The sequence below is a fragment of the Tetrao urogallus genome (assembly GCF_951394365.1).
Source record: "Tetrao urogallus genome assembly, chromosome: 5".
NCBI lineage: Eukaryota > Metazoa > Chordata > Aves > Galliformes > Phasianidae > Tetrao > Tetrao urogallus.
Genome location: NC_136818.1, coordinates 51,639,477 through 51,770,823, shown reverse-complemented (window position 1 = coordinate 51,770,823; position 131,347 = coordinate 51,639,477). Strand labels below are relative to the sequence as shown.

Below are 131,347 nucleotides of genomic sequence, written 5' to 3'. Positions count from 1 at the left end.
GTGCTGCCTGTAACCGGATCCACCCGCTGTTGTCTCCTGCCTCATGGTGCCCATCCCTGCTGTCCATCACTACCTGCGGGGCAGAGCAGTGACAGCAGAAAGCCCCGTTCCATGCGAGACACTGCCCTATGGGTGAGCTGGACTTGTCTCTCCTTGGGATCTCCTGTAGGATCAGAATCCCCATGGGCAAGATGTAGGATCACGCTGTGTCATGTCCCTCTGAACCTGCTGGTTGCTGTGATAGAGCCAGAGCACATCAGCTCCTCTTGGTCAGGCAGTGGGGGTCCCCGGAGAGGGACACAGGAATCCCCCAGGATATCTCTCTCCGTATCCCAAAGGATCCCTGAAGTCAGGCTGCCCAGGAAGTGAGCTCCCCAAATCCTGGGGCTGCCACCCCCTGCCCCACACTGTTGCATGGTCTGCAGCATCAGGCATGGTCCTGCTGCACATGCTGGAAAGCAAGACAGCATGGAGAGGGAGACAGCAGCAATTGCTCAGGGAGATGCTTGGGGGCAGGCTCCCAGGGGAGAGCGGGGAGGAGCACCCAGGCTGTATTGATTCCTGCAGCACAGTGCTGCTTTTACTGCCTGCTTATTTCCCGTGTGCAGGAAAACAGAGGCAGCAGGAGAATCCTGCTGCCCACAGCCAGCTCCGCTCCCAGGGGCACTGCTGGGCCCCATCATCTCCCTGCCCACAGCCGCCGGCAGCACCGGCGCCTGCCTGCACCGCGGGCTGCTTCCTCACATTATACAGCGCTGTCACGAGCTGCTGAGTCCCCAGGTGTTTGGTGCAGCAGCACAAAGCAAATCCAACCTACCCCAGCCCTGAGCTCTCCACAGTGCCCTCCCCATGGCTGAGCTGCCAGGCTGGGCATGGGAAATGCTGGGTGTGATGTCCTCCTCACCCTGTGTCCTCAGGGCAACTCCTGGGGCTTTTCTCCAGCAAAGCCCTCTGCAAACGCTTACTCTGCAGAGAGAAAGCAGATACGTGCTAATAGGGGCTGGGATCCCCAGTAACACAAAGGGGGTCACAGGGTGCACTGCTGGATCTCAGAGCATTGTAGGGTGTTCGGCTCCAGTGAGAGAAAGTGCAGAGCCCCATGCTGCCTCTCCTGCCCAGGGCTCAGCCCAGCCAGAGCTGGACACACAGCTCGCCTCTGATCAGAGCCAGACCTGGAGCCGCCAGCCACTCTTTTTTCTCTGCACTGCTCCTTTCAGCCCGTGGCTCCCTGCGTCCCCCGCTGACGCAGCTGCAGATGGAGAGACAAGGAGAAGCAGGCAGCATCCCGGCCTGCTGTGCCATCCCCAGGGAGGTGCAGGCACAGCAGCTTTGAATCGACGCTCTCTGGAAACAAGAGCAGCCCTGCTATCAGCACAGAACATGTGCTGGGCAGGGGAGCTGAGGATGCCCAGTGTGAGGTGGGGTTCTGCGGCCACAGTGCAGCTCCCACCAGTGCTCTCTGTACCTACAAATTTCCCAGAAGCCCTGAGGCCACGCTAACCCAGGAAGAGGCCAAGGCTCTTCTGGGACAGCTGGGCTCAAGCCTTTGAGCAGCCCCCATTGCTCTTATCCTTCTCCTTTCCTGGGAGCATGTTGGTGGTCCCTGCACGTGGCACTCTAGAGAGGACACCACAGTGTCCCTTGCAGGAAACACAGACTCAGCTGCCAGAAGGAGAGGTGTAAGAATGTCTCCAGTGGGGGAAATATGGGGTTCTTCCTGCAGCCCACACCTCCCAATACTCAGACTGCACTCCTGCTGCCATGGAAACTGCCTGTGGAGCATCATCCTACTGCAATAGCTGGGGTAATAGAGCCACTGCTGTCCCCAAACTTCCCTGGGCTGCAGACATGGTCACATGGGCTGGCAGGATGTTGGAGGCTAGGTGTTCCCTCCAGCTCCCAGCCCTGCTGCTAATTTGCCATGGGAAACCATGGGCATAGAGCCCAGCTGAGCATCCCTGAAGAGCCCTGCAATCCCAGACCCCAAAGTCAACGGTGGCAGTGAGCCCCATGCAGGGAGATGGGCCCCTGTGAGGTTTTGGGGTTTGGCATAGTGTCCAGGACTGGGCACTGTGATGTATGGGGACACCCCAGGGTGAGGTGGTGATGGAGAGGCTGGGGAAGTGCTGGCAGGGGGTACCCGGTGCCATTCCCAGACATACACAGCTCCCACGCGGCCAGGGGCTCCACACTGCTTGGCCTCCCACAAACATAAATCATTTTCTAATTTATAACATGAATAATTGATTTTGCCTCCGTAGCTGGCAATAAATCTCCTGTGCGCACACGCATAAGAAAATAATAATAATGAAAGCGATCAGGATCTGCTGCCATCGATTACACGCAGGAGAAGCCATGCTCCCCTCTGGGGCACAGTGGGGCTGAGGCTGCACCTTGGAGGGTGCTGGGTAGCTCCACATAGAGAGAGCCATCCTTGTCCTGTATGGGGCCACGCTGATGGTAGGGCAGAACCTATACGTCCGTGCCATGCCCCGCAGGACTGCGACAATGGAGTACAGCCACTTTTCCTGGGCTCCAGTCCAAATAAAAGGGAATCAAAGGAAGAACGCATCATAACTTGGGTCCACATCCCAGCACAGCAGAACCAGGGTTTGGTGCTCGCACACACAGTAGGCAGCCTGGAATGTCCGTGTCCCCTGGGCCGTGTCTATCGCTCTTTGTTGTGCCTGTGGAGGAACTCATCTCTCCCGCAGGTCCCAGCCCGGGAGTGCTCAGCAACAGCAGCGCTTCATTAGGAGCCAGAAGACGTGCGGGTCTCAGGTGTGCTCCCCTCCGCCCGCGCTGCCGATGAGCGCGTGCAAGCACCGGGGCCACGTTCATTATCGGCTCGCGCAGGCAGCCAGCTCCTCGCCAAACCCCAGGAAGGATGCGGAGCGAAGCTGCCCAGCACAGACACCTTCCCCCGTCCGTTTGTCTGGGCATCGAGCGCGCTGACCACCCCGCAGCCCTCTGTCTGCAGGATGTGGCCCAGGGGGTGACGGAGCATGGGCGATCCCCCAGCGTCGAGCAGCCAGCAGCGCCGCTCCCGCTTTGTACGTGACATTAAGATGTAATGGGAAATCAATGGCAGCCTCTGCGGGGTCAGCGCTGCAGGAAGCGGGAGCCCTACACCCATCATCCCCGCTGGCTCCTGGGCACGGTGCCTTTGTCACCACGCTTCTGGCACGGTTCGTGGCACCACGTCCCCAGCACGTGGGCTTTCTCCACTCCGCGGACGCGCAGGAGCCCAGCGCGGGTGACGGCACACGCGGCGGTGCCGCGCTGCCGGAGATGAGGGCTGCTCTGCTCACCCCGCCGCAGCCGCCGCCGCCGCCTTCCCCGCGCCCACGGCTGCCTTCCGCCGGCAGCCCCGACCCCCTCCAGCCCCGACGGCCGCTCGGGGCGCGGGGCGGCGCCGCGGCCGCGTTGCGGGGCGGTACGGTGTCGCCGCACTACAGGTCCCGGCGCTCCCCGCGGCGGGACGGGGCGGGCTCGGCGCGGCGGAAGCGGCGGCGGCAGCGCGGAGCGGCGGGGGACCCGGCGCCGTGACCGGTAACGCCCCTCCCGCGACCCCCGCACGTCGCCCCGACCCCGGCAGGCGGTCCGAGCCGGGGTGCGGGAACCGGGGGGGGGACGGCGGTGCTTCGCTGAGCGGCCGGGAAGGGGCAGAGCGGTCCGAGCTGTGCGCCCTGCCCCGCCCCCGCTGTGCCATGTTCCCCGCCTGGGGTACGGCGCCGGGTACCGCGCGCTGCGCGGCTCCGCACCTCCATTTCCCCACTTCTCGTCCCGGTTTCCCCCAGCCACATTCGCTCTTTTTTCCCAGGCTGCTTCTCACCGCGTTCCCTGCCCGTGTTTCTCGGATCCTTTGAGTGATTTCCCTGCTCGGCTCGCTATCGTCCACAAATTTAATTACGATTCACCGCTCCAATGAAAGTTTGCGAGCTGCTGTAAAAAGATACCCCGATGTTCGCGTAAATTGTATCTTGCCCGACTTATCCTAAAGCTCTGCCCGGTAATTCTGCTGAAATAACCCTGCTGGAAATCCCACGTCCCCCTGCACCCGCTGTTTGGGCACCGGGCACTGAAGCAGCCTCAGGGTGCTCGACTGCAGCATTCTTATTCCTTTCTGCCCAGAAATCAGTGCCCGCTGCTCTGCTTCTGCTCCGACCCAGCACCACGAGCTGGGGTCAGCAGTGTGCCCAGGTGTCTGCTCTGTGCTAGGGCTGTTTTTGCTTCCCTGCAGCTGTTTCGGTGAGGCCTCTGCCTCCTTTGCATTTTTCTGGTTAAAAACAGTAATGTTGCCCTTCATTTTTGTTCCGTCATTAATTTTCTCTCCCTCCCTATTTATTAATAGCCCTCTTCCCTTTTGTGCTGAACCTGCCCTGCTGTATTTGTGAAGCCCTTTGCATTCCCCTCCGCCTGTAGCTCCATTTGCTGCCGTGCCATCCCTTTTCTCCCTGCAGCTGTCGAGGGACACTATCGCCCCATAAATCACCTCCTGTCTGCGGTGCTCCAGGTATCTCCTTGGAGCATCAGAAGCGCGAGGCGCGATTGAAATCTCCCTTTTCTCTGCATGTCTGCCTGCACACCGATGTCACTGCTCGACTGTCCCCACGCGTGCTGTCCCCACCATTGAGCGTGTTGCTCCCCAGAGCAGAGCAGGGAGGTGCTGTGGGGACGGCTGCCCGCTGTCCCCTCTCTGGATGTCAGCACCGTGCAGCAGCATCCTAATCGGGGCTGTTTAGAATCTCCTCGTGGCTGCGTTTATTAGGGTAGCAGTATTTTTTTTTTCACCCAGCCTGCAGCAGACTATAAAGAGTGACATTGCTGATGCGTGGTCCCATATGGGTGATCCCACTCTGCAGTGGCCAAGGTGTTGCCGTCCCCTGCTTGCAGTCAGGGCTGTAGGGTTACGTGCTCTATTGATGGCAGGATGGATTGAGTGGAATTAGAAACCTCGAAGGCTAAAAATACAGCGCCCTGCCAGGAAATGAGGCAGCCTGCTGGGAGGGCGCTGGGTGGCACTTCAACTTTTCCAGGAACTGGCACACTGCGCTGTGCTGCGTGCTTGCACTGAGACCTCACAGCCTCGTGCCAGAGCCGTGCTGTGGGGTGAGCTCTCAAGGTCTGGGAGCAGCAGGGATGCCCTGCCCTTTGCAGGGTGAGTGAGACCCACAGCCTGCATGCTGTGCCCAGGGAAGAAGCTGTGTGCTGGCACGGCTACGCATGCAGAGGGTGCTCCCAGCACCGTCTGGCTGATGCAGCACCATCTGCTTTGGAGGGTGAGGCAAGGTGAATGGCAAACTTTCGAGGAGCCCGTAAATCCCGCGTGCCTTGGAGGTGACTCGAGATGCGCACAGAGCATCTCAGCTGGCGGCATCCCAGCGCTGGAGATCCCCAGTCTTGTGGAGGAGCTCCATGACCCCTTGGTGACAGGCTGCACTCTGATATCTCCATCCATCTGTCTGTCCGGGTGAGGTGGGTTGCACGGGCAGTCCTGGATCGGTGGGTCCAGCTCAGCGTCGGGCACTGCAGCCCACGAGGCTCCGCTGCTTGTCCCCGAGGCTGGGCTCGGTGTGGTTGGCAGGGAGGGGATTGCAGCCTAATGTACCGGAGGTGCCGCGGAAATGAGAGCCTTGGATGAATTCCTGGCCCTATTGATCCGCCGGCAGTTTATGCATCCTGACATTCATAATCTCAGTAGGCTCTGATGTTCCAGATTAATGGGCCCAGGGGCCGTCCATCCGTCACTTCACATTAATTACTGAAGAGGTGTTTTTCCAGTGATTTACCTGACAGCGGCCCGTGATGAATACCCCTAAACAGAGTGGGCAGTGATTAATCACGGGGCCCCGGCCCGGCCCCACTCTGCCTTCCCCTCAGCCACAGCACAGACCCCCACACCATCCGTCTCCATAAATGCTGCTTGATGCATATTTATAGGGGCGCAGGGTCTGGCAGGCAGCGGCGTGCCTGGTTGTGCCAAAGATGATGAAAAATAAATCTCCACCGGGACGGGGCAGCCTGGCACAGCCGCAGCCCTTTGCCAGGACATCCCGATGCACATCACACTGGCACCATTGCGGTTTGGGCACAGTGGTGGTGACACTTCTCTCCCTTGCAGGCGGTGGTGGCACAATGGAGGCAGAGGGCAGCCGGGCGCGCCGCAGGAAGCCTGACATGGCCCTCTATGTGCCCAAAGCACGGCGGGAGAGAGCGGCACAAGCGGCAGCCGCCAGCCACCGGGAGCCTGAGAAGCAGCACCTGGCGCAAGACATCCCCAGGGGTGGCTCTGAGGGGCAGAGGCGAAGCCCTGGAACCAGGACACACGTGGGCAAAGAGGCTGGCAGGGAGAGCAAGGCCAGGGCCAAGGAGCCACGGGCAGCCTCTGCTGGGGACAGACAGGCAGCGGGAGTATCGCCCGATGTGCAGGAGCCAAGCGTGGAGCCAGCTGCTGCGCAGCCCTCAGGCAAAGCATCCTGGGATGCAGGGCCTGGGGAGCGCAGCCATGGGTTGAGGACGGTGCCGGACACTCTGGGCGCCCATCCTGCGTCTGTCCCTGAGCATGGTGGAGATCCTGATGATGTAATGGCAGCTGAGCAGAGCGTGGTGCATCGGACAGAACTGGGCAACGTGACGGAGCTTCTGGGTCACAGCTCTCTGGGTGCATCTACGGAGTTCTTGGGATGCACAGAACAGGGTGCCTTGCAGCAGGCAGGAGAGGGAAATGTGGGCAGTGTACCCAGGCTCAGCTGGGACAGTGTGAAAAGCCATGAGGAGAAGAGGGAGTGTGATGAATCTGTCCTTGCAGGGCAGGATGAGGGCTGGGACATGGACAGCACATCCCAGCTCCTGCCAGAGCATGAGGAGCAGCTGCCACCCAACAAGGAGCAGGCCAGTTCTGGTGCTGGACACGATGGAGGGGACAGTGTTCTTGCGCCCCATGGGAGCAACGATCTGGGAACTGGTGATGAGATGAGCTGTGCTGAGGGGACAGAAAGTGGCCCCGGGGAAGGGGATCCCCTGGACAGACCCCTGGCCCTGAAACCCCTTGAGCTGCTGTGCCGCGGCATGGAGCAGCTCTCATCTGGATCCTGGGCTGAGGAACCAACACAAGCAGATGAGGACAAAGGCTGGCAGCAACAGCACCAGGAGGAGGAGGAGGAGGGTGAGGAGGGATGTCCCCATGGCAGCTCCCTAAAGCCGAATCAGCCCGGTGCTGGGACCCCGAGCAGCCCAAGCGGTGCAGAGAGCTGGGATGCGCTGTTCAATGATGATGGGGATTGCCTGGACCCACACCTGCTGGAGGAGGTACGTGTGTGGGGATGGCTCTGTCCTTGGGGTGTGTCCTGCTGGGATGTTAGGGATGGGGTGTGCGGGGTGTAGCTGTCCCCGTGACCAGTGGGATAAGCCCCACGGTGCATAGCCCATGCGTGAGCCATCACCTCCAGTTGTGCATGGTGTGAGCAGTGCCATGAGGATGCTTCTGGGGCCCGCTTGGTGCCAGCAAGGCTGGGGGAGTTCTTCCCCTTACCAGTATGTAAAGTGCAATCAGTAGAACGTGCTCAAGAGCCATAAACTGCAACAGCACCCTCGTGAAAGCAGGGCCAGTAATAAAGAAACGGGCCGAGACGGCTGGGCTCCCATTGAAATAGCAACGTGAAGTTTCCTGAAAACTACAGCTTCTTAATCAGCTGTGGCTCATTACCATCCCCTCCTGTAGGCGTGGGGTTGGATTTACTACAATGAGCAGCACAGCGCTGGGAGCTGTGCCGCTTCCCCACTGCTCGCGAGGAAAGTGTATCTTTTTGCAGCCAGGCTGGAAATCCATTATTGCATTTTAAATCAGTGGCATAAAAACGAGTAATTTTTGGAGCGACATTAATGTAGCTGGAGTAACAAACAGCACTAATATTGTCAAAAACGGACGTCCAGCATTGACACAGTGCGGGGTGTGAAGTGGCAGATGGTGCCTGGTGGTAGCGTATGGGAGGATTTGGGGTTTCAGTGCCCCTCTTGAGTTCATCCCATGTCTTCTGAGCTGCTTGGGGCTGCGCACGCTGCCTTGGTGATCCTCTGTTCCTGCCAGCCGTGTGGCCGAGAGGTGCTGCAGGTAATTTGTTCAGTGGGGAGCTCTGGAGCTTCCTTGTTGGATGCCCCGTTCAGGTGCTCAAAAAAAGGTTGGGTTTCCAGGGAGCTTCCCCATATAGGTGAATAAGGACCTGAAAAAGGGATTTCTCAATGGGAAGTGGCCATTTTCACCCTTCCACCCCTGTTCCTGGTGGCTTCCCCACGCCTCTGTGCTGCTGGGAGGCAGACGCGTCTGCTGGGGAGATGAAGCTGTTGTTAATTAACAAAAAGGACAAGGAAATTAGTAGTGTTCTTTGTCATAACCGAATCCTTATGCGCTGCGGAGAGCTGGCAGAGAGCAAGATTTATGACGTTCTGCAAGGAGAAGAGATTTCTGATAGCAGACGGCTCTTTAATCTAGCAAGAAAAAGCATCCCCAGATCCACTGGCTGCAAGCTGAAGCCAGACGGATTCAGACTGGAAATCAGTGGAGGGTAATTAACCACGGGAATGATTTCCTTGTGGCCATGGTGGGTGTTGCTTGCGAGGGACGGCACTGCCGTCGGTCCTCACACTAGTGGTGGTGATGCATGTGCCCCAATCCTCGCCACACTCAGTGATTTGTGAAGGTCATGGTCTCCACTCACCAGCCCCGTGCCCCCTGGGGCATTGCACAGGCTCCATCCTGCTTGGGGTTTTGCGGGGTGCCGGACCCCAGTGAGTGTGTGCAGCTGCCTGGAGTGGGAAATGATCCCGGGTGGTGCTGGGCTGCCCCGCCAGCTCTGTAACTCAGCTGTCCCCTCTGTCCTCACCTGCCCATGAATCCATCTTCTCCATAAAATTGTTGGAACGAGCACTTTTTATTGACTGAGCTGGCTGAGATTTATGGGCTCTAACCTTCCAGCCGTGGTGCGCTCAGCTACGATCACTTGGGGGATCGGGCTGGGGACCTGGCTGAGTTATGTGCCCGCAGCCCCACGCCTTGCAGCACGGCATGTTTGGGAATCCCATTGGCACCGGTGCTGCTGGCAGCTGTGTGCCCTCCTCCCCCCACCCCCCCAAGAGTTGTGATGTTGGCAGGGGGAAACGGACGCCCATATTTCAAACTGAAGGGTGAAAAATTGGAGAGGTAGGAAAAAGTTACAGCCATCGTGTTTTAGAGCTGTAGGAAATGCCTGACTGTGAGATGCTCAATGAGCACAGCCTGCTTGGTTTGTTGAGGGGCAGTTGGGAAGTGACGCGATTACTGCAAGCAGTGCTGTCGCCCCGACCAACGGCTCTTCCGTCCAGCAGAGAGGCAGAGCAAGAACCAACAGCTGGAAACCAAACCCAGACAAATTCAAATTAGAAATGAGGCATCAATTTTTGGCAGCGCAGGTGCTGAACTAGTGGAACTGGCTTGTTGGGGAGTGCTGATTTTCCGTTGTGATGTGGGGCTTGCTGGGCTCTTGTAGTGCAAGCAGACGTGTGGCTTCTCCCTGGTTTTGCAGCTCTCAGGTGGATTTTGGGTACCCTACACCTGGCCAGCACGTATCCGTGTCTCACTGGGATGCTTGTAATAGGAAAAGAGCAATGGGAAAATGTGTGAGCCCTGCTTGATATCTCCCAATACTCATTGCCATTAATCTAGTGGAGCACCAGTGTGCGGCACTGGGGCAGGACATCCCCAAGGGAGCACCTGGGATTTATGGGCTTCCAGCACCGGGTGGGGGTCGCTCAGCACCGTCTCTGTCCCCGCAGCTCTCTGGGGGCCCGGAGCACCGGCAGAGCCTGCAGGAGCCCCGCTTCAACTACTACAGGGCTGAGCCGGCCGTGCCGGACCTCAGTGACGCTGAGCTGCCCCACGTCATCGAGATCTATGATTTCCCCCCGGATTTCCGCACCGAGGACCTCCTGCGCATCTTCTGCAGCTACCAGTGAGTGCACGGCAATGTGCAATGCCATGGTGCTGTGGCAATGCCATGCAATGCCATGGTGCTGTGGCAGTGCCATGCCATGCAATGCCATGGTGCTGTGCTCACTCTGTCTTTCCATCAGGAAGAAGGGCTTTGACATCAAGTGGGTGGACGATACTCACGCTCTGGGCATCTTCTCCAGTCCCATCACAGGTACTGCGAGCATCCCATGGGGTACGCAGTGGGTGGGTAAAGGGCACCGTGTGTGTGCATTCCTTGGCTGCATGGCACTGTGCTGCTCTCCCTACAGCACTCGATGCCCTCAGCACCAAGCACCTGATGGTGAAGACTCGACCGCTGTCCCAGGGCACACGGGCGGCCAAAGCCAAGGCGAGGGCTTATGCTGGTGAGTGGGGGCACAACGGGAAGATTCCGCACCATGGGCACCCCAGTACCCTGGGACCCCGACTGGTGCCATGCCAGCTTCCCACTGGGGTCCCCATGATGACACCCCCTTCACACCCCCCCCAGACTTTCTGCAGCCAGCCAAGGAGCGCCCCGAAACGTCAGCAGCACTGGCACGGCGCCTGGTCATCGGTGCCCTGGGGGTGCGCAGCAGCCAGACCCCTGCCCAGCGGGACGCTGAGCGCAGGAAGCTGCAAGAAGCACGGGGTGAGCTCAGGGAACCTCTCTGTGCCACACCATTCATCTCAGACCATACGGCCGGGGGAAATGGTGGCTTGGCATTTACTCTTTTTCCCCACAGAGAGGAAGCGCCTGGAGAACAAGCAGCGGGAGGATGCCTGGGAAGGCCGGGAGTGAACGTCCTGCAGTGGGATGGTGCTGGCGATGCTGCCAGGGGCACCTGCACCTGGGGATGGAGCTGGTGCTGCTGCTGCCCTGTGGGCTCTGTGCTAGGTGGAGCAGGCACACAGGAGAGGGGCCGGGGCACAGCTGCAGGGTGCTTGAGGGCCGGTTAGGGGCATGCCATGGTGTCCCAGGGCTGTCCCCAGGGCTGTGGTGACACATGCTATGTGGTCACCATGGCCACCCTGAGCGTTGTGAGTGAGAATGTCCTTTATTTTGTTAATAAATACCATTTATTTTGCTTTGCCTTGCCTCCGAAGGGGGTATGCAGCACTGTGGGATGCAGGGCTTGTCCTGCTAGCTGAGAGCATCGTCTCCAGCTGCAGTGCATGTCGGTGTACTTGGGGGTGCCCGGGTGATGTGCATACTGTGCTCAACTTCAAGGCAGGGGTTTCCCCTCCAGGGTGGGCTGGGCAGGATGGCCTGGGGAAGGGCTGGAATGTGCTGGCAGAGGGACCCTGTTTACATCCGCCACCCTGAACAGCGCAATCCTTGTCTGGCTGTGGGAAGGGCCAGCCCTGAGCGGGCTCTAGGCTGTGATGTGGGCTGCGCTCCCCACCCGGGGGCTTCCTGCCCTGCCCCCGGGAGTGGTGTGGGCAGCTGGGAACTGCCTTCCCCCCAGGGCTGTGGTGTTCTCTGTATCACCTCACCACCCCAAACTCCCCCCTACATCACCTGCAGAGCACAGAGCCTGTCCTGCCAACCCCAGAACTCTTAGGGCCATCGTTTGTGGGGCTCTCATGCCCTCAGCAGCGAGTGTGGAGCAGTGCCACGTGTCACCTCTGCCTTGCCCTGGCCACTCCATGTCCCCTGGATGTCCCCAACGCAGTGCTAGAGGATCTGGTCACGACCCTGCGCTGCGGCTGCAGGCCCTGCTGCCAGCTGGACTCTGTCTCAGCCAGGTGGCCCAGACAGCGGAAAGTTTCAGGGTGAGAGGATAGTCTCACATGGAAAGCATCTTTCTGCTGTCCGGCAGTGAGCAGAGCGGTTTGGCGCAATGAGCCGCCATCAGCACATGCCTTGCCACGGGCTGCGCTTGGGGCTACTGTCCCGTGGCCCCTCCACGTGCCGGAGCTAGCACGTGGGGACCAGTCTTGGTTGCACGGGGCAAGGCAGGAGATAGAAGCCTTATCTGTGTCTTGCATTGGTGCGTGGGGGTGGGGATGGTATGCTGGCAGGAGGGGGTGACAGCACCTGGTGGCTTGTCGGATGGGATTCTCATTTATTTCCTTTAAAAGGGGAAAGAAACAGAGCAAGGGCATGTTCTCTGTGTCCCCACCCTGTCCCCATGAGCAAGGGCTTCCAGGGGCAAAGTTGTTCTATCCATGCTCTAGGGACTCAGGGAGCTTCCAGGAACAGCCTGGGAAAGCCCAGCGTGGGCTGCACAGCGGCAGCTGAGGGCTGGCTGCCGGCCCGCTTTGCCGCAGAGCTGGCTGCCCTGCTGTGTATAGGGTCAGCTGGGTCAGGGACAAGGTGCCCCAGCCTGTGGGTACTGCTGGCCAGGAGCTGGGGCTGTCTGGCACCAGCCCCACAGGGCAGCATGGGAACTGGGCTGGGGGTTAGCAGGGTACTCCATATCAGCACGCAGCACCCTTGTCCCATTGCACAGCACCTTTATTGAGGATATAACTAGTGCATGGGTGGCAGTGCCTGGGGCCAGGCAGGCTGAGGTAGTTGTCCGGGGGGGGCAGCTGAGCACTGGAGCTGGGGTCCCCCCTGGCAGCATGGGGCTTGGCCCCTGCACCAGCCTTGATGCTCATCTCCATCCTCCATGGCAGCAGAAATAAATAGGACAGGTGTCGAATCCCTGAGCTCAGGCAGGTGCTGCTGCAGCCAGGGCAGGGGCTGGAGTGCCTTTGGGTGTGGGGTGGGGGGAGAGACGGGGTCTTACACCAGGTTGTTGGCCAGGCGCTCGCGCCGCTCCATCTCATTCACCACATCAGCACCATAGGCATCACCTGGGGAGAGCGGAGGTGTTGGTAGGGTCAGGACACATGGCACCCTCCGTGTGGTCACCCCCCAGTACTCCCACCCTCCTTACTTGTGTGACAGCCATGCATCCAGACACGCTGCCCATCATACTTGCACTGGCACCGCAGCACATTGTTTGAGAAGTCTGACTCAGCCACCTCATGCTTGGGGTTCACCACCACCTGGGGAGGGCAAAGAGCAACGGGGGTGGGGGCACCTTGCCTGCTGCACCGCACCTCTGTGCCAGCATTGCCAAAGGTGCCCAGCCCTCCTCTCCCAACGTGGGGTCCCTCCAAGCCCATACCTGGAAGGTGTAGCTGCCTGGTGGCACATCAGTGATGTCAATCCACTGGCAGTCAATGTCGTGCCGGTAGGTGTCCCAGCAGCCCACACTCACCCCCTGCTCCCCGAAGTTGGCACAGGCAAAGCGACGCTGCAGTCCTGGGGACAGAGGAGGAACATAAGGGATGGCGGGGCCGGGGGTGCTGCTCTGCACCACTGCTGGTGCCACCTACCCTCGGGACAGTTGGTGTCCTCCAAGCAGAAGCTGGCCTTGTGCCCCTCGGCCACCTTGGAGCCATTGAGCGTCAGCAGGTCATAGTGGGTGAAGACCTCGATGCTGTGGAAGTGCCTGTAGGGACAGGGGGTGAGTGGGGCCAGGGCAGGACGGGCAGCACCTAGAGGAGAGCAGCTCTGCACAAATTACAGCCTTGCATCCAAATAAAGCCCTAATGACAGTGCCGGCCCGGATGCTGCTAATTACTCTGGGCGGGACAGTTTCTGCCAAGATGGGGGCTGTGTAGGAGGAACACAGTCAAGGGGGATGGAGCTGCATGGATCCTCTGGTGCCCAGCCTGGCTCCAGGATATGGGAGTCTCACCGGTGGCACTGATGCCAGGTCCAGGCGTGCCGTCCCATCCGGGGTCGGAAATCAGCCCTGCCCAGGTTATGGATCTGGGAGGAGAAGCGGAGCAGGCGGCGGTGGCCGTAGGGCCACTGCATGGTGTCAGCAGAGCGGGACAGGCAGCGCTCCTCGTGCGCGCAGTACAGCAGCCCCAACGGGCGATCTTCTAGGTAAGCTGTCTCCTGCACCAGCTGGGCGTTCATCACCAGATCCGGGGCATCTGGCACAGAGGAAACAGAGCCGGTGGCCTCTACACTGCCACCCCCCGCTCTCTGCAGATCTGGGTCCCACCAGGAGGATGGGCATCTCTGGGTACTCACGGGTGGTGCAAGTGACCCCTGCTGAAAAGCGTCCCCCACCACTGGGGCAGTGCACGGGGCCATGGCGCTGGCACTGCTGCAGGGCCAGCTCTGTGCCCGTGCAGCGCACTCCACTCATCAGCACCTGTGAGGCATCGGGGCTGCCTGCCCAGTACCAGGTCTCCTGGCAGAGGGAGACACAGTGCTCACATCAGCCCTCATCTGCCCCGCGAGCTCCCAGCACCACTACCAGGGCTTGAACCCATGTGCCACTAGGCTGTCTTGTATGCCAACACATCCCGGCACACTCACGATGCTCACCTGTAGGGCATGGCTGGCAAAGCCCAGCCCCAGTTGCCTGCAGACCACCATGGCTTCGTTGAGCCCCCACTGAGCTCCACACACTGCGCCCCACTGCAGCCTGCCCTGCACTGGCACCAGCACCTCCACAACACCCTCCTCAGGGCTGCGGCCCCCGGCCAGGCGCACCTGTGTGCAGAGAGGGGCTAGGACAGGGCTGCTGTGGGGCAGGAAGCCCTGTGCATCCTTCATGCCACATGACCACTTTCAGCGTGTCCTACAGACCCCACATCAGTGTGGCTTGAGTTGCTCTACTTGTCCCCATCTCCTTAGGCTGCTCCAAGCATCCATGGCAGGAAGGGGGCTAAGGGCTCCACATGGAGAGGCTGTGCAATGGGTCTCTGTGTGGAGGGCTGTACAGTGGGGCGGGGGCTCACCTGACTCTGGAAGTCCATGTGGGGCACATGGCAACGGACGGCCGCGTCGTCATCATGCCGGCACCCACTCTGCTCACCGTCCTGGAAGCGGCACTCAGCCAAGGAGCGCTCGTGGCCGATGCAGCGCACCTCACTCATGTGGATGGGCCCCAGGCCTGGAGCAGAGGGAGCACTCCTGCCTCTGTGCCCAATCTGGATCCCCCTGCACACCCTCAGACTGGGGGACAGGAGTGGCTGGGGGAGGGGATCCTTGCCCTTCATCCACCTCACCTTGACCCATCTGTGCTCCCAGCAGCGCCTGCCTGGCTGTGCCATAGCCCAGCTGCCGACACACCACGCTGGCTGCTGCCAGGTCCCAGCGTCGGCCGCACACGGTGCCCCACTGCCCGTGGCGCAGCACCTCTACCCGGCCCTCACCAGCGTGGGCACCAGCTCGCAGGCGCACAGGAAGACCCTGGAAGGAGGAGCAGGCACTCAGTGGGTGCTGCCTGGCCCTGGGTGCCTGCCTTGGGGTTGGGGCACAGGACTGTGCCAGGGCTCACCTTTCCCAGGGAGGCTTTGCGGGGAGGTTTCTTGCCCCTCTTCTTGTCCTGCTGGAAGGCAGGGCCGGGCACGCAGCTGACGATGGCATGCATGCCGCGGGGACAGGCATGCTGGCTGAGGGCTGGGGGAGCCAGCTGTGTGGGGCAGCGTGACAGATGAGATTCTGTGCCCCGGCACTGCACACGGTGCACCCAGAAACTGCTCTTCTGGCTCAGGTTCCTCAGGCTGCCAGAGGAGAGCAGCGGGAAGAAGTGTAAGATTTTTCTGGGAGAGGGCTCCTGTGCTGGTGCTCCCTGCCCAGGGCTGAGCCCTACCTGGAGTTGGGGTCCTTCAGCTTCATGTTCCAGAGCTTCCTGCAAGGAGCAGAGCCAGGAGGTTTGGGGGCTCAGCACAGCTGCGCCCCTATCCCTGCCTTCCCTGGCACTCCACTGCATGGTGGGGTTCTCTCCTGAGTGACAATCTTGTGCCAAATTCTGCTATACTGCATGCCCAGGCAGGATTACAGGATGCCTGGCACCGGCAGGGGCTCATTATGGGCTGTATTTATAGCTCAGCATAAGGCTCGGCTCTCCTATGTCTGCACCCATGCTGCACAAGGCAAAGCAGGGGAGCATCCCACAGCCCCTGACTGCTGCTGAGCCCAAGCTGAAGCCCCGAGGAAGGGGACACAGGCATGGCCACGTGCCCTATGCCCCCTGCTACAACTCCACCCCTTCACTGGCAGCCTCTCTCCACCATACCTCAAGTCCCCATAGCACATCCATCCATCCATCCATCCCTACCGGTAGAAGCTGGTGTTGACGTGCTTCTCATGGGGGAAGCCCAGCGTCCCACACACTACGCGGCTGTTATTCTGGGTCCAGCCGGCATCGCACACCTGTCTCCAGCGCCCGTTGTGCTTCACCTCCACCGCTCCCTCCGTCACTGGCAGGCTCAGCTTAGCCCGCGCCAGGATGGGTTTGATCCGCACCTCTTCCAGGCTCAGCCCTGGCCCCTGTGAGGTGGCCACAGTGGGTAATGAGACCCACCCTAGACCCCCAGTCATCTCTATGGATGCACAGCTCCTACTCACCTCTCCCAGGGCAGCAGGGGCTGATGTCAAAGGGGGGTCGCCATGCAGGCGCTGCCCTGAGCATACCACACCAGCATCCTCACCATGGTGGCAGTCACTCGTGCCCCAACCGTTGTGGGCACAGTCGGCCAGGGAGACCTCATTGCCCCCACACTGGACATTGTCTAACCAGATGGGACCTGGGGGTATGGAGAACTAGGGGTCACTATGAAGGCATCACCCTAGACCCAGTGCCCCCATGCCGGCCCCTCCCACAGCATCCCGTGCAGGTTTCTCCCAACAGCCACTGTCCATCCAGCCCCCCACCCATCCCAGCTGCCCCCTACCTTCCCCCTGGCCATAAGTAGCACTGTGGGTCCAGGTGATGGCTGCGGTGTAGCCCAGCTGCCGGCAGGCGACGGTGGCCACGTGGAAGTCGAAGCCATCATCACACACGGTGCCCCAGCGGCCTTGATACAGCACCTCCAGGCGGCCCTCCCCAGCCGGTCCCCGAGGCCCTGCCAGCCGCAGCTGCACCTCGAGTGGCTCCTGTGTGCTGGGAGTCACCTGGCACAGCACCAGCACCAGTGGGAGCAGGATGGGTTTCAGATCGGCCAGCATCACCATCGCAGCTCTGAGGTGGGATGCCTGGGGACAGTCCGACACTGAGCCCCTAGGGAACACAGTGTGGAGGTGCAGCCCTCCTGTGCCTCACAGCATGGTAATGATGGAGCAGCGTCATGCCTCCTTGTACAGCAGTAACATCCCTGTCCCTCCCCTGTACACAGCTTGCAGTGACCCCTCCCTGAAGCTCAGCCCCACATCCACATGCTGTGCACAGCTCCTACCCCACACTCAGTGGGTGGCCAGCAGCCCCAAGTGCTGTCCTTATTGCTTCATCCCTATGCTGTTGGCTGTGGGTGGGGATCCCACAGAACCCCCTTGTTCCCCACTTGAAACCCATCGCCTCTCCCTTCTGTATGCAGCCCCCATTTCCAACCTTCTCCCCCTGCATCCGTATCGGCAGCACTGGGAGCTGCTTCTGTTTCCCCCTCCCTCCACCCCCGAGATACCTCAGCCCCCAGCACTCACTCTGGCTGCCGGTGAGGGGACACGGTGTTGGCTCCAGCCGCCCTCCAGCAGCTCTCCTGCAGCCGAGCACCGCCTGCTGCTGCTTTTATGGTGCGGCTGCCCCGGGTGGGGGCCCGCGTAGCCCAGCCCAGTCCTGGCTCCCCCCCCCCCCCCCCCCGCGCACACGAGGCTCAGAGCCCAGCCCTGCACCCTGCCCAGCCAGAGCCTTGTTCTGAGGCAAAGCAGCTTTTGGGGGGTCAGAGCATGGGATGCTGAGCCTGCTGCCCCCTGCCCAGAGAATGAAACCAGGACCCTAGGATGGGACTGTCCCCCCACCCAGCATTCACGGCACCATGGGGCTGGCCCCCAGCCAGGCGGAACATGAGGCTGCTGCATACATCACCCCAAAAGGACCCCCTCTCACGTGGGGTGCTGCAATGGTGCCAGGACTTGGGGTGCACAGAGAGCAGGGGAGGGGGTGTGGGGGTCCCCAGGCGCTGCCGCCCCCATTAGACGTGCAGACAGGGGATGCCCCCCACCCCCCCCCAAACGTGCGCTGGGAGCAACCATGGGATGGGGCCAACCGCGGTCCCCAGAGCAACCCGGCGTGGGATGGGGATAAACAGGAAGCGCCCGTGCCCTGGTGGTGGCCACCGGCCAGCCAGGAATGTGCCAGTGGCCACCGGGCTGTTTGTTTGGAGTGAAAGCAGCCGGTTCCTGCCGGGAGGAGCCAGGAACAAAACGGCCGGGAATAGCCCGTGAGCTCATCGCCACGTCCCGACAGAGCCAGCAGCACCCCGGCACCCACATCCCCACACACGGCACCGTCCCATCAGCTCTCCCCCTGCTGCGGCCATGCCCTGACGCTCGGTGTGAACGCGGCACAACGGGGCGTCCCCCCTTTTGTCACCCCCGGGTTACAGCAGGCACCAACACCTGCAGCCGGTGACTGCAGCGGATAAAAATAGGGCTCTGCAGCAGGGCAGCCCCGTGCGCGGGAAGCTGTGGGCAGCGGGGCGGGCGTGCGGGGCTATTCTCAGAGGAGTGCGGGACTATTCCTGGCCAGTCAATATTGATTCAGGCGGTTCAGGTGCAGCAGCACAGCCCGGAAACGCCATATTTAGGGCCCGGCAGAAGGAGAGGCCTGGAGCTGAATCGGGAGCATTGTCCCCAGGAGGAAGAGGGCAGGGAGAGGATGTGAGCTCTGTCATTGCTGCGCGTGGCTCTCAGCAGCAGCACGGGGCAGGATGCTGGGAGCGCGGCGCACCCCAGCAAGGGGCTGGCTGTCCCCATTCACCACTCTGTGACACGTCTGTGCCCGACACAAGCAGAAGCAGTGTGGGCGGCCCTGTGCAGCCCATGCTGGGGGGCATAGGATGTGCTCTGCACTCAGGCCCCAAGATATCACAGCCCAAAGTGCACAGGGAGCTGCACAAAGAACCAAAAAACCACAGAGAGAGCTATAAATGCAAAGTCCACGGCTGGGTTTATTTCTGCGGATGTCACAGGATGACACCTCTTGGGAATCCGCACCAGCTTGTACTGCCCTGTTCACAGGGGATGCTACCTTGTATGCTTGGCTTGCAGCATGGATGGGAAGCAGGGGCCACTGGAAACAACTGCAGCCACATGCCTGTGCAGGTGAAGTCAGTTCCACCGCTGCCACCGCAGGCGCCTGAAGTGCCTGAGGACCACCTGGGCTGCATTGCGTCCTGCTGCGCCCATCACACCTCCTCCTGAAAGGCAGCAGGAATGGGGCTGCACCACAGGTCTGTGCCTGTCACGTAGCCCTATGTAGCCCTATCTTCCCCCTGCAGCCCCATTCTCAGCCTTGCTTACCGGGGTGGGCTCCACTCCCACACAGGTATAAGCCTGGGACTGGGGACTGGTAGGTTGAATAGGATGGTGCTGGCCGGGTGAAGTAGAGCTGGTCCAGAGACATCCCTCCGTGAAAGATGTTCTGCAAAGACAGCCCATGTATGCGCAGTGTCTCTTCCCCACGGGAACGATGCTCAGAGCCCAACCCACTGGCACCCACCCCTCCAGGCAGCCCGAAGATCCTCTCCAGGTCAGGTGGTGTCAGGATGTCCCTGCCGATGACGGATGCCTTGAAGCCTGGGGCATAGGCTTCAATGCAGTCGAACACTATGGAGGAATGGAGGCATTGGTGGCTCTTCCCATAGGCAGGGACTGGTGCTCCAGGCATTATCCTGCTCCACGTGTGCTTTACACACCTGTGTCTGCATAAGCATTCCGAGCCTTCTCATCCCAGGGCTGCCCATCTGCCAGCTCATATGGGGTGTACTGGGTGAAGAGGGACACAACGTGGCAGCCTGGAGGGGCCAGCCCTGGGTCCAGCACTGAGGGAATGCACAGCTCAATCATGGGCCTGGGGGAGTGAGAAACAGCCACATAACATTCCCTAGCACCACCAGGGCAGTGGGCAGGGAGCAAGGTGGGCACCTCCTACCTGCTGGAGGGGTGCCCTTGGGCAGCCTCGGTGTAAGCCTGGTGCAGGAGGTGCGTGCCCTCGCAGTTGAGGTGGATGGAGCAGCAGTGGTGGGGCAGAGGTTGGTTGTCATGGGTGTTGGGGGCAGCCAGGAAGCTAGGGAGCCGGTCTACCGCCACTTGGATGGAGACCATGGGGTGCATAAGTGCTTCAAGCATGCCTGACAAAGGATGGTGAGGGTGGCTCCTTGTCTTTACCATTGATTTTGGTGACAGGGGAACGTGTGTCAAGCTGCTGGATCCGCTGCACAAAGTCCTCTGGCAGCTGCTCCTGGGATGGAGAGGGCACTGCGGTGATGGGGTGACCCAGCTGGGATGTGACCCTATGCCAAGTGCTATGGTAGCCCCATACCTGCGGGGTGAGCTCCAGGAAGGTGAGCTGGGGGGAGGCGTTGGACAACACCACTTTACTCCTCACCTCCCTCCCGTCCTGCATCACGACGCCCTGTGCCTGCCCATCAGTTCCAGCAGCACACGGCACACCGCCTGGGCAGAGGTGAGGGCACCTCACTCAGTTCATCCCCGCAGCCAGCAGCAGACATCCCACAGCACTCACCAAGACCAGAAACCCCATACCTGCTCCGTAAAGATGTGAGCACCATGGGTGGCTGCTGCGGAGGCGATGGCTTGGGACAGGGCCCCCATGCCCCCAGCCACGTAGCCCCAGGCACCACGCTGCCCCTCCAACTCACCCATGACGTGGTGCAGCAGCACATACCTGTGGTTAGCCAAGGGGATGAGGTCTGTCCCCTGTGTGTGCCCCCATGGCAAGGATGCCTTTATAAGAGCTCCAGTGGCCAGCACACAGAGTCACAAGACCCAGGGAAGGGATGGGACCCTCACCCGCTGCCAGGGGTGTGGGGGCTGCTCATGGCCCCAATCACTGCATCTGTTGCCAGAGTGGCCTTCAAAGGTTCTGACTCAAACCAGTGATCCAGGATCTGGTTCAGAAGACAAGGAGAAGCTCAAGGGTGGACTGTGTCGATCCCCATGAGCATGCAGGGAAGTGCCACTGCTGCTAGCACACACCTTGGAGATCGGGGCTGTCAGTACCTCGTAAAAGTGGGGCAGGTGCCGCCCCAGTGCCAGCCCTGTCAGAAAAGGCAGCTCCAGGACCTGCACGGCTGCACCAGAAGGTGGCCACCAGTGCCTGGGGCTGGGCCAGCCACCATCAATATGGGGGTCCCCATGCCTCCACACACCTGTCTGCAGCAGGGGCCACAGGGCACGGAGCCTCTGCAGCAGGGAGCCCTGCCCTAGGGCAGTTGTATCTGCAGGGGGGACATCCAGCAGCGGGCTGATGGCAGACACCAAGCACCCCATAAACACCTCATACTTAGGGTAAGCCTAAGCAGGGACAGAGAGTGGTCAGAAGGAGATATTCCACCATGCGCATCCCTACCGCTCTGCTGGGCAGGGGGGCTCCTAGGCCAGGCACTGTCCCCGTACCTGAGCATCCTTCTGGGAAAACTGGGCGATCTGCTGCTGGGTCTGGGCCATGTCATGCCCCATCAGCAGGGAGCGGGGTGGGTTCCTGTCCTCCAGCAGCGGGGTGAAGGAGTAGGGGTCCCGCGGCAGCACCCTCAGGCCATGCCGCTGCAAGGCATGGGGTCAGGATGGAAACCGCAGGGATGGCAATGCAGCAGGCTTGCCCTGCCAGCGTGCCAGGAGGGCAGCAGTACCTGCAGCTCCAGCTCTGCATAGATCTGCGGGCGCAGCAGGCTGAGTAGGTAGGAAGCCCGGGAAAACTTAAAGCCTGGAGAACGTGGGGTGGTGAGGCATGCACAGGGTAGGTAGTGGCAGGAGGATGTGGTGCACGTGGGGTACCTGGCACGATCTCCTCGGTGACAGCCGCGCCGCCCAGCACGTGGCGTTTCTCCAGCACAGCTGTGCGCAGCCCTGCCCGCTGCAGGTAGGCAGCCTGTGGGGAGCACGCGTCACACTGCGGGTGGCACGCATCCCTTTCCTGCACATGGTGACCCCATCCCCTCACCAGGGAAGTCCCTGCTTCCCAAACCTCTGTAGGACCCCCAGTCCCAGTGCTTCCTGTAGACCCTCCTCCCAGTGCCGCCCCCGGGGATGAAGGTGAGGGCTCTGCTATCGGTACTCACTGCCACCAGCCCGTTGTGCCCTGCAAGGAGAGAGGGGGGTGAGCCAGGGTGGCCCCATGGCACCCTGCCCCACACAGATGCAGAGCACCCAAATAGCAAGACTCTGGGCATGAAAATGCAGGCATCAGCAAGCTTCTTCTCCATCCCTACATTCCCAGGCCCCACACACCTCAGCTCTGCTCAGACCCCCGTGCCAGCAGCACACCAGGGAGCTGCAACATATGCCGATCCATGCCAGACCCACACACACCTGAGGGCTGCCCCACCTGCACCAGCTCCTGGCCCTGTGTTACCTGCCCCAATCACCACGGCATCATATTCTCTCTGCAGCTTTTCTGCGGTCCTGCTATGAGCCAGGCGTTGTCCCCACTGTCCATGGACAGCACAGCCTGCACCCAGGCCTGCACAGAGCCTGGCCAACATTTCTGTGCTGTGCTGGTAGCTCCTGGACTTTGCTTCCACAGCCGTGCCTCTCACTGGATTTCCAAGCACGAGGTAGGGACAGGGGCCCAGGGCAGGGGACACCTTGGCACAGGGGCTGGACACTGCATCTCAGGGCTTGTGGGAAGTCCGGGCAGGAGACAGTGCCTGCAGCTGAAACTCAGCCAAGCTTTGCTTGGTAGACGTGTAATGACTGGGGAGGGTGGGCACAGTCCCACGTCAGATTCTGCCTGATGCCTGCAGCCCAGGGAGCGTGCATGGATCCACAGCAACTGGCTGGGTGGGCGGCCACTGAGTGCTGCAGTGAAGGGGACTGCAGCCCCTCCATAGCAGCTGGGAAACGGACAGCCTAGGATTGGGCTTGGCTCTGGCCCCAGAGCTTAGCTCAGTGGGACAAATTCCTGCCCAGCAGCACAGGGCAAAGGCCCTGCCATGGTCCAGTGCTCCCCAAGCCGCAGTGCCCAGCCCCAGCTGTGAGAGACAGGCGGAACCCCTGGAGCAGAGAGAGCTCAGAGTGCTTGCACATGCACCAACAGCACAGGTGCCTGGAGGACACATGAACGTCCTCAGCTGCACCATGTGCTGGCACTCAGCTCAGCACCAACATGCCCAGCAGCTGCACATGGGCAGGGGGTGCACAGGATGCACCCCACCTCCCCAGGCTTGAGGACCTCAAAGCTGCAGCCCTGTGTTTAGGGGTACAGATAGGGGACGCGAGGTGTAGTTTGCAGTGCAGATTGGCGATGATGTTTTGTTCTCTGGCCAAAGCCAGGCGGCGAGGCCAAGCCACCACTATAAATCCAGCTTTGGAAATGCACTTTTCAACAAGCCTGTGATTTGCCAAAAAGCTCTCAGCCCCACTCCCAGCCTGTCCCAGGAGGCTGCTGGGTGCTCGCCAAGAGGGAGAGGGGGAGAGCCGGGCAGTGCAAGGCCTGACCCGGTTGCATGACGGCGAGGCTGCACGTGGCTGCCTCCAGGCATAGCCCAGCTCACGCGCACCCCCTGAAGAAGCAGCACGAGGAACACCCACACCCGCTTTAATCCCAGTCCCAGCTCAGAGCAGGGGGATGCGGGAGGGTTCCCAGAGGCGCTGGGCCAAGTTGCAGGCCTGCTGGACCACCAGCTCGGATGGGATTATGCCCAGATGCACAGTGAGCAGCTCGTAGCACTTCACCACTTCTGTCTGCTGGTTCTTGCTGTAGTAACGCAGCAGCTTCCTAGGAAGGAAAGTCAGGGATACTCTGCAGGGTATGGCGCTGGCTGTGCCCCTTTGGAACCAAATTCCCCTAGGAGGCTTCTGGCAAGGACATCCATCCCTGCTGGCCCACGATCATAGCACCAGGCTGAGGACACAGGCTGTGCTGCCCAGATGGCACTGTAGCACTGGTGCCACTCTGCTGCCCTTGATTTCCCCAAGCACACCAATGCACATGGGATGCTCATTTCAGCACGTTCCCTGTTATCGCTGCCCAATGACAGGCCTGAGGACTGCTCACCTGTAGTAGTCCCCTGCCAGCATCCCGATGGGCACAGAGTCATCAGAGAGAACCGGCACCTCCATCACCTCCAGCTTATAGCCCTGGGGATGGATGACAGCAGAGGGCAGGGTTGTACCAGGGAAGAGAGAGACAAGGAGCCCCATGGTGTGGGCAGAGGGGCTCAGCCCACTTACCAACTCATTCTCAAACCAGAGGAAATAGGAGCAGCAGTAGTCACCATCCTGCAGCATGAGGGTCGTGTAGCCCTTCTGCAGGTACCGCCGGGCCAGTGCAATCAGGGACCACACCTAGGGGAAGGAAGGCACTCCACGCCTGGACACAAACCTCCATCCACTGCCCCTCCCGTGATCTGAGCACAGCCCTCAGCACCTGGAACCATAGCAGCCCGGTGTCAGGCCCAGGCACTGCAGGACCACTACCTTGCTCCTGACAAATTCGGCGAGGGGCCCCTTGCCCAGCTCTGAGCTGGACTTCTCTGTCACACTGAGCGACGGTGCTATCATCTGTCCAGCTGTGCGGTCGACATAGATGAAGTGCACCAGGCCAGGAAAGTCCTCCAGGTATGTGGGGCTGGTTAAGGGTGTCCAACCACTTTGGTACCCCGTGGAAACCTCCCTCTCTCCCTCTCACCCCATCCTGGCCACAGGGATGGATATGACACCATGGTGATATTGCGCCTGCTCTTCACCAGCAGGAAGTCTCGCCAGTCCAGCAGCTTCTCCCTGCGAGCAGAGGTGCAGTGAGCAGCTATGAGGACCCCCCGCTGCAGGCAGTCTCTGCACCCTTCAGCCTCACCTCATCAGTTTCTGGGCTCGGTCCCGCAGGCCCTGGGACAGGCTGTGGCTGGTGGGGGTGAGGAAGAGCTGGCGATATACAGAGCAGAGCTGTCGCTTCACAGTGCCCAGCACATGCAGCAGCCTAAGTGGGAGGGGTCCAGCTTTGGGGTCTGCATTCAGGCAGAGCAAGGATCCCATATTCCCCAGCTGCCCTCATACTTACTCCAGGTTGCTCCCAGCCTCGTTCCGGGAGAATATCTTGTTCTTGAATTCCACCCAGGCATTCTGCAACTAGGGATTGGGCTCAGTTCAACTACAAAGACAGCAGGATGAGGTCCACGCATTCCCACACTCACCTGCATGTCCTGTCCACTCAGCTTCTTCACAAACTTATCCATGCGCTGCCGCAGCTCAGCCAGGAAGGGGTGGGCACGGGGGGCTCCCACCTCCTGCCCCTCTTCCAGCTTCTTCTCTAGTACCAGGAACCCGTCCAGCAGTTGGTGCAAGGTGACGGCCACGTGGCTCGTGGGGCCCTGCCATGGAGTGGAGATGCAGGTCAGGCAGGAGCTAGCCCAACCCTGCTCCCCTCACTTTACAGCTCACCTTGGTCAGCAGAACGAGGGAGATGCCAGGCCACAGAGGGAGGCAGTGCATGGTGTGTGGCAACAACAGGCAGCTGCCGTCCCGCAGGTTGGCCTCCAGGAAGATCCTTCTGGGGTTCGAAGCTTCTGGGAGCAGAGGGCCCAATGTCTGGAGCAGGTCCTCTGCCATCTGGGCAGAGGGGAGAAATGTTCAGCCCCTGCATCATCTGAGGGACGTGGTGATGGAACCAACATCCTGAAAGCTGCAAGTACCCCGCAAGAGCAGCAGACAGAAGGGAGGCTGCCTGCAGCCAGCAAACACCTTTTGCAGAGGCCAGCAAATGCTTGCAGAGTAGTGCAGGGAAGAAAGCAGCCCAGAAATCCTGAGGCAGCAGAGGGAGACACCAGACTGCTTTGAGAGAGCTTCAACCCTGTGCCACTGACATTGATGAGGATGCTGCAAGCAGTAACGCAGAGCTGACACACTGTCACGCACAACACAGGGGATGTGCCACATGCCTCCACAGGCTGGGACACCCGTAGCCATAGCACAGCAAGGGAGATATAGTGAGGACCAGAGATAACAAAGAGCACCAGGACAGGCTGGGAAGGCATGGATACAGGTGGAATCATGTCGCCCATGCTTACCTGGACATCTGCAGCATCTGCATCTCCATCACCCACCAGCTCAAGGCTCTCCGACCAGCTCTCACTGCCTGCAAGAAGGCAGCAGCTCCACTCTCCCTGCCAGTCCCCCATGCAGCTCCAAACCTCCTTGGGGCAGGGGAGCCCAAGGCACTGACCAACCTGGCACTCACCTGTGCTCTGTCTGCCTGGCGAGGGCTCAGGTGTGTAGTAGACTTCAGGTGCAGAGAGATCATCAGTGTCCTGCCAGCAGGAAGGGCTGGCTCAGCTGTGCTGTGACTGCAGGGCAGCACCACCAGCATCCCAAGCTGCAGCTCCCAGCTTTGCAGCCCCTGGGGCTGCCACCCACTCTCACCTGATCATCTGACTCCTTCTCTGTAGCCCCGTGAGAGCTGGGGTTGCTCACAGGGATACTCTCACTTCTCTTGGGTCCTTGTGGTAACACCTTCCCTGCTGCGGGCTTCCAAGAGGAAAGATGGAAAATCAAAGCCTGACCTGCAAGATATTACACCCTCCCGGGACACCCCAGCCCCCTTCCCCCACACCTGTGGGCCAAGCTCCTCCTCGGCACTCTGGCTGGGATACAGGTCCTGCACCAGGAGGATGAGGGTGAGCAGGTCAGCAGGGCGGATGGAGCTGGCATTGCGGCTGTGGGATGGAGAGCAAAGGGGTCAAGCAGGAGGGCCAGCAGCTGTCCTGGGAGAGTGCTGGAGCCAGGACCAGGCGCACCTGGAGTAGAAGGCCAGCAGCTTGGTGTGCACCAGGAGGAAGGCATGTCCCACCTCATCCCCGCCACGCTCAGGGCTGGCATTGATGTGCTGCACCACCTGCCTCTCCAGGAACTCGATGCACTGCTCACACAGCTGAGGATGGATCAGCCGCTCCACTGCCTGCGGTGTGGGTTGGGATGAGGCCACTGAGCCAGGCAGATGCAACCACACAGCGCCAGGGCAGGGCTGGGCTGCTCCTTCCTTGCATCACAGCCTGGGGGCTGCCCAAAGATCTCCACCAAGAGCCCTTCTCCAGGATGCAGCATCACCCACTGCCAGCCTGTAGGAAGCCCTGGGATGTGCTCAGCAGGTCCCAAGAAACATTACCTCCACAGCAAAACTCTGGTCCTCCTCCCGCAGGCGGATGTATGTCTCCAGCAGCCCCCTCAACAGGCTCCAGCTGCGCTCCCGCCGCTCTGAATCAGCTGGCCGCAGTCTGCAATGGCCACAGAGCGTGAGCCAGGCGTGAGATGCCCCAGATGGATGGGCATTCCAAATCACCACGGCACCCCAGCAAAGGGAAAGGAGAAGGGAGTCTCACTGCCAGGGGGCACCAACTACAGGATATGCTCCCATCCTCCCATCTCGGCAGCTCCCCCAGCGCTTGCCGGTTGGTGCTCCCCTGCTCACTCCTTGCGGATGAGGTGGGCATCGAGGGTGACAAGGCCGCAGTGAGCCTCCACCAGGCGCCGCAGCACGAAGAGCGTCCTGCGCAGGTCGTCCTCGCTCTCCGTCCCGTCGCCGTTCACCGCGATGTACAAGCAATCCCCGAACTGCAACCGGCAGCGGGGTCAGGGCATAAGCCTCGATCGCCCCCCCCGGCTCTCCCGGCCCGGCCCTACCATGTGCAGGACGTGGAGGTGCCGCCCGCCTTCAGCCCTGAAGCAGGTGTAGGTGTCCGACAGCTTCTCCAGCAGCGCGGTGCAGGAGATGATGAGGGGCGCGAACAGCGTGTTGAGGCTGTCCTCCAGCGCCGGACCCTGCGGCACGCACCCGAGTCAGCGTCTCCGAACCCCGTGAGCCGCCCGCCCGCCCGCCCGGGGCCGCCCCGTCTCGTCTCACCCCACCTGCGCGGCGGTGGCGGCGGGCGGCCGCAGCCGGCGGAGGAAGGCGGCATCGGCCCAGTAGAAGAGCAGCTCGGCCGCGGTGCTGGCGATCAGCACGCACCGCATAGCCCTGCCCGGCCCCGGGACCCCGCGACTCCGCCCGCCCCGCGCCGCTTCCTGCTCCGCCGCGCGTGACCGCCGCGCCCACGCGCGCAGCGCCTCCGGTGGCCCGGCGCGGCTTTGCAGCGCGCACCCGGCCGCGGGGGGCTCCGCTCCGGTTCCTCTCTCGCCTCGCTCCGGTGCCGCCCCGCGGCGAACAGAAGAGGCGGGCGCGGTGGGCAGCGCAGCTTTATTATGCCTCGCGTTCCGTCGCGGTGCGTCCCGGCTGCTCCAGCCCGCACCCCCCGCTCCCGCAGCCTGAGCCGCCTCCGCCTCGCACGGCGAGGAGCTCCCCGTCACCGCGGGCCTCATTAACTTAATTACCAACATTTACAGCCGAGGCCCCGCCCGCGCGGCTCCCCCCGTCCCATGGCGTCCGGGCAGCGCTCGCAGCGGCAGCAGAGGGAGCTGCTTCCATGCTCGCTGCGAGCTCCCCGCACGCGGGGCGGGCCCGGCCCCGACCCTCCCGGTGGAGCCCCGCAGCCCCGCCGTCAGTGCGCGGGGCGGAACGGGCACGGGTGGGGGCAGAGGATGCCGAGCTGGAGGGCGTCCGGGCTTTGGGGAGGAGGTGCGATGCGGTGCCCGCGCCGTGCTGCCGAGGAGCGGCGCGTCCCGGGGAGCGAGCGGTGGGTCCGTTGCGGGCCGCGGGCTATCGGTAGCGGCAGGCCAACGCGTTCACGTTCTTCACCACGTAGAAGCTCATGGTCAGCGGGGGGATGACCAGCGTGCGGCCGGCCCGCAGCGGCCGGGGCTTTAGCTCGGGGAGGGTCCCGTCGTCCACCATGGCCAGAGGCTGTCCGTTGAGCTGCACCGACCTGCGAGAGCGGAACAGGGTCAGGGCGCGGCGCCAAGGACGGGGTGGTCCCCAGCGGGAGCCCCGCGCTTACTTGGAGTGCAGCCCATCTTTGCCATAGGGCTGCAGCAGGTACTGGTGGACGATCTTATCCCGCAGCGTCCCCGCCAGCTTGATTTTCTTCCGGGAGCGATGCAGGTTGATGATGTACAAGGTGATGGAACCCCGCACGTAGTTGTGGCTGCAAAGGGGAGAGCGGGGGCTGAGGGGTGTGTTGGCATCTGAGAGCATCACCCCTGGAAAAGGGTTTGGGGTGAGTGTGCAGCCATCCAGGTTGGACATCATCCTCCGCAGGGAGATGTCACTTCCCCATCGTGACAGCTTCCCAATTTCCCCTGCTCTCCTCGACCAGGAGTGGCACTGCTCGAGGGGGTCACTGCAGCTGGGGGCAGCCCCCCCAGGACCTTGCAAGGAGGAGGCTGAGAACTGAGGGAGCTCGCTATGTGAGTGGCGTCTGCCCTCGCCACCCGGGGCACCCAACTGACAGCTCCAGACACTGATCCTCTGTCCCTGCTTAATCAGACAGCCCCAAACAAAGGCTATAAAGCACTTTGCACCTGTCAGTTACTGGACAAGGTTTCCTACCGAGCTGGAGGCATGTTGAAAGCATCTGGACTGTGTAAAGAAACAGCCTCTCCTCCTCCACAATAGCAACTTGTGTCTGCAGAGGAGGTGGCTGCCTCCCCCCCACCCCCCACTGCTTGCTGGGGCGCTTTGAAAGACCTTATCAGTAAAACAATGAGCAGGCTGGGCTCCTGGGCAGGTAACCTGACCGACCGGGGGCCCCTCGTGAAATCCACCCCCTTGATCTTTGCTGCCGGGGCTGTCCTGCCGCAGTCCCCGTTCCCAGGCGGGTGCTGCCCCACAGCCCCAGCTTCCCTCGCTGTGCATGGCTCACTTGTGGGAGCTGGTGCAGTGGGCGTAAATGCGGAGCTTGTCACGGATCACCCTGCCCGGCCGGGGCTTCCTTTGCAGACCGGCCACGTGGATGGCCAGCACCTTGGGTCCGATGAGCCGCTTGTACAGTAGGGACAGCCAATAGTCCTGCAGGGCAGAGAGGACAGTCAGCAGCACCAGTCCAGGAGAGTCTGGGCTGCCTGTGTGAGAATATTCCATGCCAGGTGTCTGCCCTGGGGTGAGCTTTTATTTTTTGGCACAGATCAAGCCAAAATGGTGTAGCTGTTTCCAGGAAAGAGATTAAGGAAGGAGTACACTGCTTTGCACGCTAAGAGACACTGATATCCTCTAAAGGAGCTCAGGCCATGCAGCTTGGTGGAAGGCAGCACGGATGCTATCTCACATCTCATGGACCCACACACAGCCACGCTGCAGAGCCACGCACAGCCCACATGGAACAATGACACCTTCCACCCCATTGCTGTGCAAGGCTGGAACCCCTCGATCTATCCCATGCTCATCCTCATCTGCTGATGGCACATTGGCTCTGGAGAGAGCCTGGGGTGCTTCACTCCCCAGAGGTATTTCTCCTCCGAAAGCCGCCTTTGGAGCTAAGCACCCATGACCATAGCGCAGGGAAGCCAAGTATTCAAGAAATAGGAAATGCTCAGCCCCTGTGCACATGCGTTAATGATGCAGCCTTTTAATTACGTCACCACATACTATATTTTCCCACAGGGCACGGCCTCGCTTAGCACACAGGATGGGCCCCAGGCCCCGGGGAGGGAAGCAAGGCTGTGCACTGCTGGCAGCCACCGTCTGCAGGGGCCCCCCCTCATCCGCTGCAGAAGCTGGGAGGTGTGCGGTAAATGAAGCAGGGTTGTAGGAAGGGAGGGGGCATGCTCAGAGGGCCGCTTTGCAGGACGGGGCTCTGTCCTTCTTGCCGCAGCAGCTACCAGCCAAGAGGAACACCCATCTGGTTGGTGCCAGCAGTGCCACTCAGCCTGCCACAAGGACATCCAAACCTGCTTCCCACTGGCTGGGTCATCTTTGGCCAGAGGGCTGGGGGAAAACCTCCTGCCCTCCTCTAGCTGCTTTTGGCCAAGCCTGAAGATGGCCTGTTAGCTCCCTGTTAGATAGCTCTTCCTTGCAGCACTGTGGAGTTTCTTGCTTTCTGTGCACTTTTCCATCAGCAAGGTGCTGGTTTTGCTGGCAAATTATGGGAGTGATAGATGCTAGAGGACTCAAAGGGAGTCCTTGGGGACTTGGTGGCCACCCTTCGTGTTCCATGTGCTCTTGGTGCTCCCCTAAAAGCTGTGGCTTAGCAGATCCGTCAGTGCTACCAACTACCTTAGCAGAGATGCTCAGAGCAGTGTGGGGACCAATGTGTCCCTTCAGCATCTGCAGGAGGAGAAGAAGCTCAGTGATTTTACCCTTCTTGGCAGGCAGGGTGAGCTCTGAAGCCTTTCTTTCAAGAAGGATGTGGAAGCACCAAAGAGAGTTCAAAGCTGGGCCAGAAAAATGACCCAGGGGCTGGAAAAGGAGCCTTTTGCTGCAGCCTGGAGGAACTCAAGCCATTCAGCTTGCTGCAGGGAAGCACTGAAGACAGCTGCAGCTTTTCGCGTCATCGCAAGCCTGCTTGCAGCAGGGGCCAAAATCATGTTCCTTGCAATAAATTACCAGGAGCCAGTGACATCGAGTATTTGGATGATGAATTGCACACGCATTCAGCATGATCAAAACAAAACCTCTGGGTGTGGGCACTTCCCTGGCTGCTGCAAGGCTGTGAGCCCCAACCAAAATCCCATCGGGGCTGCTGGGCACCTGCAACTACAACTTGCTTTGTCTCCTGTTCAGATGGTCACTGAAGTGGGAAGTTGGGTCTTGACACCCATATCTGAAAGCAACAGGGTGGCTTTTTCCCTGGCTGTGTCTCCTCCACGTGTCCTCGTGACCACCTTGCAGCAAAAAGCCACAGCCTGGAGCAGAGCACAGCTCGATCCAGCCCAGTCACAGCAGGACCAGGGCCTTGGAGCTGCTGAGAGCTCCTGTGGTGAGCCATTATACAACCATAAGGCTAGAGGAGGAATAGCAGAAAGGAATCTGGTCCGCTATTAGTCCCTGGGGAACCGAGGGAGCTTTCTTGCTTTAATTACTTTGCAGACCTATTAAGGCTGCTGCTACAGTCCTCGGCGGGGCTGCAGGCACCTGAGCAGAGCAGAGCAGGAGGTCCCTGGCTGGGATGGTGGATTTGCAGGCAGGAAGGGCCATGGTCTCACGCGAGCTGATCTGTGGAGCTCAGTCCAACCACGTCTTCTGTGTGCCAGAGGGGAGAGCTCTCCACCAGACAGGGAAAGCCCAGAGGGTCCCGCTTTATCTCCTTACATGTTTTAATTCATCACAGGAGCTTTTAGAGGCTTAAGCTTTTGGAAAGGCAGCCGATTAGTCAGCCCTTCAGACAGCCCCGCTAACCACATCTCCTGCCTTCAGAGCTGCTACAAAGGGCTCAGGAGCATCTCCCTTGCTCCCTCCTACAGGCAGCAAAGCTACTTTACAGCCTGCCCAAGCCTGTCCAACTGCACACACGAGAAGAGGTTGCTGTAGCCAGGAAACCTAAGCCCCAGACCTTCAGTCTCTCTATAAACAGCAGGTAGGTGGGCACTCAAGGTGCATCCACAGTGCCCAGCCTGGCAGACCCTGGAACTCTCCAACACCATCCCTAAGGCACACACAGGTTTCAGCAGCCTGCTCCATTCCTGCACCACAACCTGCATTTTGACTGCCTGAACAACCCTTACTGAGATAAGGGACCCGGTTTCTCATGTCTCACAGGACAGAGGAGTTTTTATCCGTCTGCTGAGCCTTGTGGCTTGTTTTTGGCAAAAGCCTCTTCCAGTGACTTGGTTCTGCAGGCCCGGCGGGATGGAGAACTGCCACTTCCCATGGAACCTGTTCCAGTGATTAAACATCCGCGCTGTTAACAATCTTTATTTTCAGCTTGAATTTGTCTGGCGTCAGCTTCCAACCAGTGGTTCTTGCTCTTTCTTTTTCCACTAGATTAAAGGATCTTCAGCATTCAAGGCTCACTCCCTGTGGAGGTCTGTGCATCCTGTTCAAGACGCGGCTGGTCGTTCCTCCAGCAGGGCTGGGCTGATGCAGTTCTTAACATCACCCGTGACCTTGTTGTGCTTCTTGGACAGCTCAAGGCTTTCCTACCCAAATCCCACACAAAGATCTGGCAGCAGCAGCCCCCTGGGCAGCACAGACTTTGCATGGCGCAGCACCAGCACCGAGCCCTGCCTAGAGGTGGCTCTTGCACCCAGCAGTCCTCTGCAGCTGTTGACATCTCTGCCTGGGATTGCATTGCTTTTGCTGTGCTTCTCCTCTTCCTTCCTGCCCCAATGGCTGTGAGTGCATCATCTCACCCCACTCTTTCACAGCTGTGGCCATGATGCCTGTGCTGTGCTCTTATGGGGGCTTGCTTCAGGTTGGTTGCTGGCTGGTCCTGTGGGCGGAATATCTTCTTGTGGTTAGGAAAAGGAAACGAGGTCACGTTTTTCAATGGCTGTCCAGTGAGTCCCAAAGCACGGCACGTGGCACTGCCAGGAGAGTTGCTCCATCCCCAATTACCTGCTAACATGGATGCACATGGCAGCTGGGAGAGCCACAGCCTCACCCACCAGTGCCAGCAGCAGTGCATTCGGGCTTGGCATCAGCTGCTTGTCCCATAGCTCTGGGTCTCCCCAGCAGCACAACCCTCAGAAGTCTGCTGAGCCATTGTGCACTGGCCCTGAGCAGGCGAGCTCCTGCCCCACAAGCAGAGCAGATGGAGCAGCAGTCAGAGTCCTTTTGTCATCACCTCTCCCTAACAGGGTCCAGGCAATGGAGGCGGCAGGAAGGGAGCGGAGCCACAGGATCAGGCAGGTTAGAAACCAAATACAATTTGTTTGCTGTTTTCCCTTCATCTGCTACTTTTCACCATCACACTACTTCCCTCCATTCTGCCGGTAGCTGCGTGCCATGCTGAAGAGCACCTTGCTATCCCCACCACCCCTGCAGCTGGTGGCAGTGGGTGGCTGGGTGCACAGCACATGCATGGCATGGCTCTTCTGTGCACGTGTCCCACAGCCCCAGTGCGTGGGAGCCTGAGCTGCAGGCAGCTCACAGCTTTGATGCCTTTCAAAGTCCAAGCATACGCACTTCAGATACTTTTTTTTTTTATGGAGCACAAAGAGGGAAAGGCCCCTTAACCCAATGTGACAGTGAGCAGAGTGCAAGCGCTTTAAATCTGTCTCCTGGTTTGCAGATAAAAGGAGCCTCAGAGCAGGCTCACAGATAGAATGCAGCCAGGGTGTGGGGAGCAGGGGATGCTGCAGCCCTCAGCATAGCCATGGCTGGAAGAGAAGCAGAGCCCCTCGGAACTGCACCAGGCAGTTCCCATGCAGCTTTGGGTCTTCACGTGGCCCAGAATTTCATCCCTCTTTCCAGCAGCCAGAGCCCATGTACCACACAAGCCACTTCTGCTGCATTCTCTCCACTCCCTTCCTCTCCCCATCTGCAGGCATCACTTGCGCCAGAGCCCATACTCCAGTGTGCAGGGCAGATGGGGGTGCCAGACACCCGTGCTGCAGATTTACGGTCACAAAGAACAGCTTCCATGTGTGTGAGCTCTATTGGACCGGCTCCTTCTCCCCACCCTTTGTTGCTCCCCGCATGGGGACAGTTTCCCACTGCCACATGGCCCCATCAGCAGGGCAGGGATGGGTGCAGGTGGATGGATGCGGCCCCCAACCCTGGATGGGGGTGATTATTGCAGCACAGCGCGAGGCAGGAGAGGCTTGGCTGGGGAGAAGCTGGGACCTTCAGCTGTAAGGAGCAGCGTGGCCGCCAAGGCAGCTCAGCTAACGAGCGCTCAGGGGAATGCAGACGTGCAGCAGGCGGGGAGCCCTGCTCCCAACCCTGGCACCTTGGCCAGGACACGCAGTAACTTTCCCATTGAGTTCCTCAGTGCCTGTGGGCTAAGCAAAGGAGGTGAAAAATTGCTGGCGGCATCCAAGCGTCTGAGTGCAGCCCCACCAGGCGCAGCCCGCCGCACCGCCGTGGTGCTTTCCCAAGGACGCCATCAATTCACACACAATATTACACTGTCTTTTCCTACCACGGCTGAGCAGGCAGCCTCTGCCATTGCTTTGCCCTGTGATCCCTCGAAGCCTTTTCTCACGCCCCCGTATGCTGTTTATTAAACTTAGATGGAGGAAGTTTTAGCACCTAATGCAGGAGAACCTTGTCCCTCACAGCCTTTGGAAGAAGGTTCAAGAGATGCCACAGTTATCAGGAAACCTGAGTTTGGTTTTCAGCTTTGGCCTTTTTGTTGGGTTTGTGTTTCTCTGGCCCTCCCTAGAAGCATACCCAAATTTCTGCACACATAGGTGTAACCTCACAGCACTTCTTTGTGCATTAAGGGGGCAGACATCAGTTCCAAAAATGGATAAAACAGAGGGGACTTCTGTATGGATGAGCATTTCAAAGTTTTGCATGCTCTAGCAGTCTGAAGAGATAGCTCACACTTACCTTGGGGCCTCTGCAATGAAATGAACGTTTTGCACCATTCTGGACTGCTTCAGAGTGATATTAACCAGGGTGATGTATTATGTCTACTGCATGCCTAAAAGGAGCAGATAGCTCCTAAATGCCAGATGGGCTTTTCAAAGGCATTGCCCCATGAAGGGTGAATATCAGTGCCGCTTCTCCTCTCACTTCATCTACTCCCTGCTCCCACACACGTATGGATGGGCTCAGATGCATGCAGACAGACTTACGGACAGGAGAAGCTCTGCCTGAAGGGCTTCTCAAGCACATGCCATGCAGTCAAGCCCTGATTGCTTTACGGCTGGCTGCCCCGATCGCTCAAGAAGAAAAAGCACTTCAATGATACTCAACCAAGTTCTCTCAGAAATAACAAGGCATTAAAACACTTGAGAGCAGCTGCATTAAGCTTGGCAGAAGCATTTATATTCCACAGCCTGAGCACATCCATGCCCGTTTTCTTCCCATTAGTTGCAAGAGAAGCCCATTTCTGCAGGTCTGCCATTGGATGAAGGCTCAGGTGTGGTCTGAAGGCTCACAGCACGGCCCACAGCAGCATCACCCCACTGCAGAGAGCTGTGCACTGACCTTTCTATTCCTGTACACAGCAATGTCTCCAGTGCATGGCCCTGGCTGTGCACATTCCCTGGCCCCATGCAGACAGCGTATGCCAGGTCTTACCAGGTCCCTTGTGCCACTCGCTGCACCGTGCCACAAGGGCAGCACCAAAGTGAGCAGGACCAGCAGCAAACTGCCACACTCACTCAGGCAACAGCACAGCCTTCTCTCAACAGCCTCTGCCTTGTGCCCATCCCACCTGCAGAAAAGTCTTTGTGACAGCAGCCAGCAAGTGTGTTGGGTTTCACGGGGTGGTGACCCCGCACAGGTCCATCCAGACACTTTCATCCCCCTGATAGCTCCCACGGGAAAATAGCAGTCACCGTACTGCCATGTGGGTCACAATCTGATCTCCACAAGCTTTTTTATGCTCACATCTTTGAAGTCCCATACTAATTTGCACCTGCTCGTGGCTCTTTTAAAGCGCACGAGCAACACTGGTGCTTGTGCAGGACTGTGTTACTGGGACGTGAGCAGCAGATCAGCTCTAGAGCACATGGGAGAGCAAGGAAGAGGCCACAAGAGGCATGGTGTCTGATTTAGTTGGAAAATTATAACAGCAGTAATTTGAATAACTTAATTGTCTTTATCAGCTCAGGGCATATTCCCCAAACTCTCCCCTGGTGTTGCCCTGAAGAAACCCTGTAAACTCCTTCTTGGGGTGAGCAGAGCACCCAGCCGCCCTGTCTGCTTCTCCACTTACAAGGTGAGGGATTTACTAGGCCAAAGGGAAAATAGAACAGATCAGATGGAAAGGAAACCTGCTATTTTTAAAGAGATTTTGCATACTCTTTCTTTATTCTCACCCTGTGTGGGAAGACCCAGCCATCCGGGAGGGGTTTTGGAGAGCAAGGAATGATGCAGGGCGTCACTGAGAACCACCAGGTCTCAGCTGGAAATGGGACTGCAGCACAACCTTGCCCTGGAATGCCCCCGCATAGTCACTGGCATTGCTGCTGTGGCACTGGCCTCCCTGCCATGCTCCCAACCTCTGGGCACTGGAAGAAGTTCCAGCCACAGCAACAAAGCTCTCCCATCTGCTTCCAACATGCCGCATTTGACATTAACTAATGTCTCCTATTAACACTGAATGAAACAGATCTGGAAAAATTCATTTGCAAGCAGAGTTCAAACAGGCCACAAGGAGAGGTGGATTCTCAGCTGTGTCCTGGATATTTCTGTGGTGAAGCCAAGCATCTGCAAGAGGGGTCAGGGATAAAGGCAGCACATCATTCTGGGTGCAGGGAAGAGAAAAACCAGATCCCCCCTAAAACCTGGCTGTGAGAAAGGTGCATCTCTGCGATTGGCCCCGGGCAGACCTACCGGCAGGGGGTTGAAGTTCTGGTCCACCAGGTGGTTGTGGCCATGGTCAAGGAAGGAGTGCCGCACCACTACATCAATGCCTTGGCTGGCCAGCAAGCCCAATGTATTCAGCCACCTGTGTCGAGGAGACAGGGTTAGGCCACTGTAGGGACCCGAGCTTGTCTGTGCTCCCACCCATTGTGCTGTCACCAGCAAACTAAGCCAGCCCCAGCCCACGTGTCCTGGGCATGTTCCTATGCCTGCGCCTAGAGCAAGGAAAACCTTCCTTGATCCTTTGTGATCACAGTTAACTCTGAAGATTGCAACAGGATCTATGTGTTACTGAGCTGTACCATTGGACAAGCCCGAGGATCCAGCAATAGCTGTGGTTTCTAAGAAGGGCAGAATATGGTTTCCAGACTTGGACCTTGTGCTCTGAAGAGCTTCAGTTGCCCAGAAAGGGATGCAAGGAGTGAAATGCATGCAAGGGTCCGTGGCTGCAGAATGGGGAAAGGGCGGCGAGGCTGTGGGGTGCAAGCCCCAACCCCAGAGCTGGGGTGCATAGAGGAGCGCTGTGCACAGAGCCTGTGGCAGTGGTGGCAGTGCCCTCGTGCCAGGAGCTGTGTCACTCACAGGAACCCGGCCGCATAGGAATCGGAGAGGTTGTTCATGCCTCCAGCAGAGGTAGCACCGACGCCTTCCAGCCAGATCTTCTTGCCCGGTGTGTACGTGTTCACAACCTGCACAGGGAACAACACACATCAAATGCAGTACCACTCTCCTGTTCCCACAGGGCAGGTGCAATTTGCATGTCTCTGACATGTAATGGCTGCGTTCAGTATAGAGACTGCGGCAGGGGCAACCTGGCGGCTTGCAGTGGGAGGAGAAATAGCTGCCACTGTGGGAGCAACATGGGACGGGGCAGCCACAGCTGGGCACCGAAGCATCAGGGGCTCCAGATACACGGGCACCACACAATGAATCCTCTCCTCTTCAGCAATCGCGCTTCTCCAGGCCGGGCTATGAGCTCCTGCAGCCAGATGTCTGCAAGCTCCACAGCCCAGGAGCACGCTGCACAGCCTGACGGATCCTGCCCCATTAGTGAGGAACACTGGAATGTGCTGGATGGACTGGGATCCCTCAAAGCTGTTAAATACGCCAGCTCTGGGCTGCCTCCCACTCACAGCCTGTGAGAGTCGACATCCCTGACTGAAGCCCCAGAGGTGTTGGCATCCTGCCTGTAATTATCTAAGCCCGCCACCTTCCCCAGTCAGAGAGGAAGCAATAAAACAGGGAAGTGGACAAGCCCAGCTGCTCTAATCAGCCCCGGCAGGATGCACGGACTCAAAGCCAAGCTGGAGGCTATTAGCACCCAGCATTGTGCTTTTGCTCAGCCACACTGGCATTCCCAGGAGAGCTCTTCCCACTCCCCAGACCCAATAGAGGGCAGCTCCTCACTGCTGCGGGTCTGGGGCTGGATGGGAACCAGGACCCCCCAGGGCTGCACCATGTCTCCACCTTGCTGCCCATGGCTTTCCTGGCCATCCCATGACCTTCCCCAGCAGTGAGACATGTGTCACCAGGTTAGTACAAGCAGGGTAGGATTGTGCCCCATGCTTGTCCCTGTGCCCAACTCATGCTCCCTGCCAAAGGTGGGTCACTCATGCATGGGGATGGTCCCTGGGTTGTACAGGACAACACAGCAAGCAGCTCCTATCCTCTGGTTTTGCTGTGCCGACCCACGTGTCCCCTTTCCTGGGGCCTCTTTGAGTTGTTTGCTCATCCTACAGTTTCTTCTTGCAGGAATTACAGCAGCGAGACATCGTGGTGACTGATACAGTAAGAAAACCTTGACAAGACAGGCAAATGGACAGTCCTCTCACTCCAAAACACTTTGCTCTTATTAGATGTTCATCCTTTGTTGCAGGATTGGCAGCTGAGCTGCCCATAGCCCCAATCCCTGTGGCAGCTGAACCAGGGGACCCCCAAAGTTCCCATTTCTTACACAGTGGCTGCAGCCTGGAGCTGTCCTGTGGGCAGCAGGGATGGAGTGGCTCACTGCATGCCGCACTGTCCAGAGCAAATCACAAATCACCCTGGAATTGTAATAGACACCTAGGGCTGGCCAGGTTGCTACCCCATCTCCTCCTCCATCCCCAGGGTGGAGATTCCATCCCTCCACCCCACCCTGCAAGCTTGGGATTGCTGCACCAGCCCCACACCTTGAGCAGTGCCCAGCCCAGGCACTGAGCTGCAGTACTGTGGGCACACTGCCCACTACCCCTTGCAGACTGTGCACTCACTTTCTGGATTTTCCTGATCTGGTCGGACAGTGTGTCTAGCAGGCGTGTTTTCAGGAAGTCGGTCACTTTGGCCACTCGGCCATCGATGTAGTAACTGCAAGGAAAACAAGATGGCAAGAATGAAACTACTGGCATTAGTTCTGCCCCTGTCCGTGTCCTTCTGTCCCACTGCTGTCTCACACCAAGAAGCCTTTTTCCCTCCAGGAGAGGACCTCTGCAGAGGTGCTGTGTCCTCTCCTACATCCCTCGTCCTGCTAACACAGGAGTGCCTGCTGCCCTGGACATGGCACTGAGCATTTCCCATTCAGGGGATTCCTGCTCTCCGCGTGCTCGCTTCAATGAAACATGGTTATAGTGCTGCCAATCAGAATCCGAATCATCTGCATCCAGGTGTGGGAGGAAGGCTTTGAAATGCCTGAGTGCTGGCTCCTGGTTCCAGGACATAAGGTGAAGCAATCCATCTTTGGGGTGCAAACATCCTGAATTGGAGTTGGTCCCAAACATCTTGTCCGGAAGGAGTGATCAGTGCTGGCACCCTTCACACAGCAGCCATAGGTGAGGCAATGCAGAGGGGCAGGAGGTCTCAGGATGGGAGCACAAATTCTATAGCATCTACATCTGTCCCTTTGGGTCCCTCCCAGGCATGCTGGGCTGCTGCACTGGGGATTCTGGGAGCTGCCCTCCAACCTTTGTCATTGGTGCTGGAAAAATGGCAGGGAAAGAGGCTCCCTCAGTACTTGAAACGTGGAGATGTGGATAAGAAGAGCGCAGCAGGGCTTTTTGGTAATGCACGGGATTGGAGGATGCTGTTACAGACACATACATATGTACCAGGGATTGCATACTCCACTTGTTGTCCTGGGGTGTGAAAAAAAGGCAGCTTCACCTTCCCAGAAGTATCAGCTCCTTTACAGGTGTGGTTTCTCTATGAGAAGCATCTCATCCAGAGTAAGGCCCCATGTGCACTGGGCAGCCCATTGCTGAGTGTCTTTCTGAGATTGAGTCTAGCAAACGAGAAAGGCAGCAGTGACGTCTCCTTGCAGGGATGTTGTTAGCAAAGTGAGCAGCCAGCAGCTGTGGGGGAGCCTCCCCACATGGGTACAGAGGTGCACACGAGGGCAGGAGCCTCCCCAAAGGATGCTGCAGCTTGAATCAGGCTTGGCCAGGACACGCAGAACACGTGCAACATGCATGAACGCTCAGAGAGGATTTTAGCTTCTCAGTGCTCCAACTCACTGATCAGGTAACGGGGTAAGCGTGCTTGGAGCTGTGCAGGGCTGCAGGGGAAGGCGAGCAGCCAGCACTGCCTGGCCCAGAACGGAGACGAATTACAGACTCAACTTGCAGATGCCCTGAACATGAAGGGTCTCCTCTGCAAATCCTCTCCCAGGTGTGAAGTTCCAGCTTTGTCCCCCAAAAAACTCAGCATCGTGCCAGCCAGACTCTGGATTCACTCCAACCCTCTGTAATAGGGGGAAGTAGGAAAGAGGCATTTTGGCACATCTGTGCTGACAGTACGGTGCTAAGGGCAGAAAGTTGCTCAGGGAGGGGGACTTGGGAAGTGTTTGACGTTGTTCAAATCAACCCTTATACAACACAGAACCGCTGGCTGCTGTGAGGACAGCAGGCCTGTGAGCAGCAGGCAGTGAGGGGGTTTACAGAGATTACTTTTTAAGACAAAATTACAAAGCAGCAGACTCTGGGGATGGCAGATGTTTGGATTTTAGTACAGCACTTAAGAACTGAACAGAAATGATTTTTGGCCTGCTGTGGCAAAAAAAAACCCCACCATCACCTGGGCTGAAAACTGGCTGCAAGGCCATAAAAGGAAGGTTGTATGAGGTGGGAGAAGATGAAGTTAAAGACCTCAGCCTACAGCAGAGGACAAGATATCCGCTCTAACCAGGAGCAGCTCTGGGGCACAGCCACCACCAGGGACACTTCACACCTGCACTAACAACCTGGAGAAATAGGGGATGGCACAGGAATGAATAAACCTGCTGCTTCGGTCTCAGGACATCTTGCTGATAGCTCATACCCCACGGCTTTGGGTATTCAAGCAGAGCCTGAAGACAATTCCATTATTTCTCTAAGGCTGGCAGAGATCTATTCTCAGGCACCAAGAGGTACATTCAACACCCAAAAGTGGTCAAGAGGGAAAACGGCATCAGCTGCACAAGAACTATGAACCGAGGCCAAAAGGATGGGCTGGAGCTTCACCAGCTAGGCTGAGGTCTCTGGAGCCCTGGAACAAACTGAGCAGCACCAACACAGCCTGGTGGGTGGGTGCTGGCAATGGTGTGGCACCAGGGTTGGCCCCAAAGACCACGAGGATGCAGGGCACGTGGGTTCCCATAGCATAGGAGGCCACAGACCTGACTGCTGCCCCAGGTGACTGCTGTCAGCCCAGCACACCTCAGTCCTGTCACCTCTGGGATCACACTGCCTGCCTCACTTTTCTCTGGAAAGATCCACAACTTGCTGCGTGGGACCATGAGCATCACACTGGGTTTAATGAAGGCAGTGCACTGGCTCCTGGGCAGCTGGTTTCATTTACCTCCTTTCATTTTAAAGAGGAACCTTTGCCCCTATTATCTGACCTCTTCTTCTGTTGCAGTTAATTACATTAAAGCCCACTTCCCAAAGCTCAGGAATTTCCGGATCTACTTTGTTGCCTGCTGCTACAGGGAGAGTCTGCTAGGAATTAGGGCACCAGCCTGCTGGGGATGTGAACGGGTCCAGCCTCACTGCCAGCATCACACCAACTGCTACCAAATGGAGACATCCTCTGCTGACACAGGCAGCCCTGTGCTCTGCCACTGTCCCATATGCCGAGGCCAGAGAGATGTCATCCAAACTCAGCATTGCAAAGCACTTTAAGCAGCATCCCATATGTGTCTGTGTGCATGACATCCCCGGTTTGCCACATTGTATGAGTGACTTTCCATATTGGAAGGTAGCATCATATTCTCCAAAGACTTGAAGGGATAGATGTCCATGACTTTGAAGATGCAAACATTTACTTGCCTTGCAAATAAATGAGTTTGTGGGCTGCAAAGACAGCCTTGCACAAGGATTTGCCCATTAGATTTGCCAAACTTTGAGGTCTGCACAGCACTTCAGGTGGAAAACCAGCCATACATAATGACACACAGGAAGGGGACCAGGGCATGGGCACTGGTTAGGGAGACAATGAATCTTCACTGTATGCAAGACACCAAGCTTTGGAGCAGAGCCAAAAGGAGATGTGGTTGTGGGAAGGGTTCTGAACCGTGGAAATCCACATTCAAAGACTGGCTGGATCCACAATAAACTGAACATTCGCTCCTAACCAAACCATAAACTAAATTACACAAGAAATGCCAAAACTCTCCCAGCCTCTGTCAGTCCTAATTGCCACACCCTCTGCTAGTGGAAATTCCCTAAACATTTCTGAGCCATTCACACATCCCTCTCCAGCAACACATTACTTCTGAAGAGGGAGGCACACACGCTGAGTTACATATGTAAGTGAAACCATACTAAGAAAGACTGGCAAGCCTTCTTATTTACACCCTGTGTCACTTCTCAGATGTATTTCAGAGAAGAAATGGTCATGTGTTTTCACAGAGGATAGGGATCTCTGCAATGTATTCCCTTCTCAATTCCCCTTCTGGATAGAGTGCAACCTTTTCAAAGGAGTAACAGATTTGACAAATTTATAACCAATATCCCAGGAGAACATTAGGGTTTGGAACAGAAAGGCTCATAGTTGCCGTTAGAGAGCAGTTCAGTTTCCTGCTAATAATTTTCTTCTTGGATACAAAGGAGCTTGTTTTGTTTTGTTTTGCTGTTTGGAGCAGAGGGATGAGACACTGTTTTGACATTTACTCATAAACAGTACAGAAGCCCAGATTGGAGCTGTGGCTATTGTCAGTCCTCACAAAAGCAGACGGGTGCAACCCTCCCAAGCTGGAAGCCCAGGCAGGGGGAGCAGTGGCTCCTGTACCTACCTGGGTGGGAAGTGCTCAGCAAGTGACATCCCAGCCATGCTGCCTACCTGTAGGGAGCTGTAACCCCACCTGCCTGCAGCACCTGGTCCCAAAAGGAAGGATCCCTGAGCCACAGCTCCCTGCATAAAGGCTGGCTGCTTCTTCCTGCAGTGCATCCAAGGGCTTGGCCCAGCCATCAAGCCCTGTTTCAGCAAGCGAATTCCTGGGTTAAGTAAATGCGATCAGCACATCGTGTAATCATGAAAAGCAAACTCCCAGCTGAGGCATAGATCATCATTGCACAGCGTGAGTCTGTAAGTAACACAAATCCCACTCCAAACACTCTGCTACCCCACTGCCCTGCTTGCACAGAGCTGCTGCCTCAGGGAAGCCTCAGGAGTCAGGTAGCAGAGCAGCACGGCAAGGCACGTGGCTCCCCAGAAATGGGACTTACTGGGTGCCAGCCAGGGCTGCTGCCATAAACCACTCTCAGATGCAGACAGTTGCTTCTGCAGGAGGCTCTGAGGTTAACACACCAACACAGAGCCCCTGGGCTTACTTGCAGAAAACCTCAGGTCTTAAAAGCCACTGAGCTCTTTTTAAGTGTAGGTCTCCAGGTGGGCTTTACAAAAGGAGCTGGGATCTGCAGGAGAGGAACAAATGTCCACATAACCTGGCCAGTATACCTCAAAGAGATTGTGGATGCCCCATCCTTGGAGGCATTCAAGGCCAGGCTGGACGTGGCTGTGGGCAGCCTGGTCTAGTAGTTGGCAACCCTGCACGTAGCAGGGGGGTTGAAACTTCATGATCAATGTGATCTTTTTCAACCCAGGCCATTCTATGATGATTCTATGAAGTGCCAGGAGGGGATCAGCAGCACTGACAGGTGATGGGATACTCTGAATGGGAGGGGATGAGATGGCATGCTCCACTCCAGCAAAGTAGCCTGAGCTCCCTTGAAGACCCAGTGCTAAGCTCAAATTAGGACAGAAGCCCAGCCAGGACCTGAGACCCCAGCTTCACTGCTCAAGACACCAGAGCAAACGCAGTTTTTCAGGATGCAGGGAGGTTTCACCCTGCTGCTTCCAAAGGTGCATGCCATCAGCCTAGCTTTGGGCCAGCTGCAATGGGGCTTGGTTTCCAGTGGGCAGGCATGTTTTTAGCCTCTGTCTCAGCTTCCGGGGTGAAACATGCCCACTTCTGCTGCAGAAGAAGGGGCAATGCCTCGTTTTCCTATTTAAAGGACAAGAACAGTAGATGTGGCTCCTACTATTTGTCCCCTTCCACATCCAGCCAGCCCATTCATTTTGCTCTGGACACCGTCAGATCACTCCAGTTAGTGTAGGAAAGCAGAAGGAATGGTGAATACCTACTGTTGCCAGGTAACAGCATCCACTGTGCTGCCAGCCACTTTCATGAACCTACAGGAAACAGAGGAAGAAATCATGTCAGTCCAAACTTGTCACAGATGTCCATAAGGAAGGGGAAATCCTAAAACAACCTACATCACAGGATACCAAGGATGGTCACTTTTGAAGGTTAGAATGCATACAGGCAACAGGAACCACTGGTTTGGTCAAGAGAACACAACAGTGCTCTGTGGTGCATGGATATCCAAGAGCCCAGGGGTGCACGGATATCCTCGCTGCCCAAAGAGCTGCATGCCCTGCAGCCCCGACTGCCCCCGTCTGGCCTGCAACCAAGGGTGGGAGAGAAAGGAGAAGGTTTGTGGGGAGAGAAGGGACATTTGATCAGGCCAGTTGGCAAGGGGGGGAGAAACAGCCAGCAAGCTTTGCAGCACACAAGCCTCTAATCAGGTCTGAAAAAAAGAGCAGCAAACTTCAGCCTAAATATAGCTCGGAAACAATCATTCTAACTTTAAATTAATGACGATAGTCAATTATAGACTGGGACGAAAGGGCATCTGGACCCTGTGAAGCATAAGAGGACACTGGCAAAGGCAGAGGTAATAAATCCCTGCGGACAGGAGGGAAGAGACACAATTAGAAATGGAAAAACAATAACGTGCTGTAATAGCACTGATGCGTCCCCGCTCCTCCTGCCCAGCAGTGCAGAGGCTGTCAGTTCCCAGGCTCGCTCTCCAGCAGAGCTCTGTGTCCCCATGAGGGGCAGCAGAGCAGTGGCTTTGGGGCCGGCTCCTCCTTGGCCATCCAGGACAGCAGGACAGAGCAAGAAGTACAAATCCTGCACCACTCATGCAGGGCACCTGGCTCAACGGTGCTGTCACTCAGTCACAAAGGGCACCTGCTGAGGATGCTCCTCTGCAGAACTCACTGCTCGCACCATGCCTGCAGTATCACTGCCAGCACACCCCAGTCCTTGTGCGGGGACCGAAAGCAAAACCCCACAATCTTCAGCATCCCTAGAGTGGCAGAAGCAGTGCCTCTGACTGCTCTGTCTCCTTAGGAAACTAACAGACCTCTTTGTTTTCCTTTTCTGTCCCCAGGAGAGTGAAATACATTGACTAGTTCTACTCATTTTCAAATTTTTCTATTAAAGATACATAACCACCCAATTTTGCTTTCTGCGTCTATTTTTCTTTCCACCTTTAAATGGAGATTTGTTGCAAGTCACAGATCAGAATTTCCCCTGTTAAATCTTTGAGTCTTGATGGTGAAGCTGCGCATGGAGCACATTGGATAACTCAAACTCTGGGAACCTGGATCAGCTCAATAGCCAGCAAGTGGTACTGCAAGAGCCAGAGATGAAAGCCTAGTGCAGGTGGAGACCCAGCGGTGCACAGGTATCCGAATATTCACAGCTTAGGAATGCAGATGTTATTAATCCTTTACTCCTGAAGCACCTGTGCTGCTCAAACCCTGGATTCCAAGGCCGGTGAAGAACCATGCAGACCTGCAGTCCGACCAGAGCTGGCACATGTCTGTCTGGGATTTCCTGGGCTATGCGATGTGCACATGTGCAGCACCACGCAGGCAGAGCAAACCAGAGGCTTCCGGCATGGATCAGATCCCTGCACATGTGCTGTGCAGATGCTCCGTGCTGGTGCAGTAAATCTGCCATTTCCTTACACTGGGCTCTGCGAACAACACTGAACTCTGAGATGCACATGCACTGAGTCACCTCTAGGAGCCGCGGGACAAGCTCAGCCTGCTTAGGGCAACATCCCATAATTCGGGCGGCAGCCCCAGCCACTGCAGCATCCCTGGCTGGGCTTCCACGTGGCAGAAACCTCTGCACATCCTCAGAATCAGATGAGGCAGAACCTCCAGGTGGGAGAGAATACATCTCCTGTCCTGATTCAACCCCCCCCACTCATGGAGCACCCACTGCGACCTTACGCAAATTGCTCCCATGGCTAATTAGCTTCCAAGTATGTTATTTCTCATCTGGATGTGTCTGTCTTCAGCCTCCAGCCACTGGAACTTCCTAGGTTTATTCCTGATACATTAAAGAGCCATTTGCATTTGGAAATCTCCTTCCCATGAAGGTAATTGCTGATTGTCAACCTTGAAATAAAAAATAAAAAAAAACAAATTAAAAAGTGATCCTGTAGCAAAGAATGCAGCTGCAGAAGGGAGACAAATGACCACCTCACAGCCTCCCAGGGGTTTAGCACTGTTTGACTCCCAGAGCTGGACTTCACAACCAAGTGTTGCTCCATCTGGTACACCCTGGTGAACTATGCAAGCCAACTGCACCATAGCTTTGCTACCAGAAGAGCTGGCTCTTGAAAGCTGGGGCAACAGCCAGGCTCTGAAGGACAGCACACTCCTATCCATGTGGACTTTTCTGCCTCACCACCTTTCTTAGAAGTCAAACGGGGTCAGCACCCATTCCGTGGCTCCAGCTAGAGCAGCCTACTCCATCTCTGCTCACGTGGAAGGCATCGCATACCTCTGCACATCTCTGTAACATTCTTGGTTCTATTACATCTTTTCTGAGATGAAACGACTGAGATTGTAGATAGCAATCAGGATGAAGGCACACCATGTACCCATACAACACTATCATCTCATCTATGTCTTTTCTTACTCGCTTTGTTCTCCCTGTACAGGTGATGGTGATTTCAGCTTTTCAGCCATCCAGATCCGGTTTCAGTTACAAAGACTGTCTTAACTCTTTCCTCCTGAAAGAGTAATAGATGGACCTTTGCTTGTACCTTAGATCTTCGCTCCTGCTATAAAACCAGCTGCAAAATGCCTGATCACATTCTTCACATCCTGTTTCAATGTATTTATGAATGCATTTCAATGCATTTATGAATGCATGTCCACAAGCTTAATGGCACATGAACATGAGTTTACGCTGCAGTATCCTTCCCTTTGCATCATTAGTTATTTGTCTTGTGGCTTCATTTTTTCCACAGAATTCTTGCTCTGGACCCATGCAGTATCCTGGTTCAGCCTGTGCCACCCCCCCCCAGGAGATGCAGCACATGAGAGATGGCTCTTGGAACCAGCAGACTCCACGGGATCAGGACACTGAGCCACCTTCTGCCATCCTTGTTGCCAGCAGTCCTGGGGACCACCTGGGCAAAAGATTATTACATGTTGTTCTGACGGCATGAGCCTTAACATATGTTAGCATCCTAATAGCTTTCCCTCATGTTTCTTCTCTTCCAGCTCTGAATATATGATTCAGTGATACATTAACCTCGTGTCTGATTCCTGATCTACTGTTAAAGTCTTTGTTAAATCTTTGTTAACTCCTTAGAATCCTACTTTTTTTTTTTTCCCCCCAGGCAAATTCTGAGTAGTCCTGGGATTCCCGTACCCACAGACGCAGTAGGTAGCTAAGGTGGCCTGCTCTCTGACAGCTCAGGCTGCATGAATAGTCTAATTAACACCTCATCAAACTCAACTGTGAGTCCTGTCTGGAGAAATTCCCTCTTGCACCTGTGCACTCACATGTCCCCATTCCCCATTTGTTGCCTCCTGTGCAGCAGGGATTGCAGAGCAAATCCCTGTGGCAGTGGTCTGCTCTGTGGGGCAGCCCCAGGTGGCACTCACGTGCCCTGTGCCATTTCCCCGTGCAAGGTCTTTGCATCCCAGCAGTGAAGGGTGTGCTGTCATCACTGAGTAGGGCAAAGCTTGGTGCAGAGAGCAAGGCACTGTTCATGCTAACACTGCCATAACTGCAGTTCAAGGTTTAGACATAAAGAATAAGTTTGGGGTGGTTGCTAGAATTTAAAGTTCAAGAGTAGACTGCAACGTTTGGAATACAGGACATGTAACTGGGAATTGTGATTTTATGTAATGCTTCACACTGAGAAGATTTTCTCTGAACATCTCCCCGCTCAGATAACTCGGGGCTTTCCCAGGAGAGCGCGTAATGTCAGCTTCTGTTTTCTTCTACTGTTGAAAATTCCCTGCTCTCTCTGAGCTTTCCTTTCCTTCTTCAGCTCATTTCCATCATTTATCTCACCAAAATTCACTTGTACGCTCTGTGTAATATGAACTTCTTTCCTCTCAGACTAAGCCAGCCGTTCTGCCTTCTGTGCTGGGCTGTCTCATCTCTCCTCTCCAACCTTAATGGCCACACCACAACCTCCAATTTAGTATCTCTTCCAACCAGCTTGACTTCTACTGTTCATCACATTTTTTTAAATGAGAGCAAAACTTTGTACCTCTCATATATCAGAACTATGGACTGCATGTACGTGATCTGCTCTGCAGCCTTCATCCAAGCACTGCACAGACCACTCGTGGTGCTCCAACAAGGTGGGCAGAAGGCTTGCCATTGAAAGCTGCAATTTCTTCTGCTTGCTGGCTTTTGTGGGGTTCATCTGGGATCTCCAGAGGCAAGCCTTGGCTGTGATGGCTGCAGGTACAGCCCGTGGACCAGCGCTGTGATGCTCCTGCAGAAGGCAGACAGTTCTCAGTAGCACAAACCGAGAACACTGAAGAGACCTCAGGGAGCTACTGGGAATAAAGCTCATGCAGTCAGCTTAGGCACTGGGTTTTATTTGTTTGTCCTTTTGCAATTCTGCTTCCAAATACTGCAAATAAGCGTTTAACTTTTTGTCTTCATTTAATCCAACTTATTTCTTTTCTTTAAGCCTTGCTTGGTAATACTATGGTCTTTATGGAGAGAAACTACTGGTTCTTTCCCACAGAACCTCTGGCTGCAAGGCTGGACACATGGACTGCTCACCATGAACTGCAGGCACTGGGTATGGAGTGCAGACACAAGGCTCGGCCACAGGGGCAGGGATGGCAATGAAGTAGCAGTACATATCTTGGAGAACAGACATGCCCCTTGCAGCTCTTTCTGGTCAGCCTGGTGGACTGGAGAGCCCCCACCACTCTTCATACCTCATTCCCTTTCATTCAAAGATGGATTTCCACCACCTTTCCCACCACGCTGTACACTACAGCCCCACTCCTGGGTCACACATCAGCTAACATGTGGCTCTGGAGCCAAGAGACCCCCGGCCATGCTGTTGCCATCTCCTTCCCCAGGACCCTGCAGTGACATGCAGAGGGCAAACATAGCAGCAAGACTTCCCCTTGTCTGAGAGCTCCTTGGCTCCCGTCCCTCTTGTTTTCCTTTCTCAGCCTGCTCCGCCTGGCAGTAATAGAGTTCCTGCTGCTCAAGGCTACTACAGCACATTGCAGCTTCCTGAGCCACTCTCACTGTGCTGAGCAAGCCCTGGGGCTGCAGTGCCCACCTGGCATCAGCATGGATGCAGCCATGGTGCCCAGAAGGGGCTGCTCCCTGGCTGCCAGCAACGTTTAGGATGCTGGCCTCGCAGCTGGGTCAACCAGCTTTATGGGCTCTGTGTGCTGCTGCAGCAGAGCTGAGAATCTGGCCCTCACTCCCTGCCTGCTTCACCGGGGACCACATCAGTGTGCTGTTTATTGTTTCTGCCAGATCATTCATGCAGATGTTAATGAATGTGAGACCCAGCTTTGCTCCCAGCAGAGTCCCTTCCACACCTCCCCCTGTCCAGCCCTCTGCGCTGGAGTTTCTGTTTACAGTCCTGCAGGGAATTTCCCCGCTGCTGGATGGTCTTTGAGCCCCCACGGTCCCAATTCTTGCTGCCAGCAGGCTCCCACACCTCCCTGGTTCCTGTAGCTGGCCAATGTCACCTCCAGCTGTTCAAGTCCCTCACTGTCACCATTCCTTCCCCACGCTCCTCTCTTCAGCCTCCTCAAACTCCAGCCAGACCTGCCTGTTCTCCTATTCATCGGTTTAAGAATATGCCAGCAGATCCACCCCAGCATCGCTGTCCTTTCCTGAGTGCCATTTTTACCTAAAGAGATGAAAAAGAAACCAAGAAGCTGAAGTCAGAGGGTCAATATAATCAATGGAAGTCACAGTGGCGTGACTGTGGGATGTATTGGTGGAAAAGCATCATAGCACTGAATGGTGCCAGCGACAGTGTGACAGGGAAAACCTTCTTCAAGGGACAGCAGGAAGGGAGGAAAGGGCATTTCCCAGACAGGTCATGAACTCTGCTGGTGAAAGGGATCTGAATCTCAGTACCACAAGCAGAAAAACTGTTTGTGTAACTTGGTCAGAATCAATGTGAGCAATCATGAGCAAAAATGCTTTGACAATGGCTGAGTGCCATACATTATCCTCTACACTGTAATTCTTGTCCTGGCCAGGATGCAGCAGTGATGAAGGGCACTTACCAGCTTTCCTTCTGCATGGATAGAGAAAGCACAGCAAGAAGCAGCTAACAAACAGAAGGAGCAAAGTGGTGCCAGGACCCACCTCCTGGCCTCAAAACCTGTAGCTGTGCAGCAGACTCTAACTGCATCCCTGAATCCCGGCGGGATGAGCACCTCAGTCTTCCTGTAACTGGGAAATGCTGGAAGCACTTGGGGAATGGCAGTTGGCCCAGCCCAAACAAAACAGTATCACTTACCCTTCCAAGAGAGCCATGACATTCTTCCTGGGTCTCCCAATGTTCGGCCCATAGAGGTTTGCTCTGGAATAGGTACGGATGAGCTGCAGCAGGCTCCTCAGCTGAATGTAGTCCTTCCCCAGCTGGCTGCCGTTCACTGAGCGGCCAATCAAGGTCCGGTAGTTATTGGGCTCTGGGAAAATAAGAACAGATGGGCAAGGCTTGCTAGCTCTGCTCTTCTATCTCCTCTTCTGGAGAGAGCTCACATACTGTCACACAGCTCCTCAGATCAGTCAGCAGCACAGAGCTGCTGAGCAGTGGATGTGGGCTGTGACCACTCTCCTTTGCCAGTTGCACAGAGGCTGTGGGCCTTCTCCTCCAGAGTGAGCCCCTATGGCTTGAGCTGGGTGAGGACCTGCGATAATTTCTATCATCCTCCTGTGCCCAGGGGATGCCTGCTTCCCTTGGCACTGTGCAGGTCCATGCAGCTGCTGCTCTGCCCACCCCAGGACCAGCCATGCCCCACAGCAGCACTTCAAATCCCTCTGGACATACATCCAAGTGTCCTGGTACTCACAGACATTCTCTTCCCAAAGAGAACACCGCTCGGCATTCCCAGGTCTCCCTGTTCCCACACTCACCATTGCCCAGCTCCCAGGAGATGTTATATTTCTTGCTGGCACTGTACTTCAGCAGGCTGAGTGCATTGGAGCTGTTCCAAGAGTTATTGGGATTTCGGCGCAGAGCATTCAGTGCAAAGATCAGGTGAAGGCCAGAGCAGTCAGCAAAGTTATAGAGTTTGTCTAGAGACCTGGCTGGGAAGAAACAAAACACAGCTTGTAATTCAAATGAAAGCCAGTTCCAGGGAGGTTCAAATGATCCTGCTGTCCATCAGACCTCAGCTCCTGTGTGGATGAACTGGGGTCAGGTGCCACCCCTGTGACATCTGTAACTGCAGAAGCGCACCTGACCTTTGAAACTGGGATAGGATTCCAGGCATGGGCTAAACTCCTTCCAGCATGGAACTTGGACGCTCTCCACTGCTGTGTCGAAGCTAAGGGCAGCGTTACCAGAGACGAGAGGCTTTATAATGTCTCTTTTCATCTGCTCTTGGCAAGGAAATATCAGCTTCTCCTGAGCTCATCCCACCTGGCACTGCTTCTGGGGCAGCGCCGGGGAGGAGAGGAGCTGCAGAAGGAACCACCGGGTCAGGGTCACCTCCTGCACACTGTGACAGCACCATGGGTAATTCCTCTTGGGCCCTGGGGTCATCGTTGGCTCCGGTCCCACCCTTGTCCCCAGGCTTCCCAGAGAGCTGAGAGCTGTGGAGCCCCAGGGATGGGGAGGCTGAGGGCAGGCTGGGGACTATGGAGCAGTGAGTCCTGGAGACATCTTAGGCAAGCAACCATGCTGCTTGGCAGCACTCACACAGCGTAAGGAGATGATCAAAAGCCACAGCAATGTGTCAAGAACAAACCATGCTGAAGTCTTCACCTGACAGAACAATAGCACCACTGCAGGTCTTATACCTTGATAATTTTTAAGGCTTTTGACATGACTGCACATCAAGTTCTCTCTGGCAAGCAAGGTGACCGTGCTGCAAGAGGAGATACGTACATTGAGAACCGCTATCGGTAATGTTCAATGGAAGAAACCAAAGGGTGCAGGCAGCCTGCCCTGAATCTTCTTACACTTTGCCAGTAAAGAAGAGCACCTCAGAGCTGCTCGGGCATTAAGGTGCTGCTGTGCACCTCCATGGCCAACAGAGCTGAAGAGGATAGCGAGGAGACATGGCACGTGGCAGTGTTGTGCCACTGCTGTGCCACACTACATGAATGTGGCACGAGAAAGCACTGTGACCTGTCCTGGTCCCTGAGAGCCACAGCAAATGTGGAGCTGCCCCTGAGGTCTGAGGAGAATAAACTTATTTTTAAAGCACTGCATTAGGAGGCTCACAGAACTCAGCTGAGTTGTTGCTTATTAGATTGCAGCAAAGGCATGGGAAGACAAAAGGAAAAATGTAGAAAAGAAATTGCTAATCCTCGTGTAGGCTTTTTGGTTTTTTTTGTAATGCTTCTAGTTGTTTAAGTGAAAAGTAGCTGAGTTAGATTAACCTAATGCATTCATCCCACTGGCTCAGGCACATTAGCTGGTTTTCTGGATGCTTAGTGGATTAGAGACAGATACAGTTACTTAATACCCATTTACTTCAGACCTCCGGGCAAAAAGCTGCGCTTGAAATGACATTTCTATGAAGGGAATAACATAGACAACCGCATGACAACAGGAAGACAGCCGAAAGGTGTCACCTGCAGCTCCCTTGATAGAAATGAAATCTTTTCACCAGTGCAAAACAGCCATAGTTCTTAAATGCTACAGGAGGGATTTTGTTTCTATTTAGAAGTCTCCTTAGAGGGCTGGGAATTGATTTTCCATGCATCGACCGGAGGAAACAAGCCGCCTGTTCACCCCAGCTCAGGCCCTGCCACTGTGAAATTCTGTTTTCCCCACGACACTTACTCTGTTTCTGTGAGCCTCCATACAGAGGTACCTCATGCATTTCATGCTCTGCCACGACTTTCCAAGCTGGAAACCACCATGGGATGGTAGGGAAGGGAACCACCAACCCTAACAGGAGACCCTAACAGACTCGATGCTCAGCTGGCACCAGTTGCCCACCCACTGTGCTCATCTGACGTCTCTATTGTAATCAGCATTGAGGTGGGAAGAGCTCAGCCACAGGTCACTAAACCACAGTGCAAAGCATATTGTGAAGACCCTGAGCAATGTCCAGCCCTTCATAAGTACAAACGGCCCAAAGAAATTGCTATAAATATTTTACTGCCACGACTAGGGATGGCCACATTACTTCTGAATAATGAGAACATGAAGAATCGCAGTATTATTAACAGCTGGCTAAAACTCACTTTGAATTCTGGATAATTGTACCATTTTTTCTTCATCGAACACAGAAAATCTTCCAGGAATTTAACCTTTCCCCAGCTAACAGATCATTAGGCAAGGCTTTCGCAAAGCTTTTCAATAGACAAAGCCATTGTCGTACCAGAATGAATCTTAATAGAGCAGAACTGGATTTATACGATGCTCTCGCTGCCCCTTTTCCCCCTCCACCCACTGCAGGCACACATACTCAGAGATGGAATAAAGCAAATAAAAGAAACCCATCTACGTTAGCATAAAAAAAAAAAAATAAAAAAAATAAAAAAAGCAATAAAGCACCAACTTTAGGGCGCATAGGTGCAAAAACCAAGGCAGAGGACCCAGTTAGCTGTCACTGGAGCCTTCCTCTGAAAGCTCACACTGGCCCTAGCACTAGCAGAATTTAAAGGCTGTTTGGGTCTTGTTGATTCTTTACATCCTTGCTTTTGAAGGCCTGGACACATCTAAAGGGCTAAAACCATGCTACAAGGCATGATCAGGTACAGTGGGTGACGATCTACTCACATTCCAGCTGCTTGCACGGATCTCTCACTCTGCACAGAGGGAGACAAATGACTTCAGAATGCAGAGATGTGTCTGTGTGGCCACAAATGGTGGTGGGGCTCATGGGGCAAGTATGTCCTGTGGGATTGTTTTCTTTTTATACTGGGCTGAATTTTAACATTCCCTGAAAGACGGATGGCACTTAACTCAGCAGCCTGCCAACACAAAATCTGAGGCACATTAAGACATCTCTGGCAGTTCAAAATAATTGCAAAGAGTTTCCAGTCGTCATTATTGAGTTAAACGTTATACTAGAGGCTTTTTAGAGAACACAGCCTGGACTGCCATTTGGTTAGAGGGACAGCTCAACAATCTCTGGGTTTGAAAGCCTTCCACGTTTTTTATCCAGCTTCAGGAATCCTGCTTTGGCAGGGTGAGCCTGGAAACCCGCGTGCATGCTGAGCGGGAGCTGGAGCCTGGGTGGTGGGGCACAGCACGGCATGTGGGGGCAAATGCGCAGCAGATGAAGCCTTCTGTTTGTAAAGCAAATAAATGCAGTTCTAGGAATAATGTTTTCAGCTAATTGTGGGGATTGCTTGATTCAGCTTTGCCCGTAAATTCTGCCTGAAGCATCCCTGGAGCTCCTCGTGCCAGGATTCCCTGCCCCTAGAGCATCCCACAGGAGATAACAGAGGGAAGGGGTTGGGAAAGAGCTGGCAAAGAGCAAACAGAAGGCCAAAGACAGCTCTGCAGAGGGGGTGCAGAAAGAGCAGAACAGAGTGTTCAGGGAGGAGATGAGTAAGGCGGCTGGGGAGGGCGATGAATGGAAAAAGAAAGGTATTCCCACAGCCAAAGGAACAAGTGGGCACACGGAAAATTCACAAGCTGCCACCGCTGTCAGCTGAATCCCATTTGCACTGTCTCTTTCAGGCTGAAATCATCCTCAGAATACCATGTGTGTGGCAAGGACTTGATGTTTTCTTTGCGAATAAATATGAATCAGAAGATACACAACAGGCGAGCGGAATAACACCAGACCCAAGGGACAGGCTGGCAAAACTAGCCTGCAGTCTTCCCACGGCTCCTGTCCTCAGGCAGGACAGTCAGAACCCTCATCCACAACGTGCAGAGAGCAGCCTTCATCACCACCAGTGGATCGGAGGCAAAGCAACATCCCACTCTGCTCATATGCACCATAGCTGGATCCACATGACCACAGGAAGATGCTTCTATAGAATCACCAAGATTGGAAAAGACCCCCAGTTCCATTCTGGATGTTAATCTGTTCCTTCAAAGCCGCTGCTAAAAGCGAATTGTAAGGCTTTTGAGGCTACCACGAAGCCTACACAGTTGCTGAAAATTGCATTCTAATGATGACCATTCCAGCTGGGAAGCTGTTTTGTTTTAATTCAGTCTTCTGAAGCATTCTGCAAGGCAGTAAAACCGCATTGTGTGAAGATGCTTAAGAATTTGCAGGCAAAATCACCGCCAGTTTGCTGGCTTCAGGCCGACAGGCACTTCACCTGAAGTGCTCCCTCTGCCTCATCAAGCTCCCGACTTCCATCAAAAGAATGGAGATGCACAGTCCCATCCCATTGCCCTGCTATGGCACGCTGGAGGTCTGCTCTGAGCAACAAGAAGTGCTTTGGCAGAGCCCCACAGTGCTGTAGGAAGGGGATCTGCTTTAATCCCATCTGAGGAATACCTGAAAGTTGGAGGAACTGGCTTTAATACTGTCCGCCAGTGAAGAAATGCCGCGTGCTGTGTGTTAATGAGGAGCTGGATTTCGCCTCCAGCTGGATGACAGATGGGGGATCTGGGGAGATTCCCCCCGGAGTATCGAGGAGGCCTTGTTCCAAGGGAATTGTCATCATCCCTGGTCTTTATGCAGCTCAACACTGACCCTCGATATTCATTCAAGTCTTTAACTGGATATTTTATTTCATTGCCAATCCAGAGGTGATTATGCTGACCACGTGAGCTAGGTTCAGCCTGTAGCTCTGCCTTACAGAAATAGCAGTCTGGGGGCTTGGTGTCAATCTCTCGCCAATAAGGAGCTTGGCTGGCAGCCATGGATTGTGGGCTGAGTTCCCAGCTGGCATATAACTTGGAAGACAACCACGAGGTCTGGGTTCAATATCCAATTGCTAAGGAGTCTGGCTGACAGCCTCATTTTGTGGAATGAATCCCAAATTAATATAATGCTTTTGATACCAGACAAGGGGCATGGCCTGCTTCCAAATGCTGTAAGGGCTCAGATAAAAGCTGTAGGCATTGGGTTCAGCGTGTAAATGGTACCGAGGTCGGATAACAGTCAGGATTGGGATTAATCCTCAGATGGTGAGAAAAACAAGTGAACCCTGAGCTCTGCCTTTGAGCAAAAAGGAGCTCAAATGAGCAGAATAGCTCTGTTTTCCATCCTCGTGTGGTAAAGAACTCACAGGACAGTAATGGTTTTGAGGAACAAGTGTAAATTGACATGGAGCTTCAGAAGAGACGTGGGATCTGGGTTCAATCTCAAAGTGCTGTAAAGCTGAGATAAAGGCCAGAGGGGCAATTTCCAAATTGTTCTAGCCTTGTGCCTGGGCAGGAACCGAGATCACTTTACATCTAGGAAAGATGGTTTCTTCTGCTGCATAACTTGGACTTTTAAGACATTTTCCCTTTTCAATCAGGATAAATCAGGCACCATTTGAATTCTCAGAGATAAACAGAGGAGGTCGGGAAGAGGTCTGATTAGAGCAAGGGAAAATGAGGCTGTGATCATCACCTGCTCACATGCATATTGCTGGGCTTCAAACACGGACAAATTTGATACCATCTCTGCCTCAAAGAAACTGCAACCATGGACTGGAAGTGAAGCATTCCAAAACCCTGCAGGGACAGCAACTGCACCTTCCTAATAGCCCAGGCCAGGAAGACAAGTGCCACCAGAGCCATTCTGTGTCACCAAGCACTCACAGTCCACAGCAAAGCCACCTTCACCTACACAGGGAGCAAGTGAACACGCTGGTGCTGGAAATTCAACTGCAGATACAACCCAGCTCTGCTGCCAGAACGTTTGCTGACAGAATGACTGTTTTATATGGCTATAAGAGCAGCTATAATCGCAGCTGTCTGAAAAGCAGCAAAATCTATGATGTGTGTTTCTAAATCCAATGACAGCTGGCAGTGCTGCGCTGCAATTCCTTCTTTTACACAGTTTAGCTAAAACACTTCTCCGCGGATCACCCCAATTTATCAACAAACAGCAGTTTCTGGAACAATTTAAAAGCATTCCCAAATAGGCAAGAAGTGGTCAGCTCTTCAGGCACTCAGCGATCTGCGAGCTCCCAGGCAGGAGGCGGCTGGGACAGATAGAAGGCAGATGGGGGAGGATGGGGCTGTAGATGGCACTGCTGATGGATAGGGGAACAGCAGAGAATTACCCACGGGGGAGAACATGTTGGTTTAAAGGGTTTAAAGCTATGCCAAGGTCCAGACATTCTGCACTGCCAGGTTGTGGCATGGACAAGACATGGGGTGTGCATTGTGCCTGTCCCCCATGTCCCCACTATCCTATGCACAGTTATTCCAGGGTGCCATTATTGCTAGGCTATGTTTTTCTTTATAAATGCTTTTTTTTTCCAACAATGCTAACGCTGCATCAAGAGGATGGGTGTTTTTTTTTGTTTTTTTTTTTTTCAAAAAGGAAAAAAGCAAGCTGCAGCATAGGCTGAGCACCATCCGGAGCGCAAGCTGCATGGCTAAACTGGAAGGGGAGGCATACAGGTACAATGCTTGCTTCTAACACCTTCATTTAATCCCAGCGCAAAGCTTAACCTGGGCAAGCTGTGCACCCAGTCCACCTGCTCCTGTTCCCAACATTACTATCTTTCTTTGCTGCCTGATCCTCCGTCACGCGGCAGATGCACAGCTTCCTTTCTGAGTTGCCTTGCACAGGGATGCGAGCCAGACCCACCCTGCAGCACCCGCAGCGCCGTGCGCAAGCTCCCTGCCGCCCCACATTCATAAACCATGAGTCAAATCCCCCCAAAATACAAGACCTGGTTTGAGCCGAACTTTCATTGCCTTCTCTTTGCTAAAATTTTGGGTGCATTGTAGGGCAGCCTTAAGCTTTTCTACTACCACAAGGGCTAGAAGTTGATGTGCAGCAAAGCAATTGCCTTGTTTCGTTGGTTGTTTGCACTGGGCTCACGTCCCCATGAGATGCATGGATGGCATCCCTGTGCACACTGAGGAGAAACCCAGAATGCAGAAAAACATCAGACTGTGGGTCCGAAGCACCATCCCTCCTCCCTGGGAGGAAGAGGGAGCGACCAAGGCTCTGTGTGCATTTTGTAAGTTGGGCATCTGGTATTTTTCAAAACTCTGAAACATTTTAACAGAAAACTATCCTGAAGAAAAAAAAAGGAAAAAAAAAACACCAGAAAAACCCCCAAAAAACCCCACACACCACCCCACCAAAAAAACAACACATAAAACCGGAAATGTTTCAATCTGAAATCCTTAATTAAAACCACACTCTTTGGTACATAAAGGAGGAAGTTAAAAAAGAAATGTACTTTTGCACATTACAGACAGCATTATAATAAACACAAAGCACTGCCAAGAAAGAGGCATTTTCAAGGCTAAAGTAGATGCCTCCAGCTGCACTAAAATAATGTCAGAGGGCTTGTCCACATTACGAAGTGTCATTGCATCTGAACGCAATAGCGAACAACCAAGCTGGATGGATGGGGAGGACAGCAATTATTGGCGCGGCCGCCAGCGCTGCGGCAAGGACCAGAACCCGCTGAGGTCTGTGAACTCCTCTGCCTTCCCACAGATCCCAGACCCTGGTCTTAATCTGTAAAATATTTGAAGGAACTGGCCGCGACTCTTCCTGCTCCTCTGCTCCGCACGCGGCTGGGCTCGGCAGATACGGCTCAGCTGGAGGGACCCGGCTTGGCAGAACTCTCCCGGCTGATCTTTGGGGAATCTTGTACCAGAGCACACAGGGTGGGGCCCGGACCTGACTTTTGAGGCATGAACAGAAGGCCGGAAAAGGCCAGTGTCAGAGCCTGACGCCTGCACGAGGCAGCCGGCAAGCACAAAAGCAGTGCAGAAGTCAAACTCGGTGCTTGGGCAGGATGGAATGGATTTCTCGTAAAAGTATCCACCACCGGCTTAAAGTCTGCTGCACTGAAAGCAGCCTGGCCCCATAAAAATGTCACAGTTACTACTTAATGTCTGTGATCCAAATAAGCACCTGGCTTCTAGTCCAGACTTGCCCGTTTCAATCTTAGCAAGCAGGTCTTGCTATACGCACCACTGCCGGGGGGGATTTTATTCCTTCTGGATAGCTCAACTTTAAGATCAAACCATATCTAAATATATTTTCATTAAGCAGCACTTTTGTTTGCAGCTTTTCAGTATAGAATCATAGAATTGTTAAGGTTGGAAAAGACCACTGGAAAAGATCATCTGATCCAACTGTTAATCCATCCCCACCATGCCTACTAACCGCATCCCTCAGCGCCGCATCTCCATCTTGAACGCCTCTGGGGATGGTGACTCCATCATCTCCCTGGGCAGCCTGTGTCAGTGCACAGCCACTCTTTCTCAGAAGGAATTTTTCCTGCTATCCAACCTGAATGAGTGGCGCAACTTAAGGCCATCACCTCTCATCCTGTTGCTGTTACCTGGAAGAAGATGCCAACTCCATCTCACCACAACCTCCTTTCAGGGAGCTGTAGACACCAATATGGTCTCCCCTGAGCCTCTTCTCCAGACCGATTAATCCCATTCTCTTAGCCACTCCCCATAAGACTTGTGCTCCAGACCCTTCACCAGCTTAGATCTCCTTCTCTGGACATGCTCATGTGCCTCAATATCTTTTGTATAGTGAGGAACCCAAGACTGAACACAGCACTGCAAGTTCTCCAAACTCCCAACCAACCTGTAGTTATCTGCTGTCCTACCAAATCATGAAAACAAACCACGGCTGTATGTGATACTTGGAGTCTCATGAGACAATATTGATGTGCTTAGGGACGAGAAAGAGAGGATGCTGCAAAAAGCAATGAAGGAGTGGGATGTATCCAACCCAGCAAGAGGACTGGAAGATAAATCTGAAGGGAATCACCTACAAAAGCTGCTGGGTGCGCTCAAACAAAAGGCTTTAGGTAAGGGAAATTGGAAGAGAAAAATTCAGAGTGAGAATAACGAAGTACACATATACTGTGACCGAAAGTCTATCTAGAAATGCCAGGAGAACGAGGAGTAAACAGGAAGACTTTAAAGTTCTCGTATACACCAACAACATTTACTTTCACCCATGCTTCATAGGAAGACATTGGAGGAGAATACTGACATGAGAAGATATAGCTTGCTGGGGAACAGGAAATAGGAAGGCTGTTTTTGCACGAAGAATAATTGAGCTTCAAAAAGAGAGAAGAAACAGACTCTTTGCATTTTACCAGGAAGAGAGGGAAACAAGGAGTGTTCTGCTAACCAGAAATGAGACATGGACAGCAGCTTTTTGACCATCTGACTGAAGGAGCCAAATAACTGGAGTTCAAAGGAACAGGTCATTTTAATTACCCTGGCATCTGCTAAAGCTTCAGCCATGCCAAGTTGCTGGAACACAAGGGGAAAAGCAGCTCTGGAGGTGGGGAAGAGGAGCAGGGACAGCATTTTTCTTACTTGGTTATTCTTGATATAGAATGTTGTTTAGGAGTCCAAAGCTGGAAGCAAATTGGAGTGAAAGTGGTTACAAAACCATAAAACTCAGCAATTTAAGACTGTGAAGGAACAATAAAAATGGATTAAAGATAATGTATTTCAAAAAACTTAAATTTGAACAAATTCAGGGCACAGGTCAAGAGGATCTCTGGGGAAGGGAGTTTAAGACAGCATTTCCCAACCAGTGAGACATGGAGAGGCAACAGCTGTGCTCTGGGTCCAGGGGAGAGAGCAGCACAGAGAGAAGCAAGAAAACACCCTGGAAATACAAATAAGAGGAAGAAGCAGGAAAATATCAACCCATAACTCAATGCAAAACAGTGAGCAATGTATTGACATATGACAGCTCTTCGCTTTATTTTTCATAAGGATAATTAACTGTGACATGGTTGTTAATCACAATAATTTTAAGTGTGAAACAGAAGCAGATTTGAAGAGGAAAGGAACAGATGAAATATGATTTAGGAAAGCTAAACCACAAGGCACTCAGTTATCACTATAACGTCTGTATGAAATCACTTTGCCAAATACAGACGTTTCATATTTAGTCAATACATACTCTTTCTGCATATTCACTGAGAATTTTGCTACCATAGGCACTCCCTCCCTCCTGCAATAACACAGCTCTGTTTAGCCCTTTGTTCACGTGGTTTTGCCCCTGCTACACCTGAAGTTTACTGACTGCTTTACTCCTCTGGACACAGCTGCATTCCTCACACCGGTTGCCAGAATCTCAGGGGGAATGCATCTCTTCTAGCCTTACAGCAATGGAGATACCCTCTCAACTGCCTTCCCTCATCATTTTATGGTGAAGATCAAGCAGGACTCCTGGTGAAGCAAGCACCCGCAGCAGCTGGGTGAAGTCGATAGGGGTTCCATATTTCCCTGTCTGCTTGGAGAACAGTCAAAGCCACCAGCACTGCAGATACATGGCCTTGGATGGAATGGCTACTACGCTTTCACAACAGTTCCCCTGCAGTTGCTGCTGCCAGCACAACTCCTCCGCATCAGTTAGCACTGCGGGGATGGAGGGACGCTTGTGCAGCCTGCCAGGACGGTAGCTTCAAAGCCCATCCATCCATTGGATAAACATCATGGCTAGAGGTGGCTGTTAGAAACACGGAGCCATGTAGGAAAAGCAAGCAGATGGAGCAAAGCTCACGTGCAGTGTGCGGGACTCAGCTAAACACACAGCAAAAGGCTCCGCCGTGAGTTACCGCAGTCAATGAATGGATTTAGATGCCAGAACTTACGTTAGCTCTTTTCCAGAGAGACCCGCTGCGTGTTTCTCACTACATATGTGCCCAACTGCCGAGCGACCTACAGCACTCTCGTACTACCGCAACACAAATCCTCCAACTGAAAATACATCATATTCTGGAGCTAAAGAGTCATATTAAAATTGAGTAGATGAGGTGCTGGATTAAGCTAATGGTATCATTGGCTTGCCTTCTGGGAAAGGGATCTGAGATTTTCGCAATGTACTTGTCAGATTTTAAACTTTCCCCACTAAACAAATAACCACCGTTAAGCCTCTGAAAGGGACTCTGCCCCCAGCCAGAGGAGACAGCCCTCAGAGGCAATTCCTGGGGATAAAGGCTGATCTAAAGAAGCGTAATTTCTCAGGGTTTAACTGAAAGTACCTCGCTGGTTAAGTAAACCGTTATCTTTCTGGATACGGCATAATCTCCATTGAAAAATAAGTGGATGGAAAATAATAAAATCAGCTTATTAAGATAAATTCCCCAAAATTGCATGCCAGTCTTTAATTAAATAATTCCACCTGAGAAGCCCATCCTCTCAAATCGCTCATGGGATCTGCTCACTGGCTCCCACCTTGCCTAAATGGGAACCATGTGGATGGCATTAGGAGAGGGAAGTGCATGGAAAGGTGAGCCCAGCGAAAGGCAAAGAGCACACCGTGGCATGCTGGGGAAGATTCAAGGGAGATATTAAAAAAAAAAAAAAAAAAAAAAAAAAGGAGAGGGCTGAAACCTTCTGATAGCAGAGAATGGGCAAATATCCATACATGAGAAAGGCTACAAGAGTGGAAAGGAAGGTGATAGAAGTTGGAAGACGAGGGCTTGTCCCTGGAGGAAATGCTTCAAAAACATGAGTTTTCCAGGTTTGCAATGACCTTGCTCCATTTTTGCTGTGGGCTGTGGACGCTGGAAGCCTGATTCCGCAAAATAAGGCTAGCTGTACATTTTTGTACAGCTGATAAGCGTTACACTTTCAGAACTGGATATATATTTATACTCACAGTGCTCAAAAACAACATATTCTCACTCAAATTTCAGGTCATCTCCTCAAGCCCTCAGTCTGCAACTTTGACATAAGGAATTCACATTTAAAGAGATTATCAGATAAAACCATAAACCTCAAAACAGGCTGTAATCACTAGCCTGGATTTTTACATGCTGTTGTGCTGCATCAGCACCAAGGGGACAAACCAAGTGAGAGGACAGAAACCAGGAGGTGAGGCGCAGGCATCAAGATCGTCTCCTGGGAAGAAACCTGATAGAACTGAGGGGGGTCCTGGGGTAAGGGCATCTCCATCCCCCTCCACCCAGCAGTACTGAGCCCCAGGCCACAACTGGAACCTGGTGGTGAAGGGCTGCTCAGCAATTCAGCAGCTTTGGGCACAAACACTGATGGCAATGCAGTGTCTACAGTGACTTCGGGAGAAACAGAATATTTTGTGTGCACACGCACACAATTCAGCATTTGTGTCAGAACAGGAGGCGGCGCTGGGGAGGGAAGGTTTATCAAGCTTATGCTTCAGGCCCTTGTCAACCACAGCCGGCACTTCAACACACAAGTCCTGGCACAACAAGCACAACACAAGCATGTAACTATCAGAGGGGCTGGAAATCCTCATTAGCTTGCTGATGGCTCTTCACCCAAGTGCAATCTAATTGTCAAAGGTCTGAGTGGAAGGGAAACCCAGTCCCTGCAGAGCTCTGAAGGAGTTCTGACGGTGCTGTTGACAGCTGTGCTGCAGGAGGGCATTGGCTGGAGCACTGGACTGAGCTGGTTTCTAACCAGTGCATTTCCTGCATATCCCATCCCTTAGTGCAAGAGGCTCTGTAAGTCCTATCAGTGATGATTTCCCACTTCTTGAAGGATGGAGATCTGCAAAATTTCCTTAGCCTCTAATGGCTCTTTCCCAAGGACAGACGCGCTAGGAGGTGCAAGCTATTGGCAGCTCAAGGGCCCAGAGGAGCTGTTGACCGTGTTTAGGCCACAATCCAGAGGACTTGATTTCATCCAGCATAAGTGGAACTGTTTTATTTATTCTAGTAGTCTGATGGCAAGGGAGGAGTGCTCCCTGGCTGCCCGCAGCAGCCGCAGCCCTGTTCCAGACACAGGGCCCAACACAACCCCATTCTACACAGCAGCGCTCTCATGGGCTGGATGCCCATCCTCACGTGCCACTCAGAGGAGAAATCTGATCAAATCCATGCTGCTTCCTCAATCCCTTTTCCTGCCTTCAGGAGCATTTGCTCTTCTCTCAGACCTTGCTGTCTGGCCCTATCAGATGAGCACCTGTGGTTGCTCAAGAATAACAGCTACACGTCATGCTGGAGGGCTGTTTGAGCCCTCATCCATCTCCATGATGGCTGAAAGAGACAACTACAGAGGCAGGGCAACTATCCTACAATAGATCCCAGCCTCCAGCAACCAGTGGCATGGGGACATCCTGGGCCACAGATACCACCTGGAGATTTATGAGATTACCCTTTCAGTGCCTTGTCCCAACAAACCTTTGAATTCCTGTAAGATTTTAGTTGCTTTGTGTCCTAGTTGCTGGCGTTGTGAAGACTCTTCCTTGGAATGGCCATGGTGACTTCTACGGGCTTCACCAAGACAGAAACTGGGAAACATTTTCACTCCATGTCCCCATCATGGGTCATCTTTGTTAGAAGAAGTAAAGGCTTGAGAAGCAATAAGTAAACTGAGAAGACAAGAGCAGAAGAGGCACCCATCATGGATATACAATGGCCTGGTGGCAGTTTTATCACCAAGTTGTAGCGCAGAGCACTGACCTCGTCCAGCTGTGAATGTAACACTGAGCATTACACGGCAGCCAGATCTCTACTTCCCAAATAAAAACAAGAGCAACAGCCAGGAAGCAACAGCAGCACCAGCATTCCACGTGCAACACAAGTGTGACAAAACTCAACTTGAAGTAACCTGCTGTCCCATCTAAGGTCTGAGAGCAAGATGTCCTAGTTTGCACAACACAGCGAGTGTGCTGAGTGCTCAGCAAAAAATCACGCCAAATTATAAATAAAGATCCAAGAAGGCTTGACACAAATACTGAGGCAATGACTAGAGAAATGACTTATGAAGTGCACAGTGAATGCCTGCAGGGCTGACCAAATGGAGGAGAAGCTTTTAAGAACTGCAGGAGCTTTCCAGAAGAACAGAATCTGAAGAGTGCCAATTTGTGTCAAAGATTTTCCATCTGCACATAAATAAATAAGGAAGATGGAAGCAGACGAGGAGAAGCTTGTGTTGTCCATCACAGGGCCCTATGTGGGTGTAGCTCCTTCAGTGCAGAGCTGTGCTGGACTCCAGCGAGACTGAAGTGTTGCAGATGGCCTGCAGTAGACAACTGCATGGAGCTGAGTTATGTGCTAGAAGTCTGATTCTGCCTCCAAAATTAATACCACATTCTGAATGACTTTCTGGACCCTCACAGCATTCACCTGCCAGAGAAACGGGAGAGGGATGGAGCAGTGAGAGCAAAGAAACAAGAAAAGACGACACAAGACAATAAGTGGAGGGCACAAAGAAAACATCCAGCAGCCAGGCCATGGTGTCTCAGCTCCATTAACTCCCACTGCTGCTAACCACAGCTCCTTAGCAGCCGCAGGGTGGTCAGCACACCCACAGCGGGAATGGAGAGACGGATGGCAGCTACGAGGGGGCAAAGGCAGGCTGGGGAGTGCAGGAGGGAAAAACATTTGGGGGTTTATTTTTCACACAGGATTCACAACATTCCTCGGAAAATTTAATTTTGTTGTCCTGTTCTTGTTTGCTAACCAGAACCAATTTAATTTTAAAGCAACACGCAGAGCCAAGGGGGGGAAAAACATTTTGCAATGGCTCTTCACTCCCAGTTGGAACAGGCAGAGCAGCTTAACTCGTTCAGCTCCCTCAGCCACCGCAGCAGCCGGACCACCGGCCCACCAGCAGGGGAGGGAATTGGGAACCTGCGGTCTGGGGACAAAATGGTTTGTTGCGATAGTTAAAGAGCAGAAAGCTCCTACGCCTCTTCTTCTACCAAGAATATGCAGGTTGCTCATGCCAGCGTGTGAGTCTTCTGTGGTTTCATGTCTTGTTGTGACAGTTTGGCAAACAAGCTGATAACATCAAGTGCTTCTCAAAGGCAAGGTTAACGCACTCACGTGCAATCTGGCTTCTCAGGGAACACCAGGAACGCCAAACACACCGCTTCTGCTTACCATCTGCATGAGCTTATTCAGACTAAAATAACAAAGTGTGTTTCCTGATCTCCGTCAACATAAATAGAGCCATTAAGCTGCAAGAGTGTTTACATTCTGGAAAATAGTCATTGCATTCATCCTGATTGCTCTCCATCCCACAGCTCCACTGCAGCCCCACACCACGGTGCCAGCCCCGCCAACCTCCAGTCAACGTCTGGGCCTCAAAGCCAATGCAAAACCTCTCACAAATATTATATGTTACCATCCAAATTTGGCTGTATGACTAAAAACAAGGAGACACTTAAAAGATCCAGCTCTACTCATTGGAATAGCTGGCAGGCAGAAGTAGGAACATTCACATATTTAAATGGAGCTCTTTTGGTAGGTAGAACTGTAAATATTAGAGCAGCCCTGGAGCTTCCCAGCAGTGTTCTTACAATAGCCCTGCCCTCTGTGTCACACATACCCCGACATTCCAACACAAGCACGTAGAAATGGCACAGCCTCCATCCCAGAGGACATGCATCCTGGAAAGAAAGGCACCATACCATCTGGAAGTTTCTGCATCCCTGTACATTGGGGCCAGATGCCATCCTTTTTGGGCTCGGTTGGACTAAATGATCTGAAATGCCTTTTCCAGTTTTAATGGTTTGATAGTTCTACAAATCTATGAATCTGCTCACTGAGAAGGGCGGAGAATAACATCCCCCAGCCCTCATCTGAGTCCCAAGGACATGTCTCCAAGCCCCCTCCGCACGCGTGGCACCACTCATCCGTCCCCACCACTCGCCTCCCTGCAGGTGCTCCTCTAATTGCTGAGCCCATTGTTTGCTTTTGGCCTAGCTTCACCTGCAGAATTTTCGAAGAATGAGAATTCCACATTTGGAAATAATAACAAAAGGATAAAACCGGGCAAATAATCATGCAGGCCAGGTCACACATTCCCGTTTTATTAGACTCAAACCTTCCTGAAAGAATTTTCCTGAATCTGCGTGTACTAGCTAAGTGCAAATATTTTCTAAAGGACATTCCGTTTCACAAAATGGAGGGGCTCCATCACCGCAAGCGTTACATCATAAATTATCCATTACAAGTTCGGCAAGCTCTGTCTTTGTGCTGTGTAGCATAGCGGCCCTGGACGTGCCCTTTCTTCCCTGCTTGGCAAGCCAACCCCGCAGTTTCATGGTCCCATCAATGTTCCTTATCACAAGGCCAGAAAGCTCTGTATTGCTGCTCTTCACAGCTTTTGTCTTTGTCTCAGTCCCAACTGAAGGTTTCCCTTCCCTCCTTTCTCTATGGCTCTCCCTCTGCCAAGAATTAACTCTGGAGCATTGTGGACACAGGATGAAAGTCAAGGTGGGAGACCAAGCCACTATCACAGTCCCTCTGCACCGACCAGGACAGCACTGCTCAGCCCAGAAAAAGCCCACACAACATGAAGATGGGTGAGAAAAGCAAGTACAAAAGCATTCCCTTCAGCTGCTGATGTTCTGCCAACCACTTCATACGCAATCGTTTAACAACAGGGCTTGTGAAAAACAGTGCATGAATCGTTGCTTCTACCTTACATTTCAAGGCACCTGAGCTACACCAGCACTGTTTTAAAGAGTAAAATAAATGTGTTTTCTCATTTGTACATGAGCAGTGGCAAAATGGGACCATGCACACTCTGGGAATGCTACCACCCTCATCCACACATCCATGGGAAACCTCCAGAGCTCTCCTCGCATGCCAGGAGCAGCTCTGCTTCCAGCACTATGCACCGCTGGGAGGGAAGCTTTCATCACAGCCTGTAATTAAGGGGAAATGTTAATGTTACATGTTAATAGCTTGGAAAATGGGTTGTCCTGGGAGTTCAGAGAATTTAAAAAATGCAAGTATTTTAATAAAGCTGATCAGCTTACATACCAGCCTTAATTCCAAATAAATCAGGAAGGTTTGACTCTTTCATGCCTTAGAAATAGAAGGCGCCTTGGCACATCTCAGGTACACTGCAGGCAGGCACAGCACCCAGCACCTTGCTTCTGTCCTTCTGCACCCAGTTAAAGAATTGCATGCTTTGCATATTTCAGCCTAAAAATCCACAAAACCCCACAGATTTGCTATGGGGAAAATTTGGGTAAAAGGATGCCTGCGGCCTGGCTGTGTATTTTAATCACGTCCAGCCCTCTTTGCTTGAGGTGTGTGTATCAAATGTCTGTCCAAACAGGAAGGACGCACACACGGGATGCTCAGAACAGCCGGAGCTCACGCACTTGAAGGGAACACATTTCTCACTGTGCGTGGGTTGGCTCTGAGTGTCAGGAAGCGCATGGGAAGCGATGCCCAGCCACAGGGCAGTTCCATCTCCAGGACGTTGTCAGGGCAATCCAGGATGGAGTTACTGGGGAAGGGGCATTTTGAGCCCCCTGCCTGGTGCTGGGTCCTGCTCAGCCCAGCTGCAGTCCCAATCTGTTCTCAAGTGCGTGGCAATGCTTCACTGTCAAAAAGACAGTGCTAGCCAGAACTGTTACCACATTATTCAGCATTAAGAAACATTTTCCACTTAAGAACAGACACAAGTTTCAAGCCAGTGCAAAAGCACCCTTTCAATCAGTGGTAACAATGGCATCATTCAGCTCTGCTGATGCTCCAGCCGAGATCTTCTGCCTGCACGGTTTTAATAAATGCAGCCAAATAATGCTGGGAAGGGCTCTCTCTGAAGCCCTATGGAAGGTTTGCGTACTCTAAATCAGAGCACGGCACTCAGGGCAGTTAAGGTGGTACCGCGCGCACACAGTCCCCTGGGATGAGGATGTTCCCAGCACATGCTGAGGCAGTACAGAGCTCTGTGCAGCCGAGCCCCAAGAGAGGGGGGAAAAGAATTATGGAGTGTTGAGCTAATTAAGTTCACAGCCTTAATTATTGGAGCACTACAGCTGATAATGCAAAACCAGCCTTGTAAACAGGCTGCTATTTTCAGCCGCTCACGCCAACAACTTTCTTCCGAAAGCATCTGCTGCAGCACTCAAACTCATCCCATCCCAAGGGCACATTCTGGAGAATGTAAAAAGGCACTCTGAGGTGCTGCAGCCTCAGGTAATTAAAGCAAAAGGGATCTTGACAATTCCCATCTTCAAGCAAATAATCAAAACACGATGGAACATTTCATACTCATCTGCAGGGTTGGATCACACATGGCTTGAGCTACAAAAAAAGAACATGGGAATTCGGTTTTATGTACAACTTCCAAACCCATAACCTTTAGCTCCTCTTTGGAGCACCCCTGTGAGGTCGGGGAGCCGGAGGTAGGGTCGCACGCAGCCCCGCGGCCGCCCCAGGGAGCGCAGATGGAGCCGCAGCTCACACCTTGCCCGGCCCCTGCTTTCCCACCACGCTGAGGCTCAAAGGCCCCAAGAAGCATCGCATCACCTTGTCTGACCCCTCGTACATCACACGCTATAGGATTTCACCCACTTATCCATGTGCTGAGCCAAATAACTCAAATTTGGCTGAAGCGTCTTTTCTATAAAGCATCCAGACTGAATATAAAGCATTACAAGATGAAGAAGATAAGCCTTCCTTTTTTTTTTTTTTTTTTTTTTTTTTTGCCTTTTTTTTTTTTTTTTTTTTAATCCTCCTCTCCCTCCCACCTTAGGTGGTTTATGCAGACAGCTAAATATTTGTGTTCTGTTCCTAGCCGGAATTTTTTTGGTTTTGGCTTCTGGCCCCTGGGTCCTGTTCTGTCTCTAGCCATTAGATTAAGAGACTCTGCAGGAGGTTATACATTTGGTTTTTTGTTGTTGCTGTTTTTCTTCTCCCCTGAGAAAACACAGATTAAGCAACTTTTGGTCCTCTTTCTGATACCCTAAGTTGTCAAGTTGTCCAGTGTGCAACAGCTGCAACAGGGCAGCAGCCAACCTCTCTGCACCTCACGGAGCACCCTCTGCTCCTTCTGCCTGTGCTCAAGTGAAACAGCAAGTTGCACATTTTGGGCAAATTCATGCCTGAGCTGGGCAGGGGGTGCTCAGGGATGGAGAAGTGAGTGGGGACAACAGATTGGAGACAGCACAGGGCTGTCCTGGAGGACACCAAGATTTCCCATTACAATAGCACTCAATGCACCATTTCCATTTGTTTCAGTGCTTCACACAATGAGGTACAGAAAACACTCCTTGGAGGAACTCAGTACTGATTAAGGCCAGAAGAGATTGTCACATCACTGAGGTTACCCTCCCACATAGCTAAACCCAGCTTCCTCCCAGGCAACTCCACCAGGCTTAAAAACTTGAGTTTTACTCAGTAGCAATGAACAGGAGAAGTAGAGACTTTTAGTGGTTGTTTTCCAAATAGAAAACAAGTACACTGGATGCCCTATCCACTTATTGCACTGCTGCCCACTCAGTTTAGGACTGGATGTTTCCTGGGACGGGGTTTAAGCAATTACACGTGCATGTGCAAGGCACTCTGACATGGTGTTGCTCCAACAAGCAGACTATCACTGGTTGTCAACACACAAACAAAGACCTCAAGCATGAGTTGGAATTCATGGACACTGAAAGAACATATTCCACAATTCTCACAACAGATGGTGATTTATAATTCACCCAGTTACCTACATTTCATGGCTTAGAGCAGAATTGTTACAGGGGAATGAGAGCTAATTGGAGACAAAACCATTGGGTCTCCAGTGTTGCCACATGTCATATAGCAACAAGACACAGAACGGCTTAGGCTGGAGGGGACATTATCAAACATCTAGTTACAAACTCCTGCCACAGGCAGGGCTGCCAACCACTGGATCAGACTGCCCAGGATCCCATATTAGGAGCTGCGTGGGACGGGCTGTGAACACACAGCTCTGTTCCCTCCCTGCCCAGGCTATGCCCCAGAGTGTTATTGCATTATCATTTCTGTGCGCCTTGTGTTTCACAGCACTTTTCAACATAACGCTGGCCAGCCCAACACTTAATTGTAAGAACTTAGTCATTAAGCGAGTAACAGGAACTGGCAGGTTATGAGAAACATCTTTCCTGGAAAAGGTTCGCCTCAGCTGCTTAATAAGAACCATGATAGAGGGAGAGTGCCTGGGACCCAGGGGCCACCAGGAGCGCACTGCTGTCACAAAGCTTTACCGGCTCTGCTGGACTTTCTGAAGGAGCCACTGAAGAGACAGGTGTGAAATCAGAGTCACAGAGCTGTGCACTGCCCTCTCTTCAAAAGAGAGGTCAAGCACCATGCAATAAAAAAATAATAGATACTGAGTTACTTTTGTGCACATCTTGTACAGAGAGGGTGTAAGGAACGGAGCAGCCTTGGGGTCCCTCCACAGCACTGCAGGGAGGTGCTTAGGACACGGGGCTGTATGGTAACATCAGAAGCAGTGATTTTAATCTCTATATGGTTATTGATTCAAGGAAGCAGCGAGATCAGTACAGCCATAGCAGTTAGGGTGCACTCCTCTACGCTGCTTCAGCAAACACTTCCTTCAGACGCCAGGAGGCACCAGCACCCTGAGAGGGATGGACTGGTGGGTGATGCTCCTGGCTCTCTTCTAACTATCTAAACGTGAGTGCATTTTCCAGCTGAGCAAGCATCACTTCCCACTAAGCATGCTTTGGAGGCTTGTATTCCAAATAGTATCCCCTATCCCCTCACCTTCTCACACACTTTGTGCAGCACGAACATCTCCACCAGATCTCTCTTCCCCCCCTCACTCCTCCCCCCCCACATGCCTGCCTAAGGCTTGCATTCAGCACCCATTTAAATCACAGCGTTCCTGTTTCTTCATACAGCTCTCCTGCGTGCACATCACTGCAAGACTGCAGCAGTGTCCACGTACCCACTGGCCTGAAGTTCCCTCTTTCTATCATAGTTACCCACAGATATTTTCACACCTGACTTGCACCAGGGAAGAATAGTCCTTGCTATGTATGCTCAGAAATAAGATGAACATAGAACATCTCCTGTCTGTGGTTAGTTACATGCCAGCGTTCCCAATGCTGAGCAAGCACTGCCCACTTGATGAGATGCAGTGTGGCAGCTCCATCTGCAGGGTCATGCCTTACATTTGGGTTTGGCTTTAGTTGCAACAAACCAAAACAAGGATGCACCACAGCACCTGGCATTGTTCTCACCTCCTCTCTTCTGTCACCCACTGAAATAGGACGACTGGTGTGGTACTAACAAGCCCAACATAGAGAAAAGCACACTCACATCCCTGCTACAAAGCAATGTGAACAACGCAAACAGCATGAGGCCACTTACAAGGGAGCTTTTTAAAGCAGTGGCTGTAGGCAGCTCTGTTTTTGGGGATGTGGTTGCTCCCAGGGAATGAGTCCTTGTGTGACAAACAGCCCTGCTGTGGGATTCCTGCTCCCAAGGATTCACAAAGGCTGAAGGTTTTATGGCATTTTTACTTTGCTTCAGGGCTGGATAATTTTATGGCCATTAATAGCACTTACAGCTAAGTAAGATATGCCTATGAGAAGGTAATCAAATGTCATGCATGAATCCAGAAACCAGCAGAGAGGTCTGAGGGAACAGTGAAATAATTATCTCGGAAAGGAAAGAGGAGACGTAATTATACATTTGCAATTAGCAATATGTACTTATACATTAGGAACTACACAGAGGTAAATTAAGCCAAGTGCCTGGCTCACAGGGAATGGCTCCAACCTCACCCTAAGCAGCGCTGCTATGGAGAGGAACGGGAGCAAGGAGGGCTGCTGCCCATGCACCACAATGGGGTCAGTGGCCCAGCACCTTATCGGTGTGACTGATGCCCATTACGTATTTTGTTTTTTTTTCTGCAGAGGTTTCCTGAAAGGTTAATAAGTGTCAGGCAGCATCAGAGAGCTGCGCAGCCGATCCGTCCCATGGAACAGAACTAATGACAGGAGGTTTGTTTGTCAAGTGACCTCCACGTATCGGTGCTGCACTAAATCATCCTTTCCAGCAGTTTCCAATGCAGAGAAAGCAGCCGGCGTGCAGCCAGGATGCACTCCTGCACCCAGCCTGGTGGCACCCAATAGTGCTGCCCCAGAGGGTCCTCTGCTGAGGTTGGAATAGAAAGAGACGCCACAGCCCTCGGCAGAAGAGATTCCTGGGTGTGGGCTCTTTGATTGTGAGGGAGGAAGGACGGGTTGCAACATTTATAAAAAAAAAAAAAAAAAAAAAAAAAAGCATAAAAAAGCAGAGCCCTGCAAACCTCCTAACCACAGAGTAAAGAGTAGCCTTTTTTTCCTCTCAGACTGCTTAAAAAAAGAAAAAGAAAAAAGCTGCAGGAAAAGCATAGACTGCTGCAAATTAAATGTAAAAGCATAATAAAGCAAGTGAAAGATTTTAAAGGAACAACTCACTAAAGCCTTAAAAACTAATAAAAGCTTTTTTCCCCCGCACATCAAAAGGAGGAAGCCTGCCAGAGAGACTGTAGACTGAGGCGAAAAGATAAGGCTGCAAGAGAAAAGCCAAATTAATTCTTGGCATGTGTGTGACAGAGCAGGTTCCCAGTGCACAGCAGCAGGCTCTGCGGGATGGGCTGAGGGATGGCACAGGGCGGTTCTGTGGGGCTCAGAGCCCTTCTGTGAGAAGGGGAGATGTGCAGATGACTGGGAGACAGCTTTCCTCCTGGGAAAGCTGGCGGAGCCGCTCTGCAGAGAGACACCAAAGAACTCTGAGCTTTTCAATTTATTCCAGTGACAGATCGTGCGTCAATCACCTCTTAACCACCGGAATATGTTAAAAAGATTTTTTTTTTTTTAATTATACGTTACGCTTTAATTCATCAAAGCCAGGGCAATTTTTAGATGCAGAGAATGAAGCAAGACAAATGTATGTTCTAGAAATAAGCTTCCTTTTATACATACATACACTGAAGGCAGTTAATCATTGGAACAATTTATCTACGCTGCAGAGGATTCTTCATCACGTTATCTTTTTAAGGCAAAAAATAGAAACTTTTATTAAAATCTGCTCTGGTTCAACCAGGAGTTGGCAGTTTTAAGGAGGAGTTTCTGAATAAGGATTTTTGTTTGCTGCATTATGCAAGGCAGACAAGATTTTTGTTAGTGCCTTCTGACCATAGAAGCCAAGAATATCTGTAAAATGAGGGAGGTTTCCCATTGAAGGAGATATTAAAGGAGTTCAGTTGTATTTCTTTGAACTGTTCTGAAAATGTTTGCTTTGATATAGATATTCCTATTCACTCAGTGTTTATTTAGATATCAAAAGGTACTGAAACTAATCAGAGCAGTTTTCCTGAACATCTATTTAATATAGTACAATAGACTTACTGAAGCATGTAAAATATCTGATGTATATTAGGACTTGAAGAGCTTGTGAAACTATGGATTACCAGCCCAGTGCTATGAATGCGTCTGGGGGATTTGATGCGATGTTGCAGGATATTAATTCCCACCCCCATCACTGCAGCAGGGTGAAGGGGAAGCTCCAGTGCCTCTCGCAGCACAGAGACCAAACATCAGAACCCAACATCCAATTCATTCTAAACTTGCAAATCTCTGCACGAAGGTCCTTCTCTGATTGCACATGTCCTTTACTAATGCAAACAACCGTCTGCAAGAAGGAACACTGAGCTTTGAATCAGAACTAAAATAGGTAGAACAGTCAAGTGTTAAACTAACCAGAGCTCTGGATCAAACTTTTCCACATTAGACTGAACTCCAGCCTATGCACACCACACACCCTCTTTTAGTTAACACAGACTAAATCAGTTCTGATTCATATTCCAGTGAAGGATCAGCCCTTAATTCCCTCAAACGAAATCCAGACATAAGGTGCCCCTCGCTCTTGCACGGTGAGGATACTTAAACATTTTCCTTCTCGATGAACACACCCAGGACACACAGCACCATGGTGCAAGCAAATACACAAAGACGGCTTTCGGCCACATCTGCTCCTCAATAGCAAGGCTGCTGTCTCATTCCTGCCTAGCTAAAAAGGCAATTCATATTGGAGTCAACCACCATACTGGAGTTGCTGGCCACCAACCTTCCTAAGCCCAAAGGAAAATCTCTTTTTTTTTTTTTCAGCCCCACCTCAGTGCTGGACTAAGAAGACATCTCCCCAGCATGGTCCATGCCAGAAACGCAGCATCCCACACAGACCCATGCCAATGAGCACAGTCACCCACTGCCTGCCCTTGTCAGCTGTCCTTATTAAATCTTTTGCACACACCACCAGGAACCAGGGGAGGTGTGCTTTTTGGAAACCCCTCTAAACTACATCTGAACAGAAAGAACAAAATAACTCAATGGAACCATCGAACAATACTGGGTTGTGCTCTACAAACTTCCTACGCAATTTTTCTTCCCACTTTGACAGAAAGCTAGCTGTACTTATTCTTGGAATATGTTTTCTCATCTACTTTGTAGCGATTTCATCCAAACCAACCGTCCTTGGTTTGCTTATGAGACAAACACTGCCTCAGTTGAAATATATCACCGCTACTATTACCTCCCTAGATCAATGGATGTCAGCAGAGAAAACAAATTTTCTCTTGACTGGTCTAGGTTAGACTGATGTTTCTTGTCATCTTACCCTCAAAGGGCTTTTAAATTAGTTCATAATTTTCTCTAGCATCTTCCTCATTATCAAAGTCAAAACAACCAGTTTATAATTACGCAGCCCTCCCTTCTTGAGAAGCGAGGATTGTGCTGGCTGTGCTCCTTCTCCTGGGACACAACCCTATGTCAAGAACAGCTGTGTGCAGACTGTATTATCCACATACTCTATAGGGTGTTTTTTTCCTAAGCTGTGCCCTGCCCACACACCAACCCCATGCTCCAGGGTGCCCCATCCCTGCAGACGTTCAAGGCCAGGTTGGATGGGGCCCTGATTGAGTGCCTGATCAACCAGCCCTCAGCAAGGGATTGGAACTGGATGAGCTCTGAATTCCCTCCCAACCCAACCACTCTATGATGGATGATTTTGACACTGCTACCTCAGTGCCAGCACCTAGATCATGCAGGGGCTCACCAGGCCCCCCACCCTTGTTTACATGTGCTTGTCTGAAGGGACACAAAAAAAAAAAAAAAAAAAAAAAAAAAAAAAAAAAAGGAAAGAATATGAGAAAACGAGCACTTTAATTTCCCAATAAAATCTATGCCACAGTATGAGTCATTGTTTGCTTTTTTACACTAGTTGGGAAAGGCCTTCTGGTTTTAATAACTAATACTGCTGAGTTCAATAAAAAGCACTTAATTTAATTTAATCCAAACCCTGATTAATGCCAGCTTCTCGTGGAATTTTATCTTTGTTTTAATTTGAGCCCTTACCTTAAGAGAAAAAGAGACAGAATGGGATAGAACTCAATTAGTTTCCCTGCTTGTTTCTGGGAGAAACACTGAAAAATGAAAGATTGACAGGTATAGGCTAAATATGTTTTCCCTTATTCCTTAGCCTGACTTTCCCCTAAGAACACAATGTTTGCTTAGTCTTAAAAAGGGAAGCTTAACGGCTCACAGCTCAGTTTGGAAAATAAAATATTCCAGGGCCAATTAGGATCAGATTTCTTTTCTGGAACTATATTGCTTTTAATGTGTTAATATTTGAGAGATACGCTACTGTTTAATTGGACACAGAGGGCCCTTAAAGCTTGGGAGCTCCAGCATTAGGACAGGCAGGCTTGGTGGTGGATACAGAAGGAAATAATCTGGGATAAAGCCTTGATAAGAGGTTGACATCCTTTCCCTACAGTTGTGCGCACATATATTTACTCAGATCCATATCTTAGATAAACAACCAGCACTAACGAGTTTTTCAGTTGGAGTGGAGATATGCAAGAGCCGCTGATGACTCAGCTCGTTGCCAGCCGTCTACATGGGGACAAGCTCTGCCCAGCATTACAACAACCGCAACAGCACCCATGTTAGGATCCAGTTCTCCCACATCCCTCACCAGTACCTGAAATCCACAGAAACATTTCCCCTCTTTTCACAGCCCTCTAACTTATTCTGCGCAAGGACTGAGCCAAGGTCCTGCCAAGCCAATAGCTTTTAACCGTGTGATCGCGTACTGTCGTAATGCTCACAGACCAGCAGAGCATTTGCTTAGGGTCTGCGTTGCTGTTTTACGACACTAAGTCAGACCTTCCTGCTCCCAGAGGGACTCCCAGCCCTGCCCTGCACCTTCAAAGAAATGCATCCCCCATGCTTGTTGGGTAACCTTCTCTAATAAAAATTAAACAAACAAATGTAATAAAGAGTTTTATTCAGAATAGAGGCCAATTTTCTGCTAATGGCAGCATTAAGATCCTAAAAGGGTATTGAGTTACAGAGCAGTAAAGCCACAGCAAACAGGCTGCTGTTCTAAAATAGCTACAGGTGCCAAAATTAAGGAGGACCAAATTACCAGTCTGGTTCCAATGCTGGCCTCAAATACTCCACGGGACATGAGAAATGAATGGCAAGTGATTGTTTTCATATTAAGAAAAGGTTGTTTGAGCATTAAAATGCATTTCATTGTGCAACTTCTATATTTGCTCAGTTCCCAAAATGGTGTTATTCACCTACTGGATTAATGAGAAGACATGAAGCAGAGGGGGAAGGTCACACAGAACCAGAGTGCATTCCAATGACATTTATAGAAGCCCACACTGTTTAGCTGTGCTGAGGAAGACCACACTGCACTCCAGGAAGGGCTGAGCACCTGCGCTGCTCAGCACACACAAGGACTCTAACCCAAACCACTGCCTCTGTGCAGATGGCTGCAGCCTGAAGCTCCCTGGGGGGATTTTGCCTACTGGGAGCTGTGCTGTGTCAGTCTCCAACCCCTGCAGCAATGCTCCAGACATTTCAAACTTACTCCACACTTGCCCTGAGTACACCTCCCTCACCTCTGTGCTTCCTGTTGAGCAGTGAAAATGGAGCTCTGCCACATCTTCACCAAGGTATAGCTGTGGAGCATCAGATCATCTGCACAGCTCTCCACTCCTCAGCTCCTCCAGGAGGTCTCTGGGCTCATCACCAGCTCCTCCTGTTCTGCTGCAAAGGGAAAGCTGTGGCCAAAGCACAAAGCCTCTCTGCACACACTTCTCATTCCAGGGCTACATAAGTTCTTTACTTTTCACTCAGTGCTTCTTGGATGCCTCAGTGCTGCAGCACCAGGTCACACAGCTCAGGATCACCATGACATCAGACATGGGCAAAGAATGACACTGGCACAAGAGTAGAATCATCGAATCATTAAGGTTGAAAAAGACCACTAAGATCATCTAGTCCAATCAGCAACCCATCTCCACCAAACCATGTCACATCTCCATGTTTCTGGAACACTTCCACAGATGGTAGACCTGTCACCTCCATGGGCAGCTTGTTTCAGAGCTTCATTGCTCTTTTTGAGAGGGAATTTTTCCTAATATCCAACCTGGACCTCCACTGGCACAACTTCAGGCCATTCCCTCTCATCCTATCACTGTTACTCAAGAGAAGAGGATTGACCCCCAATACCAGAAGCCCAAAGGGACCCACAAGGGCCGCCGAGTCCAATTCCCAACTTGTGGGAGTCCCTCAATGGGCATGGCATATTGAAAATTGTGAGGTTATAGTTTAGTATCAAGATTTAAACCACAAGTACTCGCATGTATTGAAGTGTCCAATGAAGCCAACATTTTCAGAACACTCTAAATTCATTAGTCATACCAGAATACGCATTGGGGAACAAATAAACGTTTGCTGAGTGTAGTGGAAACGGGTTGGCTCCATGTATTAAAGAACAACTCTTGTGCCCAAGTTTCCAACATGTTAATGTGCTTTGTATTATATATTCTCAAGTTCTGCTCTCCATTCACATTATTTGGCTCCCAAAGAAGCTTTGGGCTTTGCACAAACAGTAATGCAGACATCGCAGTATTAAAATCATTTTAAATTTTCTGAGCATCCCTGCCTGGCAGAAAGTGCACAGAAAATAAAGAGATAATTACAATAAGCTGCTGAAACAGTAAACAGCAGTTATTTCTTAATTCAGTAGCTTCGCTGTGTGCATGTCTGAGCTTATAACATCCATGAGGACTGCATGTTGGTTTAACCTATTTTGCAAAGCCCAGAAGTAAAGATTAATTTAGCTCTTTCATAAGCGTCTCCCGCAGTAGAAGACACTTTCCTTCTACAAAGAGATTGTAGGCAATCCAGGAAATTGCAAGAGAGTCATGAAGACAGTGCCACATGAGATGTTTCTGATATCAACACAAATAAGTCAAGTCACAAATTTCATGAAACAGATGCAGTAGCAAGTGCTTTTCCTTTTGCTAAGTTGAAAGCAAATAATCAGAAGTGTGTTATCTCTAATTTCTCCAGAATATTAATGATGAAATATTCACTGAAGATATATACTGAGACATTTTTCTTCAATTTTTTTTTCCTCCTCATTCATACAAATGAGTTCAAGAGCACAGAAGTTCTGAAAGACCTTTTTAAGTAACAGCTGACAGTGGTTTTGTTGAAATCCAGTAACGTGGATTCAAGTGTAAGAAAGAAATAAGTTTTCTGTGATCCACTTTCATCCCCAACATGAAATCTGTCCTTACTCAGTGTCATCTCTTTGCAAGGACACCTAAGTAGCCACAGTCCCTGATCAGACCAGCCCTGCAACCCATGCATCTGGGCTGTGCTGAACTACAGGACTTCTAAGTTGAATAGGGTGCTGCATCTCCAGCATCACAGAATTGGTTGAGTTAGAAGGGACCCTTAAAGGCCATCTGGACCAACTCCCCTGCAGTGAACATCAATGCCTACAGCTCCATCAGGTGCTCAGAGCCCTGTCCAGCTTGACCTTGCAAGTCTCCAGAGATGGGGCATCCATCATGCCCTTCATTTCCTTACACCCTAAGTATCCAAGGGACTCCAGCGCAGAGAAGAGATGTAAGAAAGAAGGTTGATGGATGCACAGCCAACAAGTGCCTGAAATTTGGATGATTTGCTGCTTTCTTCCTCCTGGTTTTTCACCTGGTCTTTCAGGTTGAGGATGGGCTGTAGCCAGAAATCCTCTACGAGAACATGCTTTTTAACCTCAACTTGGAGTACAAGCTACAAGTATCTGCTTGTTCATTTCCAGTAAAACACTGGAAAGACATCAGTCTTCAGTTTCTGCTCCTCCTACTCCTTCTCTAGTTTCTCACTATGGCAGTGATAGCACAAGAACATCACTATTTCTCTCCTCTTCCATCATCTGCTCAGGATCCCATTGTCCACCAGCTCACAGCAACACTGATGCCTGGCTTCCACCTCTTCCACACAGAGGCTTGGGGATAAGGACTGATTGCTGCATCACAAGCATTTTTACTGTGCTAGCTATGTTTTTGTTCTGTTTCTCCTGACCCATCCTCCCAGTTCGGAAAACTCCACTGATACATTAAACTTCCCACAAAATGCCAACAGCAAGCAAGAAATAACTTCCCTCAGCAATCAATATATCCTCAGCACAGTGCTGAAGTGATACTTGGCACAGAATAAGCAATTACATTGGGTGAGGGCATCCGGATCATGCCCATGTGGGGCTTTGGGTAAAAACACACTGCAGTGAGCCCTCAGCCATGGCCTGCACCACATTTCCTAGTAACAGTTGTGTTGCCAAAATGCTCCTAGCTCTGGAAACATTACTGCAGGTCTCTCGTGGTATTTTAATCACACAGACAGACCGACTCGCATAAACACACCATCGTCCTCACCAGTGCCCAGCACATCATAAATACAGCTGCCTGAAGTTGGCCATTGGTCACTTGTCCAAGGGATGGTGCTGTAAATTCAGAAAGCAGGAGAGCCTGCACAGGAACAGCCCAGGAGAGACAGCTGGTTCATTTCTACATCTTACAGGAAAATATTTCCATGAAGTGTAATGTTTGGAAAATGTCTAACAAGCCGGTTCATGCTTTCTACAGATTATGTGGACTTAGCATTTCTGTTGTCTATACTGGGATAGATGAATAGAGAGATAAAAGGAGGCATGAAAACATAAGACACTCAGAATGCAGGAGAATCTACAGAATGTGCAAAAAATGTAGGAAAAGCTAAATAAAAGAATAAAGACAAATGAGATATTGCTGAGGCAGTGAGGGAAGCAGCAGGGTCCCAGTTCAGAGGTGAGATAATTAAATGACAAGCGAGGCAGCTCTCACCAAGGCAGCCTGGAATTCACAAGGGAGAGCGTGCACAGGAGAGTGAATGCCAAAACAAATCTATTCTGTGGGAGGACAAGGGAACCCCAGAAGTGCAGCTCCAGGAACTGGCAGCTCATGCTCCAGCCATGGCTTGGGGAGCCAAGGGACATCACCCAGCAAAGGAAAGCACAAGGAAAAACAATGGATTTGCTTACATCTGGGTGAGAAAGGTGTTCAGCCTTCTCCCCTTCTCCATTCTGTTGCTAAAGACTGAGATCCTGATCCTGAGAAGCCATGACATGGAGTGCCTTCCTGCTGATCCTGATTGAACACACACTTCAGAAGGGAACATGAAGGACTTGCACAAGCTGCTTGGGATTTCTCAAATATGCATGTCTGCATAGAGCAGCAAACCTAATCCATTTTGGGATGTGCCGGGTTTGGACACACTCAGTCCAACTCCTCTCTGAAATCTTGCATTTCCTTCAGGTGCACTAGGAGCAATTGTATAGCACATGCAGAGTTGGTCCATCCAACACTCCCCAAGAGAGTCCAAGCCCAGGAACACATTATCAGCTCCCAGACAAGCAGCTCAAAGCTCCCATGTATGTGGGCATTCTTTACATTTCCAGATGTTTGGCAGCCAGTCAGGACTCCCACATATGGGGATGCATCTGGACTTCCCAGACGTGTGGCAGTCCAGAGTTTCTGTACACGCAACACACATACTTTAAGACCCATAGACACTTAAATCCATCTAATCTGTTTGGACAAGAGGACAGATCTGGAGAAATCTGGACAGATGGCCACATGAACACAAGGCTATCTCAGGAGATGTGGATGGTAGGGAAAGTCAGTGGCATCCCAGAGTGGCACAGCAGCCTCTCCTCCTGCCTCCTACCTGGGAAGGACAAGTGCTCAACACTCGGAGGACAAACTCTGCTGGGACAGAACTGGGCTGTCTTCACACAGAGGAAGGAGTCACTTCCCAGCCCAAAGGGACTCCCAGAAATAACACAAACTTAGTATCTCACACCAGTCAATCAAAAGGACTACAGAACAGCTTGAAGAAGAGTCAAACTCCCATCCTGTTCTCATGGACCCCTCCCGTCCCCTTCCAGATCCAGTTCCTGTCTTGGCGTGACAGTATCCTTAGCAGCAGCAAGCTGCTCCTTACAAGCCACAGTCATTTTGACAGTCATATAATTGTAAATGATCCAACCCCTTGATCAGTGCAAATGTGTAGCCTAAGCCTATTTCATGTAGATGCTGGTGGAAACGCAAGTCTTCATTTCACAGCCAAGCTTGGACACATGGCTGCTCGCAGCAATGCACCCCTACCTTCCTGCACCCCACACTTGTGAAGGCATCACCCTTCTGCATGCTCCTTGTTATCCCCTTAAGCCACATTTTACTGATGTTTGCAAAAACCATTCTCTAACTACAGAAAGAACACTGTCTTTCCCATGAATACTGGAAGAGATGTGCAAGAAAGTACTATATTTTCCTCTTGAGACAGCACTGGAGGAGGCTGGCACGCTCAGCAGCACTTGGGCTGCATGTAAGCAGGTCAAACTACAATGTGCTTCAAGAAGAAAAAGTCCAAAAATGAATTTTAGAAGGGCAAATCCCTTATGAAAAGACACCCTGTGCAACAAGCAGCCCTCTCTGCTGGGCAGAGCTCAGCTCAAAACGTTCCCAGCCCCCTTTGGTTTCTAAGGTTCCTGTCATCTTCTGTCACACATTATTAAACAGATCAGAAACAGGATCTGGGATTACAGAACAGACTGAACTCAGGACATCAGAGGACACCTGCCCTATAAATAGGAATCATTTACCAATTTGGAATAACGCACACATGTTTTGGCAACTAATCAGTCAATAAAAGCAGAAGACCCAACATCAGAATTATTCTAGCACTATTGTTTTAAGATGCAGAACAACAACTGACATCACCATGACTTAACCCCTCACTTCCCAAATTCCCACCTCGCCTATCTGTGCTAAATATCCCCCAAGATTTACCCTTCCTGTAGCAAGCCCACTACTATTGCCTAAATCTGTCCTCGTTTCTGAACTGGAACACTGCAGACTTTCCACTGCAAAGGGCTTCAGAAACAATTAGTGATTCTGTGCACTGTTCGATTTGTTGACACTTGGGTTTCTAGGAAAAATTAACACAAACATGCACAACAGCCTGCATAAGGAACAAGGCAAAGTGCTGCTTCCAAACAGGTGCAGCCGATTATCTGAGGCAACGCTCTGCCTGAAAGGAAAAAAAACAACACATTATTTTCTTCACAAATTTTAAGAGCACTAAAAAATTCCAGATAATGGGAAGTCCCTGAAGCTTTTAGAAAGTGTTTTCTCATAGCCCATACCTGGTATGACAGCTGCTTCTTTGCAGCTATGGGGAGTTGTGGTTTTCCATTTGTGAAAATTCAAGTGAAATCTATCATTTTTTGGAAAGAGTCGAAGTCCTGAGCTTCTCAAATATCTTTACAGGTTGAACATTTGGAAAGGATTCAAGACTCCAATCAGAGCTTGAATATGTGGAAATATTTAACTCTCTAAGAAACAGTATATAAAATAAGCTGTTTCTCCACTTGATGACTATTTCAGGATTGACTAATGGCTTGTCATGGTGCCAAACACCACGGAGATGGCTCAAGAGGATAATTTCTGAAACTTGAATTTGTGGCGTTCTATCAAACGAAGATTTCTGTGACAAAACCCGAGATCCGGGAATTTATATGCAGCTAGAGCTTAAATGGACTTTTGGACACCAGATTTCAGAAGTAGCTCTACCACATTTGCTCAATGAAATATCTGTTAAATCTTTTCCTAGGGAATGAACAAGCTTTAAAATAAAAGAGGGAAATAAAGACTACTGTATCAAACACATGTCCCTCCTGAGAAGTCCTTGCATTGCAGCTGGTTGGCCTCTGGATCTCATTTTGGGGAAGGACATGATGGCAGGATGAAGGCTACATGCTGTTCTGCTCAGCCCATCTCTGGGGGTCACCATGTCTTAGTCAGGACAAACCCATGTTCTGAGCTCCCCCCAGGGTGAAGGGCCCATTTGGCCAAATTACAAGCAAAGGCTAACAAGTGCTATTGGGTTTCAAGGAGCAACAAATTGCTGTGATCAGCTCTTCTTTAGCTGACACGTTTATGTTACACGTTGGTTCAGATTTTAAGGTGGCAAATGCCATTAGCATAACATAGTTTTTCCTCCTGCTTGATACAGGTTAGAAAACCTAGCCTAATAATTACCACACCAAATCCATAACTTCCATCTGAAACAGTTTCAGAAAGAGCCTTGATTCAAGGGTGACTGATTGTTAATTCACCTCATACCCAGGTAGAAGCATTCCAACATATATTTTCAGCATTATAAATCTGCACAATATTAGCCCAGGGTTGTCCTTTGTTGGGTTTTAAATCACAGGTTCTCTCTGTGCCTTTCCTTGCTAACATTTCATGCTATTTGCTGCAAGCTCGTTCTTCCCCTTGTTGGTACTTGCACACTCTGATCAAGTTACTTTTAATTTTCCCTTGGACAAAATAAGCAGATGAATCTTACCAGAATCTTGCCTATAACTCTGTATTTCCAGGATTTAGTCACATTTATTGCTCTTTTCTGAATACTTCTTAACTTGACAGCATCTGTTCTTCTGTAAAATGAACAGGACATAGTGCCTAGCACTGTCTCACCTGAGCGATCTCCACAATTAAAGCTTCCCACCATCTCCTCCAGGACTCCCTTTGGGCACAGGGAGGAACAGAGCCTGAATTCACAGCTACTGCTCTGCTCCTGCCCACCCAGCTGTTGGAAGCAGCTCCTTTTTCATTATCCACATCCGATCTCCAATTCTTTTTTCAGCCACTTTTGCCTCACAAATACATCCTGTACCCTTTGGTCTCATAAGTCCAAATTCACATCCAGTATCAAAGCACGCGGACATCTGTAAGACTCAGGTTCCACTCCCAGACTTGGAGCTTGTTAACCACAGGAGAGCAGGAGGCAGGCAGCAGCTTTCCCACCAGGTTGCTGACACAAAATATGAGATAACTGAAGGTTTTGGCACAGAGAGTGCAAAGACGCAGCAGGTGTTAGAGCAATGATGTCTATTTCATACCTTACATTTCAAAACAGCATCATGAACACGGACAGCCCCAAGACTGATTGCACGGGACAGCATCTCCGTGGGGTCCCGTATCCCAAACCTTGCAGTCTGCTACCAAGTAGGCACGATGCATCCCAGCACCCTGCTGTCACAGCAGCACTACCTTTGGAGAACCTGGGGCCAGCCGTCCCCACGTGTATGCTCACAGACAGCAGTATCCTCAACGCCAGTTAAACGTCATATAAGTAGAGTCACACCATACATGCAGAATCATGGAACATCCCAAGGAGAAAGTGTGATCTTTGAGATCCCTTTCAGCCCAATCCATTCCATGGTTCTATGAAAAGGACCTGCTCAGGGATCTCCGTGCCCGATTCCTGACTCCACACAGGATCACCCAAAAACATAGAATCCTAGAACATTACGGATAGGTGCATAGAAGCAGGTTGCTCTGCCAGGCGGTTGTGCCAAGGTCAGGCAAGGAGCAGTCCACACCCTGGTATGTTCATCTAAATGCAAAGCCTCCAGAGGTACAATTCCCACTTCTGCTGCTACAGACATACACACCCATGGTTACAGCCTCCTGCTGAACTAAGGACTGTCATCGTGCCCAAATTCCTTTTCTACATATTAAACAGCGTTTAAAGGCTCACCCACCCAGAAAGGCTGTGGGTGTGTGCGCGCCAGAGAATGCCAAGGAACAGTTATACAACATCAAAAAGCTTCTAGAAGGACCTTCTGCATTTGGTACAACAGATACTTTGTCAGACATCTAAACAACTTATTGGACTGTGTCCCCTTCACTTTTTTTCCCCCTCCTATTAGCCTCCCAACTAATCCCAGAGCTGAATTGGTTTCCTCCACTTAGAGGCTCCACTCAAGTTTTTGGTTTGTTTTTTTTTTTTTTCCCTAGGATTCCCATCTTTCTCTTTCTTTTTACTTTACAAATATATAAATAGTCACATCGTCATACGAGACAAGTAGAGACTGACTCTTATGGGTAAAAAAACAGATGTTCCCCAATCTTCCCTAACAAAGTAATATTTTATATATGGCTCTTCAATGGATTTATAGCCAATGAAGGGATGTTACTACATTAGCTCATGGAGGGGGTGGGTGATAAAAACTGGAAAGGAAGAGCCAGACAAGAAAAAAAAGAAGCTATCCAGAGCGCTGCAATTGGAGAAGCATGACAAATGGGCAGCACAGTTTTAGAGGGCTTCGACAGCAAGGCAGATTGCCTGGCTGGGAGTGATTGTCCACAGCTGGAGCATCGCAGAGACCATCTGGTATTTCTTAAACATGCTTTCCCCAGGTGATCCGGCTCTTGGAGTGCCCCAGCAAAGGGAAGAAAAAAGGACTGTGAGTCTCAGCCCCATTTCTAGGGCCACCCTAATTAGTTAATAGAATTATAGTTGAATTGGCTTCGGTTTCCTCTTACAAAAACCTCTGGTTTTGCCACCTTCTCTATGAAAAAATAAAACACTTAAATTCATGGAATCTCTCCTTTCTTTGAGAAACTCAATGATTGTGTCTCTTGGCAGAGTGACCCAGTATAAAAGTTAATGACGGGAAAAAAAAAAACCCGAGGCTCTGTCTGAACACCTTGCAGCCTCACTATTCTCCCACCCTGCTCAACCATGTTTCCACACGTGTCTCATACCCCCAAGCATACCCCTCCCTGGTGTGGGACTCTGAGAGCCTCTCATTTCCAGGATTTTGATCCTTTCCTCAACTTAGAAAAGCATTATAGAATTCAATTAGCAGTGCGTGCCACAGGCTACTGTCCCCACAGAGAGGAACACAGGCAGAGTACGCACCCCTCCCGACCCCCACGAGGCTGCGCCATCCCAAGCCAGCAGCATCAGGAGCTGCTAATGAAGAGAGGCAAGAGCAAGCAGTAAATAATGAGCGAGCAGACAGATGGAAAAAGGGTTAGCGCGAGCAGCCGGGGAGTAGAGCCTGGGATCCAGGCGCGTTCCCACCAGCAGGCAGTGCCCCTGCCGAGCAGCACAGGCAGGAGCCCCACTCCCTTCTCCTGTTTTCCCCATGACCCAGCCCAGCCACAGAGCGCAGGGCCATCAGATGCATCCTGTAGAGCGCAGAGGAGGCAACCGCCCCACAGCCACGCAGCCCTAATTCCCGGCTGCGAGCTTTCCAGCAGCACATAAATACCGGTTCTGCTATTTTTCACGGGGAGAAAATATGCCAGGATGGTGGCTGAACCTGGTGATCCTCCTCTGACTGCAGAGCCATTTGTTGCTAAGACATTGTTTGCTAGGAAATGCTCTTTTAAATTACAGAGGACTAGCCACACACAGACTGTCCATATAGACACGTGTCTCCAACTGTGTGCTGGAGAAAAACTGGTGAAGTTGGGCAAACAGAATGTGGTCTCAGCTAGAAATACACACAAGGTGCTTCAGCTTCTCCAGGCTGAGAAAAATTGTAAAGCAAATGACTGGGTCAAAAATACCGAGCAAACAACTATTTAAGTGTTTTAGACTGCCAAAAGAAATGTATTCCAGCACCATGAGTGCAGGGAACTATGGATGGAAACCATGCAGTGGTATAGGCAGCAAAAAGAACAAATGGATTACAAAGCTGAAAATAAATCAACCAATTGGGAATTACAAAGAGTAGAGAACTAGTAACATTATAAATACATGAAGGAGAAAAAATTCATGGCTTCCAGAGTTAGGAGGCATTACTTTTGGAGTGACCAACGTATATGCACGTTGTTTTAGGGAAAAAGATACAATGATGAACTAATAAGACAGTGATGTACTTGAGTTTATTAATAACCAACAGTTGTGCTAAATAACATCTGCTTTAGATAAGCACTGGTAAGTCACCCATCCCAGATAATTTGCACCTCTGAGTGCAGTAATGGGATCTCTGACCTGTTGACACTATTTTTAATAAATCTTGGAATGCCAAGTAATTCTAGAAGGGTAGGAGAATGCTAACCTCACACCGGTGCTTAGCAGGTCTGTCTGACCTGGGGAGCTGCAGGCAGGCAGCCTGGCATCAGACCTACACTAAGCAATTAAAAGCTAATATGAGAGTCCAGCAATAATTCATCATATTCATGTTTCAGCTAATTACCAGCCAACACTTGTCGTATAGAATCAAGCCCCATCCAACTGGTGGTACGACTTGATTTAAGAACTTGCATTAGTAAGAATAATTTGGCACAACTAGAGGGAGAAGAGCATCCAACACAACAAAAACACTGATAGCCTGCTTCCAATCCCACGGCTCTGTATTTTATCATTTAGATAAACGTAAAATCCTACGAGGCAGATAGCACAAGCAAGTTAGTAAATAACGGAGAAAAGAGAGCACGCTCACCCTGCGATCTGATTTGTATGGCTGCATGGCCATGGGCCAGCAGCGCGTGCCTTAATGCAGCCAAGTGCAAGATAATACACGTTTGGGAGAACAATACAGAGCTCATATCGGCAGGATGGAAGTCTGTCCAGCAAGGCCACAAGACAGGCAGTGCTACAACGGGAGTTCTGCTTTGGGCTATGGGATCACGCAGATCAGAGCCCACTGGTAATTAGGGACCTTTAATTGCCCACACATTGGCTGGGGAAGGGAGACATCAGACACAGCCTCACATTGAGTTCCTGGAACGCATGGAGGAAAAAACGGAAAGAGGAGATGGGAAGGGGACAGGAAAGGAGGCTCCTTGGTGTTGGTTCCAATCAAATCGCAAACTGAACGACTTGCGGCACACAAAGAGGTGGAAGCTCCACCAGACTGGTACAGATGAGTGCAGGGAAAGCCAAGCACTCAGAGAAACCACGCACAGCAAGGCTCCCGAGCGGCAACGAGGAGACATTTGATAACTCCATTAGTGGGAAGAGGCAGACCAGAGAGTTCGTCACCTCCTACGTGGGGAGAAAAGGTTAATAGATGGGTTTATGCCACTGAATGCCACAAGCCCTCCCGAAGCTGTTAGTGCGTGTCAGCCCTCCCCCTCCCACCACAATCTGTTTTCTGTTAGGTTTATGGGTTTTCTTTATTCTCTACGCAGCACCCAGAGCTGGCTGGTTCTGGTAATGACATTACATGTTATAATGTACATATACTTGTTGATTCTGAGATACACAATTTATAAAATATTTTTCCTTATGAGACTCATTAAATAGGATGGTAAATTGAATTTAATAAATTCTAAGTTTGCCATAAGAAGCCGTATTCCCCACAGTTACAAAAGAAACAGCCAAATCAGATAATGAGAAAGCCAAAGTGTTGCTTAACAGACTAGAGGGTGTCACCTGAGAAAGAGATTCCCCTCCCTGACCTCTCTCACACACACACACCGTCAGCACACAATGAGTTGTAAAACTGCTAATTAGGGTAAGAGAAGGCAGCCATCCCTGGGGGTTGGCTTGCAGCTGTCTCAGGAAGCAAGGAGGTATAAATCGGGACACGAGAAAGGTATTTCACGAGGGCCAACAGCTTGCAGAGCTGCACACAGAGCTGGAGCTGAAAATATTTCTACCCATCTGTTGGTTCAGACTTTGTGAAAAAGGATAACCAAGACCACACAGTTAAAAGCAGCAGGGTAAGACTGAGTTATCGTAGTGTAAGAGCAGAACAAAGATTATTTAAGTTTGATGTCTCTGAATGGGCCCACTGCCCATCAGCAACTATCTCTAAGAATTTCTGGCAGACAAATGAGGTTTCAGAAGACTGGGAAAGGGCAGATATAGTGGCTATGTTCAACAGGTTGAAAAATCAAGGAAATTGCAGGCCAGTCAACATAACTTCAATTCCTGGAAAAAATGTTGAAACAAATTAAACAGTCCATCTGCAAGGGAGGGCTGGAAGCAATAGGCACATCACGTGAAGCCAACCTGCTTTCTCTTTGACGTAGCAAAAGGGTCTCATATGTGCGATAGGGGCAGCAGATGTTATATACCTTTACTTTTGCAAGGCTTCAGCTCGAGTTCTGTAGAACATCTTAATTAGCAAATTAGGGAAATAGAGTCTAGATGAAATTCCATACGGGGAACGCACAGCTGGTTGGGAAACCGTACACAAAAATGCAGACATGAACAAGCAGTACTTTGCCAATAAAGCCCATGGCTGCATGGGGTATACAGACAAGAGTGTCACGCAAAGATACGTGAAATAATCCTGCTGCTCTTCAGCTACAACACTGGGCTCATTTTGAGGCAACTCGCTTCAAAGAAGCCCAGACCAAGTGGAAGAGCCCAAGGGAACCCAGCAAAACACAGACCCACAAAAAAAAAAAAAAAAAAAAAGTGCAGAGCACTGAAAGGGGCCTCAAGAGGCAGAATCAACCATGTATGTGTCATTCAACTTGAAAATAACATGGCCATGAACAGAAGAAAGCCAATTGTTTGGTGTTGAGCACACAAAAGTCTTTAGGGGAAACACAATATGAAGCCTCAAATACGTAAAAGATTCCTGTAGGGAGGAAAGGAGCACTGAGTTGCTCTGCTCATCCTCAGGGAGAAGACATGGTGTAATGGGCTTCAACCGAGCCAAGAGATTGTAGAAAGCCCAGCTTCACCATGATAGCTGCACCCTAGGGCTGACTGCTGAGCAGGGGATGGACTCCCCATCGCAGGAGGTGTGAGAACTAAGATAAAGCCACGTTGTGTAGGTCTGTTAACAGTGATGCCCCAGAGAGCAGTGCAGTGCTGGTGCCCAGCCCCTGGGCTCCTGCAGCCTGCTGGCTTCACACAAAGGTGCCCTAGGACACAATGTATTTCAGCCAAATGCCCTCAGAAAGCCGCGTAGCAAAAACAAACATCCACTTCGTTTCAGAATGAGCTCATATAAACAGCTGATAAAGACACAGAACCACTTAGTTACAAGGGAATGTTTTTACAGCGTGTTTGCCAGCACCATCCCTGCAGTTCAGACGCTGACATCTCAGAAGACACCTGCAAACCATCTCAAAAAGGGACTCTGCAGCTCTGCTGGTCATTATCTACAGGCTCAGTGCAGATAGCACTTTTATGGCATATTGCAGTTTTCACGATCCTTCCTCAGGAAAATCCCACAGTGTTTCACAGCATTTATATTCTCCCTCTCTTCCCCACAGGGGCTAACAACATTGCCATCCTCCTCTCAGTGACACGACTCCTCCACCAGTACCTCAACGCGCTGTATCAATCAGTGAGAGGAACCCAGGGACATAGCTTTCCATGCATATTTAGCTTTGAATGCTGCTTTTCCTGTGTAAGCTCTGATGAAGGCTCTGAGCCCCCAGAGGTGTGCTCTGACTGTACCAGCTGGTCAGATCAGCAGCGCTGCCTCTCCCCAGCCACCCCTCCCCAAACAGGGCCCCGCTACAGCTGACTTGTCATGGAGAAGGCTAGAAGACGATCTCTTGAGGTCCTTTTCAGATGCATTCTTTGTGGTGCTATGGATAACATGAATAACATTATGGTCTACAACAGAGGGGAGGGCAGACAGCTTGATCTTAAGCCTGTCTCACAAGATGCACCCCTCCACTTCAGCCGTACAAGTCCTCAGTGAAGCCTAGTTATAAATAGGGGTAGAAGTATACACACCTAGGGCAACACCAGCAAAATGAGCTGAGCATCCTGCATGGGCAACAAAAAACACTCGCAGCCCACACCCTGTAAAGGCAGCCCCAAAACATGTCCCACCAGCACAAGGGTCCGCCCTACAGACATATTCTCCAGGACTACCACCGCCCAGCACAACAGCATTCAGCAGGATGCGTACAACTACTGGCCGCCAGAGGAAGTCTGCAAAGAAATACGTATATCCCATGTACTCAACCTGAGCCACAAGACTCCCTGCCAAAGGGCAAGGAAAATTCTCACCATTACTGAAAAGAGAAGAAAAGCATACCTCTGAAAGTCAGCTTCTCGTTTGTAGAGCTTCACAAGGATACACTAGCCTTGCTCCTACTCCATGCCATCCACAAAATGTTCTGTATTTCTTCATTAGAAAAAACAGGCACACGCATCCTCACCCCACTCCATCACTATCACCTTAGGTGCTCTTACAACTGACCCCAAAGAGAGTTTCTACTTGGCTGCTGACATCTCCAAAACTGCTTCTGTCCAAGAAAAACCTTCCACATGGCTCACAGCCTCTCTTATGGCAGAGTCCGGGTTAGCTAATGGCCTTAATAGGACTAATTGGATGCCAGAGTGAAACACTTGATTGCAACTTGGAAACAGGTGGTGAAAGGCAATCTCTTGTAGCTCTCTCTTCTGTTCCCAGCAGCCAACCTTGGTCTGAGTCTCCCAGTGCCTCTCATTAGGGCTGGGAACACCGCACAGAAGGGCCTTTCCTCCATCCCTGCCTTTGGGGGTTGTGTCCCACAGGGTGATGGAGGAGGGGTTCCCAGCACCCACCCTGTAGGTGTTCTCTGTCTTTCTGGTGTGGATGTGTTGTGGTAGGATGGCCTGAAGGGCTGTCATCACAGCGCTGCTGGTGCAATAAGCGATCTGCTTTGCAGCCATAAGCAAACGGCAGAGCAGAAAGAGGAGATGCCTTCCTGCTGTTCAGAAGGAGAAGGGAGGTACTGTTTTGTTTCCTCAGGATGGGAACTCCTGAAGGCAAACGCGCTATTTATGGTCCATCCTTGTACCTTGGGAAGCTCAGCTACACTTAACACTTCATGCAATCAGGAGGGGGCAGTTTCTCACATATGTCCGTTGACCTCCTGAGCAATTCCCTCTTCCATTAGGCTTAATGGAATTTACTTAATAACAGTGCCGAAACCAATCTGTGTGGCCTCACCCTGTCCTAGGGCAGGATTCAGCTTTCTCCCCCATCCCACTAGTGGTTTCCATAGGGCAGGTAGCTCCTTCTGCCCTCCTGCTCCATCGCAGCTGCCCCACAAGCACGGGAGACACTGACATGTGAAACAAGATACCTATCTCCCAGCAGCATGGGGAAGCAGCAAAGATTAATAAGCCTCAAAATGTTATATAGCGTTTAAAGAGCTGTATCACAGATCAAAGGCTATTGCTCATCTCAGGGAGGCAGGTGTAGTAAGCCTGCAGAGATCACATACAGAAAACAAATGCAAGATGCAAGAGAAAACTGCAGACAGGAGCAGAGCTCATGCTTGTCTAGAGGAACTGAAGTGGCCTAAGCCAGAGCGCAACATGTGTTTCTGGAGAAGCAAGAGCCAGAAATCTTGCCTGCTTTCACTCAGTCTCAGTTGTGTCTTAGCACAGAAAACACATTGCATTTTAAGACACTCTTACCTGGGAGGTACCTGCTGCTGGGAGCAGCTGAACTCCCGGTGCAGGCACACAGCCTGCGGGGTGGCTGGAAGCACGCTGGGGACTGCGTGCAACTGCTGAGTGCATCCTGACTTACACTGCAGCGGGTCTGCAGAGCCACACAGAGCAGAGCGTGAGCTCCATGAGACTGAGGGGCTCCTGGGCACATCCCTCCTCGTTTTTGGGGATCCCTGGGCACTCCATCCCTGCATGCTGAGCCCTTCCATTGGGGACTCCCTCCGGCATCGCACAGAAACGTGCAGAACAAAAAGAAGTCCTCATGCAAACTCTGCCTGATCGAATCTGGAAGGTAAGGAATGCCCTTCTGCAACAGATGTACAACCCTCTGCCCACCCCAACACCAGATCCATCACGGGGAAGGGAAATATTTACACAAGTTAGTAGAGTTCCAGTTAAATATTATGCTTAGCTGTCTAGAGCCCATGTTCTCAGACGATGTCTATGAAATAAAAGATTAAACTTCATAACAATTATGAAGTTGCTCTGCACACATTCAGAGGGAGTTAAAGGACATTAAAATAGTTCCTTGGGTAATATGACAATGAAATTGCTCTCTCTTTCCCGGAGAGTTGGTGCTAAACCCTTGTGAACCCTCCTGTAAACACACTTGGAAAGGGTAAGAGCAGAGCTGATAACCAGGTAGCACCTCTGCTCCGCAGGTTCTGCAAAAAAATGCAAGCAATGCTCGAGGGCTTTGAAGCAGCGAGGGAAGGAGGATAGGGGAGAGCAGCTTCTCTTCTCAAGGGAAGTTTGTTTAGTGGAAAGTAAGCAAGTTGTCAGGGGAAAAGCTGACAATGTTGATTCCAGCAGTTGTACTGGGAATAAACAGCCAAGTGGATTACGTTACAGGGAATGAGAAATGGTTCTGAGGATCCCATTTAAATGCTGGGCTTTCAGGAATGGTAGGTTCAGCCACACTCCTGGCCCTGGTGCCCATGGGCTGAGCCCGCAGACAGACCTACTGTGGCCATCCCTTCTCTGCAGGATCCCCGAGAGGCCCATAAGCCAATGTTCCCAGAGGGGACAGAGCTCCCTGCTGTCACGGCTTGGGGTTGGTTGGGGTGGCAGCAGTGGGGCTGTGTGGGACCCGTTCCCCTTTCCCAGCCTGGCTGCGGGGCCAGCATGGGGCCCTGCTTCCCATAAAGATGGGATGGATGCCTCCCTGCCTTCCGCAGGAAAGGGACCCAGCGAGAGGGGAAGGGGATCGCGCTTGATTTATTGGCCTCTTCCTCCTTCTCATCGTCTGTGGCTCGTCCAGCTGTAGTGATAAGGACAGCTATGAGAGGACACTGCTGGCTGCTGGGATCCCGTCCTCCTGCCCACTCCCTGCCTGCAGACATCAGTCCTTTACAAGCACCATTAAATGTGTATCCAAAATGTGGCAGTCTCCTCCATCCTTTGAGATTCTGTTCCCTGGATAATACAAACAGTTGCCAGAAAAAGAGTATCCTCTCAGCTCTGTCTGGGCCATTATCCCTTTATATTTGCTCTTTAATATTTACTGGGTTCACACAAAGTGCATGCTCTGAAAAAAAAAAAAAAAAAATCAGCTGCAGCTTAAAGGACTCCAAATTTAGTAATTGCTGCAGCCCCACCGAAGTGAACAGTGAGCGGGGAGATCACTACAGCACTTCACGTGCTGTGGCATTCTGCTTAGATCAGACTGCAGGAAACATTCTGCCCAGTGGCACCAAATCTGGAGTGCCCACTGCAGGGGCCCTGTGAGTCCACCACAATTTCCTCAAGATCCGTTCCCTCCCAGCACCCAATAACCTTGGTAGGAAGCAGAGGCGGCCAGAGATGCTGATTCACATAGGGGGAAAGCTGTGAGTTAGCAAGAACTAGCCACAGTTCCTGGCTCCAAAGCTGGTCTTGCAGCCTTACCTGTTAGTGTGAGGTTGCTGTATGTGTTTGAAAACTGCTCCTTTAACAAAACCAAGTGCATCTGAGCTGCCTTTTCCCTCTGTAGCTCCAACATTATGTCAGGATGCTGGGCGATCTTACAGCCTTTCTGCTTATCCAGGGCAATGTCACTGCGAACAATGTCTATAGCAAAAGGGAAAGAAAAAAGGGAGATGGCCAAACCTCAGCTTTCATTGTCACCAGACGCTTGGACAGAACCAGCCAACACGACAGCCACACAACCATCACTCAGCATGAGCAACCCAAAAAAAGGGGTTAAAACCCCTTGGATCTACCTGTCCAGTGAGGTTCCTCTGCTTAAGTCTTCTTTCTCCCACTGAAAGCCCAAATCATCGCCTTGAATAGGCTCACACAACCTACCTCCCCTTCCATCCATCACTGGTGGATGCTGATCTCTTACAATGGGAGCTAATCTCTTAAAATTATGACCTCTCTCTCTGGAAGGAAAGTGCAAAAGTATCCCAACATTTATGTTATGACCCTGTTGTTGGCGTACTTGACACTAAATAATGAGAAAAGACTAAGTCGCATCCTAGTGACCCTTGGCTTCTGTCTACCATTGCTTGTCAAAGACAGTGAAGAAGGCTTGCTCTTGCCCTGTGTATGCTCACTGCTGAGGCTGGGTCAGCATGGTTTACAGCTCTCTGAGCAGGTCTCTTTAAATTTGTAACACCTGACATCTGATTTAGGAGACAGGAAGCTTACTTAACAATTGCTTTCTCTCCACATGAGCATTTTGTAAGTCATATTGTGGAACAAGAATATGATATTCCCTCTCCTAGAATAACTCACCCGCTGGGGAAATGAAAAGGTTGGGTAGCTGTGGGGGGACAAGGATCCAGTAAGAAGGGGCCAGTCCCAAAACAGGAGGTGGGCAGTGCAAATCAGTCCTTTCAAGGCCATTTTCTGAGCTGAATAAACTCTGTAACATGCTTGGATCCAGAGGAACCATCTGTTGTGCTGAATTCTTACAAAAGCTTCGGCGGCCAGAAGCGATAAGGGATGATGGAAGTTGGAGTTCTTCCACCACACTACACAAGGTCAGGCTTTGCATCACGAGGTTGCCCTTTCCTTGGTTTTATTCCCATCTAGCTAGATATTTCTGAAGGAACTTATTGTCAGAAGAGAGATATGCCTGGCTCCACAAACACACTCAAGCTCCACTATTGCCATGCACACCAAGGAACTGTGAAGTTAAAATCATAGAAGAGAATCATTAAGGTTGGGAAATACCACTAAGATCATCCAGTCCAACCATCAACCCACCACCACCATGCCCAAGTGTTTTCCAATAGCCACGCTCATGTCAGAGCCAGATCTCAGGTTCTGCAAATCTGGGCTCCAAGTGATGTCCTGGGCTGGCAGGGAACCCGCACTGAATGTGGGTGGAAGGCTGTTGGCCACACTGTCTTGGCTGTAGGGAACCTCTTCAGGCCATGTCCTGTGGGTCAGGTCAGACATTCAGCATCACCTGGCCTGCTGCTGCCTAATTTGTCCCTCACACCAAGCGATGCCGGATTTTGGAGCTGCCATGGAGTTGAGGGTCTATACGAGCCTGGGTAACAAGTTGGCTTGTTTGCTGGATGATGAAGGAACCAAAGGGTGAGAAATCTGTGGGGAGGGTTGAGGAGAATAAGTCATTTCTGTAAGGTTTGCAAAGGCCTCAAAATAATTTTAATGGCTTTGGTGAAAAGGCAGAGTGGGCTCCTCAACAGTGGGACAAACTTTCTGTATCACCCTTGGACCAGGATCCCTCTCCATGAAGTCAGGGACCAAGGAAGCAGTTTGGAGAGTGCAGGGGGATGTGGCAGCAGGTGCTACATGGCTCCTCAACATCTAGCATCCTGCCTCCCTCTTTGGGGACTGCAGGTCCCAGTGAATACGTGCTGAGGAAGGGATATGGTTGTGATAGAGAAGATGTGAAAGGCACAGAAAGTGGGGATGCTTTTCTGGCAGCCAGTTTCATAGACTTCCCAGAAAGCTCCTACTGTATGTGAGCAGGAAGCAGAGGCGAGCATGCAGAGTCCTTGCTTCTCACAGCTAAGGACCCAAGGGATTTGCCCAAGACTTAAAACCCCATATCCACTATATGGATGGTGACCCCATATCCACTATAGCTCCAGCTTAAACAGTGGGTAGATGCTTGGGATATGGGATTCCAAAAGAACCTGATGCCTGTTTATTCAGACACAGAGCGCAGGTGAGGAGGTTAAAGCACCTCTAGTATAGATGTCAGGGAAATTTTTTACATGGAGGGTGGTGAGGCATTGGCACAGGCTGTCCAGAGAGGCTGTGGGTGCCCCATGCCAGGAGGTGTTCAAGGCCAGGTTGGATGGGGACCTGGGCAACCTGATCTAGTGCCTGATGTAGTGGTTGGCACCCCTACCTACAGCAGGGGAGTTGGAACCGGACAGTATTTGAGGTCACTTCCAACCCAACCATTCTGTGATTCCATGATTCTACACCTCTCTTTCGAACCAGCAGCACCAGGGGAAGAGGCCACAGCTGCTGTAGGAGCTCAGAGAGAACCTCAGCAAGAGCAATCCAGGGAAAAGAGCCAGCAGGAAGCTCACAGTGATCACATCTAAAAGTAAGTGAGAGAAAGGGGAAAGGCACAGGGGGTGTGAGGAGAAGGATCCCGCGGGGGGCTCTGGGCAGGGCAGTCCCTGAGCGGGATACAGCTTTCCAAAACGCAGAGCAGCCATAAAAACCAACACACGCACACACACACACACACACACACACAAAATTATAAATAAAATCAAGGGGGAAAAAAAAAATACCCAGCAAAACAAGAAACCAAGCGACTCTTGCCAGAAGTGAGAAAGAAGAACTCCAGATGTGGGAGCCCCAGAGGACGCCAAATGGTTTCCAAAGCCGGCAGACCAACGAGCTGCGTGTGCCTCGAGAGGCAGCGGCCGGGCCGGGCCGGGCCGGGTCAGTACCTTGGCCAGCTCAGCCCCGCGCCGCTCGGCGGGGCACGGCCGGGCGCATCCCGCAGCGCGGCTCCCGCAGCCCCGGCTCCCGCTGCCCGCTCCTCTCCCGGCGGCACCGCGTCCCCCGGCGTCCCCGCGGCGGCGGAGCGGAGCCGGGCCCGGAGCCGCCGTGCGGTATGGAGGGAGCACACCCGTGTGGCGGCCAGGTGAGCTGCGGCTCGGGCGGCCCCGCGGCTCGAGGAGCCCGCGGGATCCCCGGGTGCACCGAGGGGAAATGGAAGAAGTTGGAAAGCAGCACCGAGCGCGTCGGCTTTGTCGCATTTGTGTGCATCCTCGTCGTGTCTGTCTTCAATAGGAAATTCTCTGACAGATTCGTCTCGTTCCTTTCCTTTAGACGGGAAAATTCCCTGACAATGAGTTCCAGAAAATATTTTGCGCTAGATAAAAAAAAATCGTATTTGTTTGTTTTATATGTAATAATGCCGTTGGATGCTGCCTATTTCTTCTGTAATGAAAGCAAGGAATTAATAACACACCGATATCTATGTCTGAAAGCTGTGATCCTGACCGCCTCCATCACCTTACTCCACGCATACGTATTCTTTACACTGATCCATGTGGTCCCACTATAGCACAGTGTGTTTGTGGCATAAGAATGCCCTCAGCAGGCTTCTTTCCCGATGTGAATACACTGATTCACTCTTCACTTCCTTTAAAGTATTCAACGAAAAAAATCCATGATAAATTCAAAATATTTTCCCTGATTGGCAACAGCCAGCTCACAATCCAATTGCATAGGAAGCCACACGTGTTTCCCCTGAGCATGTTACTTTGCATGAATCATTTCTAATTCATAGACAGAAGTGCTGAACTTGCAAAAAAATGCTAAGGTTTTGTAGAGAATTTAGGATACTTATTAGAAGCAATCAAACATATAACCACAGGAATCCTTAGTCTCACCCATACACCAGCAAATGGATAATCAGGAGCTCATTGTCTGATTGCGCCACTTCCTGCACTTATAAAGCAATTTTCACACATGGTTCTTGCAAAACTGTTCAAAATTTAAAACCAAAAATGGAGATAAACATACTTTGGAAGCATCTCCTTCATAGATAGTGCCTTCCTTACCTTGCAGAAGGCAGCTTATCTATTGGCTTCTTCTTACAGGGACAGGAGGATGACCCATCTCACTGGGAAACACCTGCTGGTGGCTGAGCTGTGGAGCCAGAACAGCAATCCCCATACAATGCTGAGCCCTCACTGCTCTGCTCTAATATCCAGGTGAAAGCACAGCACCTAGAGGCAGCCTGCACAGCACAGGCTCAGCAGGGGGTACGGCATTCCCCTGTGCACAAGGTGGCTCAGGGTCCTGACCCAATGCCAGGTGTCTGATGGTGTCAGAAGGAAGGGATCCTGAGATGAAAGCATGCACAGGAAGCCCAATAGCCAGTGCCACAATTACAGTGTAGCACCATAAGGCAAAATCTCCCAATTAGTATGGAAGGCATGAGGAACATGTTTTTTGCCAGGATTCTGTGGTAACTGGCCATTTTTCCAGATGCCCAGTATCCTTCCAAAAAAGGAAATAAAATAGAAGAAAGTAACTTAGCAGCAACTGAGAGAGCATTTTTGAAATGCATCGTCCACACACACTTTGGCTCAGCACCTTTTCTTATGCCTTACCTACAGCACGTGCATGTGCTCCCTTTCACCTCTGCCTCCCACGACCCACACAGGGCCATGTTTTCTGTGTGTGGCAAATGCCCTTTGGTCTCCATCAGCCACAGAAACACTCCGAGCTACAAAAGTATGGAGAACCCACCGAGGCACTTGGGCCAACACATCCCCAAGAACTCCAGTTCCAAGAAACGTCACTTTTTCCCTTGACTTTTCTGTTCACAGTACATATGCATAGAGGGAAACTCTAATGTTCATGCCACCAGGAGGTGTCCAAAACTTCTCTCTGCTGCTGTGAGGTGGCACCAGCAGCACTCCTTGCTGAGCCAATGGAAGAGCCTTCAAACCCCACCAAACACCCCAACACCAGGCTCCAGGGCAGCACAGACAGGGTTTTAGCAAACTCAGCTTCAGAAGAAGCTTTGTGTTTATGCTCCCAGCAACCATTACCAGGGCAAATGGACAGCCCCATGTGCTTGCCCCAAAAAGGAGCTGCTCAAGGCTGTTTCCCTAGTGACCACTGTTTCTTATTGTCCCATTCCTCAAAGCCAAGTGGTCCTTGGCAACGCGTGAGGTGGCTGGAAGGACAGCCAAGTGCATTACCCAGTAGGCAACCCCTCAGCAGAAGGAGAAGCTGGTCTGCTGCAGACTGAACATGAGATCTAGTACCTGCCCAGGGGTCAGACAGTGGCTGGAGAGAAGCAGCTCCAGATAACAGAGCACAATTTGCAACACAGACTGTCAGGGAAAACCAGCCCAGTGGGGCACGGACACAGAAATTCCATTTAAGGGAGGCTAAAGTCTACCAGGTCAAAAGCATTGCACTTCTCGATCAGCAAGTGTCAAAAAGTCTCCCCTACAGCCCCACCTCCTGGTACCGCAGGGCTCGGTGCGTGACAAACTGGTTTTCTATTGAGAACAGACCTCAGGCAAGGCAATGCCATGGCCAAATAATATAACAGATCACTTAGATGGCCTTGCAGCTCTTGGCAAAGGTCAGAGGATATATATAGACATGCTGCCTTCAACACCCTGTGGTTCAACCAATCCCTTTCCCATAGGAAAGAGCTTAGACAAGTCCCTCAGCCTGGTATGGACAGACCTGGTGAACTCCTGCCAAACAGCCACCAAAAATGACACAGCCCTCCAGCTCTGTGAACTGAACCAATAGACCTCTGTGCTGTCTCCCAGCAGCCATGGGATGTGCACAGAGGCAAACGCTCAAAGCAGAAAACAATGATCTGTCACTTGTTACATCACCAAAAACCATGAAGGTCAGACTGAAGACATTCACAGACTTCTCTTTTAATCTTTTTCTGTCTTTTTTTTTTTTTTTTTTTTTTTAAAGCTAGATTGTAGATTAGACAAGAAATTTCAGAAAACAGATGATGAGGGGACAAGAGCACTGCACATGGAAAGCAGCCCCAGTCAGCCCAGGAACTGCAGGCAGGGCAATGGGGACAAGAGGACACTCGCTGCCTTCCCCAGGCTCAGGCACTGGGTGCCATCTTTTTCCATGCGGTCTGCTCAGCCCACAAGTCCCTCACATTTGTGCATGCCTTGAGAGCAGGCGGGTCCCAAATAGGCTGTAGATGAGGGAGCAAAAAGCAGAGCAGTGCTCCGAGAGGAGAACATGGCTGCTCGGATCCAGCGCAGTGGGGCAGAGAGCTGCAGTGGCACCAGGATTTCATTTTGGAGAACTGGATCCCCCGAGTGAAGCGCGAAAAGATGGGAGCTACCAGCAACTCCAGCCTCGGAGTTTGCACACAGATCTTAAGAACAAATAAGAAAGCTTTGCTTCCAGGCAGGAAATCCTTTTTACCACACCTTTCTGATTTACACTGATGCTTGATACACACCACATGTGTCCCCTCCCTCCCTCACTCCTATTTGCAATGGTTCTGTTCCATATTTAAGTGATGAAAAGTTAAGACCTGTGGTTACAACTTCTATGAGAAGCTTCATTTTGAAGGACTGCTACATTTCAACTTTATTGCCATGCGGAAAACTGGGAGAAAAAAAAAAAAAGAAAAAAAAAAGAAAAAAAAAAAAGCTTTCAGTCCTTCTCTAACATGAAAGCTGCTGTGAAGACATTTAATAAGTGTAAGTTCTCTCCTGCAGGCTGTTGAAATATTGACCTTTGGGCTGAAGCAGGGAAATTTATTCCTACCGATGTTTAGCGTGAATCTCATCCATGCCTTTACGCACTACATTGAAGTTTTCTGTTCGAGATGGCTGCAGGTTTGGTCAGCATGAAATTCATCCCAGTGGGCAGAGCTTACAGCAAACCCCTCACCAGAGATCAATTACGAGAAGGAAAAAAACCAAGTGATGGGACGGGGATTGCTTCAGCAAAGACGGAGCACACACATCACCCACCTGCCTGCGTGTGGGGCTGGGGGACATTGGTCTCACTGAGATCAAACACTACTGGAGGAACAGAAAGCCATCAGAAAACTGGCAAACACGTCTGCTTTTTCCATTCAGCGCTGAGCTGCCGACTGGATTTCTGCAAAACTTCCTCTGCTCCACTGACCTGCCCGCTGGGATCTGTCTGGCATTAATTGGCCCTCGAAAATCACTTATGGAAATATCTTCTGCTAATTTTTGTTAAGTCGTAAGTAAGAAAATAAGATTTTTTTAAGGAGAAAAAAAAAAAAAAAAAAAGACAAATCAATAAATTCTTGCACTCGGACATGGTATTCTGCTTCTCAAAATAGGAGCGTCGGCCCTGACTTGTCTGCGAGGTTTCTTTGTGTGAATCAAGGGCCGCAAAAGGTGAAAACCTTTCGTGCAGCTGCGGAACCGCTGGGAGGAGGGCACAGAGCGGGGAGGAAGGGAGCGGGGCAGAGCCGGGACGAGGCGGTGCCGCCGTCACTTCGGGCAGGGCCCGGTGGCACGGAGCTGCGGAGAAAGAGCGGCTCCCCAGGCACCGACGAGCACCGAGCAGGGCCGGGCTGCGGGGAGCCCCGGGGCCGCAGCTGCACGGAAAAACGCGGAAACAACGCCGGGGTCCTTAGGGAAAGGCAGAGCTCCCGGGGAGCACCGGAGGGTCCGGGAAGATCGAGGGAGAAGCGGTGCAAAAGCAGCGGGGCGCGACCCGCAATACCGGGGGACGATTCCCTCCGTGGGCCTTTTGTTCCTCCGCCGGCCACACCGGCAAGGGGAGGGAAAGGAAGGAGGAGCCCCCCACCCGGTGCGGCGCTGCCCGGCGGAGCGCACGGCGCGCCCGGAGCCGCGGAGCCCGAGCAGCGGAACGGGACCGCGCGGTGCCCGCAGCCCCCGCAGCCCCCGCAGCCGCGCCCGCCCCCCGCCCGGCCCGCGGCCCCGCTCACCGTCCTCGTAGTTCTTGAGGTAGTAATCGGGGCCGGGCCCGCCGCGGCTCTTGGCCGGGTTCTTCACGTTGTGGAACTGCAGAAAGTCCGTCCTCTTGCCCGCGAAGCGCAGGAAGGCGGGGGCCAGGCCCCTCGCCAGGGTCACCAGCCGCCGGGAGCTGCGGGGAGGAGAGCGGGCTGAAAGCTACGGGACGGTGCCGGAGCGGGGAGGGCCCGGCGGCCGCAGCGGGAGAAGGGAGCGCGGTGCGGGGATCCGGAGCTCTCACCGCGGCCCGGCCGCCCCGCCCGGCTCGGCGCGGTTCGGCATCGCATAGCATAGTGCGGTGCGGCGCGGGCACCGCTCAGCAGAGTCCGGCTGCGGGGCTCTGCGGTTCAACCTCGGCAGAGGGAACGGGGCCGCCCCGCCCGCTGGCAGCGGGGTCCGGAGGCCGGCAGACCCCGGCTATGCCCTCCCGGAACCCCCCGGACAAGTGCAGCGGAGGCACCGGCTCCCGGCTCCCTGGGGGCGGAGGCGGCACCGAGCGGGACCTTCGGAGCGAGGACTCGCTCTTCCTTCTCGACTTACCCAGCAGGACCGGTGCTCTCCGGCCGGCCCGGTGCCTCCAGGCCGCTGAGCTCGGCACCCAACGCGACGCGCAACCCGGCTCCGTCCTCCGGGAGCCCGGGGAGCGCGGGGAACGTGGGGTGCGGAGCAGCTGGCCGACACCCGTTGCTGCGGGTTCCTGGTGCAGGGGTTTTTCTCCCTGCGCTGCCTCGGCCCCATGTTGTGCTTCTTCTTTTTTTCTTCTTTTTTTCTTTTTTTTTTCCTTTTTTTTCTTTTTCTTTTTTTCTTTTTGTTGTTGTTGTTGTTGTTGGAGCGGAGGGGAGCACGACATTTTTGCAGTCATAACTGATAAGTCTCCGAAATGCTTTCTCCATTGCAAACATGTGCATCTTAATGGAAACCATGGCCTCGCTCCCTCCGCCTCAACGAGCGCCGCGGGCAGCCCGGAGCCCGGCGGGGTGGGCGGCACGGGGAGGGCGCCGGGGGGGCTCCCGCCTTACCTTAAGAAATCGAGCCAGCCATCATGAATGATGGAGGGGTCCAGCTGCAGGGAGAGGAAATTCTCACTGATTATCCTGACAGGGCTCTTGGTGTTGACATCAAGGAGAATGAGAGTCCTTCCCTTCACACCTGGAGATTTCTCCACCGGCAGCGCTCTCCTGTCCCCGGCCTGGGAGGGCAGCGAGAAGGTGGCCATGAGGGCCAGCCCAGGTGCCATCAGCGCTAGGAGCCCGGGGGGACAGGAGCTGGGACAGGGCATGCCGGAGAGCAGGAAACCCCTAATTAACTCGCTGTCTGCAGGGGCTCGCTGGTGGCTAATTGTCCTTATCTAAAGTGTGGGGCGCTCTGCCTTTTTTTGCAATGTTTTGGTGCTGGTGGAGGGGAACTCACGCCCCTGACCAGCCTTTCTCGCAGCCGGTGCCAAGACTCCTTGCAGCCAGCACCGCCCCTTTAAGAGATGCAGGCTCCAGACATTTTTAACTTTTTGAAGGTAAGGGGAGGCTCCCGGTTTAACCCCCTCGGCTCGGGGCCCTCCCGAGACTCGCTGGCTCCGAGCTTCGCTTCGCCCTGGCACCCGGAGGGACCGAACCGGACCGGAGCCCGGGACCCCGGGGAGCTCGGTAGCGAGGAGCGGTAAGGCGGCGGGGTGGCCCGCTTCGGGTCGCGGTGCTGGGCTGCGGGAACCGAGGCTGAGCGCGGAACGCGACGGACGCAGCGGGAGCGCGGAGTCCTCGCGCCGGAACCCCCGGATCGGCCCGGCCGGCGCACGGGGGCCGCTGGGATACAGCGGGGAAGCGGCCCGCGGGGGTTGGGACGGCAGCTGCCTTCCTCTGCCGCCCTCGGGACCCGCCGGTGTTCGACCGGCGGCGGAGCATGGCGAGGGGTCACGAAGGATGCGTCCGGCGCGGAAACGGCCGCATCGGTGGCGCAAAAAACGCCGCGGTTCGGTGGGACCTGCGGTGTCACAGAGCCGGTGCCGCTGCCTGGAGGACCGGGATCGCCGGACGGGAGCCGCCGGCGAGCGGATGTTGGTGACATCGAGCAGGGGGTTCGTGGGGGCTCACATCTCGGCGAGCGCCCGTACCGTGCGGGCATCCCGGCCCGCCGGCAGCCGCCTCCCGGATCAGCCCCGGGCTCCGCACGCCGGCGAGCACCGTAACGCGCCCTACCTGGGCCCTCCGCCGCCGCCGCGCTCCGCCCCGGCACCATTCGCCCGGCGACAGAACGGGGCCGCGTCCGGGCTGATTCGTGCCGCGCCCGCCGGGCCCGCTGCCGTCGGCGCCCGCAGCGTAGGGGCCGGGGCCCGCAGCTCCATCTGCTGGTCACGGGCCCGGGCCCATCGGCGAGGGAACGGCACCCACCTGCGGGCAGCGCATTCCGAGGCCGGGGGCGGCCGGGACTGCGAGGAGAAAAGAGGCGAGGAAACAACACCGAGGGATGCCTGGGCCCGGTGTACAGCACGGAAGGGCCGACCCGAGCCGAGCGGGCGGTGGGGAGCGATGTACGGCGAAAGGATGAGGCAACCCCTGCCTCTGCGAGGGCTCGGCAGGAGGTGCACGAAATAGGATTTGGGGGGGACACGGCCGGGGAGCGGGGATCACGTCGCAGCACCCGGCGACAAAAAGCAGCGCGCGGTGTCCGGCGGCAGGCAGAGGGGATGGAGCGCTGTGGAAGTAAGAGGATCCGGGGGAAAGGGCCGTGCAATTTCAGTTGTGCAAAGCCCTGGCATCCCGGGACAGGAAGAAGGCAATTTAAGGTTGGAAAGTTGTGTTCGGCTGGGAACGCTTCAGCCGCAGTTTGCAATAGCAATTCGTTGGCCCCGGAGCTGCAGTAGTTTGGTCTGTGGGTCACCTCCAAACGAGGGACACGAGTTCCCATATTGTCTCCTTTGTTTGTTTGGGCTTATTATTATTATTTTGTTTTGTGATATTTATTTTTTGTTGGTCTTTTTTTATTGTTGCTTATTTGTTTTCTGTATGATCAAAAGATAGCAGAGCTTCACCGTCATCTGTTGGCCGATAAGCACTGTGACTGCAGGCCGAAAGTTAATATCTCTCCCCCTGCTTCTATTTCAAAACGAAACTCCGACGTGTTACATAGTGAAGCACAAGAAAGAAAACAAATCACCCCGCTTAACCTTCTCCGTTACAAACACGATACTTCGGAGGAGAAACGTGTTTAGCACGAAACACCCCTCGCAACCCGTCCCCGCTCTGAAGGCGGACTCCGGCGCTGGGATCAGCCCACACGCGGCCGCAGGGTTCGGGCAGCGCTCCCGTCGGGGTCGCCGCTGCCGTCGGGGCACGGGCGGAGCCGTCCGACGGGGCGGCCCCAACGCCGGTGTCACTGCCGGAGCGCAGCGGCGCTCGGAGCTCAGCTTACAGCAGCGGCTCTGGCTCCGCCGTGCGAAGCGCCGCTCCTTTCTTCTGTTACCATAATTGCTTTCGAAAGCCTGGCTCGCTCAAAAAAAGGAAAAAGAAAAAAAAAAAGAAAAGAAAAGAAAAGAAAAAAGAAAAGAAGTATCTATGAAGATTTACTCGCGGTTCTGGTCGATCTGGAAGTATGTTTCTCTATTTTCTGTCTACTCTCAACGTGCTGGTTTTAATCTCCAAAACAGTCATTGGGAAAGAAAACCGGGGGAGGAGAAGCACTGCTATAAAGAGTTTAAGTGAAGCACATTAAATATTTTCCCAACGTCACCAAATAAACAGCAATCCTCCAGCTCCCAATAAACTATTTAAAGCATGTCGTATCATCCCTTCTGCTCCTGCCAATGTACTTTCCTTTATTTTATAAGCCGATCAGAGCAGGGGCCTGTCTTGTTGTGTGTGTCTGCAAATGTCTGGCACCCCCCCAGTCAGTTGCAGCTCACAAACGCTGAAATCTGCAGCTAACGTTGTTATCAGAGGTGCTCACTTCGATTTTTGCCTCGCTACTGCCTGTGGAAGTGGCTGTTGTAAATGATCCGAGCGGCTGTGGAAGGGTTCCACCTCTATGCGGCAGGGCTGACAGAGGGAAGGAATGAAGAATCAGGAGATAAATTAAGCCTAGAAGATGAATTAAATGGAGGTCTCCAGCTGTACATGTCAGCCCAAAGGAAAATAGGAAAAACCTCCTCAGGAGAGACGTTTTGCGTTCCCTAGAAAATAAACGTCTGCTCATAAAGGATGAAAGTTATTATGGTCAGAGGATGTGCTGTACCAAACAAACCTCCATTAGGCTAGGAAGGATAAAACAAGCTAGACAGCCTTTTTAAAAAACAAAAATCGTCATGTCTTTGATTCCCAAGATATCAACCATGTCTGTTTCTGTATTGCTGTCAAGTAAACCTGAGTTATGGATGCTCTCAAAGAAGCCATCAAGGAGAAAACTCAGCTAGTGAAAATAAAGAATGCTATCCGCAGACAATTTGCTCAAAAGCTTTTCTTTTCAGACTCTTAAACGCTTGCCCTGCACCACGGCCTGACATACGAGTTCTCCTCAAATGATTTCTGAGAGGAGCAAGGACACTAAAAGCGGCCATCAGACCCCATAACAGCACAGTTCTTTTTATTGAGGTGTTGGGTTTTTTTTCCTCCTTCTGCACTGCAGCGTCCATCTATTTCACTGCAAGAGACCTAATGTCTGGAATGCAACCTCCTGAGGTTACCAGTGCCTAAAGGTTGGTGTTGCACAGCGTGAATCCTGCTGCTGAAACCATTTCCTACCATGCCGATGTATCACCTGAGTGAACAGACAGCAGCTTGATTTAGTGAGGTATCCACGCATTGCTCTTTAATGGAGGTGTCCTGTGAAGCTCTGCAACAAGCAAAACCATCTGTCTGCCCTAGGAAGCCTGGCTGGAGGGGAGCCCCGCACCAGCATGCGGAAGGCAAACCCATGGAGAGCTTCCCCCTTCCTGCATGCAAGGAGCAGGGCATCCATCACCACGACCGCCTGGCCGGACAGCACATCTGGCAATGCTGCGTCTGCATTATCACCAGCGTGGAAGGAGCACAGAGTGGTACCTCCAAATGTGGCCATAGCACGGCGGTGTTGGGCTTTCCTTCAAGGGTTAACCCGCCCTCCTTAGCTGCCTAAGAGAGCTATAAAAAAGAAGGACGGGAACAAAAAGGAGGCAGCAGTCCCATGAAGGCTGTGGGTTTGCAGGCAGACACACAACAAGACACAGAAGAAAGAAAGCTAGATTTTAGGCAGTTGATGAATTATGTATTCTTTTTCTTTGTGTAACTTTATGCCATGAGCAGCTTGGTACCACTGCTCCAGCAGAATAAACTCTTCTTCTTCCTTCCCTCCATCCATCTGATTCAGTGCGTGGTCTGACCAACCCGGGGGCCCACACTCTGCCGGGCTGCCCCTGGAGAGAACAAGTTGCTCCCAAGTGCCCACCTTCAAGCAGGTGCTCCAGGGCTCCGAAAAGCTGAGATGGGCAATTCCCACAAGGCTGTGCTGAGGAGGCAGGTGCCCTCCCAGCAGACAGAAACCCCTTTGCCCGGTGCCTCTTCAGCAAAAAGGAGAAGAAAATAAGCAGATAATGGCAGGGAATATCTCGATGTATAATGCTGCCTTCAGGCAGATGATGCCCTTCAGACCCGAGAGCTGTGCTAATCGATGGCTGCGTCTGATGCAGCTTTTGTCTTTCCTATCTTGAGTAGAAGCAAATGTGGCCGCAATTAGCCGTAGTCAGGGGACAAAAGCAACAGCAGCGCTCCAAGCATCACAACAGCCTCAAAAGCACTTTCCTCAAACTGAGCCCAGCCCTGAGGAGCAGAGAAATGGGCAGAATTATCCTCATTTCACATCATCATGTGAAAAAAGCAAGGGAAGAGAAAGCGCCAATGTTACAAGCCTGAGAACGAATGTGAGCGCTTGTCCCACCATCTGCGAGGAGACGATAGAGGTGAAGGAGAGGGAATACAGGGGGGTGGTAAAAGTTCACAGAGACCTTCTATTTTTCTGGAGAGATGCTTCACATTCCAGCAGCAAAACTGAAGGAAGCGGCCATGAGGAGTAGATCAGAGAGGGGAAATAGGAAGATGGATGAAGTGCAAGGCTGGAGGAGCAAACAAGGCAATTACAGAGAGAGAGGAAGGGGCTGTGTGTGGAGACCAATGAGGAGCTGGAGCTCAGCGGAAGAAGCAGCAGCCAAAAGGCTCTTGGAGACACTGCTGGGGTGAGGGAGGAGGAAAAAAATCAGAATCTTTCGTGTAACCATAAGCTGCAAAGCTCCCTCTGGGGAAGGTCCCATGGAGCACGGTGCCCCTGGTCCAGGCACAGAGACAACAGCAGGGAAAGAGCCTGTGTTCCCAGCACAGCCATCTCCTGGGCACGTTCCAGCAGGCTTGGTGTATCACGTTGTTCCTTCTCCCTTCAGTTTCCCTTCCGTTGGCCCTTCACTAACAGCAACGTGGAGAAAATTAAGCATAAAGCTGTATAAGCAACATAACAGGCATGCAATTGCATGTCTATTTTCTTTGAAAAAACGATGCTTTATTTCCTGTACAATGGAAACTACAGTTTGATGTTACAACTGCTGGGTTTTGACTGAATGCAGAAATTTTACTTAAGCAATGACATTTCCCCCCGTATTTAGTATTCCCATATGTCACTGATTATATATTTAAGTTGCAGAAATGAATTAAATTTCATGGCTTCCTCAAGTTAGATTCTCTTGGACAGGACCATCCTTAACTGTTAACTACAAGACTCGAAATCACTTTAAATCAAAACAGCAGAGCTTTGGGTATCATTTCAGGAGAAAATTGATGATCGCAAACCAAGTGTTTAACATGTCATCAGCCAGAAGGGTGGGTAAAGCTCTGCAAGCCTGCAGGATAGAGAACGTAGCACAGAGAAAAGGGGTTAATTGAACACCACGGGCTCAGAAATGGAAAAAAGACAGCGCGCTGTTTGGAGCTCTGTTGCCTGAGGTCTTATTCCTTCTGCTTCAGAAGTTATCATATATCCCCCATCTCAGTGCTCATTTCACTTACTTGGGTAACGTATCTTCTCCCACTGGCTGCAGAGCATTAGTGCCAATCACGCTGCAGATATTCCGTGAGCAGGCAGCTCTGCGCTCGTAGCTTTATTCCCACTTTCTGGAGGAAAAAAAATAAATAAATAGATCAATCCGGCTTTCCTTCACTCCTTCTGTTTCCCATCATCATCTGGAATTGCTAACGATTCCATCCCCACGGCCATCCCACAGCAGCTCCTCACCCTGTTCTGGAGGATCGGCGCCGAAGGATGCAGCAGGCAAGATGCAGCCTCAGTGAGAGCCCTGAAAATTCATGTCATACTTTGCCAAAGGCTCAATCGGTTGAGCATGTGCTAAAGCTCAGTTTGTTTTGTCTTATTTGGAGCTTTGGAAGATATTTCCTATCCTGACTCACTGACCAAGCTCCAGCCACACACCTGCGACTTCTGGAGCGCATCCCCGCAGCGAGAGGCTGGCTAGCACGTCGTCACTGCGGCAGGTCAGACCCTACTGAAAGCACTTCGGGCCACAGCTCTCGCACCAGTTCACTTTTACATGCAGCTCATGTAAGCTAACATCTGGTGAGAGCACAGTTACGGCCTGAGCTAGATGGAGCTCAGAGCAACAGATGGCGGTTGGGGCTGCAGAACCAGGGCAGCTCATCCCAAACTGAGCATTCCTTCTCCTCTGCGTATTCACCCTCTGACCACATATTTTTCCAAAGCATGTCACGGAGATTTCGCAGTCCCCTGTCTTCAGGTTGCTCTCTTTGTCACACACAGCCCTGCAACTCACTGCCGGGTCCCAGCTCCACGGTGACTTCATTCCACGTCAACGCACGAGGTGGGATCCTGATGAGGTCAGCAGTGCTGTGCCTCCTGCAAAGGGGGAAGCTGCCTCTCCAATGCATGGGGCGGCTCTGCCAGCGTGCACTGAGCGGTGCCGGTAGGCAGCGAGCTAGCAAGCTGCGTCTGCTCCTGCATCTGAGCGAAGGGCGGAAAAGCCACCAAAGCCCGCAGCAGCAGCAGCACGGAGAGACGTCGCCACCTGGTGGTTCCTTTCGCACGCCGCGGCCTCAGCACAAGCCGGATCAGCGGCCGGGGAGCGCGGGGCACCAGGAAACTGCGGGAAGGAACGTGCTGCGGGTACCTGCTTAACGGAAGGAGCGAACACACAGCCACCGGATCCCGGGGAACCCATCAACTTCGGGGAAAAAATAAAATAAAATAAAATAAAATAAAATAAAATAAAATAAAATAAAATAAAATAAAATAAAATAAAATAAAATAAAATAAAATAAAATAATAAAATAAAATAATAAAAATAAAAAAACTGCCTCTTCTGGAGATGGAGAAGAGTGTCTCCTACCAGAGCCAAAAGCTCAGTGCTCGTGGGGCTCCTGGCACTTACCCTTTGGTGTCACACGGCTCTGCCCTGCTGGGAACACGGGGAATGGAGAAGGATGGAAAAGGATGCAGGAATGTCTCAGCCTGCTGTGCATCTGCGTGTCCTCGCTGCAACCACAGAGAATTTGGGGGAACTCTATCATGCTTTCCTGCAGGCATCCTGTTTTGCTCTTAGTGAGCCCATCACAGACGTCAGTGGTGACTTTTTTTCTGTTTCAAGACTGTCCTGGATATTGGACCAGGGAAGACCCAACAGTTTCAAGACGAGATTACCTGCTAGCAAGAGCTAACGCTTCCCAGTTGGGGAACTCCTTCGGCACCCACTGCTGAAGCTGTCAGATCTCCTTGCGCTCTCCACCAGCTCTAGCCACAGTAATACAGAAACGAGAATAAACCTTCATTACAGGGCGCTCCGTTCGTTCCTTAGCCAGGGAATGCTAAACGGATGGAAGCGGGGACGGACGTTCCCGTGGCACCCCACTGCCGTACCCCGCACCCCACCGCTCCCCACGCGTGTTTTCCCGGCAGCGCTGCCCCCGCCCCTCCCGCGGGCCGGCTCTGACCGCACGTGGCGCGGCGGCTGCCCGCCCCCCGGCCCACGTGTGCCGCCGCTCCGCTCCGCTCCTCGCCGCGCCGCGCCGCGCCGGCTCCCCCGCTGCAGTCCCGGTGCGGTGCGGGCGCTGCGGTGCCGGCATGGCGGCGGCGGGCCCGGGGCGCGGCGGCGGCGGCTGGGGCCGGAGCCGGGGCGCGGTGCTGCTGCTCTTCTTCTCGCTGTCCCCGCGGCCGCCGGCCGGGGCCGCCTGGCTGCTGGGGCTGCGGCCCGAGGACACGGCGCCGGGCCGGGTGTCCCTGGAGGGCGGCGCGGTGCAGGCGGCCGAGGGCAGCCGCTTCCTGCTGCGCCTCTACTTCCAGCCGCAGCCCGAGGGCAACGGCAGCCGCGGGCCGGCGGGCGAGAGGGAGCCGCGCTTGGTCTTCATCGAGGAGGCGGCGGCGGCGGGAGGGGGGAAAGCGGCGCGGGGCCCGGCGGAGCGGTGCCGGGAGCGCAGCGCCTGGGCCTCGGACGTGGAGGTGGTGGGGCCGCTGCGCTCGGGCGGCGCGGCGGGCTCGGCGCTGGCCGAGGTGCGGGTGCGAGAGCCGCGCAAGGGCGAAGCGGCGGCGGCGCCGGGCGGGCGGCTCTTCTCGCTGTGCGCGTGGGACGGGCGGGCGTGGGCGCATCACGGCGCGGCGGGCGGCTTCCTGCTGCGGGTGCGGCCGGCCTCCCCCGGGCTGGGCGCCTGGCTGCTGCCGCTGCCCGAGGCGGGCTGGCTGCGGGCGCTGGGCGCGCTGCTGCTGCTGGGGCTGTCGGCGCTGTTCAGCGGGCTGCGCCTCTCGCTGCTCTCGCTGGACCCGCTGGAGCTCCGCGTCCTGCGCAACAGCGGCTCGGCCGCCGAGCGGGAGCAGGCGCGGCGGGTGCAGGCGGTGCGCGGCGGCGGAGGCACCTACCTGCTGTGCACGCTGCTGCTGGGCCAGGCGGGGGCCAACGCGGCGCTGGCCGGCTGGCTGTGCGCGTCGCTGCCCGGCGGAGGGCCGGCGGCTGGCGGAGGGCCGCGTGGAGTGCCGTGGCTGCCGGTGCTGCTGTGCGCGGCCGCCGTCTTCCTGGGTGGCGAGGTGCTGCCCTACTCGGTGTGCTCGCGGCACGGGCTGGCCATCGCGTCGCGCACGCTGTGCCTCACCCGGCTGCTGATGCTGGCCGCTTTCCCGCTGTGCTACCCGCTCAGCCGGCTGCTGGACTGGGCGCTCCGGCAGGAGCTCAGCGTCTTCTCCACGCGGGAGCGGCTGCTGGAGACGCTGCGCGCCGCCGGGCCCCACGGCGACCTGGTGCGGGAGGAGTTGGCCATGGTGCAGGGAGCGCTGGAGCTGCGCACCAAAGTAGTGGAGGACGTGCTGACGCCACTGGCCGACTGCTTCATGCTGCGTGCCGACGCTGTGCTGGATTTCACCACCGTCTCCGAGATCCTTCGCTCCGGCTACACGCGCATCCCTGTCTACGAGGGCGACCGGCGTGACAACATCGTCGACCTGCTCTTTGTCAAAGACCTGGCCTTTGTTGACCCCGATGACTGCACCCCGCTGCAGACCGTCACCCGCTTCTACCGCCGCCCGCTCCACTGCGTCTTCAATGACACGCGCCTCGACACGCTGCTCGAGGAGTTCAAGAAGGGTGAGGCTGCAGGGCTGCCATCCCTGGGCTCCCCCTGTATCCCCTCCGGTCCCTGCTCAGCCCACCCAGTGTCACCCTCCAACAGGACCCGGCAGGTACCACGGGTACTGGGGGGAGTCGGGCCCTTGCATGTGCTTGGAGTCCACTAGTAAGTCAGCCCTGGGGGGACTGAGGCCTGCAGCGTGGCCATGCCTATGGTTCTGCCGAGGTCATGAGTGCCTTTGGCACTGGTGGCTGCTGTGCTCTGGATGAGGCATCCCGCAGGGTCTCAAGGTGGTGCAGAGTAGCCTGCCCACCCCTCTGTTCATCACTCTATTCTGCACAGGTGAACATAGGGCAGATGGCATCTCGTTACTCAGTTCTTGCGTTTTCAGCTTAGCAGGGAGAAGCAGCAGATAGAGAGTGGTTCTGAGCACGTGGTTTAAAGAAAAACAGCCTAAACCCCTAGAAAGAGCTCTGCTTTCTGTACAGCTGTGGCAGTATTCATAAAGAGCTGCCAGCAGCCCCAGTGAAGCTGTGCTGTATTTCATTAACTCTTCCTTGTGAATACACACAGCATGTGGCTTTTCCCCCACTGGGAACCGTGAGCGTTTTGCTGTGTGTTGCTCAGTACGTCACACCGCGATGAGCGAACCTTTAAGAAATGGCTGCAGCAGTGCCAGCCTGCGTTATGTAACACAGCTCCCAGCTGCCTGCGGCTGCTCTGCCACAAGCAGAGCTGATCATGTGAGAAGGGCCAATCTGCTCCACGCCATGCAGAGAAAGCCTCTGAGTCATCCCCTGCTGGTTCTCAGAGCTGGGGGGCAGCGGCAGACCGGTTTTCTGCATACCAGGAGGGCACATGGGGACATGCAGGTCATCTCTGCATCCCCACCACCTCCAGGGGACACAGGATGAGGAGCTCTGCACAGCACCAAGCACCGTATGCCTTGCAATTCTTTCTACACTTTGGTTTCCTGCATATATGTTACAAAGCTCACTTGAGATCTCCCCACCTCTGCCTTGTCCAGAGTCAGCTGTTCCCTGGGATGTCAGATGACTTCGGCACAGTCTTCCCCATCAACCTTCCTGCACTTTATCTGATTTACTTTGACGCATTCAGCTACTTCTCTTTCCAGATTTGTTCGACAGCTTGGTACCCTATGGATCAATAGACCCATAGGAATGGACCTGTGCTTGCTTAGCTCCCTGCCCTTTCCTTGCCCCTCCACCTTGAAGGTGTTTTCTGTGTGTCACTCCCTCAAGTGACAAGGACACTCACACACGTTGCCACCAGCTCTCCCCATACTTGTCCCCCATCTCTAGTGAAGGTTCTTTACCTTCTGCTGCTTTGCTCCATTAAACTCCTGGCACTTTGCTTCAGGCTCTTCCTCCCCCACATCTGTTTGCCATCATGGTCTTCTGGGGCATTTTGCTGTGGCTCCTTTGTAGAGCTGTCCCTCAATATTCTGTCTGCTCCTCCGTCATTTCTCCTTGTGTTTTCTAACCACATGGCTGAGAACTCCTGCTTTTGATCTTACAACCTAACCCAGCTCAATGTGTAGTAGTTCCAGCTCTTCCCCCCACCATGTTCTTATCCCCTGGCGTTGCTGGTCTCTTCTAATGCATCTTTTCCCTATTTCTAGCCCTTCATTCACCCCCAGTACCTCGTGTCTGTAGGTGGTCGCCCCCAGACTTGAGCCCCTCCTAACTCTTCTTCTCTCAGTTTCAAAGGCTCCAGTTCCTGCACTGCCACATATGTTGGCTCCCAGCTGCCTCCAACCCAGTTCACTCGACTACTTAATTTCTAAAATAAAGATTTCCCATTTGTTATTAAGAAACTTCATCACTGTCTCATTTTCTGTGTCCATTTGAATTACAGCAAAGTATCTTGTTGGATCCAGTCAAGATTGCTTTCTACTTCCAGGTCTTCTGTGACACCTCTGCTAATTAGCAAGTGGGCTGGTTGGCTCACTGAGCCGCTAATGAGGGCATTAAGCACTTCACACATTAAGCAGGACAGCAACTGCTCCCGGTGATAGGATCTAGCCTCCTTCGAGGAAATGAAAGTCCCAACTAAGGAGAAGCACTTCCATCCCCAACAAACTTCTACAGCAACCTCTCCTTCCTAACTTTCTTTTCCTTCTCCCATGATTAACAGTTACTCTGTCCCCTGGTTTCTTTCGGCTATTGCCATGCTTATACAAAATACCCACCAGGTTTTCAATCTTCCCTTCCTGGATGGCAATATTTACTTCCAGATCTGTGTTTCAGCAGCGATTAATGTTCTGCCACATTCTCTACATCTATAATGTCAGTTTTTGCATAATGCAAAAGCTGCACTCAGTTTCCCTGCCTGAACTCCTTGCCATAGTACACAAACATTTGTTCCTACTGAAAATGTCAGTGTATGATTAAACGCAGTGCTTTGCGACTCTCTCACACCTCGCTCAGCTTTGTCCTTTTTCCCTCCCCTCTGGCTTGCTGTTCTCACACTGCATGATCCCTGTTTACCCAATGCATTCCTTCTCCCTCACTGTGCAGTCCTACCTGTGCAGACCATCAGCTGCAGGTTGCTGTACCGAGTTTAGCAAAGCAAAACAACGCAGAGGGGCAGATGAGGTCCCACTAAAAGAAAACTGCCCTTAGGAGAACAGAGCCAGGAAGAGAGCTGTATGCATACAGGCAGCATGCAATGCCATGGTCAGTACAACCTGCTCTCCCCATCCCCAGCAGGTAGCCACAGCAATGCCTGCAGCCCTGCGGCCACGGGGAGCCCTTCCTCCAGCCGCAACGCCCTGCTCTGTAGGTGGCTTTGGGGAAGTCACAGTCTCTCTCTATGTCACGGAGTTGACCAGATCAATCTATGTCCGTGACAGGGGCGACAGGCCTCTGCCCTCCCCCCCCCGCCCCAGTCCCACAAAAAATGGGAAGGAAGGAAGGGAGGAAAAGAGCAGAGGCAACAATCTATGGAGGAAAACTTATTTTACTATAATATTGGAATACAAGATAACACAATATATACAATTTAATTGAAATTGAGATTAATAAATCAGACAAGATGAGAGAGAGAGTTCCCGGGACCGAGTCAAACCTGAAAAGCTTGGAACGGCTAGGAAAGCACCTCCAGCACCCACTGCCAGGCAGCAAGAGAGCGCCCCCCCCACCCGGAAGGGCCAGATCCCGTGACTGCTGTAATGTACAGGGATAGGTACCTGGGATTGGGGCAGTGACACTTTAATGCCCCGTACACTACATGATGTTTTGATGTGGAATACTGAAACCCAAAAACAAAAAACAAAAACAAAAAAAACATAGAACCATGACATTCCACCCCTTATTCTACATCGTTACATCATGCTTAAAATATATATACATATATACAAACAAACAAAAAAATGATTAAAATGCATTACTCACACATGGCTATATACATATATATATATATATACATAGAATTACTGACTGCACTCCCCCGGCATCAAGTTTCCTTGTGGTACACATTGGACATCCCCATTCTTCTGCATTATCCACCAAGTGGATCCTGGTCCCTGGGCAAAAACTGTACCACGGAGAGGTTTGCCCTTTCCAGAAGCTGGAAGAACCCAAACTGCCTTTCCTAACATGTTCTTTACATGTACAACGGGGACTTTATCTCCCTCTACGGTATGTAGGGAACTGGATTGGTTAGGACCATCACGATTGATAGATCCTCTGGTATTGACTAACCAGGTAGCTTCTGCCAAATGCTTCTCCCAGTGCTTAAATGTTCCGCCACCCAGTGCTTTTAGCATCGTTTTTAACAATCCATTGTATCGTTCAATTTTACCAGAGGCTGGTGCATGGTAGGGAATATGGTAAATCCACTCAATGCCATGATCTTTGGCCCAAGTATTTACAAGAGAATTTTTGAAATGAGTCCCATTATCTGACTCAATTCTTTCTGGGGTGCCATGTCGCCACAGGACTTGTTTCTCGAGACCCAGTATGGTGTTTCGGGCGGTAGCATGGGGTACTGCATATGTTTCGAGCCACCCAGTGGTTGCCTCCACCATAGTAAGCACATAATGCTTACCATTGCGAGATCGTGGCAAGGTGATATAATCAATCTGCCATGCCTCCCCATATTTATACTTTTGCCATTGCCCTTCCTCCCAGAGAGGTTTCATCCTCTTGGTTTGTTTGATGATGGCACATGTTTCACAGTTATGAATAACCTGTGCAATGGCATCCATAGTTAAGTCCACCCCTCGGTCTCTAGCCCATTTGTATGTTGCATCTCTCCCTTGATGACCTGAGGTCTCATGGGCCCATCGAGCTAGAAATAATTCACCCTTGTTCTGCCAGTCCAGGTCTATTTGAGCCACCTCAATTTTGGCAGCTCGGTCTACCTGATGGTTGTTTTGCTGTTCTTCAGTAGCCCGACTCTTGGGCACATGAGCATCTACACGGCGCACCTTTACAACTATAGTCTTTGTTCGGGCAGCAATGTCTTTCCACAGTTCAGCAGCCCAAATAGGTTTACCCCTTCTTTGCCTGTTATTTTGCTCCCACTGCTGTAACCACCCCCATAAGGCATTTGCTACCATCCATGAGTCAGTGTAGAGATAGAGCATTGGCCACCTCTCCCGTTCAGCGACATCTAAGGCCAGTTGGACAGCCTTTACCTCTGCAAATTGGCTTGATTCGCCTTTCCCTTCAGTGGCCTCTGCAACTTGTCGTGTGGGGCTCCACACAGCAGATTTCCATCTGCGATGCTTTCCCACAATACGACACGATCCATCTGTAAACAGGGCATATTTCTTTTCATTCTCTGGTAGTTCATTGTATGGTGGGGCCTCTTTAGCACGAGCTACTTCTTCTCCTGGTGGTGTTCCAAACTTTTTACCTTCAGGCCAGTCCATGATGACCTCTAGGATTCCTGGACGGCTGAGGTTCCCCATCCGTGCTCGTTGTGTAATCAGTGCAATCCACTTGCTCCAAGTGGCATCAGTAGCATGATGGGTGGAGGGAACCTTTCCTTTAAACATCCAGTTCAGCACTGGCAGTCGAGGTGCCAGAAGGAGCTGTGTGTCAGTACCGACTACTTCAGAAGCAGCCCGAACCCCCTCATACGCGGCTAAGATCTCCTTCTCAGTTGGAGTGTAGCCCTCTTCCGACCCCCTGTAGGCTCGACTCCAGAATCCCAGGGGTCGGCCTTGGGTCTCTCCTGAGGCTCTTTGCCACAAACTCCAAGTGGGACCGTTCTCTCCAGCAGCAGTGTAGAGGATGTTCTTTATACCCTGTCCCGTCCGTACTGGCCCTAGGGCCACGGCACGGGCTATCTCCTGTTTAATCTGTTCAAAAGCCTGCTGCTGCTCAGGGCCCCATGTAAACTCATTTCTCATTCGCGTCACATAATAAAGGGGACTCACAATGAGGCTGTAGTTTGGAACATGCATTCTCCAAAAGCCCACTGCACCCAGAAAAGATTGTGTCTCTCTTTTGCTAGTGGGTGGAGACATAGCAGTGATTTTATCGATCACATCTGTCGGGATGTGACGACGGCCATCTTGCCATTTTATACCTAGGAATTGAATCTCCTGGGCAGGTCCTTTCACTTTGCTCCGCTTAATAGCAAAACCAGCACTCAGAAGAATTTGGATTATTCGCTCTCCTTTCGTGAAGACTTCTTCTGCTGTATCACCCCACACAATGATGTCATCAATGTACTGCAGGTGCTCAGGAGCACTGCCCTGTTCCAATACAGTTTGGATCAACCCATGGCAAATGGTCGGGCTGTGTTTCCACCCCTGGGGCAAACGGTTCCAGGTATACTGAACGCCCCTCCATGTGAAAGCAAACTGTGGCTTACATTCTTTGGCCAAAGAGATGGAAAAGAAGGCATTAGCAATGTCAATGGTGGCATACCATTTGGTTGCTTTTGACTCCAGTTCATACTGGAGTTCTAACATGTCCGGCACAGCAGCACTCAGTGGGGGTGTGACTTCATTCAGGCCACGGTAGTCCACCGTCAGCCTCCATTCTCCACTGGCTTTACGCACTGGCCATATGGGGCTGTTAAAAGGCGAGTGAGTTTTGCTGATCACTCCCTGGCTCTCTAGTTGATGAATCAACTTATGAATGGGGAGCAAGGAATCCCTGTTGGTGCGGTACTGCCACCTGTGCGTTTTTGTAGCAATAGGTACCTGTTGCTCTTTTACTTGCAGCAGCCCCACAACAGACGGATCTTCTGACAGGCCAGGCAAAACAGACAGCTGCTTAATGTTGTCTGTGTCCACAGCAGCTATTCCAAAGGCCCATCGATACCCCTTAGGATCCTTGAAATGCCCCCTTCTGAGATAATCAATACCTAGTATACATGGAGCCCCTGGGCCCGCCACAATAGGATGTTTTTGCCAGTCCTTACCAGTGAGGCTTATCTCAGCCTCCAACACAGTCAATTCTTGAGAGCCCCCGGTCACTCCAGAAATATGGATTGATTCTGTCCCTTCATGACTCAAGGGCATCAGAGTGCACTGTGCACCAGTGTCCACCAGTGCCTTATATTTCAGTGGTTCTGATGTGCCAGGCCATCGAATCCACACAGTCCAATATACTCTATTATCCCTTCCCCCCCCCTGACTGAGGGCAGGGCCCCTCTATTCATTACCTGTGGTAACTGGAGCAACTACACTGGTGATTGATCTGCCTTGTAATTCTTTCACCCGGGCTCGTAGTACAGGAGTAGGTTGACCGTGCCACTTCCTCACGTCTTCTCCATGGTCACGTAGGTAATACCATAAGGCAATTCGCGGTGTATTATCCCTTACTTGAGCCGGAGAGCGTTTGCCTCTAACAGCTGAGATTTTTGATGGTGCACGTAAGAAGGAAGGTTCATCGTCTTTAGTTAGGTGGGCTCGCCAAAATTTCATCATCTCCTTCACCTCCTTCGCTAGACTCATTTGATTATCCTGATCTTCATCAAGCGTCTCTGATACTGCTACAGGTTTGTCACGGTTAATCAGTTGAGACACTTGCTCCATCATTTTTGATATAGCAGCAACGGCAGCATGAATTGGGGACAGCAGTTGTTCATAGTTTTGGAGCGTAACAATTAATTCATAAGCTAAGGGCGTTCTCTGTTGTTCTTGGTATCTGTCACATACTGATGTTAGTGTAGCGGCATATTTGTCCGGCGCTGTTGTCACGATTTTCTGCCATATCTCAGGCGTTGTCCTCACTTTTTCAGGGTCGCGGTTTTGTTGTGGGTGGTTAGGAACAAAGTTAGGGTTATACAGCATTTCCACCACGCCTATTTCCCTCAAATACTGGATAGCCTTTTCAACTGTATCCCATTTCTTCATTGCAATCTTCAAGCCATTTTTGAAGGGATACTTTTCCTTCATGGCTATTAACACTCGTTCCCAGAGGGAGGCAGCCTCATCCGAACATTGACTAATTCCTCTATCAATAGCTGGATCTCTGGCAATGGCACCTAGTTGGCAAGCTTCATTACCATCCAGAGACAAGCTATGGGCCCCACTGTCCCAACAGCGAACCAACCAGGAAACAAGAGTTTCATTCGGGCGCCGTGTAAACTCCTTTCTTGAACCTTGGATTTCAGTCATCTTTAGAGGCCGGCGAGTAGTAATAGAGACTTCCTCTTCATCACTCTCTTCTGCATGTCTCTTAGTTTTCCCTTTTGCCTTTCGCGATGGTGGTGGTTCTGAGGAGGGCCCCTCGCCTGGATCTTCCTCCACCTCCTCCTCCTCTTCTTCTCTTTTTCGTTCAAGACGCGAAGACACTCGTTTCCATTTCTTGCCCTCCACAGGAGCAACTGGTATTGTTACTGGTGTCTCCTGTGATTGATTAGATTTGACTTGGGGATTTTCCCCTTTGGCTTGAACCTCAGCTCGGAAACTCTCTCTCTCCAGAATGGTATTGTATAGGGCACGGTAAGCACAAGCCAAACCCCAAATAAGTTGTACCTCCTTAGATTTATGTAAGCCGCATAGTCCCTGACTCAAATACTGGCTTAGTTTCTCAGGATCCCACAGGTGTTCAAGAGTAAAATCCCATGACACTACGGGTCCCCATGCTTCTAAAACCTTTCCTAAACCTCTCCATATTCCCTGCCAATCATCATTCTCTAGTTTTGGAAGAGACTCCTTTCCCTTATTACGAATGAATTGGAATACATTCAGGAAAATTGATGACGCGAACAACAACATGGGTATTAATTCAGGATTCAAAAAACGTTTGACATACCGAGAAGAAAACCCAGAGACTGGTCTGAACATTGTGTTGTTTGTAAAATTAGCTATTCCATTTGGGATGTAGTTGTTTGTGAAATTAGCCATTCCTTCTGGGATGTAGATGTCAAAGTTCAAATCATACCACATTGCAAATAGGTAAAACATAGGTGTCTCCATCAGTGCCCTTAGGTAGTTATATATGAATGCAATTCCACAACACACAAGTGTGAGATGGATTATTGGCCAGTAGGTTGTGACTAACACCATTGCTTTAAATCCTTTACCCAGCACCCCCACGATAACGAGTGGGTTCATCGCTGGTGCTTGCTAAAAAAGGGTTAATGAATTGAAGCTACCAAGAGGAGGGAAAAAAAAAAGAAAAAAAGGCACTACTCAGACTAAGTAGTGCTCAAAGTTTACAAATATCCCAGAACACTGGCAGTACGCCTAATCTTTCAAGGTCAGGTTTTCCAGCACAGAAACCTGAACTACTGATAATGCTCCTTAACGAAGCTCTCTAAGAGCAGAGAGAAAAAGAGATTCGTTCTAAAAGCTAAAAAGCAGTCTTGCCCCACGTTGGGCGCCAAAAATCTGTCATGGAGTTGACCAGATCAATCTATGTCCGTGACAGGGGCGACAGGCCTCTGCCCTCCCCCCCCCACCCCAGTCCCACAAAAAATGGGAAGGAAGGAAGGGAGGAAAAGAGCAGAGGCAACAATCTATGGAGGAAAACTTATTTTACTATAATATTGGAATACAAGATAACACAATATATACAATTTAATTGAAATTGAGATTAATAAATCAGACAAGATGAGAGAGAGAGTTCCCGGGACCGAGTCAAACCTGAAAAGCTTGGAACGGCTAGGAAAGCACCTCCAGCACCCACTGCCAGGCAGCAAGAGAGCGCCCCCCCCACCCGGAAGGGCCAGATCCCGTGACTGCTGTAATGTACAGGGATAGGTACCTGGGATTGGGGCAGTGACACTTTAATGCCCCGTACACTACATGATGTTTTGATGTGGAATACTGAAACCCAAAAACAAAAAACAAAAACAAAAAAAAGCATAGAACCATGACACTCCATTAAAAGTCACTTATGGATTTTGCCAGCACATCTCCTAGGGGGAGTTCTATGTGCAGAAGTGGCACCTTTCAGAAGGTCACCTTCCTCTGGCACGGGAGCAGTGGAAATTTGCTCATGCCATCATCATCTCTCCAGAGGCCGGAGGCTGAGGTGCAGCTCCAATTATTCTCTGATGGTTTGGTGCCTTTTAAAAGCTGCTAAAAGTAAATCCTCCAGCAGTGAGCTTCCTGCTGAGCAGGGAACAGTTCTGCCCCAGGCTCTGTCTTTGCTTTTATAAATACTGCACAGCCTCTATTAGATGTCTGCAATCGAAAAAATCTGAGAAAGGTTCTTATGTGTGCCAAGAGCTGGGATCAGTGCTATTTCAGCTGCTGTTCTTGCAGCCCTCCTCCTGAACCCACAGTTATTGGGCATCCTGGTGAGGTAGTGCTCATATTCCAGCTGTGTGAGCCCAGAGCCTACAGGAACCCTGAGCTGCCAGGCTGCAAGTGGGTGAGGTGCTGCTACACAAAACCTGGTGGAGGTGAATCATGCTGCAGCTCCTCCTGCAACTCTCATTTCCCCCCAGAACACTGCTCTGAGCCTCAATGTGTGAGTGCTGCGCTGCTCCCTGCCCCAGCACTGAGCTGGGACCTTCAGGGTTGGGGGGAGGCACTTCCCTCCTGGCCTCATGGGTAGGAATAAAGTGGCCTACAACAAGGACATCTCTAAAAAACATTCTGCATTTCCCCTTTGGAAATATTTAGGTTTTGGGTTTACCATTTGTGGGCAGGGAGCAGCATACCCAGCAGGCCAACACACAGCTGATGGAAGATGAGATTGTGTCTGTTCTGATCTCCTTCTTGCCCTTCTCCATCTGTTTTGCCAACCATAATACATCAGCTGCTCCAAAAAGCTCATGCCCCCATCTTTCCCCAAGTTCTCCCTAGGATTAGGAAAAGCACCAGAGCAGAGTACAAGAGACTTTTGTGCTCCAGTAGAAACAGAAGAATGTTGATGGAGTTCTCATCCCCAAGGAAGGCCTGGGCTAGGTAAGGTTGTGTGGTTCTCCCCTTTTCATAGCCCTGACTCCTCATAGATCTGGGTGCCCACACATCACCCTGATGCACAAAAGTAAATTACCTGCTTAGTGCTCATCTCATGGAACAAGAGACAATGCTAAGGCATCTTCAGCATTCCTCTGGCAGAGCACCTACATAAAAAAACAGTAAGGAAGGATCCTGGGCTATATTTGCAGCCAACAGCACTTTCTTTCCTGAAAGCAAAGGCATTTCCATGTGCTCAGACTATGTTCTCCCATCAGGAAGGACACTTTGGAGTGGATCCATTACCGCCAGAAATCAAGGCTCCTAAAGTTGGGCACAAAGCTTCAGCTTTCTGTTCAGGTATCAGCTCCTTCTAGAAGCTTTAGCTGTGTAATTCAGCACTTTTAAGGCATGAACTTCTCAGCAAAGCTGTTGACTGAAAAGAGCAGCTTTTGCATAGCTCATAAAGAATTCACTACCGTTGCATTCACGCTGAGCAGGCACTCAGTCACCTATGGGCTTCCTGTACAGAGCAGCCCTTTGCACACATGAAGTTAGTTGCTCATTTGCTCTAGCATTTGCCAAACTGGCTTTGATTCTCAAGTGTTTCACTGCTGCATCACTGATACCTCCATGAAGCCACATATGACAGTAGTGGTAGGGCTGTTAGCCCTTTTAATTCATTCCACTGGAACCATCAAGCAGTGGCTACAATAGCGCAGCTTTTGGGATCAGTTTCACAGCTCTTAAAGCTGTTTTAGATCAAGCTTGTTGTTTTGTTTGAGTGATAGATCTCTCTTGACTGCACTCCAACTGAAGCAAATCTCCAGGATGATGCTAGAGAAGAGCTGCCACCCCCTGCACTGTCCCTATATCACCCTGCCTCAGACACAACTTCCACTTTGCCCAGCTCCAGCCCTTGTACCTGCTCCCATACTCACCAGCTCTGGGTGAGCACAGCAGCTCCCACATATAACTGCACACCCAAGCCACAGGCAAGGCACCTCACTGCCAAATTTTAAGGTCTGCTCCAAGAGCAGCACTTTGAAAATGAGATCATCTCCCTCAGCTGGGAAACCAGACCCAAAGGAAAAGCTGGGTACAGCTGTGGGGGAGTGGGGGCTGAGCCCAGCCCACTGCTGGGTGCCTGCTGTGCTGCTCACCTGCGTGTCAGCCTGCAGAGCTGGGGGTTTATAGCATAGCTCTGAGTGTTTATTTTCTGTGAAACTCCTGAGCGGGCTGACAGTGCTCCTGGCTCTGCCCCAGTGTGGTCAGACCCTCCCAGTCTAATGGTGCCGGGTTCTCTCTAAGCAATCAGATTAGCTGCTGTGTGAGCATAGGGCTGGAGTCCTGTTTCTCTGTAAATTACAGCGTCAGTGGAGGTGCTTGGCCAAAAGAAGAATGGCCTCCATTACTCTCTGACTGCCTTTAAGTAGCACCTAAGCTTTTTGTAAGGGCCTGGTGGTTTTGGGTTGCATGTAAATGTCATTAGCAATGAGCTCTGGGCCAAAAGAAATAACTTCTCCCCTCTGTGCACTCACCCAAGGGCTCGTAGGAGAGCAGATGGCCCCAGCGCTTGGGAGTGGGGTTTGGCAAAGGAGCTGCTTTCAAAAGTTGGACTTTACTGAGATGAAACGTAGCTGTTGCTGCTGTGCTGCAGCCAACTCGGCTTCTTTTTGCTTTTCAAGTCCTGAGCCATTTTGCTTTACTATCCACGGAACACACAGTGTGCACAAACTGCTGTGCACAACGGGGGAAATTGCCTGGCCCAAGGAACGCGCTGAAGGTTCGGCACCTCCAGGCTATTGATTTGGGTTTTTAAAGTGCATCTCCAGCTTTCTGGGAAGAAAAACACTGCTACTTGCTATGATGTGATGTTCTCGTTTCTAATTCTGTAGGCGTGGGAGGTGGTGAGCTGCTCTCTGAAATCTTGCAATGAAAGCTTGGTGTGAGGAGGAGGGAATTTATCCTGTGGAAAATGCCCAAACTTTAATGTGAGCAATGTATAAAGCTGATCTCTGTCTGAGAAACATCATTTGTTTGTCCCAGATCCAGGGCAGGGTTATTGGAAGGTCGCCTGTTCCCCATGAGGACAGCTCCAGACTGCCCATCCCTGTCCCACCGTGGGTAACCACTGCTGCTTCAGGAGATCAGCTCCAGGTTTTGGGGGAGAAAAGGGTATTTTTAGCTTCCCTCAGGATCCGCAGTGCCCGTAGTAGGGTTAGAATTTGCATGCTGCAGGCACAGGGTGCTGCAAGGGGAGACCCCAGAGAGAGAACAAGCAGGAAGGAAGCTGTTGGATATGGTGCTGATGAAAGATGGTTGTAAAGGGCTTGGAGACTGGGTTCTAGGTGAGCTGCTGAGGAGCAGAGACCAGAACAGACAGTAAGGGAATGGAGAAGCTGAGCAAGTCAAAACAGCTTACTGAGAGCTGGACATGTGAACACAGATAGTGATGCTCAAAGGGTGCCAAAAGCAAGGAAGCTGAGTGTGTCAGCACAGCCACCAGCTCAGGGAGGGTGACATTGTGATTGGGAACCATAGGCACTGCTGTGCAGGGGTCACTGTTACTTCAGCTGAAGGAAAGCTCTGGTCCCAGCCTATGTAAGGTAATGCGGTGTCATTGTGGCAGGGTTTGGAGAAGATGTTCTCGTGTAAGCTGATGGCTTGCAAAGTGTTCAGGCTCCATGTCCAGATGGTTCGCCCAGGAGTTCTGCAGGAGATGAGCTGAAAGCTGCAAACAAACGTATGCATTTCTGCATTAAAATCAGCTGCCGTTGCGAAAGGCTGGAGGCTTTGTCTGTTTTAGGAGAGGCATTAGTATCGTCCAGACAGTGATGGATAGTGGGGGAGCTAATCCTGGCAGTTTGGTAGGAAAGATAATTAACAACAGAATGAGCGAACACTGGGGGATGGGGGACACCAGTAGAGCCCAAAGACATGCTCATATTTCTGTGCTGGAGGATGTCTCCTTCCTCCATTGGAGCTTCTTCATGCCAGTGAGGTCATGGATAAGCAGGGCACAGCTGGTGGAGGGAGCAGCTGGTTCAGGCATTGGGCAGCTTTGAGGTGTGGTTGTGATCTTGTCCCTGTCCCACCAGACTCATCTCACTGACTCACAGTGCCGGGATGCCTCTGGCCAGGTGGAAATCTCACTGTCTGCTCTCTCCCTGCAGGGAAGTCTCACCTGGCCATCGTGCAGCGGGTGAACAACGAAGGGGAAGGAGACCCATTCTACGAGGTGATGGGCATTGTCACCCTTGAGGATGTCATTGAGGAGATCATCAAATCTGAGATCCTGGATGAGACGGATCTGTACAGTTAGTGTCCTGGAGCAGCTACTGCGGTGGCAGGAGCCAGGGTGGGAGCCCACAGACAGGCAGAGGTGTGGGTAGGAAAGGGGCAAAGCAAACTGCCGTCCTTCCCCAGACAAGGATGATGGAGGGATGCTGGTCCAATGTTAAGGAACATTTTGTGCTGGAGGCAGATCAGCCCCAGCCTTGTTCTGAAGGCAGCAGCATGCTTTGCCTCCCAGGTGTTGCCCAGCATGGTTTGTCCACCCCTCTGCTTCCCTGCCTCGATGTGAGCCAGGTGTGCCTCTGTGGTTAACCTCCACCCTCTGCCCACAGCGGACAACCGGAAAAAGGAACGTGTGCCCCACCGGGGCCGCAAGCCCCAGGACTTCTCCATCTTCAGGCTGTCAGACAGCGAGATGAAGGTGAAGATCTCCCCGCAGCTCCTGCTGGCGACACATCGCTTCATGGCTACAGGTACCCTTAGCCTGGGGGAGAAATGGGATGCAATGGCCTTGAGTTTGGCTCAGCATGCACTGAGGTGTAAGTGCTGTGGGGAGGTGGGCTCCCAGCACCCCATTGTCCCCCAGCCCCACTGAGCACCCCTGTATCGCCTCCCAATAGAGGTGGAGCCCTTCAAGTCCCCATACCTCTCCGAGAAGATCCTGCTGCGGCTCCTCAAGCACCCCAATGTCATCCAGGAGCTGAAGTATGACCGCAAGAACAAGAAGGCAGCAGAGCATTACCTCTACCAGCGCAACCGCCCCGTCGACTACTTTGTGCTCATCCTGCAGGTGTGGGGCAGAGGGGTGCAGGGTGGCACGTGTTGACATGGGTTGACCCAGGGTGGCACAGGGTGGCCTTTCTGAGTGGGTTTCCCTCCTCCTTCCAGGGAAAAGTGGAGGTGGAGGTTGGCAAGGAAGGGCTGCGCTTTGAGAACGGGGCATTCACTTACTATGGAGTCCCTGCCATCATGGCTGTCGTCTCCTCGGGTAAGGGCTCTGTGGGCCCTCCAGCCCTGCCCTCACTTCTGCTCACTGGGGGACAAGGGTGAGATGCACACAGTACCCCTCCTGTGCAGCTCATGCATCCTTGTTGTCATTGCAGATAACGATGTGCGGAAAGTGGGCAGCGTGGCGGGATCGTCCTTCCTGTGTAGGTATTTAGAGGCACCTCTCGTGGCAATGGAGGGACAGTGGGTGTGCTCCCCAATGAGCAGCTCCAGCTCTGCTCCAGAGCTCAGTGGAGAAATGATGTGCTGATGCAAATGCCAACTCTTGGGTATTTAACAACTGCTTATTAATTAACTCCGGTTATACAACTCCCTTATTGAACCCTCCCTTATTGGTGTTGGTGGCCAGGGCAGGTGCGAAGCCTGGAGCAGGGCAAAGCAGGAGGTCAGGCACGTTTCTCCACTGCTATCACTTGGACTTTTGCTCCCAGTGGGATGAAGCATCTCTGACAGTACTCAGCACTATGCTCAGATGTTTATTTGCATTAGGTTTTTGTCCAGGGATGACACAAAGAAGAGTCACTGGGGGAGGAGTGGGGAGTTTGGGGCCCAGCCTGGTGCATAATTGCATCTTTATTTTTCCTCATATGTGCTCCTTCTTACATGTCTCCTCCCTGCCCTCCCACACCTGTCCCTGCAGTGCCTGTCTCAGTGTCCCGTACCTTCGCCTTCAGCAGAGGGGACTCCCTGGCTGGCTCTCCAGGTAATGGCCCCCAGCTTTGGGCAGGGGCCTGGGCAGTCCTGCAGGTGCCTCACCTGCCTCGACCCATAAAGAAGGGGGTGGGGAGAAACAAGAGCCTTAAATGGATTGGGCTTTTTTTGCACTTCCCATAAATTTAATTTCCTGCATGTGGTGCTTATGTTTCCTGTCTGCTTGCTGCTGCTGACCGTGGTTAGCCACAGCTCCGCGTGCATGCTGACCTGCTGAGCTTGCTTTCTGGGAACTGAAGTCAGGAGGGCATTTTAGCAGCAGAGCAAAGTCAGCGATATGTTGATGTCACCTATGTGAGGAGCAAGCTGCCTTTGTTCTCTAATAAATCACTGACCAGACAAAATCTATCATGCTGTATATTACAAGCCATCAGTTAGTGTGCTGCCCTGCTTGCTTTGTGGGACACCCTGCAGCAGGCACATTTACCCTGACAGCACTGCACCCTGCATGGGGTGGCACAAGGAAAGCAGGAAGAGGGTGCCGGGGGGCAGGGTGACAAGAGGACGGCAGGAGGTGGGGTGGCCACTGCTGCCCCACAGCTGGGTGAAGGTTTCTTGCCCCAAGTGCTTCTTCCAGGCATGGATGAGCCAATGGGGCACAGCTGCTGGATGCAACAAGGATACCCGATTAAGCATGATGTCTTCTCCCTTCTTCTCTCCCCTCTCTCTGCCTCCCACCTCTCCCCAGTGAACCGGTCCCCCTCGCGGTGCAGCGGGCTCAACCGCTCCGAGTCCCCAAACCGGGAGCACAGTGACTACGGGGGCAGCACCATGCAACTCTACAGCAGCAGCAATAACATCTACACACCCGACTACTCCGTGCACATTCTTTGTGATGTCCAATTTGTCAAGGTATGGCTGGGCGGGCTGTGCCACCCCTGCATTCCTTGGAGCACCCTGCTGCCCTCAGAGCCATGTGAATGTCCCACTGTATGCCCAGGTGACCCGGCAGCAGTACCAGAACGCGCTGGTGGCCAGCCGCATGGACAGCTCGCCCCAGTCCCCTGATGTGGAAGCCTTTGACAGGGACTCAACAAAGGCTTCAACAGCTCGGGGCA

General features: G+C 52.4%; 5 protein-coding genes across 5 annotated transcripts in view; 1 reads left to right on the top strand and 4 right to left on the bottom strand.

The window, feature by feature from the left end:
• Positions 1 to 12,719: 12,719 nt before the first annotated feature.
• LOXL4 (lysyl oxidase like 4) lies at positions 12,720 to 16,964 on the bottom strand (the record flags this gene model as incomplete). Its single annotated transcript, XM_079536027.1, has 14 exons — positions 12,720 to 12,790; positions 12,874 to 12,985; positions 13,108 to 13,244; positions 13,319 to 13,434; positions 13,684 to 13,927; positions 14,028 to 14,190; positions 14,328 to 14,495; positions 14,744 to 14,898; positions 15,014 to 15,197; positions 15,286 to 15,511; positions 15,601 to 15,639; positions 16,069 to 16,280; positions 16,359 to 16,537; positions 16,685 to 16,964. The coding sequence occupies 14 exons, from the start codon at positions 16,962 to 16,964 to the stop codon at positions 12,720 to 12,722; spliced, it is 2,286 nt and encodes a 761-aa protein (XP_079392153.1).
• Positions 16,965 to 19,055: 2,091 nt separating this feature from the next.
• On the bottom strand, positions 19,056 to 22,450 carry PYROXD2 (pyridine nucleotide-disulphide oxidoreductase domain 2; the record flags this gene model as incomplete). Its single annotated transcript, XM_079535927.1, is given in 17 exon segments — positions 19,056 to 19,144; positions 19,248 to 19,368; positions 19,447 to 19,553; positions 19,643 to 19,797; positions 19,879 to 20,035; positions 20,115 to 20,187; positions 20,269 to 20,384; positions 20,387 to 20,402; positions 20,493 to 20,634; positions 20,760 to 20,857; positions 20,946 to 21,007; positions 21,119 to 21,263; positions 21,366 to 21,512; positions 21,599 to 21,672; positions 21,744 to 21,837; positions 22,028 to 22,047; positions 22,321 to 22,450. Coding segments are annotated over 17 exon segments (1,746 nt in total).
• Positions 22,451 to 23,522: 1,072 nt separating this feature from the next.
• HPS1 (HPS1 biogenesis of lysosomal organelles complex 3 subunit 1) lies at positions 23,523 to 27,911 on the bottom strand (the record flags this gene model as incomplete). The annotated part of the gene is given in 19 exon segments (XM_079536406.1): positions 23,523 to 23,685; positions 23,965 to 24,047; positions 24,141 to 24,254; positions 24,387 to 24,537; positions 24,627 to 24,689; positions 24,763 to 24,885; positions 24,967 to 25,034; positions 25,100 to 25,276; positions 25,347 to 25,514; positions 25,973 to 26,040; positions 26,143 to 26,212; positions 26,325 to 26,429; positions 26,515 to 26,617; positions 26,699 to 26,859; positions 27,067 to 27,175; positions 27,370 to 27,512; positions 27,582 to 27,726; positions 27,728 to 27,822; positions 27,825 to 27,911. Coding segments are annotated over 19 exon segments (2,196 nt in total).
• Positions 27,912 to 28,593: 682 nt separating this feature from the next.
• Positions 28,594 to 105,806, bottom strand: HPSE2 (heparanase 2 (inactive); the record flags this gene model as incomplete). The annotated part of the gene is made up of 12 exons (XM_079536571.1): positions 105,362 to 105,806; positions 104,318 to 104,475; positions 96,328 to 96,489; positions 51,953 to 52,126; positions 51,333 to 51,504; positions 44,848 to 44,895; positions 39,504 to 39,597; positions 37,834 to 37,940; positions 37,222 to 37,336; positions 29,696 to 29,841; positions 28,832 to 28,978; positions 28,594 to 28,759 (listed from the first exon to the last, which is right to left on the bottom strand). The coding sequence occupies exons 1-12, from the start codon at positions 105,619 to 105,621 to the stop codon at positions 28,594 to 28,596; spliced, it is 1,749 nt and encodes a 582-aa protein (XP_079392697.1). The 5' UTR covers positions 105,622 to 105,806.
• Positions 105,807 to 113,296: 7,490 nt separating this feature from the next.
• CNNM1 (cyclin and CBS domain divalent metal cation transport mediator 1) overlaps positions 113,297 to 131,347 on the top strand; it is a gene marked incomplete at its 3' end in the record, with an annotated part of 18,599 nt that continues 548 nt past the window's right edge. Inside the window, exons 1-9 of the mRNA XM_079536563.1 lie at positions 113,297 to 114,945; positions 128,450 to 128,593; positions 128,903 to 129,043; positions 129,191 to 129,360; positions 129,459 to 129,558; positions 129,674 to 129,721; positions 130,219 to 130,281; positions 130,978 to 131,141; positions 131,230 to 131,347. The exon at positions 131,230 to 131,347 is cut by the window's right edge and continues 162 nt beyond it. Coding sequence (XP_079392689.1) covers positions 113,439 to 114,945; positions 128,450 to 128,593; positions 128,903 to 129,043; positions 129,191 to 129,360; positions 129,459 to 129,558; positions 129,674 to 129,721; positions 130,219 to 130,281; positions 130,978 to 131,141; positions 131,230 to 131,347 — 2,455 coding nt within the window. The 5' untranslated portion in view covers positions 113,297 to 113,438. The remainder of the gene's footprint in view (positions 114,946 to 128,449; positions 128,594 to 128,902; positions 129,044 to 129,190; positions 129,361 to 129,458; positions 129,559 to 129,673; positions 129,722 to 130,218; positions 130,282 to 130,977; positions 131,142 to 131,229) is intronic.